The 115,719-nt window shown below is 33.7% G+C and overlaps 8 protein-coding genes and 3 pseudogenes across 11 annotated transcripts; 6 read left to right on the top strand and 5 right to left on the bottom strand.

Annotated features, from left to right (window-relative positions):
* The first annotated feature begins 15,304 nt into the window (after nucleotides 1–15,304).
* On the top strand, nucleotides 15,305–16,204 carry LOC146938318 (uncharacterized). Its single transcript, XM_085749614.1, has one exon. It carries the CDS (start codon nucleotides 15,305–15,307, stop codon nucleotides 16,202–16,204), a length of 900 nt encoding a protein of 299 aa, XP_085605740.1.
* Nucleotides 16,205–16,216: 12 nt separating this feature from the next.
* On the top strand, nucleotides 16,217–17,048 carry LOC146938317 (uncharacterized). The gene has a single exon (XM_085752262.1). The coding sequence runs from the start codon at nucleotides 16,337–16,339 to the stop codon at nucleotides 17,036–17,038; it is 702 nt and encodes a 233-aa protein (XP_085608388.1). The 5' UTR covers nucleotides 16,217–16,336; the 3' UTR covers nucleotides 17,039–17,048.
* A 15,714-nt stretch (nucleotides 17,049–32,762) lies between these two features.
* LOC146938316 (protein transport protein SEC13 homolog B) lies at nucleotides 32,763–34,606 on the top strand. 2 transcript variants are annotated; one of them, XM_085752272.1, is made up of 2 exons: nucleotides 32,763–32,818; nucleotides 33,495–34,606. In XM_085752272.1, the coding sequence occupies exon 2, from the start codon at nucleotides 33,499–33,501 to the stop codon at nucleotides 34,402–34,404; it is 906 nt and encodes a 301-aa protein (XP_085608398.1). In that variant the 5' UTR covers nucleotides 32,763–32,818; nucleotides 33,495–33,498; the 3' UTR covers nucleotides 34,405–34,606. The 2 variants fall into 2 exon arrangements, with proteins under 2 accessions (XP_085608398.1, XP_085608399.1); XM_085752273.1 differs by having other exon boundaries at nucleotides 33,492–34,606.
* A 3,089-nt stretch (nucleotides 34,607–37,695) lies between these two features.
* On the top strand, nucleotides 37,696–41,593 carry LOC146938315 (cyclin-dependent kinase D-2-like; annotated as a pseudogene). The gene is made up of 6 exons (XR_015031260.1): nucleotides 37,696–37,849; nucleotides 39,250–39,554; nucleotides 39,637–39,745; nucleotides 40,413–40,538; nucleotides 40,966–41,201; nucleotides 41,287–41,593. The product of XR_015031260.1 is annotated as a cyclin-dependent kinase D-2-like (transcript).
* A 2,179-nt stretch (nucleotides 41,594–43,772) lies between these two features.
* LOC146938314 (uncharacterized) lies at nucleotides 43,773–47,715 on the bottom strand. The gene is made up of 2 exons (XM_085752271.1): nucleotides 44,319–47,715; nucleotides 43,773–44,140 (listed from the first exon to the last, which is right to left on the bottom strand). Exon 1 carries the CDS (start codon nucleotides 45,202–45,204, stop codon nucleotides 44,398–44,400), a length of 807 nt encoding a protein of 268 aa, XP_085608397.1. The 5' UTR covers nucleotides 45,205–47,715; the 3' UTR covers nucleotides 43,773–44,140; nucleotides 44,319–44,397.
* Nucleotides 45,989–48,424, top strand: LOC146938313 (transcription factor DIVARICATA-like; annotated as a pseudogene). The gene is made up of 5 exons (XR_015029993.1): nucleotides 45,989–46,006; nucleotides 46,073–46,273; nucleotides 46,751–46,876; nucleotides 46,998–47,150; nucleotides 47,250–48,424. The product of XR_015029993.1 is annotated as a transcription factor DIVARICATA-like (transcript).
* A 1,067-nt stretch (nucleotides 48,425–49,491) lies between these two features.
* LOC146938312 (RNA-binding protein Y14A pseudogene) lies at nucleotides 49,492–50,337 on the bottom strand (annotated as a pseudogene).
* Nucleotides 50,338–53,737: 3,400 nt separating this feature from the next.
* Nucleotides 53,738–54,973, bottom strand: LOC146938311 (uncharacterized). The gene is made up of 3 exons (XM_085752269.1): nucleotides 54,803–54,973; nucleotides 54,432–54,587; nucleotides 53,738–54,066 (listed from the first exon to the last, which is right to left on the bottom strand). Exons 1-3 carry the CDS (start codon nucleotides 54,900–54,902, stop codon nucleotides 53,840–53,842), a joined length of 483 nt encoding a protein of 160 aa, XP_085608395.1. The 5' UTR covers nucleotides 54,903–54,973; the 3' UTR covers nucleotides 53,738–53,839.
* Nucleotides 54,974–63,252: 8,279 nt separating this feature from the next.
* On the bottom strand, nucleotides 63,253–68,617 carry LOC146938310 (uncharacterized). Its single transcript, XM_085752268.1, has 4 exons — nucleotides 68,094–68,617; nucleotides 66,483–66,932; nucleotides 64,182–64,497; nucleotides 63,253–63,578 (listed from the first exon to the last, which is right to left on the bottom strand). Exons 1-4 carry the CDS (start codon nucleotides 68,550–68,552, stop codon nucleotides 63,442–63,444), a joined length of 1,362 nt encoding a protein of 453 aa, XP_085608394.1. The 5' UTR covers nucleotides 68,553–68,617; the 3' UTR covers nucleotides 63,253–63,441.
* Nucleotides 68,618–79,165: 10,548 nt separating this feature from the next.
* Nucleotides 79,166–84,563, top strand: LOC146938309 (F-box/kelch-repeat protein At3g23880-like). Its single transcript, XM_085752267.1, has 2 exons — nucleotides 79,166–80,604; nucleotides 84,324–84,563. Exon 1 carries the CDS (start codon nucleotides 79,394–79,396, stop codon nucleotides 80,600–80,602), a length of 1,209 nt encoding a protein of 402 aa, XP_085608393.1. The 5' UTR covers nucleotides 79,166–79,393; the 3' UTR covers nucleotides 80,603–80,604; nucleotides 84,324–84,563.
* Nucleotides 84,564–85,152: 589 nt separating this feature from the next.
* On the bottom strand, nucleotides 85,153–90,650 carry LOC146938308 (aspartyl protease family protein At5g10770-like). Its single transcript, XM_085752266.1, has 3 exons — nucleotides 90,468–90,650; nucleotides 86,827–87,306; nucleotides 85,153–86,496 (listed from the first exon to the last, which is right to left on the bottom strand). Exons 1-3 carry the CDS (start codon nucleotides 90,628–90,630, stop codon nucleotides 85,670–85,672), a joined length of 1,470 nt encoding a protein of 489 aa, XP_085608392.1. The 5' UTR covers nucleotides 90,631–90,650; the 3' UTR covers nucleotides 85,153–85,669.
* Nucleotides 90,651–115,719: the final 25,069 nt, after the last annotated feature.

The following is a 115,719-nucleotide window of genomic DNA, read 5'->3' as shown; positions in this document are numbered from 1 at the left end:
GAATTCATTGCTCTTTGATATGTAGCACCAGCATTTTTAAGACCAAATGGCATTACTATCCACTCATAACATCCTAATGCCCCTGGGCATCGAAATGCTGTTTTAGAAACATCTTCTTCAGCAATAAATATTTGATTATAACCTGAATAACCATCAAGCATACTCAAATATTCGAAACCTGCTGCAGAATCTACCAACATTTCTGCTACTGACATAGGATATTCATCTTTAGGAGTGGCGAGATTTAAATCTCTAAAATCAATACAAACTCTTATACTACCATTTTTCTTTTTAACAGGAACTACATTAGCTAACCATTCAACATACCTTGCAGTTCTGATGAAGCCACATTTGAGGAGTCTTTCGATCTCTTCTTTTATTTTTGGTAGAATCTCTGGTGCAAACCTTCTTGGAATTTGCTTCACTGGTTTCTTGTCTGTCCTGATTGGCAATTGCAACTCTACAACCTTTCTACTCAAACCAGCCATTTCATGATAATCCCAAGCAAAGCAATCCTTGTAATTTTTCAAAAGCGCCACAATTCGATCTTTGAAGCTCTTAGGAATCTTTGAACTTATGTATGTTGGTCTTTTTACAGAACCATCTCCTATATCCACTTCTTCAAGAGGATCTTGGGCCTTCATTTTTATTGTAGATCCCATTGGATCTTCTTCAAAACCCAAAGGTTCATCATCGTAAATACAGTCTAATTTTTGATCATCAATGAGGTCATCAGAATTATTTTCTACTGAAGCATCGAAGACCTCTTCTTCTTTGGCTGTTTCAGCCAAATCGAAGTTTTTCTCGGCTACATAAGCCGTAATCTTTTCCCATATGTTGGGCTCAACCATTGATCAATTATTGATATCCCACCCAGTTGGTGAGATTCTATTTGCTGAATATCCTTGGTCATCAGTAACCCTCTTGTACGAAGCACTTCTTGTCTTCAGCAAATCTGTTTCCTTTACAGGCATCTTCTCATGGCAATCTTCATTGTTCACCACTACGAAGTCATCATCGAATGCAGTTTTCCAACGAAAACCCCATTCTGGTGCAAGTTCTACAAAGAATTTCTCTTCTTTAGTCATAAAACTTGATGCATCATTTTCCATGAATGGTGCAATAAATTGAAGCTGTTTGTCAAAGTTCTTTTTGTTGATATCTTGATTATCAACTTCAGCTTTGAAATAATAACTCTGATCAGCCTCAATATTCTCTACCAAACCATCTTTCCTCCAAATCACAATCCTTTGATGCATTGTAGAAGGAACTGCACCTACAGCATGGATCCATTCCCTTCCTAACAATGCATTGAAATTGGCTTTAGAAGGAACTACCAAAAACACAGTTGCTCTGGTTATGCTTCCTACTACCAATTCTAGTTCGATAGCACCAAGAGATTGTCCAGTAGATCCCTCATAATTAGTGAGCACTACATTATGTGGTTTCAAATCACATTCATAAATACCAAGTTTCCCTAGAAAAGATTGTGGTAGGAGATTAACAGTAGCACCACCATCTACTAACACTTTGTTAATTCCAACACCATTTAATTTAGCTTGAATAAACAAAGGCTTTAAATGAAGCTTCATGCTATCATCAGGTTTCTCGAACACTGCATGTTGATCTTCGATGCAGCCATTGTTCATAACATAATAACACAGAGGCCTATGACGAGCCATTTCCTCAGTGAAATCACATTCATCATCATGATTGGCCTTCGAAGATACATCATATGCATATTCAATTGGTAGTACAGAAACCACACATATAATGTCAAGACTTGGTTCAGAATCTGAAAAAGTAGAAGTTAGAATATCATCATCCCCTTTGGGGATGTTTAAAGCAGAAGATAATGGAGGGAAAATTCTTTCAGTAGCTGGTTTTTTAACCATTTCGAAAACTATTGGTTGTTTTCCCTTACTTTTGTCACCATTAGTGACATCTTTCAAAACTCCTTCCTTTTTCCGGCGTTGAAAACGGCGCCATTGAGTTCTAGTCATAGGATTCTTACCTTTATAGTTATTTTTGTAAGCATACTTGTTAGGATTAGAACTCTCTGGTTGGTCTGGAACTTTGACAGCTCTTTTTACCCATTTTGTTGGTGGTGATGGAGGCGCAGAATGACCAGTTTTCTTGCCCCCAGAGAAAACCCAAGTATCAATAGGAGACTTCGATGAAGGAACGAAAGTCTTCTTATGGTTCTTCACTTGATACTTCTCTGAAGTTTTCATCTTGTAAGGAACACCTCTTTTGTTAAAGCCAAATTTAGAACGGTTCTCGAACCACCCTCCTTTACGTTTTGTTTGAGGTTGATATCCTTCAACAGATTTCGCAGCTTCTTTATCGAACACTGCACTGCATCGAGGACAAAGCATAGCATTGGTGTTAGATATTTTGCATCGGTTTAAGAAATCAACCAAATCTTCTTCAGCCTTTGGATATGCTTTCTCCATTTCCTTGGCCAATTGATCTTCAGTAACCACTGGCTCTTCAATTTGATGGTCCTCAGTAACCATTTCTGCATCAATATTCCCTGAAATTTCCACCATATTGATAGAAATACCAGCAAACATGGATTCTGCCACATTGGCAGAAACATCAGCAAACATGGACTCTGCCTTTTTCATAGGATCTCCATCCACTTGCTGTTTTGGTTTCTCTCCAAATTTCAGCCTCCCTTCATCAAGAGCTTTTTGTACAGAATCCCTGAAACGAGTACATCGAGATAGGTTATGACCTAAAAAACCATGGAATTTACAAAATCCTCTTTTCTTCCTTTGTTCCAAAGGAGGCAACTTCATATTAGGTGGCACTAATATTACGCCATCATTAACTAAAAGATCAAAAATTTCTTCACTTTTAGTAATATCAAAAGTATAAGTTTTAGAAGGATATTTGTCACTCTTGGGATCTTCAGGATTTTTTCCATTGGATGGCCTCAACATTTTACAAGCATATGGAGGTCCATCTTTTAATTCTGCTAGGTTTATATCATTGTCTTCAACGATATCTAAACCCCAATCGAATTCAGGTTCACTATCTCCTGTTTCTATATAGGCAATTTTTTCCTTTTTAGGAAATTTGTTATGAGTTCTAGCTTTTTCAGCTTTAAGTCTTTCAACTTGTCGAACTCTGTCTGCCAATTGGGCCATGTCTCTTAAGTACTGGGTATCTAATTTCTTTCGAACAGAATAATCGAGGCCACCAGCAGCCATTTCGACCAATTCATGTTCTGGAACAGAAGTAAAACATCTAGCCTTAAGGAGACGAAACCTATTGAGATAATCATCGATTGACTCATGACTTTTACGTCGAACACTGGCCAATTCTTTCAAACTAATCTTAGATTGACCCATGTAAAATTGTTCATGAAAGGCTTTTTCTAATTGGTTCCAACTATAAATTGAATGAGGAGGTAAAGTTGTAAACCAAGTAAAAGCATTTTTTGTCAAAGAACTTGGGAAATATTTCATTCTCAAATTTTCATTTTCTGCAATATTTCCTGCTTCCATGAGAAACCTAGCAATGTGTTCGACAGTAGATTCATTAGTTTCTCCAGCAAATTTGGTAAACTTTGGAATTTTCCAATTTCTAGGCAATTCAGCGTCTAAAACATACTCAGACAAAGGAGACACAAAATTTGGTCTATGTAAACCCATATTAAAACCATTTTGGGCTAACAAAGCCTCGACAATACCCGCTATATTATTCTGACCATCGAAATTATTTCGACGGGCTTGTGAAACCACTTGATCGGCATCTTGGTTTCTATTAACCAAAATGGGTTGTCTTTCAGGTTCTGCCTGAACTTGTGGTTGTACTACTTGTGGTTGGACAATATTTTCATGATTTCGAACCACTGGTTCATCAGCAATTATTTCGATTGCCCTCAAATTTCGATTTTGAGGCAATTGGGTATTTTGGATTGGTGGAGCGCCAAAGAAATTGGCAATTCTTTCCATTTGATCAGACAACCTTTGATAACTAGTGTTGGTGTTTCGAATTAAAGGATTTATGACAGTACCAATTTGTTGGGTCATCATATTAACCATATCATGATTAGTTTCTTCCATAGTTTGCCTAATGGCAGCCATAGAAGCGTTGGTTAAATTTTGTTGGGGACTTCTATATGTTGTAGATACCCCAGGACCAAAAAGTTGTGGTAATGAAACATTTAAATTTTCTGAAAACATATTACCACTAGTTTGTAAGCCTTGCATCAATGATGATGGCATACCATATGGCATTGATCTATGATCCCAAACTCCTTGAATAGAAGTATTATTTGGATAATCATGGGAAGTTTGGGTAGCCATCGAAGGCATGGCTTGAGAAATTACTGTGGCCATCGAAGGCATGGCCTGAGACGATGTTTGAGTGGCTGTATTACTAGTTGGAACAGCCTGTGATGTTCTAACATTCCCTGGGGATGGAACATCATCTTCAACCGTCACTTGATCCACATCTTCATTTGAAGATGTTGGATTTGTTTTCTTTTGGTTGTTAGCGCGTGTCATATTAAGAAGCAATTTCTTGTTTCTTAATTGCATACACAACAAAACAAACCAGAATTAAAAGAAATTCTAACAAAAACTATAAACAAAAAGCACAAACAGTCCCACTGGGCGTGCCAATTTGTTTACGTTGGATTTTCGCAAACAACCGCTGGTTTACAAATGGTAACTTGCAAGATCAACCAGTAAATCTTAGGACATATTGTGTTTGTTCTTGTTGTTAGAAATTCTGTGTTTTTGGTGTCGAAAATATAAGAAATACGATAAAAACAATCGAATTCAATCCACTTGAACTCAATCGAACTTAATAAAGTAAAGTGCAAGAACACTTAAAGAAAAAAGGGTAAATTGTATTGATTAAATGAAAGTTGGTACACAGATTCATACATTGCAACTTGTGACTCGTTTCTCGCTTCCATACGGATACTTTGAGTGTAAGTTTGTATGATGGAATTGTGACCCGTTTTTCCTATGAAAAACTACTATTTATACTAAGTCTAGAAATAACTACACTTCTTTGAAATTCAAACTACAACTGCCACAAGTCGACAGTTTTGCTTATTTGAAAACAAACTTAAAATACAAACTGACTTAAAGAATAACTGTTGATAACCACCTTCGAAAATTGCTCTATCGAAGTCTTCTAGCATCTTCGAACCTATCTTTGCTTTCAATACAACACTCTGTTCGAATCTTCTTTAAATCTAGGTCAACTATACTTTGACCACATTTATTACAGCTAGTAAAATATATTGGCTAACACTAAGCCAAATAAAAAAATGAAAAAAATAGAAAATATTGAGAATTTGAAAAATAATAAAAAATAGTTTTTTTTGAAAAATTGAAAAAATAATAAATCGAAAAATAAAAGAAAATTGTACATACTAGCCTTCAAACAGTAATTTGTGCCTTTTTTAAGGAAACTATGTTTATCTATCATTAACAATATAATAAATATAATGAAAAATTTAACCCAAAAAAAAATCATGTATTCTCTTTATGTATTTTATTATAGAATATTTTATAGATCAAGTTAGATATCAATTAGTTCTACCTAAAATTTATTAGAAATTAATTAAAAAAATTACATGAAACATTTAGTCGATAAGATGAGTGTAATATATACAGTTAGTTTTTTTAACAATAAAATATATATAGTTAGTTGAAATATCATGCCTAATAAAAAAATGTTCATGCAAATCATATACAAAAAACTAATTTATCTATATCTATATTCTATATTTCTATATTATATATAAAGAAAACTACCCTTTCAGCATTTTTTGGGCCGGCCTTTTCCTTTTCAAAAATACCTTAAATTTTTAATATAAATAACACATGTAATAAATAGATAAGAATAAATTTAAATATTAAAACCCCCGTGAGCTTAGCTCAGTTGATAGGGATATTTCATATTATATGCAGGGGCCGGGGTTCTAACCCCGAACACTTCACTTCTCCACAATTAAATTGTGCGATCTCTAGCCACTAAACTACTTGATAAAAAAAATTAAATATTAAAACAAATGTAACAAACACTATATGAATATATATATATATATATATATATATATATATATATATATATATGTATGATTTTTTCCTTTATCATTTAATAAGTGTAACAAACTAAATGAATATATTTATACTTACTTTTTCATTATCCCATTTATACACTTAAACAACTTTTTCTATAATAAAATTGTTGGTGTCATTAAAAGAACATAATTTAGATTATATTTTTTCGTTATATTTTTGGTGTCATTGGAATAGATAATTATGGTTAGTTTGTTTTGTTATAACTTGAAAGCAACAAACATTTATATTTTTTTATATACTTTTAGTTTTAATCAAAATTTCATAAAAAAAAAAAACACAGTTCATAATTTTCAAACGTTAATCCGATAAAAGAGCGGAAAGACGGGCACGTGAGTGCCGTCTCTTCGCTAGTAATAGATAAGTTTAATGGTGGTGGATCGACGATAATTTTGCACATATAACCAATCAAAACATTCTGATTTGTCATGTAAATTAAAAACATTAATTAATCTAACGATTTTGAATGTTTTGATCGGTCACTAGTATGGACACCCGTGCCAAGCACGGGCTAGAATTTCGTCGTAATTAAAACATTGGATGAAGAAGTATTATTCTCATTTATGTGGTTGCTCTATGTCTAATGAGTAGATTAACACCGGTGCTGGCTCTTTCCATAAGGTCCAATGATGATATTATAACTCGGTTCGACTTTGTGAATGAAGCATGGGTGAATTCCAGTGACAAATGTCGGCTGCGGAGAGTCTTATACTTAAGTGAGATATGTTGATGTGTTGAATGTGAGCTAAAGTTTCACATTGGATGTGAGAGTAGACGTTGAGCAACATATAAGTGATATACATAATTTCTTAAGGTTTAGGTTAAGATGTGGTGTGAAACTTACGTGTGTGGATTATCTTTGTATGTTGAGATGATCAAACTCAATGTAGGATTATGCGAAAATCACATTATTGTTATCGACCGGTTTCTTAGTTTTTGGATGTCATTTGTTTATTTTCATCTTAAAGTTTAGTTTTTATATGGCATTCTCTTCCATATGTTTTTTTTTCATTCAACGTCTATTATTTCAATTTATTCACTTTTGGACTTTTGTGACAGGTGAAAATGGTAAATTGGTGATGTGTTATGTTGAGTTGACAAAAATATATATTTATTAGACAATTTAAAATCATGTAACGTTTTCCTTAAAAAAAATCATGTGACGTTTGTTTAATTGAATCTAATTTTTTGGTAAAATAATTACCCAAAAATCTCGGACTCCTTCGACCAAACCATAAAATAACCAGCAACTCACACTATTTTCTATACTCTCACAAAAAAAAAATGCACAATACTTATTTTCTTTTGCATATCTTCCCTTGTGTTTTAATTCCTTTTTTGATTTTTTTTTTTTTGCTTTTAATTTTCTTTATTTCTTCTCATGGAAGAAAGAAACATAAACCCCTCTCCATGAAACCACCGCCAACCAAAATTTTTGAACATTTTGTGATTTCAATTGACCATATTTAAATACGTCATGTAATTACGGAGGTGGATAGTTGAATGATAATTTATCAAGTGTGTATTAAAGTTCTGTATTGGATGGAATAATAGATTTTGAACATCATATAAGTGAGATGACTCCTGATGCCTAAAGGTTTTGGACGAAGATGTGATATCAATCTCACTTGTGAAGATTCTCTTAATCTAAGATGGTGATCAAACTCTATGCATAATCCCCTAGAAGTCCCAAAATCATGATGAACTGTTTTGTTAGTTTTTATATGTCATTTGTTTAACTTTTTTATCTTAAATTTTAGTTATTGAATTTCATTCACGTTCATTGTTTTTTTATTCAGCATTCCTTATTTCAAATTCTTTGACTTTGGTCTTTTGTGAATTCTGATAATGAAAAAAGATAAATGTATTATTTTGAGTTTACAAAAATATATACCTATTAGAAATTTTAAAATGATGTGACGTTTTTTAATTGAGTCTATTTTTTTCGTAAAGTAATTACCCCAAAATCTCCTAATCCTTCAACATACCTACAAAATTGCAAGCAACTCAATCCATTTGCTATACTTTAAAGGTTAAAGCACACACCCCTTACTTGTTTTCCTTACCATCTATCTCATGTAAAAAAATTCATTTTTCATGTTAGGTCTCAGTTTGTCTTTATAATTTGGATATGTCACCATATTACACATGCAAAAAGTCTCACATTTAAGAGAGATGTTAATGTGTCATATGTGAGTTAAAGTATCACATTGAATTCAATGGTGATGATGAGGAAAATATAAGTGAGATAACATATGTACATAATGTCTGAAGATTTTAGATGAAGATGTGGTGTGAATCATACTTTTGTGGTTGATCTTAGCCTAAACTGATTATATAAAAAAAAAAAAGGCTCCCTCAAAAGACACAATATTATGATGAACTATTTAGTTAGTTTTGGATATCATTTATTAAATTTTTTCATCTTAAAATTTATAGTTTAGGGATGTCATTTGCTTTGATGCTGTTTTTTTTATTCAATATCTATTATTTCAAACCATTTTACTTTTAGTCTTTGGTGGGATCTAAGAATTGAAAAATGTAGAAGTGTTATGCTGAGTTGAAAAAAATACATGCTCATAAGCTCATTAGATATTTTAAGTCGATATGTGGTGTCAATCTCCATTGTGTGATTGTTCTTTGCATAATATGAGGATCAAACACAATATAGGCTCTCTGTGTCGTCCCAACATTAAGATGAACTATTTTGCTGGTGTTTAGATGTCATTTGTTTATTTATTTTTTAACTTAAATATAGTTTTTGGATGTCATTCTCTCTCATGCCATTTTTTATTCAACCTTTATCATTTAAAATTACTTTACATTTGGTCTTTAGTGGGATGTTACAATGAAAAAATGCAGATGTTTTATGTTAGTTGACAAAGCACATGCTTATTAGACATTTGAAAATGACGTGACGCTTTGTTAATTAAGTCTAATTTTTTGGTAAAATAATTACCCAAAAATCTTCAACCCCTTCAACAAACCCATATAATTACCGGCAACTCAGTTTATTCCCAATAATTTTTCGGATAAAGCATGCTACATATATTTTTTTCCCTAATCATTTTTTTCATGTTCAAATTCTTTTTTCGTATTCTATTTTTTCTTTTTAATTTCCTTTCTCTATTATCATGAAATAAATAAACATAAATTTGCCTCCATGAAATCACTATCAAACTACCTTTTTGAACATGATGTGCCTACGATTGATCTTATTTGACTGTGTCACATATTTACAGATGTGGATAGTCACACACTTGATTAACATATGTTAATGTATCAAGTGTGAGTTGACGTTCTACATTGTATAAAATTGTAGATTTTGAACAACATATAAGTGAGATGACACATATCTTAATGACTTAAGATTTTTTGTGAAGATGTGGTGTGGCAATCTCACTTATATGGTTGCTTTTGACCTAATATGGTGATCTAACTCAATGTAGGCTCATCTGAAAGTCTGAACATTATCCCAAAATTATGATAAACTACTTTGTTAGGTATTGGATGACATTTGTTAATTTTTTATCTTAAATTTTAGTTATTGGTTGTTATCCACTTTCATGCTATATCTTTTATTTAACCTCTATTATTTCAAATTCTTTCACTTTTGATCTTTGGTTGGATTTGACAATGAAAAATTGCATGTGTTTTGCTAATTTGACAAAATAAAGGGTTGTTGTATTTATTATTAAAACAATGTGACATTTTTTTATTTAGTTTAATTTTTTGGTAAAATATATACTAAAAAATTTCAAACTCCTTCAACAAACTCGTAAATCACCAGGAATTCACTCTATTCTATATACTCTCATAGACAAAGCACAAACATTTCTTTTTTTTTTCTTATCATCTCTCTCGTGTTTGACTTGCTTTTTTGTCTTCTATCTTTTTCTAATTTACTTTCTCTCTTCTCATGAATGAAAACAATAAAAACATTCATCCATTAAATCACCACCAACCCACTTTTATAGCATATTATGTTTTCTCTGATCTTATTTGGTTATGTTACCAGATTACAAATGTACAAAGTCTCACACATAAAGGAGATATGTTAATATGTCATATATGAGTTAAAACTTCATATTGGATGCAAGAGTATGTGGTGAGAAACATATAAATGAGATGACTTATATACCTAGTGCGTTCAAGATTAGGACGGAGATGTGGTGTCAATTTCATCTTTGTGGTTACTCTTAGCCTAATGTGATTATCCATGAGAAGACTTTTGGTATTTGCTAGAAAGTAACCATGGAAAAATATTGATGTGTTACTTGAGCTGATAAATTACATATTTATTTAACATTTTAAATGATGTGATATTTTTTAATAAAGTAAAAATGAAATGGGAAAAAGAAACGTCATATTAAACATTCCCTTAATTAAGGGGTGTGATCGTAAAAAGAAGTGGTATACTTATTCAGTCATTTAAATTGAAAATAAATCATATTTACATCAAACTGAAGAAAATATCTATATTTACGATGATGTGTATTTTTTTTTTATGAACGATGATGTATATATACTTGTTAGTAAGCATTCCATTAAAATTCACCAAAATAAAAATATGATTGTTGGTGGACATATTCAAAACTACCAAATACATTTGAAAAAAAATAAAAGAATATATTTTGCATTGCGGATGTTTTTATCACAAAGAAAACTTGTTATTTTTAATTTATTTATTTTTTATAAGTGAAAGTTTAGTGAGTCAGACTCCAAGGGCTCATCTGAATTAGGATAGATTTTGAGATTTATTGAGCTCTAATCGAGATACTTACGTACCACCCATCAAGAAGTTTTCACGTTAGCAGTAAAAGCTAAACTCACGACAATTGAACCAAATCTTCATTGAGCAAGAATATATGTTTTTGATACTAAATGGGAGAAATCCATAAATTGAAAGTTGAATTAGGAAAATATGTTAGTACCACTTGAAAGACATTTATTTAACAAATTAGTAATCACCCACAATTAACATATATCTGCATAACTTGACCCAAAAAAAACAAATATAGACATAATTGATTTTTTGTGTAAATGCTGATATAAAAACATTTAATTTAGAATGGTACCATAATCATCATGGACAATTTTTTAATATTTATTTGAATATTTTGTTTTATAAAAATGAAATATCATAGCATGAAATGAGGTAGAAAATGAGAGACCGTCATGTGTACTTTATATGTAATGTAAGACAAATGTTTATTATAAAGATAAAGATAAAAATATAAAGATCTGTAGTGTGATTGAGAATGTGCTTATATTGTCGATATATGTTGATTTAGTTGATAATAAGTTGACTCCAACCCCCATTAAAGTGTGAGTACAATTCTCAATACCAGCGTTAGGACATCCTCGATGGATAATACATTGTAATCTCTTTTTGATTCTTGAGGTTTTCTCTTTGGACTCAACTCACCTAAATAAAGAGAGATATTGACCAAAAAAAATCTCACCTAAATAAAATTATTAAAAAAAACGAATATGTTTTTTTTAGGGGAAAAGATATTATGTTTATATGAGTAAAAAAAGGAACATACTTGTATGGTGTGTTTTTTTCTTGTGCTATTTTTTATTGTTATAAAAACATTAAAATATACTAATTTCCAACTTTTATTCTGATGATATAATTCAATGCAAGGTTTTTCCTAAATAATTCCTTTCCATTTGGAAAATGCGTACACTTGATTTTATCAATGTCTATGATTGGCAAAAAAACTGTGAAGACCAATTGATGATTGCAATTAAATTGAAGAAATCAAATAAGAAAAAGGGGACAATAAACTTTATCGGTTTTCATGGAAAATAATATCATTTCTTTTGCATAATGAGGAATGCTAGTAACACACATTTTAATAAGCATTTTTTAACACACTTTTTTGATTGGTTAAAACTCACTTGAGTTCCACCAAATTTATAAGGGTCTCACATGATTTGGTGGAACCCGTGCGAATTGCAACCAATAAAAGAAATATGTTGAAAAGTGTGTGTTGCTATCATTTCTCTTTTTATAATACTACCTTTATAGAGGTTTTGAAAGCTCATTTCATTCATTTTTATAGATAGTATACGATTTTTTTCTTAAATGTCTAGGCCTTTCATATTCTATACTACTTTTTTGGGTTCAAACATGCATATTCATTCGTTAGCAGTAACAAAAAACAAAATAAAAATTTTGTTAGCAAAAAAAAAACATGCATATTCATTCAATAATAATAAATGGTTTTAGCAAAGAGCATATACATTAATATACACGGTTTTGATTATATATATAATTTTTTTTTTGCATTTACTATTATTTTGTTGCATACATTTGTCATACCCCAATTTTTGACTTAAGATCCCATTTCATTTGTCTTTTGGCCCGAAGTATTTTTGCCTGTTAATGTACTCTCTTTAATGCTCAAGCTCTCATGAACATTGTGTTTATGCTCAAGCTCTCATGAACATTGTGTTTATGCTCCAGCTCTCATGAGCATTGTGATCATGCTCAAGCTCTAAAGATGAATCTTGATGAGCAAGCAAGCAAAATATCTTAAAAAAAACAAGACTTGGTGACCAAGTATGCTAAAATAATTAAATAATGGTGTCTTAGTGGCTAAGAAATGCAAGGACATTAACAACAATGCATCTTGGAGAACAAGCATGAAACAGCTGTAAAAAGATAAGATATTTTTACTGTTCATGTACTTTTCACTGTTCACACACGCTCCTGGTCCAAGACAAGCTCAAGCTCTTAGTGTTAAATGCTGAGGTCGAGGCTGACAAGCTCAAGCTCAGTGTACAAAAGTATGAGACAATGGCAGTTTTGCAATTCCTATCAACAGCAAGGGTCTCTACACAAGGATGAACAGCTGCAGATGTTTAAGGATGAAGGTTGGCTATAAATAGAAGCTTTCTCTCAACAAAGAAAGGGAGAAAAAAAAAGGGGAAGAATTGGAAATACACTCTCAAGCCTACAATCAAGCAATAAATTCATCAAGCAATCTCAAGATCAAAAATACTCTCACAGTACCAAATCATATTTTCACATCATAAAACCAGTCACACAACCACCACTTAAACCACCACAAATCCATAACCCATCACACCCTAAACCAAACCACATCACAGCTCTATCCAAGTCCAGCAAACCGATTGGAAACCTGCACAAAGCCGGTCACAACAGAATCCATTTTCAAAAAAAGGTAGTATTTCATTTCTTAGATCCAGGTTTGACTCTAACTCTTTCAAAAAAAATCTTGAGCTTGTCTTGCTCGACCTCAGCTTTAATTTCTAGAGCTTGAGCTTGTCTTGTTCGACCTCAACTTTAATTTCTACCTAGAACTACGTAGCTTTGATTTCTCCATCGCACCTGGAGATACGTAGGAGCAAGATGAAACTCTTGTCAAGCATAATAATAAAAAACCTTTTTTTTTTCTCTACATTTAAACATGCAAATATATCAAAATCATAAAAATATTTTCATAAACAAACCTTGATCTTAAATCAAGCGATCGCTCATTTTATTTTCTTTCTTAATCAAATCATCAATCAATTTAATTCTACTTAGGGTCATTTTTCTTTCAATATAAAAAATACAAACAAATTCCAATTTGCCACTTGGCTTTCCTTTTTAAAACCTTTTTCAAAAACTAATAAAAAACACAAAACCAATCAAACGTCAATTTCTACCCCAAACTACGAGGTTTTGATCCTTCACGGGTACGCAGGCAAAGGACATGCGTCCTTCCAAATCAATAAAAATGTAGATAAATTAGGTCTCTCTTTTCTTTTATCATTTCAAATTCCATTTTTTAAAGCAAGCAAGTTTATAGCACAAAAGTTAAATAAAATCAAGAGGTTCTCGTAGAATACTACGAATATTTAGGGTGCTTAACACCTTCCCTAAATATAACCAACCCCCGAACCCTTAATCCCTAAAAATGTGGTATTTGAACTTTTTTCCACTTTCTTTTGAAAAGAATTAAATGTTCAGTCGTGAAATCAAAAGTGGGTCAGACGCCAAATCAAATGGCCTTTCGACCAGTCCGAAAAATGACGCGACAGAAATGGCGACTTCACTGGGGACTATAAGTAAGAGGGTTGAACCTAACTTGGCATTATTTAAAATTTGTGTTATAAACTTGCTAAAAAAATGTTTTTTTAAAAAGATGGAAATTACGTGTATATTTGTTCTCTTTCTTCTTTCTCCTTTCTAAACGTGAGTGGTGAGATAAGTCCTAACCCGGACTTGAGGGAAATATAAGATAGGGGTGGTAAACTCATAGTGGCATACCGAGAGTATTCTCGCGTCTTGACACACGTGAGATAACCACACTTAGCGGAGGAGCTTGAAGTGATATTTGTCGGCGTGTGTTGTCACGTTTAGACTTTATTACTCTTAAGTTTCCGTTTGAACGCTAAGAACCTTTAGTCACCTTTAACCCATCTTGGCCTTTTAGGACGTAGTGCGGTGGCTAACCGGGTGTTGTCTCGGTATTAGTCGACACGCGATGCTACACTCAAACGAGACTTTCCTGCGAACGTTGTTGGACCGGGTGTTGTCTCGGTATCCAATAAAATTCGGAGGGGGTTGGACTTTGGGAACTTGGTAGAACCCGTTGTTACAAGTGCAAATTAAACCATAGTCCTTACCAAATGGCGTTGTTACCCTTGACTCCAACATTATGGATGTAACCTCACCATGTTTTCACCATTTGTGTAGCATAATCATTCATACATGCATACATGCATAAAAACTTTTCTCATCAAAACATCGAATGATTTAGATAAATTTTTGTAAACATCAGAGATATTCCACCTTGTAAAGATGAACACCAAGAAATACAAACTTTAAAATCTTAACTAAGCTTTTGGCTTTTGTTAAGAACTTCTTCCTTGGTTTCGTTCTTACCTTTTGAAAATAGAACCGTTTGCAATATCTTTACAAATTTTCAAATGAAATCATGTTCATCTGCGATGTTTACAATTCACCTTGACTAATCCTTCGATAACAAAAAAATTGTACATTTTTTGCATAAGCATTTCATACATCATGTGCATTGCATTAGTTTCAAATTCAAAGTCTCACACCATTTTCTTTTCTGTAAAAAAGTCAACTCATATCAAACAAAGTGGCCCGGCATACTAATCAAAGACCTACTCGCATTCATCGCACTCGAGCTTACGTCAGAAGAAGGATGTCATCCACAGAACAAGAAAATGTTGAGCTTAAAGGGGAAGTTGATCGTCTAAAGCTTGAGTTGGAGAAATTGTCAATCATGATGGACGTTATAATGGCTGAGAGGGAACAAGCAGTAGCCTCCGAGCCAATTCCTAACGGGGTTGTTTCCGCTACGGCTGAGGGTATTTCACAGCCAATCGCTACTGCGGCGGCATCTGCTGGAATTTCGCAATCTCTTGAGGTGGGTTGCTCATCAGGTGACAAGTACAACGAGGGTTTCCATCCTCCGGGTCCTGAAAGATTTACTTTTAACCCTCTGTATGACATGCCAAAAGGTTATCCATGGGGTATGCCACATATGCCTAACGAAGGTCTTCGTCCCGAAGTCAATGAAATCCCATTTCCTTACGGTCAACAGATTCGTCGGGCTACCGTAACACAGGCAGGGCCTACTGTCCATACAACTCAGCAAGAGGAAGGGCAAATTTATCATTCGGGTAGTGTACTGGGTAATGATCGAATGGGCAACCTGGAAGAGAAATTGGAAGGAGTACAGAAAGAGCTGAGGAACGTTCGTGGCAAAAAGATGTTCAATCAGAATGTGCATGACCTCTGTCTGGTCCCAAATGTGGTAATACCTTATAAGTTCAAGGCACCGGCCTTCGAGAAGTACACGGGAGAAACTTGCCCGCAAATGCACTTAACCATGTATGTAAGGAAGATGACGGCTCACAAGGAAGACGAGCCCTTGCTTATCTATTGTTTTCAGGACAGTCTGGCTGGTCCTGCACATACTTGGTACATGAATCTGAAGAGTGTTGCTTCTTTCGAGGAACTGGCAGACGCTTTCCTCCAGCAGTATAAATACAACTCATTTCTGGCACCTAACAGGAAAGAACTGCAATCCATGTCCTAGGGGCACAAAGAGTCATTCAAGGAATATGCTCAACGTTTCATTCAAAAATCTGCTCAAATCCGCCCATCTCTGGATGAAAGTGAGTTATCTGATTTGTTCTATGAAACTCTGAGCCCTTTCTACTCGGAGAAGATGTTGGCCTGTGCTTCGCAAAAGTTTACCGACATGATAGACATTGGAGTACGCATTGAAGATTGGGCCCGAAAGGAACGTATGGCTAAGGAAAGTGGTTCGTCAAGCGGTCCATCGGGTAGTTCATCTGATGGTAATAGGAGATTTGGACACGGACATCCGAAAAAGAATACGCAGGAAGTCGGCATGGTGGCTCATGGCGGATATCAGTCTGTATATCCAAACTACCCCTATATCGCCAACATCACACCACAAAGACCACCAAGGCCTCAAGGACCTCTACCATATTATCCGCCATTGTATCAGCAGAATCATCAACCAAATAACCCTCAGCAATTCCACCAGCAACCATATTACCATCCTCCATCTCAGCAACAACATCGTCCTCAAGCTCAACAGCAGCCTCGTCCGCCTAGAAACCAATTCGCTCCTATACCCATGTTGTATAAGGATTTGTTACCTTCCCTACTTACAAGAAATCTGGTGCAACTCAGGCCTCTCCCTCGCATGCAAAATCCTCTACCTGCATGGTACCGTGCCGACCACACCTGCGAGTTCCATCAAGGGGCACCGGGGCATGACATTGAACATTGTATGGCTCTTAAGGATGAGGTCCAGAAGCTAATCCATAACAAGGAGTTATCCTTCACAGACCTGGATCCAAATGTGCAAGTCAATCCACTACCAAATCATAATATCTAGTGTTTTTGACACATGGAATGACCAGCCGCAGTCGGATTGTCATCGATATTTCCTTCCGCTACTCAATTGTTCAAGAAATATATTTTCTTGTTGCTTTATGTTTTTTTTCTTTTTCAAAAAAATCCTTTCGTCCCGCCCGAGACTTAAGTGAACTTGTATAGGGCTTTTTGCTTCATGTATTTCCCATTATTAATAAAAAGATCATCTTGATCCCAACTTTGTTTTTATTTCTTGTACTTTCTGGAAGAATGGTAATACAAAAAAAAAAAAAAACCAAAATCATTTTCACATATCTGCATAATCATAATGTTTATATCAATAAGCAAATCATGCATTATTAAACCCAATGAGCACTTAAACCCTGTACTCTCTCTCAACTTTGAGTTCCTTGTATCCAAGGCTAAAGAGAAGGATGATGAAGAAGTTTCCAATGAGATTTCTCGCCTACTGGGGCAGCTTGGCCATCGAAGCTACAAATATCAAGAAAGATTGTCCAGAAGAGGACTTTCATGTACAAAAACTGGCACGAGATGCTACAATTTGCCTTGCATGGGTATTGTACTTCAGTACACACTTCAACCGGAGCAATCCCCCTCTATCCCTCAGTATACAAAGGCAGTGCTTCTCGTGGAAGTCAAAGCCCCGTCGACGGAAGTTCCAATGAATTTAAAAGTGTTACCGCCGTATGTCGTGGACAGTTATATAAAAAGGATAAAGCAAGTATGCAACAAAGAAGGTTTGTCCCCGCGAATGTCAAGAAAGTGACTTTGTGCTCAAAAATATATTACCCGATTCCAGGGACAAATGGATGGCAAATAACAATGAATGTTAGCAAACTTATGAATACCGATGCAGTCAAGAAATACTTTGTTAAAAGAAAAGCTCGATAAGTCGCAAACCTGAAAAGGCGGCTTGGACAAAAAAAGAACGTCTCGATGGACTGAAAACCCGAAAGGGCGGTCCATGCAAAAGTTAGAGACATAAAAAAAATGAATGATGATTATCCTGATAGATTGAAAACCCGAAAAGGGCGATCTATGCAAAAGTTAAGGATCATGACAAAGTAACTGCATCAGTTAGGCACAATCCACTTGGGGGCATCCAACTGTCAAAAAAGACCTCCGATGTGAAGCAGCTGCAAATCAATGACTCGGAACAGTGGTTGATTCAAAGTTGTCAGGGAGAATAGCGGTTATTGTGTTCAATGTACCTTTCCCTTTATAATTACCATTTTCCAAACATTTTAAAATCCATGGAGCCACACCTTTGGCATGCTACCACTCCATTACATTAATTTGAGCATATGCCCATTTATTTGGAACTCTCACTTATTCTATTTAATTTCTTCTATTTTTGATGAAAATACTTGAAGCAAAATTTTCAAAAAAATACAAAAACTTTTTATTTTACATCTTTTGAAATGCATAAACAACATGTACATCTTCTTTGAACTTATGAGTAGGTGAAACATACATCAGCATCCGTCTCAAGGACAGTTAAATTCTGCAAGGTAAGCATGACCAAAAGCTGTGAGATGACCTCTGTCAAAGAAAAAAAGAAAGAGCTCGCTAAGTCGAAAACCTGAAAAGGCGACTTAGGCAAAAGTGAGCATCCCGGTGGATTGAAAACCCGAAAGGGCGATCCAGGCAAAAATTAGGGATTCGAATAAACAAAAAAAACAATACAAAAAAAGAAAAAAAAAAAAAAACAAAGACAGGGGCATCACATCTCAGGTGGACCAAATGAAAGAATGCACTTTATGCTGGGTTGATTAATGGCAACTTCTGCCAGTGATTTGTTTGAAGGGCTTTACCCCAACGATGTATAATTCATCCCCAAGTGATGTTATTCCCCAATGAAGAGTGTGGGAAGCTTGTAACATGCTGTCGGGCCGCTTTCTTTGGACCTGCCCAATCTTGTCTCAACAGTCTTACCGTTATACTGTCATACGAGTCTCATACGCATACATTCATTCATGCATACATAGCACTCATATCATCCATACATAGTTGCATTATCTTCATGTTGTTTTACTCCAATGTATAAAAAAAAAGGGTCATCCCCAAAGTGTCTAATTCATAAATGTCACCAATCAATTTGTATTCAAGTGGCAGGTCCCATCCCATCAAATAATCACTTTACCAATACTTTATTTCCCGTCTTTACCACGGCAGTTGGTAATAGACAAGCTTTATTTCCCGTATTCCCGTCTTTACCACGGCAGTTGGTAATAGACAAGCTTTATTTCCCGTATTCTCTTTACCACGGCAGTTGGTAATAGACAAGCTTTATTTCCCGTATTCCCGTCTTTACCACGGCAGTTGGTAATAGACATGCTTTATCTCCTGTATTTTCGTCTTTTACCACGGCTGTTGGTAATTGACAAGCTTTATCTTCTGCGTTCCCGTCTTTTACCACGGCTGTTGGTAATTGACAAGCTTTATCTTCTGCGTTCCCGTCTTTTACCACGGCTGTTGGTAATTGACAAACTTTATCTTCTGTGTTTTCGTCTTTTACCACGACTGTTGGTAATTGGCAAGCATTTATTTCCGTATTTCCGTCTTTTTACCACGGGCTGTTGGTATTAGACTAGCATTTATTTCTGTATTTCCGTCTCTTTACCACGTGCTGTTGGTAATAGACAAGCATTTATTTCTGTATTTCCGTCTCTTTACCACGTGCTGTTGGTAATAGACAAGCATTTATTTCTGTATTTCTGTCTTTTTACCACGGGCTGTTGGTATTAGACAAGCATTTATTTCTGTATTCCCGTCTTTTTACCACGGGCTGTTGGTAATAGACAAACATTTTTTTTCTGTATTTTCGTCTTTTTACCACGGGCTGTTGGTAATAGACAAGCATTTGTTTCTGTATTTCCGTCTTTTACCACGGCTGTTGGTAATCGACAAGCTCTATTCCTCCCCAGTGATAACTATCAATTTGTCTCTCAGTCAACATATGTTTGCCACTTGTTGCATTCGTAATGGCATTTGCACGCACTCATATCATTCATATAAGCATTGCATTCTCAGCATTTCAACTGGTCAAAATTGGTGTACTTAGTATTTAAGTCTCTTCGACCCGTTGATTTAAAAAAAAAAATTTTAAACCCCGTGACGAAGAAACTTAAATAGGGGCATCTGTCATACCCCAATTTTTGACTTAAGATCGCATTTCATTTGTCTTTTGGCCCGAAGTATTTTTGCCTGTTAATGTACTCTCTTTAATGCTCAAGCTCTCATGAACATTGTGTTTATGCTCAAGCTCTCATGAACATTGTGTTTATGCTCCAGCTCTCATGAGCATTGTGATCATGCTCAAGCTCTAAAGATGAATCTTGATGAGCAAGCAAGCAAAATATCTTAAAAAAAACAAGACTTGGTGACCAAGTATGCTAAAATAATTAAATAATGGTGTCTTAGTGGCTAAGAAATGCAAGGACATTAACAACAATGCATCTTGGAGAACAAGCATGAAACAGCTGTAAAAAGATAAGATATTTTTACTGTTCATGTACTTTTCACTGTTCACACACGCTCCTGGTCCAAGACAAGCTCAAGCTCTTAGTGTTAAATGCTGAGGTCGAGGCTGACAAGCTCAAGCTCAGTGTACAAAAGTATGAGACAATGGCAGTTTTGCAATTCCTATCAACAGCAAGGGTCTCTACACAAGGATGAACAGCTGCAGATGTTTAAGGATGAAGGTTGGCTATAAATAGAAGCTTTCTCTCAACAAAGAAAGGGAGAAAAAAAAGGGGAAGAATTGGAAATACACTCTCAAGCCTACAATCAAGCAATAAATTCATCAAGCAATCTCAAGATCAAAAATACTCTCACAGTACCAAATCATATTTTCACATCATAAAACCAGTCACACAACCACCACTTAAACCACCACAAATCCATAACCCATCACACCCTAAACCAAACCACATCACAGCTCTATCCAAGTCCACCAAACCGATTGGAAACCTGCACAAAGCCGGTCACAGCAGAATCCATTTTCAAAAAAAGGTAGTATTTCATTTCTTAGATCCAGGTTTGACTCTAACTCTTTCAAAAAAAATCTTGAGCTTGTCTTGCTCGACCTCAGCTTTAATTTCTAGAGCTTGAGCTTGTCTTGCTCAACCTCAGCTTTAATTTCTAGAGCTTGAGCTTGTCTTGTTCGACCTCAACTTTAATTTCTACCTAGAACTACGTAGCTTTGATTTCTCCATCGCACCTGGAGATACGTAGGAGCAAGATGAAACTCTTGTCAAGCATAATAATAAAAAACCTTTTTTTTTCTCTATATTTAAACATGCAAATATATCAAAATCATAAAAATATTTTCATAAACAAACCTTGATCTTAAATCAAGCGATCGCTCATTTTATTTTCTTTCTTAATCAAATCATCAATCAATTTAATTCTACTTAGGGTCATTTTTCTTTCAATATAAAAAATACAAACAAATTCCAATTTGCCACTTGGCTTTCCTTTTTAAAACCTTTTTCAAAAACTAATAAAAAACACAAAACCAATCAAACGTCAATTTCTACCCCGAACTACGAGGTTTGATCCTTCACGGGTACGTAGGCAAAGGACATGCGTCCTTCCAAATCAATAAAAATGTAGATAAATTAGGTCTCTCTTTTCTTTTATCATTTCAAATTCCATTTTTTAAAGCAAGCAAGTTTATAGCACAAAAGTTAAATAAAATCAAGAGGTTCTCGTAGAATACTACGAATATTTAGGGTGTTTAACACCTTCCCTAAATATAACCAACCCCCGAACCCTTAATCCCTAAAAATGTGGTATTTGAACTTTTTTCCACTTTCTTTTGAAAAGAATTAAATGTTCAGTCGTGAAATCAAAAGTGGGTCAGACGCCAAATCAAATGGCCTTTCGACCAGTCCGAAAAATGACGCGACAACATTGATATACCATAAAAAAAAACTTGTAATATTCGGAAAAAAAAAGAAAAGAATATTGTAGATAAATGCTAATTTTTTTTTACATCTTGTTCCTTTTTAAAGTGTTTGAATATGTTTGGCTTGGAAATTATCATTGACATATGTTAACATTTGAATGACTTATAATATAAGTGATGACACATATAACAAATGTCTTTTTCAATTATTCATAACACATTCATAATAATATCCTTCATTTATTTGGTCAAACAAATAGCTTCCATATTTATCTTGCATGATTGATGCATTTATGTGTATCATTAATCATTTAGTAACAAAAGACATTTATCTTGCATGATTGATACATTTATGTGTATCATTTACCTTGTTATTCATAGACTTATTTAAAAATATAGTGGAAAAAATCTAATATGTTTTTTTGTTGTTGGGGTTAACCCTCCGGTCCCAGAGGAAAAGGACCCGGGTAATTCGAGCAAAGAGGAAATTAAAGTCTTAACAAAAATTATTTTTCTTAAATAATTCATCTTTTAGTAGAACTCATTAACCACTTTGAGTCCAATTAATTGTTTCAAATTTACAATTGTTTAAAACAATATTGGAGTTTTCTAAAAATGGTTGCTTTTTTGTACTTGTGTAAATAACAAATGATTAAGTTTATCAAAGCCCCATTCTTTAAAAAAAAAAGAGTTTATCAAAGCCTCCAAATAGATTGTACTACCTCTTTAAGATCGAAAATAATGTTGTGATGAAAAAACTAATCCGAATAAAATAAAAGTATTATACATATAAATGACATAATAAGAAACACCAAATCAATAATCTGAAGGTACACTATTCACTCCGCATAATTTCATTTTTGTGTTAAACTAAAAATTTTGATTGTAGTCATGTTTCGTTGTTTGATAAGATCCAAGATTTGTAGCGCAACACCAAAGTAGACCTTTCCTTCCTTCAAATCCTTCTCAAATTTATAGATCATATTTCTTCATACAATAGCATGAATTTTGTTACCCTGAAAATGCAAATAGTTAATTAGAAGAAGAAAAAAAAAAGGAACTGGATAAAAAAAAATGAAGGAAAACTAAATACAGAATTTTCACACCTACATGCTATAACAAAAAGCACATAAATACAACCACAATGAAAAACAATCATAAAAAGTATACTCGAAACCTAAATTATGGACACAAAATGTCTTTTATTTTATGAGAGGAAGATGGTAGATGAAGATAATGAAAAATAAATTGTCTATATATAGGAAAAAAAATCATGTCAAGATCAATTTTGATTGGCTCATAAAAAATAAATGAGTCATGATCTATTTTGATTGGTTAAGAAAAAAAATTATGAGTCATGATCCATTCTAATTGGTTGATAAAAATATTAAATGCAATGGATACATAATACATAATACATACACAATTAAGTCAACTTTCTTGATCAAAGGTCTAATGCATTGCAAAAAATTTGTTTGAGGAGCATTAAATGCTAGAAGCAAAATGAGGCGCCACGTGTACTTATGCTCATAGAAGTATCCTTTTGTATTATATAAAGATAAAGATGTGGAGTTTGATCTCTGAAAATAGTGATGGGCCTGCATAATTGGTGTAGAAAGCCCAATAAGTACATACCGAATCGAGAGAAAAACAAAAACAAAAAGTAACAACAATGGTTTTTTTTCCTTCCATATTAAGTTTAAAGTGTTTCGTTTGTTTCATATCTCACATGTTCTTACTCTCACTGGCGAATTCTTCATTGTAACACACCGTTTTCCCAACATAAAAATTTCATTTAAAATCAGAGTATTTAATTCATAACGGAATGTCACACACTACTTTAACATCTCAAAACAGATAATAATAATTATCCTTCAAATTCAACATCATGAAAATCTTAAACTGTTGCAGCGGAAAATAGTTCAACATTTAAAAGTCTTGGCACGCAGACCTTATTGGAAAATCTCATAAATTAGTTCATAAAAGAGACACGTAAGGAATAGAAGTAAAAGCAAGCCTCCATCCCGTTACGTATCAGAGCACCTAGACACCAAGTGAGGAGTCCACTCATGAACACCTCTAATATTTATTACCTGCACATTACCCACGGTCGAGGCAACATATACGCAGAAGGGGTGAGATTTCATAATCAATACATTAAGCATATAATCCAATAAAATGCATTTAACAACTTGAACATTAATAACATATCAACAATTAAAAATTAGCATATTTTTCATTTCATAACAAATACAATCATCAAATACCATTACTAATTTTCATCACAAATCATAATCAACTTAACACTCAACTTGACGACACATCTCATCTTTGACCATGCAACTCTATCAACTCAACAACAACTTGACAACACAACTCATTTTTGACCATGCAACTCTATCAACTCAACAACAACTTCACAACTTAAACATCATGAAACTTCTTGATATGCAAATACATGTGGTACCAATCAACAACAAAATGAGCATAATAGGCTCTTCAACGTGTGAGCACAAAGGCTGCCGGGCCTAAAGCCCCCAACTTTAATGAGCACAAAGGCTGCCGGGCCTAAAGCCCCCAACTTTAATGAGCACAAAGGCTGCCGGGCCTAAAGCCCCCGACTTTAATGAGTATGCAATGAACTCAACTTCCAACAACTTAGACAACAACATAAACAACTCATATGACTCATAATCATGGACCACTCCTTAAATTCCACAACATAGACCGACTCATGCAACTTCAAGACACTAACAGTCAATAGCAGGGAACAGCAGCAAGATACAACATTTAATAACATTTGAATGCGTTAACATCATCTAAGGAATGAATTACGTCAACATAAATATCATAATGCATCATTATAACATTCATGCAACCACACTTCTAATCTCAGTCACCTGAACAGACTTCTGGGGCCTATGAAAGCATCCTAAACAGCTCTCTTACTTACTTCTAAGGTCAACTCAAGACTACACGTGCGAAAGGATCGCATCGGGACAATTTTGGGCAACTAACAGCCTAACTCGCAGTGGCGAGTAACTTTGCTCGCAATGGCGAGCAAAACGTGTTTTCTGGAACTCCTAAGACCTTGCTCGCAATGGCGAGCTACCTTGCTCGCAAATGCTAGCGTTACGGGTTACTCGCAATGGCGAGTTGTTTTGCTCGCAATGGCGAGCGATGGCTCCTAGCTCGCAGTTGCGAGTGCTACTGCTCGCAGTTGCGAGCGATGAATGTCAGTACGGCTAGAAACCTAAAAATCACAACTTTTCACCTATTTTCATGATTCCTTCATCCAACTAGCATCTAATTATCATCTTAGGCAATATCTAAGGTCTGTACACTAATTTTGCATCAATATAACATCTTTTCATGGTTCTATTATCAAAATCGATCTTAAACCTAATTCCCAATTCTCACCGAAAACTCAACCTAATCATGCTAAATTCATTCTACAGAATTATACCCTTAATAATATTGAAAATTAGTCTCACCCTTACCTGATAATAGCAGAAATCGATAGCCTCCCTTTGTTCTTCTCTCTTTCTGACTTTTCTCCCTTTTTCTCCAAAAAAACGTATGTATTCTGTTTTCTAACTTTTGTTGTCTATTTATCTCTCATAATTACTCTTCTCACTGCTAATTTACTCATCTCCCAACACAACCCCACTTTTAATATTTTTATTTTATTTCTCATATCTTATTTTATTTAATAATAAAATAAGTCACACCAACATAACAACTTCACAACATCAATATACTTCACATCAATCTAGAAAATCACATAATTTATCTTTAAATCATGCAAACTATTTAAATTCTTAAATCATATAAATATATATATAAATATATAAATCCTCATTAAATTAAGTAAATAATTAAGACGGGCGTTACAACTCTCCCCAACTTATAGAATTTTCGTCCTCGAAAATTTACCTCAAACAAACAACTCTGGATAAGACTCCTGCATCTTATTCTCTAGCTCCCACGTCAAGCTTTCGCCAGTCGTTCCACTCCAAACCACTCTCACTAGAGGTATTTCTTTGCCTCTCAACGTCTTCATTTTGCGGTCATCAATCCTCAAAGGTAAAGTTTCCACCGTAAGGTTGTCCCTAACTTGCACATCATCACTCTGAATCACATGGGACGGGTCTGGAACGTACTTCCTCAGCTGCGACACATGAAACACATCATGCAAATTCGATAAATGCGGTGGTAAGCCAACTCTATAAGCCACCGTGCCAATTCTCTCAGATATCTGATAAGGACCAATAAACTTCGGAGTCAATTCTTTGACTTCAATGCACGACCAACGCCGGTCGTCGGAGTAACTCTCAAGAACACATGGTCTCCCTCTTGGAACTCAAGGTCTTTCTTACGCTTATCATGGTAACTCTTCTGTCGACTCTGCGACGCTTTCATCTTCTCTTGAATCATTTTCACCTTCTCAGTAGTCTGTTGAACAATTTCTGGTCCTAAAACCACACTTTCACCTGTCTCAAACCAACACAACGGAGTCCTACACCTCCGACCATACAAAGCCTCGAAAGGTGCCATCCCAATACTTGAATGATAGCTGTTATTATAAGTGAACTCTATCAATGGAAGATGATTATCCCAAGTTCCACCTTGCTCAAGTACACAAACTCTTAACAAGTCTTCGAGTGACTGAATTGTTCTTTCCGACTGACCATCTGTTTGAGGATGATAAGCCGAATTCAATCTCAACTTAGAGCCTAAAGCCTCTTGCAAACTCTTCCAAAATCTAGAAGTAAATCTTGGATCTCTATCTGACACGATGCTTGAAGGAACACCATGCAGCTTCACAATGTCTCGAATATAAATATCTGCCAACTGAGCCACAGGAAAACTAATATTAATCGGAAGGAAGTGTGCCGACTTCGTCAATCTATCAACAATCACCCAGATCGCGTCATTCCCTTTAGGAGTATTTGGCAAACTCGTCACAAAATCCATGGATATACTATCCCATTTCCATTCTGGTACATCTAACGGTGTCATCAACCCAGCAGGTTTCTGATGTTCTACTTTCGACTTCTGACAAATCAGACAAGAGTACACAAATTGTGCTACATCACATTTCAATCCAGACCACCAAAACAACTTCTTCAAGTCATGATACATCTTTGTAGCTCCCGGATGAATACTTAAGCTACTCCTATGACTCTCTTCAAGAATCATCTTCCTTATCTCATCATTGTCTTGAATACAAATCCTACCTCGAAACCTCAACACACCTTGATCATCTACCTTGAAGTCACTATCTTCAGTTTGGTTACTAGCAACCGACAAGTCCACAAACTTAACATTAGCTTTCTGCGCATCTTTAATATCTTTTAAGAAATCATTATCAATTCTCAGCATTCCTAGCTTAACGCTTCGAGACGACATTTCACAAACTAAGCTCATATCTCTAAACTGTTCAAGCAATTCAAATTCCTTCACCATCATAGCGGACATATGTAAACTCTTCCTACTTAAGGCATCTGCAACAACATTGGCTTTACCCAGATGGTAATTCAAACTAAAGTCATAATCTTTCAACAATTCGAGCCACCTCCGCTGTCGCATATTCAATTCTTTCTGATCAAACAAATACTTCAAGCTCTTGTGATCACTAAACACCTCAAATCTCGAACCATACAAGTAATGTCTCCAAATCTTAAGGACAAATACGACTGCAGCTAATTCAAGGTCATGAGTAGGATAGTTTCGTTCATGAGTTCTCAACTGTCTTGATGCATAAGCAACAACTTTACCATCTTGCATAAGCACACCGCCTAAGCCCAATTTGGACGCGTCACAATACACCACAAAAGGTTCATCAGGTTTTGGTAAAATCAAAACTGGAGCCGTCGTCAAACGCTTTTTCAATTCATTGAAACTGTTCTCACAATGAACATCCCACACATAGGTTTTACCTTTACACGTCAACTGTGTTAACGGAAGTGCTAACTTAGAAAATCCTTCTATAAATCTTCGGTAATAACCTGCCAAACCCAAAAAGCTTCTAATCTCTGTAACTGACTTAGGAGTCTCCCATTGTGATACTGCTTCAACTTTAGATGGATCGACTGCAATACCATTACCAGAAATAACATGGCCAAGAAAACTTACCTCATTCAACCAGAATTCACACTTAGACAATTTAGCATACAACTTCTTCTCTTTCAGCACTTGCAAGACAATCTTCAAATGTTCTGCATGTTCTTCTTCTGTCTTAGAGTAAATCAAGATATCATCGATGAATACAACCACGAAGCGATCCAAAAATGCATGGAAAATACGATTCATATACTCCATAAACACGCCAGGCGCATTACTCACACCAAAAGGCATCACCTTATATTCATAATGACCATATCGCGTCCTAAAGGCCGTCTTCTGCATATCTTCATCTTTTACTTTTATCTGATGATAATCCGACCTCAAATCAATCTTGCTGAACACACGTGCACCCACTAGCTGGTCCATCAAATCATCAATTCTAGGAAGTGGATATCTATTCTTTATAGTTACTTTATTCAGTTGTCGATAATCAATGCACAACCTCATACTTCCATCTTTCTTCTTAACCAACAATACCGGCGCTCCCCAAGGTGAAACACTCGGTCTTATGAACTTCTTATCTAGGAAATCTTCCAACTGTTTCTTCAACTCAACCAACTCAGAAGCTGACATACGGTAAGGTGTCATAGACACAGGCTTCGTTCCCGGAACAAGATCAATAGAAAATTCAACTTCTCTCTCCGGTGGTACATCGGGAATTTCATCAGGGAAAACTTCAGGAAAATCACACACCACTTGCAACTTATCAATCGCTGCTTGATTCTCCAAAGATAAGGATGCCATCAAGGAAAACATCAAGATTCCATCGCGTTCTAATTGCTTCAGCTGCTTAGTAGACAAAAATTCTGCTCCACTTTCCTCTTCAGCAGAAGAGAAACGCACCGACTTACTAAAGCAATTAATGAGAACATGGTTGTACTCTAACCAGTTCATACCAAGAATTACATCCATTCCACTAAGAGGCAGTTAAACTAAATCAATCTCAAAATCACGATCAAACATAGACAAAGGACATCGTAAACAAACAAGAGAAGTAGTCACCGAACCCTTAGCTGGAGTTTCGACAACCATTTCTCCACTCATATCAGACACAGCAAGACCCAACTTAGAAGCACAATCAAAAGCAACAAAACAATGTGTAGCACCAGTATCAATAATAGCAACTAAAGGAGTATTGTTAATATAACAAGTACCTCTGATCAAACGATCCTCATTTTCAGTCTGAGTACCAGTCAAAGCAAACACTTTTCCTCTAGTCTGAGTCTTCTTCGGATTCGTACACTGAGACCCAATATGACCCTCTTCTTTGCAGTTAAAACACACAATGTCCCCATGCTTACACTCTGCAAGTGTATGTCCTTTACTGCCACAACGAAAGCACCGTTTAATATCCTTAGTACAAGCATTACTCTTATGGCCTTTCTCGCCACAAGTGTAACAAACAATCTCAGCACCAGCATCCTTCTTGTTTGACCTCCTCTCATCATTGGCTCTCCCTTTTCCTTTGTCAGCAGGAGCACTGTAAGGCTTTGGGTGACTTTGTTGGCCCTTACCCCTCTTCTCACTCATAATCTTATAATGAGCTTTGCTGTCATCTTCATAGATTCTGCATCTGCTCACCAAAGCAAAAAAGTCACGGATCTGTTGGTAACCAATGGATCGCTTAATATCAGCACGCAAACCATTCTCAAACTTGATACACTTAGAGAACTCAGCATTGTCCCCCGTGTAGTGTGGATAGAACTGAACCAGCTATACAAACTTTGCTGCATACTCTGTCACCGACATGTTTCCTTGCTTCAGCTCAAGGAACTCGATCTCTTTTCTCCCGCGAACATCCTCAGGAAAATATCTGTTTAGGAACTCTCTCTTAAACACAGCCCAAGTAATAACTGCATCATCCTGCTCTAGGATAGGTTGGAGGCTCACCCACCAGTCATCAGCTTCCTCAGCCAGCATATGCGTTCCAAAACGCACCTTCTGATCATCAGTACATTGCATAACTCTGAAAATTATTTCAACCTCCTTGAGCCACGTCTGTGCTCCATCCGGGTCGTACCTTCCTTTGAAAGTATGAGGATGATTTCTCAGAAAGGTCTCCAACATCCTCACATCAGCATTCGCACCAGCACCAGCATTTGGATGTTGTCCCACAGCTTGGGCTACAGCTTCCAAAGCAGCAGCAATCGCAGCATCATTTCTTCCAGCCATTCTAGTCCTCTTATAGCAGATAAAATTCGCAGCCTCCAGATCTCTTCTCTGCACAACACACAAGAATTAGAATAACATAATAATGGTATTCCAACTCCTAAAGACACAATTCGACTCACTACTTGGCCGGACGGACCGACCTGCTCTGATACCAATTGTAACACCCCGTTTTCCCAACATAAAAATTTCATTTAAAATCAGAGTATTTAATTCATAACGGAATGTCACACACTACTTTAACATCTCAAAACAGATAATAATAATTATCCTTCAAATTCAACATCATGAAAATCTTAAACTGTTGCAGCGGAAAATAGTTCAACATTTAAAAGTCTTGGCACGCAGGCCTTATTGGAAAATCTCATAAATTAGTTCATAAAAGAGACACGGAAGGAATAGAAGTAAAAGCAAGCCCCCATCCCGTTACGTATCAGAGCACCTAGACACCAAGTGAGGAGTCCACTCATGAACGCCTCTAATCTTTATTACCTGCACATTACCCACGGTCGAGGCAACATATACGCAGAAGGGGTGAGATTTAATAATCAATACATTAAGCATATAATCCAATAAAATGCACTTAACAACTTGAACATTAATAACATATCAACAATTAAAAATTAGCATATTTTTCATTTCATAACAAATACAATCATCAAATACCATTACTAATTTTCATCACAAATCATAATCAACTTAACACTCAACTTGACGACACAACTCATCTTTGACCATGCAACTCTATCAACTCAACAACAACTTGACAACACAACTCATTTTTGACCATGCAACTCTATCAACTCAACAACAACTTGACAACTTAAACATCATGAAACTTCTTGATATGCAAATGCATGTGGTACCAATCAACAACAAAATGAGCATAATAGGCTCTTCAACGTGTGAGCACAAAGGCTGCCGGGCCTAAAGCCCCCAACTTTAATGAGTATGCAATGAACTCAACTTCCAACAACTTAGACAACAACATAAACAACTCATACGACTCATAATCATGGACCACTCCTTAAATTCCACAACATAGACCGACTCATGCAACTTCAAGACACTAACAGTCAATAGCAGGGAACAGCAGCAAGATACAACATTTAATAACATTTAAATGCGTTAACATCATCTAAGGAATGAATTACATCAACATAAATATCATAAAGCATCATTATAACATTCATGCAACCACACTTCTAATCTCAGTCACCTGAACAGACTTCTGGGGCCTATGAAAGCATCCTAAACAGCTCTTTTACTTACTTCTAAGGTCAACTCAAGACTACACGTGCGAAAGGATCGCATCGGGACAATTTTGGGCAACTAACAGCCTAACTCGCAGTGGCGAGTAACTTTGCTCGCAATTGCGAGCAAAACGTGTTTTCTGGAACTCCTAAGACCTTGCTCGCAATGGCGAGCTACCTTGCTCGCAAATGCGAGCGTTACGGGTTACTCGCAATGGCTCCTAGCTCGCAGTTGCGAGTGATACTGCTCGCAGTTGCGAGCGATGAATGTCAGTACGGCCAGAAACCTAAAAATCACAACTTTTCAACTATTTTCATGATTCCTTCATCCAACTAGCATCTAATTATCATCTTAGGCAATATCTAAGGTCTGTACACTAATTTTGCATTAATCTAACATCTTTTCATGGTTCTATCATTAAAATCGATCTTAAACCTAATTCCCAATTCTCACCGAAAACTCAACCTAATCATGCTAAATTCATTCTACATAATTATACCCTTAATAATATTGAAAATTAGTCTCACCCTTACCTGATAATAGCAGAAATCGATAGCCTCCTTTTGTTCTTCTCTCTTTCTGACTTTTCTCCCTTTTTCTCCAAAAAAACGTACGTATTCTGTTTTCTAACTTTTGTTGTCTATTTATCTCTCATAATTACTCTTCTCACTGCTAATTTACTCATCTCCCAACACAACCCCACTTTTAATATTTTTATTTTATTTCTCATATCTTATTTTATTTAATAATAAAATAAGTCACACCAACATAACAACTTCACAACATCAATATACTTCACATCAATCTAAAAAATCACATAATTTATCTATAAATCATGCAAACTATTTAAATTCTTAAATCATATATATATATATATATATATATATATATATATATATATATATATATATATATAGGGATTTGCTAGAACACACCCACTAGTTTTTATGTGGAGTGTTTTAGCAAGCTACACCTTAAGGTGTGTTTAACTACTTTTTAGTTATATCTTTGCTAAAACACACCTTCTAAAATATAAGTGGGTGTATCCTAGCAAATGCCTATAGGAGTTGCTAACATACACCCACTTATTTTTTAGAAGGTGTGTTTTAGCAACATTCACCTTAAGGTGTGTTTAACAACTTTTTAGTTATATCTTTGCTAAAACACACCTTAATAAAAACTAGTGGGTGTATCCTAGCAAACCCCATATATATATATATATATATATATAAAATCCTCATTAAATTAAGTAAATAATTAAATCTCCGGTCACCACCTTCCGTTTCATCACTCTCTACCGTCTCACTTCCTTCTCAGGTCATCTCTCTCACTCGATCTGTTCAAATTTCAACCTAGATCTTCACATTTTGTCTCAATTTCGCGATTCCTCCTAAATTTTTGTTGTTGGTTTATTTAGGGTTTTATCATTCTAATTTCTTCAATTATCAATCATTGCACGAATTTTTTGTTTCCCGTTTTGTCTTGATTTTTTTCATGGGTTTTTCAATTTGAATCGTTTGTGGATTTTGGATTATAGAATCTGAAACAGGACATCACCGAGAGATAGAGTTGTTGCAATCTAACATTAGAACATGTGCTCTAACAAAATAGCTCCACAGATCCTTTTTACGTTACTTTGCATCGTATCTGATTTAGATATAGATAATGTTTATTTATGTAGATTGTATTGGATCTCATGTCTAAGATTTTTGTTGCCTTAATGAATGTTAGTAACCATGGTGAATTTGATAAAATCACCATGATTTTGGTGAAATTACAAAGTGTGTCTTTTGCCAAAATCACATGAACACACTGTGATTCTGTCAAACTCACTGCTAATCCGAAAGTTCATTTGAATTAGCAAATTAAATAAGATTTTAGTTTAGTTATTTTCAAACGACCTTGGTATTTTTTAATATATGTTTTTGGCTACTTTTATTTGGAAATGGTTGCTTGAAACTAATTATTTGAATTATTGATATGTTGATAGCAGAAACATGCCTTCTCAGAAGGTTGAAACTGGTCATCAAGACATAGTCCACGATGTTGCAATGGATTACTATGGAAAGAGGCTAGCAACAGCTTCATCGGATCACACGATTAAGATAATTGGTGTAAGCAATTCAGCCTCTCAGCATCTAGCAACTTTGACTGGTCACCAAGGGCCTGTTTGGGAGGTTGTGTGGGCTCACCCTAAGTTTGGTTCCCTTCTCGCTTCATGTTCCTATGACGGACGCGTCATTCTTTGGAAGGAGGGTAACCAGAATGAATGGATCCAAGCTCATGTCTTTGATGAGCATAAGTCGTCTGTGAATTCAGTTGCTTGGGCGCCTCATGAGTTGGGTCTCTGCTTGGCTTGTGCTTCATCTGATGGGAATATTTCGGTATTTACTGCAAGGGCAGATGGTGGATGGGACACCTCAAGGATTGATCAAGCTCACCCAGTTGGTGTGACTTCTGTTTCTTGGGCTCCTTCAATGGCGCCGGGTGCTCTTGTTGGTTCAGGATTACTTGATCCTGTGCAGAAGCTTTGCTCTGGTGGTTGTGATAATACTGTTAAGGTGTGGAAGCTTAGCAATGGACAGTGGAAGATGGATTGCTTCCCTGCACTTCAGATGCATAATGATTGGGTTCGAGATGTTGCTTGGGCACCGAATTTGGGACTTCCTAAATCTACTATTGCTAGTGCGTCGCAAGACGGTAAAGTGATCATATGGACTGTTGGCAAAGAAGGGGATCATTGGGAAGGCAAGGTTTTGAATGATTTCAAGACCCCTGTTTGGAGGGTATCATGGTCTTTGACAGGAAATATATTGGCTGTGGCTGATGGAAACAACAATGTCACATTATGGAAAGAAGCCGTAGATGGGGAATGGCAACAGGTGACAACAGTGGAGCCATAGATATTGATTGTTCAGGTCGTGTTTTGTTAATTTTTAAACTATGGTTAAATTTTCATTTTGAAATATAATTGACATCTTGTTTCTTTTCGCGTATTACACAGTTTATTAGTTGTGCTTCATAATACATTAGTTCCTTGAGTTTTAATATTGTGATCCAATGAATATTCTCTGTTTGCAAGAATGAAGTTGAATAGTTTTATCATTCCTTCTTTTATAGACTAGAAGGCTGTTTTTTAGTATATAGTGTGACATTTCATTCAAATTTTGGATCTCTATCTATACTGGGAGTTGCATAGTTTTATGGCCGTTGTATTTAATTTTGGACGCTCGTTTAATTGCTTTTGTTGCTTTGAGAGTTTGATGTGTGGTATAAAGATGATTCTCTCTCACTGTAATGAACTTGTCAATGTGTGGCTGTAGGATTCATATTATTGTCAAAGGCAAGATCTTCTTTGCTTTTCTCTATGTTTTGGAAGAAATTTTTCCCGTTTCTCCTCTTTCTCTATTCATAGAACATATTTCAATTGATTGATTGTTAGATGCCGCTGCATCATGACTAATCGCTGCGAGGAATATCCCGTTTAATATGAATTAAATATTTGTTGATGTGTATTATTAATTTTAGCTGTATGGATTGATTATAGTCCAAAAAAATCCACGTGTGTTGATTATGCTAAGAAACAACTACGTTCTTAGTTGTTGGTTTATTAACAGAGTGAAGAATGTGGAAGTGTTGAACAAATTCCAACTACGCGTACAAGTTTTATTTGCCATTTGATTTTGAAATCTCAGATTATATGGTGTTTCTTCCCCGCTCAACCCTTACCCATTTGCCTCCCTTGTCCATGGTTACCCTCTGCCGTTACTTAGGTTCAAAAAATAGACACAGTTCAGTAATGCTCATCTGGCAACTTATACTGATTGATCTGATTGAATGATTTCTGAGATTTTTTATCTCTCTACACCCACACACACCTACAAACATGTTTGTTTGGTGAATATTGTTGTTATATCACCTGGTACCTTTTTGATTTTTGGGGTTTCATTCCTCGACAATATGTAGGCGTAAAGTCCCAAGAGAACAACATTTCACCGTTTTGATATGTTGGAAGTACCTTTAAGGACCTTTTCAAACATTAAAGTGCGGTGTCCCTCTATCTTATAAATTCAACGTTGTGGATAGTAACCTAGAATCAAAATTAAAATTAGAAGTTCTGGATCTTCCTTTCATCTACTCAGAATTGAAATTGGAAATGAAAATCGAAATGAAAGAGGAATCAGGCTTATTGCTTACGAAGTTTAGAAATAGAAGTTAAAAGAGATTATTCAAATTAACTGTGTTTATGAAGCTTGAGGGTAAACAATTTGAATGTGGATACGTTAAGAAGGAACTATTGTCCCTTAATTAGGAACTACTAATAGCATTTTTTAAATTTGAGCAAAAGCGATTCGACGTCAAATGACACATTAGAGTATTATCGGGCACAATTTTCTAAAGCTGCAATCAAACTTATGTTAACTTCAAGTTAAGGCGTTTTGTGCCAACTAAGTGTATATTTGGTATCACGGTGGCGGTATGTTAGAATAACAGAATCAGAGTGGGTGGGTCATTGTGATTGTGACATTGGACCGTGATGTCAAGCAGACAAAAAATAAAATGCAATCGGTGATGTCAACCATAGACTAAAAAAAAGCAATTACAGAAGTTTACATTGGAATGATAGTGAAGGAATAAGGACGAGAAACACGATGAAACTTGAAAGTATCATCATTTTTAGTTCAATAGCTGCATTTAGTTTTCCATTGAAAATGTATCGGACCAAATTTTAAAATGTATCATCATTTTTTTTTTCTTTCCTTTTTCTATTCAAGTATTCAGAAACGATAGAGCAATAGACAATGGAGGCTGTCAATTACAATTTACAGAGTATCCAAGAGTTCTCTTTTTTCTTCTTAAAAAACTGCATTCAAACTATCATTGAAAACATATTGAGGTTGTGCTTGGTTGACAAAAGTTGATTTTCAACGAATTGATTTTATAAAACTGATTTTAGTTAAAATTGCGTTGAATGGGAAGTAGTATATGTTTAAATATATTCACGTAAAAGTTAAGTGAACAAGTCAAAAATTTTAATGCCTAATTTCAATTTAAAATACCATTACACTGAATTCAAAAATCTTCGAATGTTTGTCTATCCCTTCATCCAAACACAACTCAACAAGATGTAGCCTTGGTGGTCTTATTATAAGAAAAGAAAAGGAGAAGAAAAAGATAGAATTTAACACCACCAAATTGGTTAAAATATTGGTTATATCAATGTAAATTTTTGAATTTTTGAACATGTGTCTTTAGAGTACAGGTTAGTAATATTTGAGAAAAATTATACTCTTTAGAAAGATTCAAACCGTGATAACATTAGTCAATGCAGATTGATTCAATTGATAAGTAGTTGATTCATATTTTGTAAAAGTGTGAGTTCAACTTCTGTTGTCAACGTAAAAACTTTTTGTTGGGTGATTTGTATATATCCATGTAAACTTGTCTTGACCCCTAGTGAGTTCTCGGATAAGCTCATTTAAATATATATTTTTCTCATAAAAGAATAGTATAGTAACCTTACATTAATGGTAAACAAAAACCAGGTTATTCGGCTTTGATGGTTCAACTTTAGTCAAACAACTGATGGTTGAAAAGTACTCACTCCGTTCCAAAATGTAAGAAAAATAAACTCACTTTCTTTGTCTCAAATTATAAGGAAATAAACAAATTTTTATCTTATTTAATCTTGTTATTTTTTAGAAAACCTTCATTTCCAAGATTTTTTAACCTTTTCTCTTGAAATTAAATGCAAATTATATCCAATTTTCTTTCTCTCCCATTTTCTCCATAATCAATAGCCAATGCAAATTATTTTTCCATCTTCACATAAACTTATTCCAAAGAAAATACATAAAGTTATACTCCAAATTATTAAGTTTTCTTAATACGTGTGAATTGAGTTTTTTTCTTATAAGTTACACCCTCCGGTCACTAATATAAGCAAAAATCCACTTTTTAGATACATTCAATTAATGATGTATGTGACATATAATAAAGACTACATACATCATTAATTGAATGTATCTAAAGAGTGGATTTTTGCTTATATTAGTGACCAGGGGTGTATAATTTAAGACGGAGGCAATAGTTGTCCGGAACGAACCGGTCCGGTTTTCCATTGAACCGACCGGCCTGGTTTTAACAACGTTGATAAACCACCCAAATTTAACCTAACGGTTTGTATAAATTCTCAATTTTCGCATATGAATTTTTCTTGACAGTAAAAACCTTTGAGCGAAAATGGCAGAAGTGAATCCGTGTAAAAAACTAGCAGACAGGTATCTGAAGCGCGAAGTTCTTGGTGAAGGTACCTATGGTGTCGTGTTCAAAGCCATTGATACCCAGGTTTCTTTTTCATCCTTTTAAACAATTATTAAAACTAATTATTATGATCACTTCTCAGTTCAAAAATTATGATTAGATGAGTTTGATTATGTTATAGTAATGTGTAATAAGATGAAACTGCATTTTATATTGAACCTTTGAGTAATGTGAAAGGGAATATTCATGTATATGCTCAGTTGCACCGACACGTCTGATCAAAGGCGTGTTAGTGTCTAACAATGACATATGTGATTATATTCAATTATGTCATTTTTTAAAATTACGTGTGTGGACGTATCGGTGTCAATGTCATGTCTGTGTTAGCGCTTCATAGTGTATATGTATTTTATGCTTAATTCATGTATATGCTTTCTATCTCTGACACGTCTGATCAAAAGTGTGTTCAATATCCGACAAATGTGATTACATTTACAATCAATTATGTAATTTTTTAAAAATTATTACTGGTGTTGTCAGTGTCGATATCGTGTCTCATGTTCGTGTCTGTATCACTGCTTCATAGTGTATATGTCTCTTAAGCTGTGTGAGAATGAATTTTTAAAGCTGTCCATTCTTCTTATAATTTGTAATTGAGAATTCAAACTTTTTATTTAGAATAAACAGTCATTTTGGTATGTAAATGTGTGACTAAGGAGTGACACATTTGAGAATGTTTATGGTAATTTTGATTAATTCAAAAACTAAAGCGACAGTAGTGTCGGACACATTCAGGAACTACATAGGATCTTTACACTTTTTCTGTTTTTGTGATTGAGTATATTTAATGGAATCAGCCTTAGAGTTCATGCAATTTTTTGTGTTGTGAATTGTGATGCAAATCTAATAGTAAGGAGTAGCATTGTCGATTGTGTGGAGAATAGCAGTTTGTTCTAATTCCGCTACACTACCCAAGAAATTCTGCTACGCTACAGTACTATAGCGACACTATTCAAATTTCACTAGTCAACAGTAGTCAAGTTGATTTTTGTGTTTGTTTGTTTTCTGATTTTATTTTGAGTGTGGAGGGCATTTTGTGGTTAAGGAACAACATGGATCTTTATTGATTCACTTTTTTGGTTTTTGTGGTTAAGTATGTTAATGGAATCGGCATTCGGGTTCATGGAATCTGTTGTGTTGTGAATTGCGGTGTGAATATGTTTACTTTTTGATTAATTCGAAAACTATAGCGACAGTAGTGTCAGACACATTCAGAGACTAAAATGACTGTTCACATTCTATTTTTATAATTGTTTTAGGGAGTTGGTATGTATTCTAGATTACTAGTTGATTGTGTTCATTCATTTCTTCACGAGCTGGCCTTTTATTCAATAATAAAAAGGATAGTACATTAGTACTACTGCATTCTACTGTTATCATATGGTTCTTAGCTTCTTTTAAAGACTTGTTGATTTCATGGATAGACCGGACAAATGGTTGCAATTAAGAAGATTCGGAAACGGATTGATGAGCCGCTGGACGGGGTGAATTTTACAGCTCTTAGAGAAATCAAACTTCTCAAAGAGCTCAAACATCCAAACATTGTTGATTTGATTGATGTATTCCAATATAAACAGAATTTGCATCTTGTTTTTGAATACATGGAGACAGATCTTGAAGCTGTCATAAGAGACTGAAATATTTTCCTTTCACCGGGTGATATTAAATCTTACCTTCTAATGATACTAAAAGGTCTTGCTTATTGTCACAAAAAATGGGTTTTGCATAGGTGGGTTACAATATTGACCTGGTTATTACAAAATTGTTTGTTTTAGTTCTTAGCTGAAAAGTTTGCTTGTATATACTTTTAGGGATGTGAAACCAAACAACTTGTTGATAGGACAAAATGGACAGCTCAAACTTGCAGATTTTGGTTTATCACAGATATTTGGAGACCCAGAACATGAGTTCCCTGATCAGGTTTGTTTCTTATGGATATAATAGCTTATGGGAGTATGTGCTTTGATGTCTTTGAAAATTAACTGATTGATTTTAATATAAGTCAGCATTCGTAGTAGTCTGTGAAATAAAACTTAATCATACCGTTAATCATCCCATTTCCTCATTAGTTTGCAATCGAACCAGCAAAATTTGCACAAATGTTAGATGATTAGAGTTCATAAGGCCGAAATGGTTTTGTTTACAGTCAGCTTTGACTTATATGGTAATTTAATTTAAATATACATATACACGAAAAACCAAAAGGGTATTACACAGCGGGGTTAACCTTGAAACCTGCTTGCTATTGCTTGTTTTTGTTCCCCAGACCTAATTAGGACAAGGAGTGGGAAAAATATTCTCTTCTAGATACCATGCATTGCATTGCATTGGTGTATTCAAGAAGTTTACTGGGTGTTGGTGTATGTGTTCAAGGACTGTAATTGTCGACGATCACCATGTCTTAGACTGACTGTGAAGAGTGGTGTACAATATATTAAACTAGTAGCAACATGCATACCTGTTTCTTTTGGAACCCTTGTCTTTTGTTATATCTTGTGCATAACATCGAACATTACTTGTTTCATATTATTTGTTTGTATTTTCAACTTCTCATAATGGATTTACAATTTTCTCTATACATTAATAGGCATTTGCTCGGTGGTACAGAGCGCTTGAGCTATTATTTGGTGCCAAGAAGTATGGTTCAGGGGTAGATGTTTGGGCTGCAGCTTGTGTATTTGCTGAACTTCTTCTTCGTAGACCCTTTTTGGAGGTAAGCCAAGATTGTCATAGTGATGAGGTTTATATTTGGATTACTTTTGTTATAAATGATAAATGGTTTTTAATTATCCGGCCATCTTAACTTCACTTGACTTCGCTTGTGATGAGATCGACCATTTAATTTTGTCATCTAGTTAAAGTTGCAGTCTGAGTAAACCATTCAAAGTGTTTTGGTGATATAGAATTAGGCAAGGTCCTGTTGATTTTGATGTTTATAGGCACTATTGACTATTCAAGGCTTTTTAAGTGAATTATGATTTGGCTTTTATCTTATTCTGTTTTTTTGTTTGTTTTGGTGCAGTTTTTTTTCTTCTTCATAAGATCTAAGTGTGCTATGTCATTTATTTGCTTTTCATCTTTTTATGAATTGGCTCCTTTCTTCCTCTTAGTGATTTCTCGAGTTTGTTATCATTTGGTAGGGTTCAACTGATACACATCAAACACGGAAGATTTTCACAGCATTTGGAACCCCATCACCTTCCCAGTGGCCTGATATGACGTACCTTAAATATTATGTTCAAGAAAAATATATTTCTGCTCCCCCGTTGCGTTCTTTATTTCCAATGGCAAGTGATGATGCTTTAGATTTGTTGTCAAAGATGTTTACCTATGATCCAAATGCTAGAATTTATGCTCAGAAAGCATTATAACACATGTATTGCTTTATAACTTCTACTAAAAATATAATTTATTATTTCCTATCTTTTCCTATGATTTCAATCTCTCCTCTTCCATTATAGGTACTTTTCTTCTGCACCTCTGCCCACCGATCCAGAAAAGCTTCCAAGACCTGTTCCCAAGAGGGAATCTATGGTCTCAGATCTGAGTTCTGTTCAATTATCACCTTCAAGAAAGATTAGAAGAGTGATGCCTAGGTGTGATGGATTTGAAGGCAATAAGTTGGAAAGAATTAAGATTGATGATAATGTTGGTAATTTCAAACAGACAGTTGGCGATAATACTGGCACAAATGAGCCCACACCAAATTCACTAAATTTTTCCGTCTTTGGATTAAAATCTCCAAATAGACCAACAATTACCAGGTAAGCAATATTTCTCATTTAGTAATTTCAAAGTGGCTTAATAATTTTTTCTCTAGTTTCAAGCCTGCCAAACAAAAATCAAATATTATTATTCTTGAGCTTACATATTAAACCACAAACATTTTACTTCTCTTGACGTTGGAAGATATGCAAGACTTATATTGTGCGGTTTGTTTGTTGAATTTTTGATTGTTGAAGTTATGAGTTTTAGAGAAAAGGAGAAGAGAAAGAGTAAAGACTTCTTGTTAGGATATAGAATATTCGCTAATGATAGTTAAAGTAGTTATAGATTGTTAGAGACGTTAGTTAGTTTGGATTATAGTTATGAGTTGTCATAGAAATTAGTTGTCATTCGAATTAGTTTGAGAGTATGTGCCTAAATAGGAGAACGCAAAGGTTAAAGAGGATATTTGAATATTATAATAGCTTGATACAAAGACTGAGCATTAACCTTTATATACTAATTCAAGACTGTAGTATATCGTAAACAAATAGGAAAACCGAATAACAACTTACAGCAGTAACCAAGAAACATAAAAAACAATCTTATGCTAAAGATAAAAAACTAATCTTAAGAGATAAAGATATCATAAGATATTCGCTTATATTCTTTAACTCCATCATGTCTTTTAATTAATTTCTGTTTCCTTTTTCTGCAGTGCTGACAGATCACATTTGAAAAGGAAATTAGATTTAGATTTCCAGTAGGCAAAATGAATATTCTTTTGTCCTTGCATCAGTGCATGAAGTTTGATGCGTGTATCATTCCTTATCTCTGTCCATCTGTATGAAGCTACCTTGAATGTGCAGAAACTTAGAGGAAGCAGTTGCAGTAACAGCAGATTATAGAATAAAAAAATAGTAACCATACTTTGGATCTTCTTTGGCCCTTCCATTTCCGGTGCATGAAAGAATAATGCTATTTTTAACTTTCATAGAAAAAATATATACTAACAATGACTCAATGTGAGACTTATTGATTACTCTTAAGAGTACAATGCGTATTTTCTCGGGTGCGTCAGACAGGTTGTATATTGAACTTTTTTTGTTTTTTTGTTGAGTGGTAAAGATTTCATTCAACAAACGGAAGGAAAACAGAAAAATATTACAGACAATAGGTTTAATGGCAGTAATACAACATTTAGTGTTAAGAGAACCAACTACGACAGCCGCATGAGTTGCTATTGACATCCTTTGCATATTGTGATTCATAGCTAGTACAGACTCCATCTAACCCCATTGCTTCAGCTACGTAAGGTTCTACTTCAATATTGTATAAAAGGCTAGCTGAGACTACCTTCAAAACATCCAACATCAACAAAAATGTGGTTTTCTATACAATTTTTTATTCAAGCCATTGTTTTGGGGATTATGGAGGTTTTGGTTCATGTATATATAGTTGTGCATCAAAGGGAAGTCTAAACAAAGGGATTGTAGAGAAGAAAAACATTCTCTACAAACAAGCAATGAGCGTCCCAGTTACACTCTCCATTGACATGAGTAACACAAACATAATTAAAAAGCAACCAATTTCATCTTAATGTTAGAAGCAATTGATCCCCAGTAGCTTCGAGGAGACATCTTGGTCTTGAGTGCCTTTGATTAAATTTCTCAATTCATCTTGAATTTTATAGATTTGAAGCAACAGTCATGCACAAAATCAACTGAGCGAATCAATACTTGAGCTTCTGCGACTGCCATCGATGCATCACCCATTCCTTTGGTTTTTCCAATTTTCCACAGCCCAATGACCCTCCAAGGGAAGGTTTGCATCACAATTTGCCTTATAGAAATTGAGGAGGAACCCATATAGAAATTTGTTTCATCATTTCCATGTCAACAGAAAGGAAAACACTATCAATTAGGCTATTGCTCAGACAATTGTTTTCAACATAAAAAATGTCCCTAATCATACCGGAACATTTTACTCGTTAACGCATACCACATACAATGTGCAATCCGAAACATATCCTACCTCCTTGGAGAGTGTCATTACATATTTTCAAAAAAGGAAAATGCTAACGAATGCCTTAAGAGCACTCGTTAACAACCTTTAGATAGTAAGCTTGTATAGAAATTGATGCATTCAATGCTTTAGAAATCAAACTATCTAACTTTTTCTATAAACATTTTCTTAATTAAAAATCTTTAAAGAGTGCTCTTGGGACACTCATTAACAAGACTTTTTTTTTTTGAATCTGCAAATTTTATTAAGCAAGGCAAGCGCAAGGCGCACTTTACCCGCATAGGAGGAAAAAGAGTACAACATAAGAGAGCCTTAAAATGCCGGCATCTCTCCACCAAAGAAAAACTCAATAAAAAACCCCCTATGTTCCTACTTAACAATATAAAACAGGAACTAAAACAGTCAACAACCACTAAAGCTACCACCAACAAAAACCAAACAGCCTCCTAGCTAGCTAACAACCAAAACCACACGGCTGCAACTGCTAACAGCAACAGCAGAACACAGGCAGCTCCTGCAGAAAGCAGACAGCAGCACTCCCCAGCCAGCACAGACAGCAGTAGCGCACGCAGACATTAACAGCAACTGAACCAAAAAAACTCGTTAACAAGACTCATTCAAAAAACTGAACCAAACACTTCGCCATGGTATTAAATCTTATAATTGATATAATGAGTTAAAAATCAAGTATTGCTTGAGCATTGTATAATTGTTGAACAACAAAGTTGTAAAAAACAAATAGATAGCAATGCCAATTCCTTACATGTTATTAAAGACCAACAACATTTTTCGAGAGATGTTGATGAACAATACAAAGAGTGACAATGATAATGACATGAACGTCACGAGTCTTTTTCGGTAGTACGTTTCTTCTTCTTAGAATTAGCATAACTCTTGAGATGAAAATCAAGAAAAAGAGCCAAAAGAGAAGCATTAAAAACAGCATTGAAGCACCAAGCCTTCATCCCAGAGCATCCACCACCACCGGATCCGAAGTGATAATAAAGCATGAGACCGGAGACGGCGAAGCTGAACACGAACTGAACAATCTGGCAGTCGGTAACGACGCGTTTCCACGGCGGTCGGATTCCAACAGTGGTGAGGAAGTAGTAAGAGTACATGATGACGTGGACAGATGAGTTGGTAAGAAGTGCAATAGGGAAGAGTGATTGAGAAGAATTAAGCCATAGATAACACATGATTGGGACGGTGGAATGATGGTACACGTGGAGGAATGAGAGACGTTTGATGGATCTTGAGAGGATGATGAAGAGTGTGTCAATGAATTCAAGATATTTTGAGAGGTAGAAGATGTAGGCCCAAAAGAAGAAGGGACCATTTGGAGGGGTATGAGGAGGGAAGCAGATGGTGGAGCGGAGGTTAGGAGTGTGGGTTAGGATGGTGAGGGAGGTGCCAATAGCCATAATGAGGGAGAGGATGGAGAGGATGAGATTGTGGAGTGCGGTGAAGGGTTTGAGGAAGTGAGGTGGGATAGGTGGGAGAGGGAAGAGGAGAAGGAGAGTGAGGGAGAGATAAAAGGCTATGGAAAGAGAGAGGAACAAAAGGGATGAGGCTGGAGTGTGAGGAGGGTTCCATGTGAAATTTAGAATGTTTGGATGGTAAACTAGCCAATGTTGAAGGATTTCCATTCAGCTCTTTTCGGATAGGAAATATGTGTGTACATATATGCTATTTTCTCTTAAAAATCTAATATTTATCTCATTATCATATCTCTATCCCTACTGTAACCAAAGAAATCTTATCACTTTAAAATACTCTCTAGCCTATGATATCTATCTATCTATAATATTAACATAGCGAGCTTTACTGTTCCCAGAGTGCCGTCCTGTAGAAGGGGTTGTTTGCGCTAGATCCAATTCTTCGAGGGGCCGTTTTCCTGGAGTTTGTTCTGGCTTGCTGTCAGGTTGCAAAGCTGTGGCGGAAGTCGTCGTTACATGTCTTGATTGCACCTTCCCGATGAATTCACACTATTTGCAGGAAGTTAATTTGGACGTGTCAGAAAAAAGTCTTTGAATCGACGGATTTTTCGGGTAATCAGGCGATACGGATCAATTATTTCATTGTGGTGGGGTTGAATTCTGAATCGTCCTGGATGGTTTTGTCTTAACGCATTGAGTGTAGTTTTGTCGGGTTGTTGATGTGTGTGTCTCCGATCCTCTATTTAACCTTGGTTTGTGTTTGGTTTTCTTGCATTGTCCAATTCCTCTGCATAACATTGTTGTGGTAGTGAATTTAACATTTATTTAATTGCTCTATCTTTTTCCTATTTTTTTGCTGATATTGGAAGCCTCAACCATATCAATTCTTGATAAATTGCCATCTTCTCTGTGTTGTCATTCTCCTAATATCAGTTTTAGTTGTTAAACTACTTGATTTTGGGGTGTAGGTATTTTTGTAGGGCTAGAATTAGCAATGGGAATAAAATGCATTGTAGGTGTTTGATAAAATGTCTATGAGTAAAATTTAGTGTTTAGCATCACATGTTTTTGGTAAGAGTTAGAAGACAATGGTTTTCAACATGCGTTGCTCATATTGTGGCATAAAGTATCTGAAATGATACCTGGAAAGAGTGTTGTTAATGTAATTAATCAATATAAGGAATTGGAAGTTGATGTTTATAATATGGAAGCTGGTTTAGTTCTAATTCGTTATAGTACTACTGCTTTACCCTTTACCTTAGATTGGGTGAATTCTCCAGTTTAAAATGGTTCTAGAGGAATTACTGTAACGAGAGGCTCTTCTGGTAGATCTCCTGATCAGGAAAGGAAGAAAGGTGAGCCATGGACTGAAGAAAAACATAAGTATGGAAGCTAATCACATATATTCAATTATTGCTTATTGCTTTTCTTTTTGATTAATTCATTTTTTTTTTGTGTGAAACAATATATGAAGATTTTTCTGTTTGGTTATTTGAAAGGTAAATCAGTTTTGAAAACTGGTATTAGTGCATGTTTGGAATCTAGGAGTCGGTGAAGTGAAATCGTGTTTATATGTAGTTATTGAGAGTTAGGTATTTCCTAATGGTGTTGAGGTCTTTTACATTTTGTTGTGGTATTTATTAGTTAAGCCAATATTATGAAACAAAAAGTGCATATATGATATTTATTTTAAGTTGTTGAGGGGTTAATTAAACTTTTAATTATTATGATGAAATTTCATTGACATGTTATTTCTATTGGATCTGAAAAAGGTGATTGGAGAAATATTTCAAGGATTTGTGATCATTAGGACGCCAACACAAGTAGCTAGCCATGAAGCTCCAACAAGTATAAGATTGAATTTGAAGGCGGTGGCAGCCATGTAAGTGTTGTTCTTATGCTTAAAAGGTGGCTGCTATCTTAAAAATATAATTTCCTCTTCTATCTGTATGTATTTCAATCGATTGCCACAAGTATGTGAAGGTAGCCTATCATGGATTTAGGGAGTTGTCAAAAGAAGATAAGGCTGGACCTGTGGAAACACTTTAGTATTCGATGCATTTGACGAGCCATTATATGCTCTCTAGTCTCTACTTATTCGCTTACCTGGTTGATTATAAGGACTGTAATCCTGTAAAGATTCGAGAAGGCGTTGAGTAAGTCTTATTCTTGCTTTCATGAAATTTCATTTTGAGAATTTTGAATAAAGGTATTAACTATTTATTGATGTATATTAAATGTTCCCTTCTGGGCAGACTTGGCTTCTTTATGGGTATGAACATAGAACACTGTCATAAATGTTGGCTTTGGCTGCTTGCTAATCGGGGTTTAGAAGGTCTATGTCCCTTGGAGTTGAATGCTTATTCTGTTTATAAACTGCTGCCACATGAACAGCAGGCGAGTGGAATTAATTGACATTGTTATACTTAATATTAGGCCATTAATTTTTATTTCAAAAATTTGAAAAAATACCATTGTAGATGAGTTTCCAGTAGAAAAGAGATCTTGGGAATTGCAATTTTGAAGTTCATCCTATTACAGGCTCATAGCTATAGTATACAAATGATTCATGTTAACACCTGCAACCTATAGTCACTACTTTACTATTAAGAATGAATGTTTCAAGAATGAATCACAATTATTTATTTTTTCTTGACAAATCTACTTATTATTGGCATTTTTTGTTGATATTGAAATCCATGAATATTTGATTTCAAACAATGTACACATTCCAGTAAATAATCTAGAGCTATTTAAGTGCAAAAAGAACAACTTTTTGGAACCATCAAGGGCTATGATAACTTTAAGCTAAGATCATAATTACCTAAATGTCTTTAATCCTTACTGCTAAGCATCCCTTTGCCACTACTTTATTCTTTTCTATCACTTTCATTTCATATTACATAGGTTTCTAATTTTGTTGATTTGAGAGTTTTTGTTTAACTTTTTTTCATTCTTTCTTTATGTGAGTAATTTGATTGGTTTGTGTGTTTTTGTTAAGTGGACAGTGCATATGATTTGTGCAGTACAATATTGATTGCATATGATGGTAGTTATGAGATGAAAGTGCAATATGATGGGATGTGGGATGATGAAAGCAAGATGGAAGATGAGCTTTAATTTGAGTTGTATGAGAGGATAAAAGATGTTGGAATGCAGTGGCCTCCATCTCCATAATATGACTGCATTACATTAGCTATTAATTAATTGTATTATTTTTCATACTGACTTCTATGTACCCTACGAGTTAGTGAATGATGTCTTTTTTTCTTCAAGTTAGGAAGTTTAGCAAGTTTATTCTATCATACCAGATTGCTCCATCATCAGTGATGTGCGTCAGTTGTAAAAGTAAGAGTTTTTTTTTTTAAGAAGCTAAGATGACAATTAATAAAAGGACAAACTCTATAAAATGTTAGACTTTATTTGCTTAGATCTGTGTTTTTGCATTGTCAGTTGTATGTTGTTGTTTCTAGGATCACCGCTAGACAAGGGTTGAAGATTTTAATAGTTGACGACAACGGTCAACCTTCATCATCGACGTTGAATGTTGTTTACCAGGAAGTGTTCCAAAAAAATTTGAATAGTTGTATTTGTTGTATACGATGTCAAGTTTAACTTAGTGTTTTGATCTATTTTATATTCACTAAATCCAAGATTCATTGAATGAATTTAGTTAAAGTCTATTTTGTATACAATGTTGTTTCAGTGAATAGTTGTAATTGTTGTGTTTAATTGACTTTAACTTAGTGTTTTGATCTATTTTATATATTCATATTTTGGTGTAATGATAACAAATATATTAACCCGTGCGAATGCACGGGTGCTACATACTAGTATAAAGACAAACTAAGATAAAAAAAGTCGTGTGATTACCAGGGCCGTTGCCATGAGGGTCCGGGGTCAGAACTTTCAAATTTTAATTAATAATTATAATTTATTATATTTGGAGAAATTAAATTGTACTAACAAAGATTACACTTTACAATTATTTTATATCTGGTTTCTTATTTTAAAATCCTTAAATAATCATCTTATTATCAATTTTGTCAACATATCTCGATATAAGTCATGAGACAATTGGAAAAATGGATGAATGGAAATTAGTGTGGACTCTTTGATCTATGGAGGCAAACAAAACAAAAAATCAGATGGTTCAAAATACAAAATATACAAAGATATATGTGCATTTTTTCAAGTTCAAGGGGTATAGCCAACCCCTCAACATAGTGTTGCTCCGCCACTGATGAGATCACTGATCACTACATAGTCAGTTGTGACGTGATGCGCGCGGTTTGATGCAGCCGTTACACCTACTATATTGCGGTGTTGGGATGCGGTTTTTTCTATGATTTACAATCTCACCGCAGTTGTCCGATGCAGTTGCAGACCCTAACGCAATGACAGTGCTGCGACCACATCTCGTGATGCTCTCCGCAATTTAAAACCATGTACATTACTACAATGCAATACTAGTATGTTAAAACACCATACACCATAAAAAAACTAGAAGTTAAAAGCATTCAACAAATAATGTAAGATAACAATCCTCAGCAACCAATAATTATAGAAAACCAACTTCCACAACATCATGCAAACTTAACAGACTTTGTAATTTATTGAAAAAAGGTAAAATCAGACTTTGTAACCTCACTGGACAATCTTGTCAATATCTCCTTAGGTTAACAGGTCCAGTGATGAAAGCCCAATCAACATAAATAGTTTGTGTAAGAAACTCAGATCCATTTGATTTCTCTATTGCTTTCATGGCTTCCTCATAATGCTCATATTCAATCAACGCACTACTGACAAAACCATAGTGGTGATCAAAATTCAACTTAATGTTTTTAATCACTCCGTGATTGCGAAAGACGTCTTTCAAATCATCCTCTTGAGCTTCTTTGTGTACACCAGTCACCAAAAGAATCCATCCTTCTATTGATCTTTCAGGTACTGCATGGCCACGTCTATCGCCCCTGGCGATGAGGCGAGAGACGGATTCCTGATGGAAACCGCGGCCTTTAGTCTTTCTCGGAAGACTAACGCGGTCTAAAGTCAAAAATGTTGTAGTGAGAGGAGGAGATGCTTCGGTGTCTGGAGAACCTTCTTCATACATCAAGTAATCTTCGTCCTCTGGCTCGAAACGAAAGGCTTCTCTGAGGTTGGCTGCGCTTCCCTGCATATTCTTAACTGGTGATGGAAGAATGAGTGAGTGAGTGAGAGGACAAAAATTGTGTTGAAATAGAATTGTTTTGAATGATTTGAAATGCAAAATCAAATTTGGAATAATGAAATTAATTGCAATTATGTCAATTGATTTTAAAAATAAAGACAATGATCGTGTGTGTATTTTAGGTTTGATGATCAACCGAAGATTGAGAAGAATGATTTGAAGGTATTAATTTTTTTTCTTTGAAGCCTTGTGAAGGTATTAACTATTAATTAATGTTCTTTAAAAAAAAACTGTTTATTAATGTTATACTATTTTGTAACATTTTAATTTTGGGATAAGAGCAGTGCTAAATATCACGAGAGGAATCCTCCCGAGAGCATCACGAAAACATACTCAGCCAATGAAAATGTAGTGCCTAGCGGAAAACACGGCGGGATGACGGAAAATACGGAAGCAAAAGCCACTAAAATATGCCAACTGTCTCGTGAACTCCTTCATTATTGTTGGGATAATGTTTCATGGACATCATTTTTTCCATACATACATTGTACAACCCCATGTGAGAGTGTGTAAGAGACACAAAAAATGAGTTTTTTGTGTGTGTGGGGACCACGTGGACACATGTCACAATTGTATGTGGGTGTAGAAGTGGTACATGCCACCTAAGGTGGTCTATGTATCACTTCCCTTTTAATTCTGATGGTTTATATGTACGTTTGTTTTCTCAAAGGCTAAAACTTGTTGGGTAATTCTTGGCCTTCAAGACATTATCCGGATGCTCCTTCAAAATGCTAACAATTTTTTCAATATGATTTTTGTTCCTTTTGACGGGTTACAAACACAACAGAAATTGTCAGTTACCATGACTCTTTGGAGCATATGGAACAGCCAAAATACCAAACTATGGGATGCCAGAGACACCTCCCCCCTATCATAGTCACTCGTGCAAAGGATACCCTCAACGAATGGAGTTGTATGCAAAGCGCAAAAACACCGGCACGAAACGAGGATTCCGAGCACACTCGGACTAAGCCACCACTAGGCATGATCAAGTGTGATGTTGACGCCGCTCCTTTCAACAGTAATACTATTATGGAATACGAGATGTGTTTTCGAGACTCTTTGGGTCAATTTTTGTTGGGAAAATCAAATTCTTCTCCTTCCTTTGCCACCATTCTGGAAGTTGAAACTCTAGGCTTGCCGGAAGCTCTCAAAGTGGCAATTTCGAATGAAATGCATTCTGTTTTGTTTGGAACGGTTTCCAAGATTTTATCCAACACACTCGCCACCAAAAACTCTTCTATGAATGAGTTTGGTGATCTTGTATCTCAATGTAGAAGTATCTTATTAAATAGAAACGACTTTGTAGTGTTATATGTTTGGATGCAAACAAATAAAGTTGCTCATAGTATTGTAGAGTATCTTTATCTCACCCTAACTCCTATATTTTTCATGATGTACCAACTCATTTGTACACGTTAATCTTGAATGAAATGAATTCGCTTTGCTTTTTGCTAAAAAAAAAGTACTTTTGTTTCACCAAAGTCTTGTATGTATTTGAGTTTTTTAATTTTTTAATTTCTTTTTTACATAAACCGAATAACATACTCACACAACTGTGCGCAATATAGAAGTACTCAAATAAAAACTGTGCATAAAATAAAATATTGAGGGTCCGTTTGGATTGGCTCATTTTAGAGTTTATACAAAATAGCTTATGCAAATAAAGAGGTATTAATGTATATTTTTGGATTAGAAGGTAATTTTTGGAATATTTTTATTTTATTTTATATTGCTTTCACATTTATAATAGGGTTTAGAATTATATGTTAATGATATTGTGAATCAAAACTTCATAAAAAAATGTGAATGGAAAATAATGTATTAGAATTTTGATTATATTAGAAATAAATTCTAATACTTGACACAAAAAAAAACCTGCAAAACCCCTTTTCTCTACAATTTGGTGTGTTAGATCTTTGTCAGTTGTCACTAAACAATTAGAAATAAAACAAAAAACTCTCTCAAGAGAGATGTGTAATTTCTCTAATATGTTTTGCATAAGAAGAATGTGATTGTATATTTTAACATAAGAAAAAAATGGTAGTGCAATTTAAGCATCTCTTATGGGATATGAGTGTAATTTACTCTATATTATATTACCTAATTAAGTGTAATATTTAAATTTGCTTTTTATAAAACACTATCAACATACAAAAGCATCATTATTCACAACTAAGTTGATACACCGTTAGCTAACAATCATTTGCATCACATCGGAATATATCATCAGTGAAAATAAAAATGAACGGATAACATCATATCAAAATGATGAACAAAACAACAATATACTTGGAGGAAATGAATACAAATTGTACCAACAAAAGCACGCCGCTTAGATGAAGAAAATATAAAGAAAGAAAAAAATATGAAACACAGATTATATTTTTGTAAAAATCACTTATTTAGATAAAAGATGAAAACAAAACAAGGTATATGAATGATGTCGGGCCAAATAAATTATGCAAAATACCCCTCTCCGGTAAATGGTGAAGATTAGTGAATTTAGAGTGAATGTGAACTAGTGTATGCTTCTATTTTGTAGCAATTCAATTGTTTTTGTACTCTTAATAATATATGTGACAACGAATGTGATTAAATTAACAAAGAAATATTTCACACACAAATATGCCAATAAAAATAAATATTTATATTGATCATAGATGTAACAATTACAAGATTCCCAAAGTAAGAGCTCGGTAACACCATGTTGTAACACAAGTGAATATATTCAATCCACCCTTATCAAATAAATATTACATTTCGGTATGCTCTGAATAATTATTCCTAGAGTTTTTGTATTCTATCACAACATTTTCACTTACGTTTTGGTCCACCCGGTATTAAAGGATTTCCACCAATTCCTGGGATTGCACCAATACCAGGGATTCCTCCAAAGCCTGGGATTCCACCGATTCCAGGGATTCCACCATTCCATCCAGGTATGTTAAAACAATCAGTGCCTTCAGCACATCTACCTACAACGTTCATCTTTTTATTGTCTTTGAGCTCACCAATGTTATCGTTCTCTTCCAACATCTTTGCTAAAAAAATGAACCATGACCAACATAAATAGTGCTTCTCCTAACATTTTTATTAAGAATAGAAATTTAATTATGAAAAATAAATAGAGATAAACATGCAATAATAATAACAACAGTCCAGTGTATTTTTTTTGTCCCTATTGTATTTTTTTTACCAATTTTATTCCATAACTTTTATATAAAAAAAATTGTATTTTTAGTGTTTTAGGGACTAAGAATTGATAAAATAAATTATAGAGTAAAATCCAAAAATAAATTTTTTATTTTTTGGTCTATAGAGGATGTGGAAAACAATTTTGGGTTCAAACCCAGGTGAAGCGGTTCAGTTTAACAATATCGACATTTTCAGTTGAACTAAGCTTATAGACTAAAATAAAATCATAGTTAATCATGATGATGATGATGATGATAATATTAACAGTAATATTAGATTTAATAATAAGATAATTGTTTAGCAATAGTAAAAAACTCTAGGAACATTATTGCATTTTAAGAGAATAAAATTTCACTGTTTTCAAATAAGTACCATGTCGTGATATAATCACCATGATTGTATTCTATCACAACAACTTCACTTACGTTTCGGTCCACCGGGTATTAAAGGATTTCCACCAATTCCCGGGATTGCACCAATACCAGGGATTCCTCCAAAACCTGGGATTACACCAATGCCAGGGATTCCACCATTCCATCCAGGTATGTTAAAACAATCAGTACCTTCGGCGCATCTACCTGCAATGTTCATCTTTTCGCTATTTTTGAGCTCATCAATGTCATTGTACTCTTTCACAACCTTAGCTAAAAAAAAATAAAAGTTATTTATGTTGTCATATTTCCTTGTGAATAGAAATCTAGTTATGAAAAATGAATAGAGAAAAACATGCACATAACAATAATAGCGATAATAACAACAAGAGTTAAATATATTTTTAGTCCCTATTAATTTTAGACTAATTTTAATGCATACAGTTAAACAATAGTAAAAACTCTATGAACAAAATATTTTATTATATGAGAATAAGATTTCACAGTTTTCAAATAAGTATCATGTCATTCTGTCAAAAAAAAAAAAATAAGTATCATGTCATGATACTATAACTATTTTCTATCACTTATCATGCCATGAAACTATAACTATTTTCTATCACAACAAATTTATTTACCTTTTGGTCCACCAGGTATTAAAGGATTTCCACCAATACCAGGGATTCCGCCAATACCAGGGATCCCTCCAAAACCAGGGATTCCGCCAATACTAGGCCATCCGGGTATGTTAAAACAATCAGAACTTTCAGCGCACCGACTTTCAACTGCTTTAGCTGAATAAAAAGTAATCATGAACCAATTAAATAATGTTTGTCGTCATATTTTCTTTGAAAATAAAATTGTGAATAATGAACACATGCAAATATGCCAATAATAATGTGATGAGAGGAAGGATCGAGTTGAAAAAAATAATTAATAATTAATATGATCAACGAATGAGTTATTTTATTGGATATTTGTGAGAACTAAAATAAAAATGTATACTCGCTCTCTTTAGTTTCGGCCAAGATCCTAGCTTCTCCTTGAGAAGAGATCAAAACCACCATAGCTAATAAGCCTAGGTTGAGTAAGGAAACTTTGAGAACCATTTTTCTAAAGCCAAAGTAAATCTCATCAAATGAAAGGCTTGCTGATGAATGATGTTAAACAGAGTTGAAAACTGCTCTATATATAGGAAAAGGTTTTGAAGTGGATGAGATCAACAAATGTAGAAAGTTGAATGAATTAAATGCTCAATAATAATAACATATTTTATGACAGTATAATATTAAAAAATATAAAATAATTTTAACTAAATTAATATATTATTTTTTATAACTTACCTAATAAGTTTTCCAAAAAAAACAAAAGTTTTAAAGAATCATTCAATCAAAAAAATGATTCAAAAAATATTCAAATAATTTTATAAAAAATCTTTAAGGCTAATGATCACATAATTATATATCAAAGATATAGTTTATATATAATTTTTTAATAATAAATAAAAATATATATTCCAGACATCATTTTATAATTCATTTTACAATAATGTACCTTACAAGCATTATATGCTAACTATTTAAATTAATGACTCTTTTCAAATTTTAATTATATTTCCATTTATTTTTATTGAATATTTTTTTTTAAAAATTTGGTAGTTTGAATTGTGCATGAACATATTGAATTTTTAATATTAATAATATTTAAAATATGTCTATTACACTTAAAAAACTTTTTCACTTAGTAAACTTAAAAAAAAAACTTTTTCACTTAGTATAATAGTCAGTATTGTGATTAATACTTAATTATTTTATATCTTTTATGAACTTTATTTATATTTTTCTATAAAACAAATTTTTTTCCTGTAGTGTACACTTAGCTATTTATTATTTCCTTCAACATTATTATTTATTTTTTTGACCAAATTCAACATTTTTATTTGAATGCGGTAAAAAGTTATGTAAACTTTTGACCAAAAAAATTAAATTTTTTTATCATTGAAAGGTAAAAAGTTATGTAAACTTTTGACCAATTTTATTTTTTTTTTTTATTTTTTTTTTTTTTTTATCTTTGAAAAAGTTGCAAATAAATTACAACACCAAGTTTCTATAATCGCAAGAGTTAAAGATTAAACCGGAAAAATCTCTATGGTTAAAGCTGAGTTAGTAGGTACAATACATTGTTATATGTGGTGGTTGGAATTTAGAACCTCAAACACCCCACTTATCACTTTAAAAAGTAAATTCTAGTCACTACAATACTTAACAAAAAAAGATCAAACCGAAAAACTAATTTTTCTTTTAAGGCAAAAGCATAACGACACTAAGAAAGAGAATATGTGATTTTTCAACTATACTCTAATCTTGTGTCAAGCGCTCATATATATTATTAAAAAAAAAAGAAAAAATACATAAAAAACTGGAGGGACATAAACCTAGCCCGGTAAATTCACACAAATGTGCAGGACAACCCAAGCGGGCATTACAAACATTTTAAGTCACACATATGATCCAACCTCCAATGGTTAGTCTAACATCAAACAAAGGTCAGCTACCTGTATGAACCAACCGTCATCATAGAAATAGTCCACGAACCAACAACTCCCTGCAGCGAGGCAAAAAGCAACATTGACTATTTCGAGTTCAATTAGTCCAATGTCAATCATATGAATGACTAGGATTCTAAAGCAGTCTGAAGTCAGCCACAAGGACTGCGACATATATTCAACTAGCATCGACGCGTCACAGTTTCTTTGAAACCTGCAGAACTCAACATACCTGGATAATAATCAGAGAAATCAAAAGAATGACCACGCGGTAGACAATGACAACACCAAACACAACCGTGAGGTTGCGCCGCACAACCGTGAGGTTGCGGTGGCGAACAAAACCGAATCACCAACAACCATGACAAACCCTTTCGGGCCCGAATACAGAGTTTTTAGAAGGCTTAGGATACGACCGCCAGCACGGATTAACCGAACCTTGCACCTACAGCCCACTGCACAGAAACGGAACAGTTAGCATTTCACGACTATTTCAAGCCCACCATCTGTTCTACAACACAACCCAGATAACAAATCCGGGTTAGATCACTGTCATTTCCATATGACACCCGGTAGAAGAACAAGATGGATCAGATCGAGGCACATACGCGTTTTAAGGTCGCAAGACCCAAACACGTTTCAAACAAAATGCAAAAATCACTGGAGATCGAGAGGAAAGAACTCGACACCGAATCTGAAAAAATGGTGGTGCGGAGAGCTGACGCCACCCGTCGCACCACCGGTTACATCTGGTACATCTTAAAAAGGAAGGTTTGGATGATGGCAGATTAGGTGGCGGTATCTATTTTAGAAAGAAGTCAGAAAAGGGTTTGTCCGAAAAACTAATATATATATTAAAATAGGAAAAATATTACATCAGTGTAATACCGTTCAATAAATCCTTATATGATACTTTGTTAAAAAAAAATCCTTACTGGATGCATGTATTACAAATCTCATCATTTTTTAATACAAGTTTATTTTTTATATATAATTTATGTATATTTTTATCGTAAATTCAAATAATTTTTTATTATCATTTGTCACAAAAAAAGAAGATATTAGCGCTATTTTAATTAATAAAAAATTTCATCTTCTGAAATCGTATTTTTTTTAAGCAAAGGAGATTACAGAAGAGTTATAACCCCATAGTATATTGAAATGAAAATGAAAGATACAGAGCAAAAAAGAGGAGGGGACATAAAACCAAAACTCTCAAAGGTTAAGAAACCCTAAAACTAGGTAACCCTAGTTTGTTACTCACTAGGTCAGCCATAATGTTAGCAGGAATCTGGGAGAACCAACAGTGAGAAGCAGTACTTAAGCCAGTGTTAGAAAGAGTGTCAGCACACTTGTTATCTTCCCTATAAATATGAGTAACATAGAAATGCATAGAAGAAATCAGATTAAGACAAATATTCCATCTGTTTTGAAGGTGCCATGGAACAATTTTGAGAGATGTAAAGGCCATGTAAACTAACATGGAGTCAATGTCTAACCAAATATAAAGCCAACCATTCTTATGCGCAATCTCAATAGCAACCATTGCACCAATGAGTTTTGCGCATAAAGCAGCACTAATACCAAGATTAATAGCAAAGGCTCCAATGAAGTCTGAGTTGGAGTTTCTGTAAATACCACCACAAACTGCAATGCCAGGATTTATCTAAAGACGCACCATTAGAATTGCACTTCACCCAATTAACCAAAGAATGGGACCAAGGAACTTATGATAGGTATTTAGCAAGTGTACTAAAAACTATCGATGTGTAAATTAAACAATAATGTTATGAAATAGGATGTGTAAATTATTTTAGTGCCCTAGGCAGTAGGTTTGTTGTGCAATAAAAGTAAATAGTAGAAAATAAAGTTGTTTAGAAAAGATAGAGAGAGATGAGACTAGGTCTTTCGAATCCTCTGAGTTCCCCTAAATGGTACACTACACCTATGTCTTATGAATATTTCTCTAGTTTCACGATGGTTAACTAAAATAGCCCTAATCAATCCCTTGACTTAGGACCCTCTTCTCAGATTACAGTCCTTAATTCCTTAGGTGATCTAATAATCTTTGAAGGCTTAACGAACATTAACCTAATATCACAAATAAACGATTATCTATTCCTAGACTAACCCTGTTTATTTGAACAATTCAATTAATCCTAGTTTAAAGCTATGGTCAGTAGTCATTCATTCTAACGAAATCATGTTTATATTTGATTAGGATATAAAAAAAACATTAAGAACAATTGAATTGAATAAAACTAGATTAATATTCCCAATAATAGAGTTTCACAGCAACATGGTTCAATTAGAGTTCCATCAGAATCATCTCAGACCTAATATCTAAGAGATTTAGCTGCACATGGTAACTAAAAACAAGATATAAGATATAAAAACATACCCTAGAAAATCAAGGAGAAGATAGATTCTCTCCCGAAGCTCCAAAGTAGCCTTTTTTTTGAACTGCTTCAATTTTGAACGAGAAATTCTGAATGAGGAAGGCTGGTATTTATAGTGAGAGTTTCTACCTGAGTTTGAGCTAAAAGTACGAGCTTTACCCAAAATAAAAGCAGGAAAAGACAAACGTGCCCTGAGTTTTCAAATGTGCTAGGCACATTGGTGATGTGCTAGGCACATGAGGTCTTTCCTGGTCCCAAATTCTCTAATTTTCTGTCGTTTTAAGTCTTCGTCTTCAAATAACTTGCCTCAACACTTGGGAACATAATTCCTCTCATTTGTAAGTCTTCTGAGGCCTTTGAATCTTCATTCTTGTCTTCCTAAGGTCTTGACAATTCTTCAATTTTTCTTGCTTTTCTTATTGTTTAAGCTTGCTTGTGCACTCCAAATATCATGAATTTACATTAAAAATTATGGAATGACAAGATGTCATCAACTTCTCTGATGACCTGAGGCTTAGGAGGATAGACTTTAACATCAAAGTGTTTCAAAATAACAAAATCAGTGATGGAATATCTTGTAGAAAGTTTGGTGATATTTCCTGACATGTTAGTACTAGAAACTATCAAATTCTTAGCAGTTATAAGATTGATAATCTTATCTTGAAATCTTCCTTAGTTTTTGCAAAACCAAATGGTAATGAAGCAATTAATAATGGCAGAGAGAATTACTAATTTGCATTGTGGAGACCAGTTTCTCTCATAAACTAACAGAGGTTCCATGAAGGATGAGAGGTTGATTGATGTTGATAAGAGATTTAAGCCAGCTCCATAACTGTTTAGCGAAGCTACAGTCCAAAAATAGGTGAGCAAAAGTTTCAGAGGCTAGGGTACAAATATTACACATAGAAGGAAACTGGCAGCCTCTTTGAAGGAGGTTTACGTCTGTAGGAAATTTGTGATGAAGCATTCTCCAGATCAAAAGAGTTTTAGATGGAGGAATAACTGCCTGCTATATGAACTTTGCCTAGTTAAGGTGTTGTTGATTAGGGGTGCTATGAAACAGATATGCATCTTTGAAGGAGAGATTACCATCATGAGATTTTTTCCAAATGAGTTTATCTTCTTTATAGTTCAAAGGGATAGTAACCAAATTTAACTTTTGCTGCAAGTTAGGAAAGGTCTATAACATATCTTGAGGAACATTCCAATAGTTATTAAGAGTGTATGATCAACTGTAGTAATCAAAGAAAAATGGTGATGGTGAGGGTTATTAAAAGTGGAAGTAAGAGGTTCCCCACACCAGGAGTCGCACCAAAAGTTGATGTGTTCCCCATTCCCTAGCTACCAAGAAGAGTTGTTTAGAATGGTGGGAAATTTATGTTTAGCACTGGTCCAAATGAAGGAAGAAATGTGATGAGTGATAGGTTTCCTGTTTCTAAAAACTCTATTTCTAACAAAATCTTCCCAAGGAAGGTCAGATTGAACAATCTCCCAGCAAAGCATAAGATTACCTGCTTCATTGATATTAGATAAACTTCTGATACCTAGACCTCCTTCCTTCAAGGGTTTGTAAGTTTTGTGCCAAGCAACAGTTACTAATTTTTTCTGATTGATATCCCCACTCCATAAGAAATTTCTCATAAATTTTTCTAAATCTTTGATCAAATTGATAGGCCAAGAATAAATAGAGAGGCAATGAAGGAGCATGCTCTGAGCCACACTCTTTATAAGTTTCGCTCCACCTGCCATGGTAAGAAGATATTGGAGATGGAGCCAATTTGATTTGCTATATGATTCAATCTGTGATTGGAGATGGAGCCAGCATAAATTGATGATTTTTGAGGATTAACCATTTGATCGACCAGATGTTTTAGCATAATCAAGAAAAAGTTCTTCAAACAATTGATATTGGAAGTAGTACCTTTGCAAAAAAGCATCATATAATCAGCATAAAGAATGTGTGAAGGAACTGCATTATCTCTCTAGTTCCTTGAATCAACTTTAGAAACCATGACGAGAAGAAATGATGGGTGCGTGGCTCTTAGATTGGACATCAGTAAGACCTATGATCATATGGATTGGGAGAGCCATGTTCAAACTAGGGTTTAATGATCAGTGGGTGCATTAGATGTCTATGTGTGTAGAAATTGTTAGTTATTCTGTGTTGGTTAACAATGAATAGGTATGCCATGTTATCTTGGGACGTGGCTTGAGACAAGGGGACCATAATTACCCATACTTGTTTATTATTTGCGTAGAAGGTCTTTCTTTATTGATCCGGTGTGCTGAAGTGGGAGGAGACCTAGAAGGTACTTCCATCTTTAGAGTTGCGCCACCAATCTCTCATTTACTATTCCCTGATGACTACTTCCTTTTCTACAAAGCAGAACAACGACAGGCCCAAACAATGCAAAATATTTTTAAAATGTACAAAGAATCATCAGGGCAATTCATTAGTATGCCTAAGTCTAAAATCTTTTATAGTCGTAATGTTCCGGTTGACCTCACAAATTCGATCAAAAACATTATGGGAGTTCAGGAAGTTCATGACACCAAGAAATGTTTAGGTCTCCCCTCAATGATCTAAATAGATCTTACAACTATGTCTTCTTATATAAAGGATCGAGATCCGAATAAAATTAGTTCTTGGATCATCAATTGCTTATCTAAAGCAAAGCGTGAGGTTATGATCAAGTCAGTGTTACAGGCTATACCATCGTATGTTATGAGTATTTTTATTTTACCCATTACTATTATTTTTACAATCGAAACAATGATGAATTTGTTTAGTGGGGGCATGGGGGAGCTAATCATCATGGCATCCATTGAATGTCGTGGGAGAAGCTATAAATGCACAAGAATCATAGAAGCATGGTTTCAATGATTTATCTACTTTTAATTTGGCAATGCTAGGTAAGCAAGGTTGAATATTCTAGAAAGAGCTCGATTTGTTGTTTTCCTGTATTTTTAAGGCTCACTATTTTCCCACTAGTAGTTATCTCTCTGCTACTTTAGGAAATACTCGAAGCTATGTGTGGCAGAGAATCTTGAAGGCACGCTTCATTATCTGAGGTGCGAGATGGTACATCGAAACATGTAATTCTATTCCCATTCTCAATGAATTGTGATTGATGAATGGTGGTCGGATTGATGGTAATATACTGGGTGCTCATTATGTGGATGGCTTTGCAGCAAGTAGTTTAATTCATCCTACCTCAAAAAATTAAAACCCGGAAGTGATTCAGCAGGTCTATAGTGATTATATAGTGATGTCCATTTTGCTTACCCCTTTAGTTGAATAGGTGGTGGAAGACAAGTTTGATTTGCAAAGAGCAAAAGATCAGGTTGCGTACTCCCAAAAGCGCCTACCAGTTATGTGTTGATGAATTGATTGGTAATTTCCATTTTCGTAGGCCATGTTATTGATCTGGTACATGGCGTTTGAAGGTCCCTCCTAAATTCAAGAATTTAATATGGCAAATGTGTAGCGGTGTTTTGCCTACATGGGTTAGGTTCGAAGACAAAGGCGTAAATTGTCCCACGACTTGTGTCACTTGCGGTGACCCCTCTGAAGGCATGCATTTTTCGATTGCTCTTTTGCTATGTAGGTTTGGCATCAAAGTGGTTTGGAGGATGTAATACAAAATGAATGAACTCGCAGACTTTTAACAACCTAAGTTATATTCACTATGTTGAACGATTTATCACGTGAAAATTCCCAACGTTTTGTTGTTCATCTTTGGAAGCATAGGAACCTCCAAGAAGTTTCAAAAACAGTTGCTTAAGTGATTGATAGTGATGTCCACTTGATAGATGAGTGGAATTTAGCAAATGATTCCCTCTTGACAACGCGCATCCCTCGCTCAACTTTGCATACCGTGAACAATGCTCGCCTAAGTTCAGCTATGCCGTCTGGTGTGGTCTATCAGTGCAAATGATCACGCGTCAACGTCTGATAGGCACCAAGTTCGGTGGCAACTCCCAAAACGGGGTCGTGTGAAATTCAATATAAACGCTTCTTTCTCTGAACCTTTAAATAAAATAGTGATAAGCATCTGTATACGTCATAGGAAGATATTTTTGTGTTAGCCAAAACAACCTCGGTTTTTCCAATGTGTTCGGTTCTGGTGGGGAATCATTATGTTTATTTAAGGCTCTGGAATGGTTGAGTGATATGTTTTTCTATAATGTGGATTTTGTTTTGGATTCCAAGGTATGCCTTCAAATCAATGTCGATGTATCATGATTTAGACAAATTATATCTGCTTGAGAAGATTATTCACCACTCACTTCTCAAACTATACATGCGACAAACAAATGAGATGGCTCACAATTTGACGGGAGTTGACACATTATCAGTCAGTCTCGTTATTTATTTTAATGTACCTCGTTGTATTGAACAATTTATTATTAATGAAATGTTTTTTTTTTTGGCAAAATTAATGAAATGTTATAACCATCTTTCTTTAAAAAAAGTTTATTTTAGTTTTGTTATTAAAGTTGCAAAAGAAGTCATTAAAAAATGACATTTCATTATTATTGATTAAAATAAAAGGTGATTCATTTCTATCTTCTCATCCAATTTGAACAGTAAGCAGCCGGCAATTGAGAACAATAAATCAAAGATAAGGGAACTCACAAACTACATATTTTTCTTTTGCCATGATTCATAAACTATAATCAAACAAAATAAATAAATGTTCTTCAAAAAGAGCCTATTGTTTTTCCAAGCAGCCAAAGAACTAGCGACATCTCAATACCGAATATGGTGTGTAGTGTACTCCTATCCAACATGAATCCATATACAGTAATTCCTGCTTTATTGTTCTCAAAGTAATTTACTGCAAAATATGATCAAAAATACCAAAAAATCAACAAACATGTATATTTCTTTTCTAAGGATGTGAAATCAAATTACTCATTAGCAATTTTCTTGGCTTAAATAGAATGATACGGATAGTTTTCGTGAGCTTAGCTCAGTTGATAGAGACAATACATAATATATGCAAGGTCCGAAGTTCGAAGCTCAAACACCAAAAAAAAAAAGAATAATACACATAATTTTTTTTTTGGATAAATGTTATTGATGCCACCACAGTTAAGGTTGCACAAACCTCAAAAACATTTATATTGTTGTAATTGCTATTGTGCATCACAATGTAGAATTATAAGTCATTTTCCAAAAAAAAAAAAGAATACTTTTTTTAAAGAAAAAAATAAAAAAAATACATTATAAGTCATTTTACGATATTAATTAAACATTAATGATTTTCTTCTATCATATTTTTAATTTTTTATTACTCTCTTTTTTTAGTTTTTATTTTTTTCAATGTCGTTAATGAGAAATAATTTTTTTATAATCAGTAATTCTATTTTCCATAAAAAAAAATTAACTAAATTTGAATGTAGAAGTAAGAAATTATAATTGGATGTAAGGAAATTACCAAGAGCTTGTCTCTTCTGATATGAGATAGTGCTATAAGAGTAAGATGGAATCATCTTTGTGGTATCAATCTCATCTTCTTCAGAACCAGCATCATCAGTCTCTGATTCTCCATCTGTTCCCACCGTAGGATAGATTCTCTCACGAGAAATCTGAGCCGATAATATTTCCCCTTCACCCACTCCATCAAAAGAATCCAACGTTGCACAAACATGCCACTTGGCAGCTAATCCTGTGATTGCTTGTGCTTTGTGTGTTATCTTTGTAGCACTACGGAACATTATGGACAGCGCTGAAAGGAGCGTTACCGAACATAGCTGTAACAGAATATGATAAAATCACACATAAAATATTAGGCTATGAAGCACGGATGCAAACACGGAGATCGGACACAAACAAATACTGATACTGACATGTTAATATCACTAATAGTTTGAGAAAATAAACATAAATCAGTGTAATTATATGTATCGGTGTCGGATACGCATGCTTAATTCGAGTAGTATATGTGCTTCATAGCCATTAGACCGTTTGGTTTGATAACTAAGATCTTTGTTAATGTTTTGTTCTTGTCTTTTTCGAATAAGGTATGAAATTTATTATGAAGGAACAAAGTAGAAATCAGTAAGGATCATGTCTAATTTGATAAAGGAAAAATGGGGGCATGTCACAATTGTATAAAAATGGACACGTCTTCCTCAAATTTCGGATGAATTACGTAAACTTTTATTTATTGCAATTGACCTTCATGATTTTGGCATGTACAGCTAACAAAGGGTCCCATGTACATTTGTTGATTTATAAGATGGTTTACATGCATAAATTAACTTTTGTCACTAATCAAATCAAATGATACAAATAGAATTATTTTATATAAGCATGCCAGCTTTGTATGTTAAGCTAATCTCTTAGGTCAACATGCCAACTTGTATGTTTCTAAAACGTTTAAAGGAGCAAACAATTAATTTAATATGTTTTTAATTTTATATAAATGATGTTTAGATTTAGATGAACCAAAAGATTTTTTTTATATTAATGTATTATATCATAGTCAAACTCACTCAAATAAAAGAAACAGAGGAAGTTGGACCCAAGAATAAAAAAAGAAACAGAGGAAGAGATACTGGAAGAAGAATGTACAAGTGTGAGTGTGACTGATATATTATGCATACCGTAAAGATAGAAGTTTGTTCTGTATATGTGTGTCCTTATCTTGAAATCTAACTAAAGCATATATTTTTCACATATTTTAGATTAATTATCAAACATTATTTATGAAGTGATGTTAAGCCTAGGAAGTTTTAACCGTACATGTTACACATGGAGAAGCCTTTTCAGATAAACAAACTTTTCAAAAAAAACTAATCTTATAACTTGTTAAAGAAAAACTAGTTTCATTTGGACATAACGTGTAGACTATGCTATAGAAGTTGTCGAATAATCTGACCTATTTCTATTCTTTAATTATAGAGCAATGCTATATCTCTAGAAAAATAACATCAAGAATTCTTCAAGAATAAAGAATAGCCAATCACAATGCACTATTTGCCACAATTCAAGGAGGTGTGGCTGAAAAATAGGAAGTGGACAAATAAATCATCCAATTAAAATTTGCCAACTATTTCTTGAAAAATTCTTGAAGCTATTTTTCTTGAGAAGTAGCATTTTCCTTAATTATAATCTGGCCTATTTCAAACCTTAATTAGAAAAATCAAGTTCAAAATTAGTGTGAAAAATCAATTTAATGCATGTTTGGATGAGTAGTGAGATTGAAGAATCACAATGAAGAATAATTCAAAATGATTTTGTCGACATCACATTCATCCAAATATGTAATTAGTAGTCATTTACAAAGTAGTAACAATTTCTTCAAAAAGAAAACTAGTAATAACAATCATTGCAAGGAAAAAGTGTCAATAGTAACCAATGAAGCACTTAAATTCCTTCGATTAAGTATACCTTAGAGTTAAATCTGAGATCGATACAACACCAATACATATGATTGTATTGAATTCTATCATTTTTTAAAATAATTATTGGTGTTGATGTGTTAGTTTATGTGCTAGTATTCGTACTTTATAAGCAACTACGAAGTATATATTCTCCTCAAACTAGACGTGTCTTGGTGTCGGATATATATCGTGTCTGATACCAACATGACACTGACACATATGATAACATTAAATTATATTTCTCAAAATTATTATTGATGTTGACGTGTCTATGTCATGTCTAGTGTCTGTGTATGTGCTTCATAAATAAACATTAACAATGAGTAAATGAGAGAGATGAGATCACATACCGCAAGTTCACCAGTTTTGTAGATATCAAGATCATGTCTAGTCTTCATGGTCACAAGCAAACAAGCAAACTGACTTCCCGTCACCAACACAAGTGCAAGTAAAATAAAAGCACGATACCTATGACTTATAATCCTCAAATGCCTCCTAATCCTCAGGTGTTCCGACATAACCGAATGCACATCTGAATCAACATGGAATAATGTGGCAAAATCTTTTAACCGTAGGATCTGAAGGTGACAGATCAAACGGAAGAGAACGCACACAAGGAAAATTGTGGTGGTACGGTACAACCAGGAGCATAGTTCTAATATGCATGCTACTGCATCACTAAGGTACACGTTTCCTAAGAAGGGGATTTGTGAGCCTCCTGATGCATACCACCAGATTTTGTATGTTGCCATTGCTATGAAACATGGTCCTGAGAAGACTGATATGAGCTTCAAAGATCTCTGTACCCCACAACAAATACACAATTAGAAAATAGTTAATTAAGATAATATAATTTTAGAGAGTAATTTTAAAAAAATATATAGAATAAAATTTTAATTTTTAGTTGGTACTAATATTCCTTAAATTTAATTTTGACATCTAAGAATGTAACATTTATTTCTTACTCTATATAAAATGTGAATTTCAAGTTAATCTTTACAATTCTTTCAAATTAAGTAAATTAGATCTTATAAGTTTAAAAAACTTAGACATTAGTCCACATTTATTTTTTGAATTTTACAAATGAGTTCCTATATTTTTCAATAAATTGTAAACCACTCCTATTTTTTTCTATTTTGAAATTGGTTTTCCAACTTTTTGAAATTTCAAATTAGATAAAAATGTTTCAAAACTTTTAAAAATTATAAAAAGAATTTCAACAAGTTTTAAGAATGAAGAATGATATTATCAAAACAAAAAATTTCAAAACTTTTAAAAATAAATAGTTCAACAAATTTTAAGAATGAAGAATGTTATTATCTAAACAAAAATTTAGAAATAAAGAGAATTCATTATCTAATTCCCCTAAATTTCCATCACATTATCCAAACACCACTCAAATGTATCAATTTGAAAAAATGTGTGCCTTGTGTAGCCAAACTAGCCATAATTTTCTTCCTATTTGTATTTATTTTTTTCAAAAAAATTACTGTATATAAAGTTTTAATTTCTAGTAAAAGATTGACCCAATTTTGATACATTGTTTATTCAAGTCCTATCAACTGAGCTAAGTTCATGAATACAAGTATTAATTTCTACATATATTATTCAAGTCCTATCAACTGAGCTAAGTTCATGAATACAAGTATTTTCTAATTGATTATACACATTCTAAAACATTTTTTTTTGAGAGAACATTCTAAAACATAATTACACTATATTTGATAACTTGACAATGGTTCTTATCATTTGTCAGAATTTCCAAGAAAATATAATCAAAGGATTACCATAATTTTATTGAAATGTATAATTTTTAGAGAAAAATTATAGACAATAGTAGTTACTTGTCAATCTAAATATGTTTTTCAATCTAAAAAAAAAAACATAGAAACATTTTGCACCACAAAAAAAAAAACCAGAAAAACAGAGCAAGTTCAAGAGGTAGATAGAAGAAAACTCACATTGAGCTGAGCCATATAGTTCATTCGAACAGTTTCACTTTCATCACAAAGCTTATCAAGAAACAAAAACCTCCTCAACCCATATTTCTTCACAAACGACGACAAACACAAAAACGACAACACCGCAACAGAACTCAACGAAATCTGAACAACAGCATCATACGGTCTCGAATGTCTCGCATCACAATCCTCACACGCGAGAAAAAAGTGCGACAAAGCAGGAACAGCCAACGCGAAGACGAAGAAAACGAACCAGGAGAGTGTTGCGGTGATTGCGTTTGATTGATCGACGCACATCCATCGGAGATATGATCGGAAAGTGTGGAGTTCGTCGTTTACGTGTGAAATGCTACGGTTGAATTTGTGTCTGTTGGTGGTGTTTGTGTTTGTGGTTGGTTTTGGTAATAGTGATTCTTCTGCGAAATTGATTTTTTTTGTTGGGGTGGAGGTTTCGTTCATGGTGAAAATTGGTTTTGATGATGAAGATGAAATGAAATGGAAGATTGTGATTTGTTAGTTGTGTTTGTGTTGTGGTGTGTGTTTGTTTGGGTATAAATAGGTTGGCCTAAAATTGAAAAATGAGTTTGGGACTTTTTTTGAAATGAAAAGCTGTTATTAGTCCTGTTTTATATTTTTTTTGTTTGGTAAGAATTTCTTTTAAATCTAGTTCCATAATTACACTATTTACAACATTTCTTAGACGAATACAACGACAATCTCTTTTAAGCAACTCTCTAGGACTTACTTTACTGGATCAAATCAATGTATATATCACTTTATAAGTTATATTTCCAAAGTGTAAATCTTCATTGATTTAAACAAATAAAAAAATAAATGTTAGAGATGATGTTCAAAAAAGACATAATGTATATGCTCTTCTAATTTTCTCAACAAAAAAAAAAACATATACTCTTCTAATGATTAAATTAATGTAATTTCTCAATATTGTCGGGATAGACCTATTTAAATAAGAGAAATTCTTACATGAACTCTTACCTAAGAGATCATTCTTACACCCAACCAATTAAAATCAAACATCTCATTAAAATAATAAAAATAATTAATATCATAATTTTTTCTCATAATTTTTAATATTTCTCTCTCCTTTTTCCACTTTCTTTAACCAACAAAAACCACCCACCACCATTTATTGTTTCCATTTCCTTAATTAAAATCACATCTTTTTTAAAGTTAATAACATGTGTCATATTTTTATTGGTTGGGTGTAAGAATATTCTCTTAGGTAAAAGTTCATGCAAGAATATCTCTTTAAATAAATTGGAATTATGATCGAATTATTGAATACTTTCTTTTGCCAAACAAATTAATTTTCTTCGGATGCCAAACAATGATTTATTTGAATAAAGTGTAACAAAATTTGGACTAATGTTAAATAATTTTATTTGCGAAGAATTAAATATGCAATGATAAAACGAGAGACAAATTGTTCAATGATTGTTGGGTTAGGCTAACAAGTGTCCTAAGGCACTTGTTAAGGAAACCAAACGTAGTAGGTTTGCAACGAATTCAACAATATTTTAATTTTTTTTTACAAACAATATTTTAATTTTTAAAAAGTCAAATTCATCACTTTTCATTATTTCACAATGCAATATTACTATTTCTATCATCTTAACCAATGTCCTAAGAGTACTGTTTAACATTTTCCATAATTGCTTGATCACTTCCACATAAAATATATATTTGATAGCATTGAAAACTTAAAAATATGCAACAATTTCAAAATATAAAGACACTAGAGAAATAAAATTCATAAATATTTAGGCGTTTTCAATTTTTTCGGTAAAAAATAACATAGGTTTTGTGTTCTCCAATTTTTTTACTATGTGATAATTATATATATCATTTTATAACTTTGTCAAAAAAAAAAAATTATTCTATTATTGTTTTTTTTAACGAAATTGGTAAAGGTTGGATCATGACACATTGACACCAACTATGTTGGCATCTCAATGCACCATCAATCATGTACAGTCTCATCAAAGATATCGTGTTTTTCCTTCCATTCCATTATTATTCATCGTGAATATTAAGAAATGTATGAAGTAAAAATATGTACGCAAATCGTAACAAGCATTATTAATATGAAAAAGAAAAAACATGGGCATAAACAAAACCCATCAAAACAAGATTAATGGAAATGATAAGAAGGTAAACTAATCATGTCTTAAAGAAACCTTCGCTAGACCATCTGTGTAATCCCACTAAACTAAATCGTCAAGATAGAAGCCAACATTGACTAGATGATCTGAACATTCACTCCGTGTTTTTTTTCAATCCGGTTTCAAGTTCATACGTGGATTCGTTGGATTATCCATGATAGTGGTTGTTTTAGGATTGTTTATCTTTTTTGTATCACTTTTGAACTGACCTATTTGTATCACTCGTTAGGGTTTGAATCTGTAGTTTATTAGGTTAGGTCCTTCGCCCCCAATCTTGTACTTCCCTTTCATTTTAATTTAATTTCTGTTTCGGAAAAAAAAAAGTATGAGACATTTGGAATGATTATTTTGCTATTGTTGTATTGATGTGCTTTTCTGTAGAAATATTTATAGTATATAATATCGTCTTAATCGAAAATTCGAAATCCATCCCAAAATAAGTTGAAATAAGTGATTTTTTTTTTTGCAAAAAAATAAAAAATAAAAAATAGATAGAAAGCTTAAATAATTTGAAATACTAACGTAAAAACTAAAAACGTAATAAGTTATAATTTCAAAATTTGTTCAAATTTCATAAATAACTCATAAAACCATTTTTTCTATAGACAAAATCATAAAATCAATTTGGTGTTGTTAAATTTGATAGTAGTTTTTTTAAATAAAAATACATAAAAAATTAGAATGACCGTGAGCTACACACATCCATAAATTTTAGACTATTGAATTTTAGTCAATTATTATCGACATCAAGAATTATGCGGTTTATCATACACATTTTCAAGAACTTATATTATTGTGTTGCCTCTTTTCATGCATATCATGTCATATTATTTTTTTCTTTAAAAAAATGGCATATATTTTTTGGAAAATGCTAAAAGCCACGACAAAAAAATTCGTTGAAATTGCACGAACCATTCTTCCTTGTAATTAATCTTGTTAGAGAGTATTTCATTGGCATTTGGCACTTGATCTTATAATGAGTTAAGTTTAAAACATGAATTTGGAGCATCTTTATGTGTTCTGATTCTTTTTAATCGGTGCAACATTGACAATGATGGTGATGGTGCTACCGACAACAACAATTTTAGGTTATGAGTAATTTATAACTTATTATATTATATTTTATACATCTTAGTTGATCTTTTATTTTATAAAACCATAAGCCAACAAGAAAAATGTCATTAACCAAGCAAATTGTGTGTTCAGAGCATGTCGTGCAACAAATCTCTTGTACCATATAGCAAGACTCATATTTTTTTTATAACATCATATTATATTTAATTGTTTTTGCTATTGGCTTTCTTTTTACGAATCAAATCAAATCTTATTGACAAGCAGGATACCTGTTTTTTGGATACTTTGTTCCATCAATAATCGCCGCAATCTCATATGTTTTTAGTAGTAGAAATTAGAAAATATATAAGATACCAGCTATGCTGGTGGGACCATCACATGGGAGTAGTGTGGTAAGGAAAAAAAAAAGGAACCAATGCAACCCATGCATTTGGATACCAAATTAATACGTGCAAGCAGCTGAAAGCACCTGCATTATTTTCTTTTGCGTGGTACAAATAATGAAGTCACAAGCTATAAACAAAGGCAATGAACATGAAACATGGATCAATTTCATTTGTACGATTTGGTTATTTTGGAACCATATCATTATTCCAAATCATTTTTAATTACAAATGATTAGTAGCTAAACATGCAAGGTACCAATTGAGATTTGAGAGACGTGTTGCAATGGTCAGATGGGGTTGTTTGAAAGTTGTTATTCAGATCCAATAACTTAAATTGCCAGCTAGTAAACTTTATCATATGCTTAAGATTAACAAAGTTTTTAACATTTTCCTATGAAATATAGAGAAGAACAAACAAAATGAAATTGATGGAACCTACTTGGTGCTACATCAAATATAGATTCTGGGATTATGCTTGGTGAGGTGGCTCACTTCTAGGTTAAACTATAGATCCATTGGTTAGTCTTTTGCCATTTGGATATATTCGTTCGTCGAACGTAACGTGGGTTACTAACATAATAACATGTTTACTACTATTGTAACAAGTCGGTACAACTACTTTAGATGGTAACATATTTTAAATTATTGGTTAATTATGTTTAGGTCTGGATCCGTTTGGTTTAACGAAAGGGAAGAGAGTTAGAGATTTTAATCGAGTTGAGTGGAAGATATAATATGAAAGGATGGGGATGTTAACATCTTTTGTGTTTGATTCGATGAGAGATGAGAAATATTTTATTAGAGAGAAAGTATACAATTATATTTTAGGTCATAATATGCAAGGTTAAATATGTTTTTGGTCCCTATAAAATTGGAAACTTTTAAGTTTAGTTCTTAATTAATTTTAATAGTTTTTTTAGTCCTTAAAAAAAATATTTACATGTAATTTTAGTCCTTGCTAAAACAAAGTTTGTTTAATTATCCTTAAACTCTAAAATTTTTGAACGGTTTTTCTGAGACATTTATAATATTACAAAAGGTTCATTTACTGAAATTTAGAATTTTTTTAACATAAAATAAATTAAATATGGTTTTTTTAAACAACAAAAGTTCAAGACAAGCAACAAAAATTTGGACGTAGAAATCAAATTTTTGAGATAATTTTTTGTGGAGAAATTTTTAGTAATGTTCTTAACACGTCTGCAAAAAATTGTTCAAAAAATTAAGAGTTTAAGCATAATTAAACAAATTTGAATTAAGTAGGGACTAAAACTGAGTGCATAAATTTTTTATAAGGACTAAAAAAAATTATTAAAATTAAGTAAGGACTAAACTTAAAAAGTCTCAATTTTATAAAGACCAAATACATATTTAACCATCATATTTAAAATCATATTAAATAAAATAATATTTAAGTGCAATTATGAAGTACGTATTCCTTCCACTCCAAATATACTCACTCTTAAATGGAGGGTGTTGTTTTTGGATTTCTAAACTGTTGTATTTGGATTTCCAAATTCTAAAATATCTACCGAAGTTGTTAATAGGTTGAGTCACTATCAAGTCGCTCTCTTTAAGACGTTTCGTGGCACTGCCCAAAATTGTGCAAGGCAGACTATCAACCACGCCGCCTCCAGGATAAAACAAGTCCAGCTACAACTGTGCGGTTAACTACTGCACTGTAGAAAACCTATCGAGAATTACACTCTCAAATATGGTACTAAGACCACTCTTCAATACTGAAACCACTTTAATATGGTATTGTTACCACTTTGTTATGGTGCTGAGACCACTCAAATATGGTGTTACCACCATTCTAACTTTAATTTCTCCAAAACATCAATATGGCACTACGACCACTCAAATATGGTGATACCACCATTTCTCCTCAAATAGAAAAATATTGAAATATTTTATATACTGTTAAGATCATTCATTCTTAATTCCGACGGGACATTATTATTCCAAAAAGGGACTGTGATCTTAATAGTACTCTTTATTTTGAAGGGACTTATATTATCGAAGGGACTATGTTTTTAAGACCATTCTTAATTCCGAAGGGACATTAAACCGAAAAGGGACTATGGTCTTAAGAACACTCTTAATTCCGAAGGGACAGAAAAAGGAGATGAAGAGAAGAAAAACTCGTCATCACAAGTCAAGAAAGGGAGAAGAGAGAAAGAGTTTCCGACAACTCAATGAAACTCTTTGGTGTGATTTTTAAACTAGGTGAACTCTCCTTTTATAGGGAGAATTTGTAACTAATTTGGAGAAACTTATGAATTAAGTAAACTTAAAAATTAAGCAACTCACAGATCAACTCAAGTAACAAACTAATCAGATAAGTTCAAAAAGAAACAAATCCACTAACGAAGGAAAGATAGGAAATTCAGTTGGATTCTCAATCTTATCACAACCAACATAAACTAAAATTATGGAGAGTGATATCCATGAATTAAAAATAATAATTACTATTATTTTCATCATTATTGGGTATTTAAAATTAAATACCGCAATTTATACACTACTAATGTGTGTGTTCTATTTTATGTGGGACCCCCACATTCTACTTTTTTAATTCACACAACACTAGATCAAAGTTTAATTACTTAATGTTTAATCTTCCAACCTTCCAATTTCTTTCCAACTTCACACCAATGTTCCAACAGAGGAAAAATTGGTTTAGGAGACCAACAATGAATGCGCTAAGAGCACCTCCGTCAATGAACTTCATCAATATTTATTGGGTCATGTTAACCAGTGCCCCCGGGGCACTGGTTAAGGAAGCCAAAAGTGGAAAATTTAAGTCAAAAAGAACACTTTTTAAGCTTTTAATGCAATGACAGCACAACTTTCAATACAAGATACTACTATATTTAACTCCTTAACCAGTCCCCCGGGGGCACTGGTTAACATTTCCCATATTTATTATATGGGTTTCAGTATGTTGCATCATGTTGAAACAACTCACTTATTTTTTACTTTAATGGTGAACAATAAAATTTTTATCGGGTCTCATAACTTTAACTTACATATTTTATTTATATTTTAACTTATTGTAACTTAAGCAAGACATTTTATTTAACTGGTTCCGACAAAATAAGGTTACTTCAGAAAGTAACGATAACTCCATTGTGGCAGACTCAAGTGGAAGAATGAACAAAAAGTTTGAAAAGCAAGCATTACACGCCGTAGACACCAAGAAAAACCAAGCGATGAAGTTTCTACAAGTGGTATAGGAATTTGTGCATCTTAAGCAAGTGGTCAGACGTTCGATCACATATTCTTATGTTTGGAGAAAATTTGACTCGGAGATGAGAACTCACTTTGTGTGCTCTACAGTTTTACGATAGAGATTAGTCATCGATAAACTGCGCTGGAAACTTCGTACTTATAACATAGTAACCAAACAAAAATTGATCTGACACACTTTGCTCCCTTCCCATTCTAAGAATTGAACCAAACAACTCAAATTAAAATAATACATCCCTCTTCTACTCCCATGTATTTCACTTCAACCAAACTCAACCAATATTACAAAGTGTGAAAATTAATATTATTAATCATCTTTGATCACTATTAAGTAAGATTTCACCACGGTTTCATGTGTTCAAATACACATATATAAATTAAGTATTCATATTATCATCAAATATATATGACTTGTAGGTGTTCATATACACATAATCAATCGGAACACTTAATTATAATCATTAATCGTTCACTGTATGTAATTAATTACAGATTTACATTGTGTTGACGAGATACGTTTGAAGGTGAGAAAAACACAAAAAAAAAAGGTTGAATTGTGTTAGTTTTTCTTCTTAATGTAGTCAGAACAAGGTGGAGGAGTGACTTTGGGTTTACCAAACTCCATTAAATCCAATTCCTTCTCCCTTGTTCCTTCTGACATTATAAATCATATAAGCAACTTTGCTTCTGTCAATATCAGTCACAGTAAATTCTTGAAGTGAAATATCTTTCTCACTTAAGGGTTTCTTGGACCATTTATCAGTCAATTGTTTAAAATATGTTTTCATCTTCTATATTTTCGATTTCCAAAAGAGTTTTCTCATGTTGTCTAATTAGACTAACATATCTTTCTTTTAATTTTTTTTTTAACTCTTTGGATCTGGTTTGAAAATGGCTGAGAAGTTCTTTGACATAGTTAATAAGTTCAGCTCTAGTGAGTTTAGAGTATACCTCATCTTCATCTTCAGAATTTGTTTTGGATTCTGCATCAGAAGTTATAGTTGCCACTAAAGCTAGATTTTGTTCCTCCTCAACTTCTTCTTTCTCAGATTCCCATTCTTTATCAAAATAATCATCCCATGTAGCCATCAGACTCTTCTTGATTTTGTTTCTGAAGTTACTGGATTTGAAACTAGTATTCTTTAACTTCTCCTTTGACTTGTCCTTTTGTAACTCTCGACAATCGACAATGAAGTGATGACCAGTTTTCTTGCAGTTCAAACATCCCTTCTGATCTTCCTTCATTGACCTTGATCTTTTGTAGCCACTGCTTCTGCTTAAGAACCTCTTGTTTCTTTTATCTAGATACTGAAGTCTTTTGGAAAGCATAGCCATCTCCTCAGCTTCTGGATCTTCTTCAGAACCTCCAGCAAGAGATTCATCTTCAGATTCATCAGCTTTGAGAGCTTTTGAAGACTTCTCTTTGGACTTTAGTGTTATAGACTTGGACTTCTTCACAGGTTCATCTTGATTGAGTCCTAACTCATGACACTTGAGAGAGCTTATGAGATCTTACAGACTGAGTGTGTTTAGATCTCTAGCTTCCTCAATAGTTGTCACCTTAGGTCTCCACTTAGAAGGTACGTTTTTTAGAATCTTCGTCACATGATTAGCAGCTACATAACTTTTTCTTAAGAATCTGAAGTCCAAATACTAGAGTTTGAAACCTTGAGTACATAGTCTCTCACTGTAACACCCTAAACCCTCAAAGCGATAAAACACACAATTGCAATAATTATATAAAGAATTTAGATGCTACTTCTTCAATAAATATAAAACATGCATAATTTATTTTTCAAAACATTGCAGCAAAATAATATCATAACATCTCATCAACAAAAAAATTCCAAAATAGCCATGTCACAAGTATCATAATACATCACCAAAATATAATCTCAAAATCTCAACATACTGCGTGACAATCTCATAAAACATGAAAGATAAATGACAACGACTGACACCCTAATCAGAGCCCTTAGCTACGACTCTAAAGCAAAGAGATGAGGTAGCTCCAAAGCTAGCCTCAAGCATACTCACAACAAATCAAAGCACTAATCCTGCAAGCTGTTTACCCATTCATACGAATAAGGTAGACGGTCAACTAAACGACCACTGAAGGTTAGTCAACATTCCACAACAAGGTATAATCAAATGAAAATAAAACGCATAATTAATTTCAAATGATTAATGACATTAAATTAAATCATTCACAACGAATTCAATATAATTATTAAACATTAACCATACAAGCATAGTAATATAACAAGCATACGAGCAATATAAAAGTGACATATCTCGATTTCAACCACCAAAAAGACAGGAACTTAACTTTCTTAATTAAAGATTGCATATGTTCCTCCTTTTTTTGTGGTGGCCGGAGTTCGAACCTCAGACCTTGCATATATTATACATTGTTCCTACCAACTGAGCTAAACTCACGAGAACAGATGTTCCTTCTTATGCTGAATGATTCTTCTATTTCTTTTTTTTTTTTTTTTTGAAGAATTAAGCTAACCAAATTATATTAAAAAACCAACACGATCTATTTCTCCCTGTTGGGATATTAATTTTATGCTTCAATCACAGACGATATATTTTTTCATTTTAAGCTAACAATTATTATTAATATTTTTATTAAAATGGTTATAATTCTGGAATATTGTATCATTTTTCACTTTGAACCAACCATTATATTTTTTCATTATGATCAAACTGTTATAATTTTATGTTAATATATGCAGAAGAAATTTTAAAAACTCGAGACTATTTTTAAATTATCAAAATTAATATAGAGTTTTTATAAAAAAATTATTTTATGTACAAAATATTGTTAAATATTTACACCACAATTTTTGTAGATTGTATGTGCTTATATCTCAAAAATCAAATTTTATGATATGAGAAAATTGATATTAAATTTTAAAAAATGATGAATATTTTAAACATATCAACATTATTGAAATGTTTCTATTGATTTTTTTTTTTATATGCAAAGTTGTGAGATTAAGATGTTAAAAGAGACAAGAATAAACTTTTATAAAAAAAAGATGAGAATTAGCTGTTTTCCTATACTTATATCATAAAATAGCACAATAAACTTTTTTCCTATATTTATACCATAATACAATGTTTTCTTCCCTTTTGTTTAAGGGAATTGGATAATAAGGAGAAACAAGAGGAAATAAATTGATTTTATATTTAGTAAAATGACTATTAGACACATAAAATTTAGAAGACCATGAATTTAACAAACGATAATTATAAAATTTTGTTGGAGTACAATACTATTATATATTTTACTAGCGAAAAGACTGGCACACACGTGCCCGTCTTTCCTTTCTTTTTATTAAGTTAACGTTTGAAAATTATGAACGGTGTTTTTTTTTTTTTGAAATTTTGATTTTGATTATAAGTAAAAATATTAATGATTTTTGTATTCGTATTATAACAAATCAAATTAACCATGATTATCTATTTCAATGACACCAATAATATAACAAAAAAATGTAATCTAAAAAGTTGTTTAAATGTATAATTGGGATAATGAAAAAGTAAATATAAAATACTCATTTAGTTTGTTACACTTATTAAAGGATAAAGGAAAAAGACTGGACATATATATACTCATATCGTGTTTGTTACGTTTTTTTTTAATATTTAAATTTATTCTTATCCATTTGTTACATGTGTTATTTGTATTGAAAGTTGAGAACATTTTTGGAAAGAGAAAAAACCAGCTCAGAAGGGGTTGTTTTCTTTATTGGAATGTCCGAGTTCAGGGTTTTGTTTGGTTAGACACGCTTCCAGCGAAGTTGCATATGGATTTCTATCGAGACAGAATTGGCTTGCCCAACAATAGATTTCTGTAATCGTTTTTTTTTTTGTTTCCTTTTGTTTTTTCTTTGAGGGTTTTGGCCTAGTCCACCCCTCTACATGTATGTATTTTCCCCCTTTTTTAATAAAATTTTAGAGTTTGGCGGACATAGGACGAAGGCTTCCCGAGGTGCCAATCTAGTTGGGATGTCGGTGTGGGCTTGGGTATGCTCCATTTAGTAATGTCGGGGGGCGCGGCCTACCGATGTTTGTCTTTCTCCCTGCTTAGAAAAAAAAAGATTATATTTGTAGTAGAAAAAAACATAAACAAGTGATATAAATACATTTTTCCTTCAAAAAAAAAGTGAGATATAAATACATTTTGTCAAAAAAAAAAAAGGTGATATAAATACAATTTTTTTTTGGTAAAGGATATAAATACAATTGACGTATGCATATAATTGTCTCAATCCTTAAAAAAATAAAATAATTCTCTCAAAAACAAAAAAAAAAAGATAATTAGAAATACTTCATAGGGTTTCTTCTTCTGCCAGAAAGTATTTTACTTTCAACAACTGCGCCGTTATCACTCATGAATATATCTCCTCCGCCCACAGTGGCGGTGCTGCTGTTAATCCTTCCTGAAGAACTTATTGTGGAAGTCCTATCATTCCTTGAAGTGAAATCTCTAATGCGGATGAAGTGCGTCTGCAAGTCTTGGAAAACCCTATTCTCTGATCCATTCTTCCACAAATTGCATCTTAAGAAGCAGTCTACACGAACGACACACCTCGCCATTCTCGCAGAGAAGCTTAATGGATGGGGAGATTGTATCGCAGTACCCATCTCTCGTTTGCTGGAGACTACTTCAAATCCCATTATCCTTTCCGATCCTTACTGCCCGTACAAGGACGCCTGTAATGTTGTTGGTTCATGCAATGGTTTGGTCTGCTTGCAAAGTTTGTCTTGTGCCGCTGAGTATATGGAGGAGTACTCGTTCTGTTTCTGGAATCCTGCCACAAGGTTAAAATCTGAAACATTAGCCTCTTTCCGCTTTTATGGCAACAAGTATAGTTCTTGCAATTTTGCATTTGGTTATGATAATTCAACAGACACTTACGAGGTGGTGAATATATGTTTGAAATTCGATGCTGACCCTATTACAACCGCGCTAAGAGTTTTTACTTTGGGTGATAATGTTTGGAGAGATATTGATTGTTTTCCTGTGGTATTAGTGCGTTATCGTGATTATTTGTTTGCAAAGGATGGTGCTTATTTGAATAATAGCATTAATTGGCTTGTTAGGCACCGATATTTTTGTCATTTGAAGAATCTTAACATTGAAAAATTTGTGATTGTCTCGCTTGATTTGAGGACAGAGACGTATACACAATTGTTGCTCCCTCGGTTTTGTCATGAAGAGCTTCATGGAGTAAATCTTTCCGTGTTGATGGATTGTCTTTGTGTTCATTATGAGTTCAAGAAAACCGATTTTGTCATTTGGCAAATGAAGGAATTTGGAGTTGAAGAATCTTGGATTCAATTCCTTAAAATTAGTTATCTGAATCTTCAAGTGGGTTATAAAATTCCTGGGTGGGACTACAATGATAATCATGAATTTATTATAAACCCATTGTGTGTTTCTGAGAATGGTGATTCAGTGATATTTGCAAGCAATTTCGTAGACCAAGCAATTGTCTATAATTGGAGAGATAATAGAGTAAAAAGCATTACAAGTACCAATTTTATTATATGGTTCAAAGCAAAGGGATATGTTGAAAGCTTGGTATCGGCTTCTTGAAAGTAAGTTTTGTTCGATCATTTACTTGTTTGAATTTGCGTTAGTTTGTGTATGGTGTACAATGAATTGTGTGATTATTTTCATATGATGGTCTTGATTTTGATTTGCATAGCTATGTATCTGCTTTGTTCTATATAATAGTCATTTTTCCCTCAAATTTATTTACTTTGTATTATTTGGGTTCATTTTGTTAAGGAGAATAAAATTAACTTGACAGTAGGGCCATAGCAATTGCGGTGAACATAGCGAGTTGAGGAGGGATGAACTAGCTGTAACAGCGCAGCAGATTAGTAACTTTTATGTAATGGTTTAATTGTAGCAAAACCTGATTAGTGGAAATGAAATTATGTAACCTGGACATAAGATCTCGGCCACTACAAAGATAACGGACGGAAGAGAGTAGACAGGGAATGCAAGAAGTGTGGTTAGCGGTTGTAGCTGATGCTGCCGCAAAGAGCTGGGTGATAGAACAAAGTGCGGTTCCTCTTAAACATGTGTTACCTTATCACTGAAATTTACACATACAACTGTGAGGATTTTTATTTGAATTCGGGTGAAGGTGACCAACCTAGCAATATGACATTGCCAATTACGAGATGCTTTCCCGACAAATATCCACTTCCTTTAGTTGAAAGTTGAAACTAATTCTCTTTTTTTTCTATTTTATTTTTCTCTGCATATCATCAATTATAAATACAGGGAATGCAAACCAAATACATATTTTGTATAAGCAACAATACATCGAAAAAAATCCTCTTGAGAAACTTTTACTCATGGCAATACAAAAGAGATTAAAAATTTAAAATTCAACAAATATAAAATATTTTGAGTTCATATCTGTCTTCACTCTTCAGTTACTTCAATTATATTGATACTATTCTAGCTAACAAACAGTCTCATTATTTTCAATCCAAAAAATGTTCATGTAATACTAATAGTTTGTATCCCTGTTGCTTCAATTAGAAAGTATCTTTTGATCCTCATGGTGTTGCAGAGTTTCAACCATTATTGAGACAATAGTTTTGCTTGTCCCGTTCTTCTCTGGTCTGTTCGGCGTAGCAACACTGTAGCAATATTGACAAAACATGGATTATGCTAGCATGAGCTCACTGTATGCATATTGTTTCTATATAACCATTTCCAGAAGTACGCTTCTGGACACCGACAATCAACTCCCACATTTCCCCCATCTTAGCCTCTTTTTGAATTGAAAGAGAGAACAACCTTGGAAAACTGACACTAAGGGAAACATTTTCCAACCAAGGATCACACAAAAAATTATTATTCAAACCATTACCAATCCGTCTAAAAACCTCGCCATTAAACCAACTTGATCCTACCGACTTCTCCAAAGAAGCAATATCTTTCCACCAAATCAACATATGTTGTCTTGTTACTCTTTTCACTTTATAACTTAGATAATTCGAGCCTAAAGAATTTTGTATATAACTTGCGACCCTTATTTTCTATGCGAAACTTCTATTAATACATAAGTAAAATAACTGAAAAAACCAGTGTCCCTAAACTATTAATCTTCGCAGCTTTGGCTTTCCCTCCATGTGTCTTGAACCTTTTGGTCTCTCAATTCAAAAGAAATTTTAATTCCTTTTAGTCGAACTCAAATACTTTGAGCATGTCAACATCTCCGATGTCCTGTTGAATATAAATGTTTCTATTTAAAACTGAACAAAACTTCTTCAACTAAGTAACTTTCCTGTCGAAAATAAGCATTAAAAATGTAGGCTAACAAATTACCCCCCAAAAATGTCATTTTCAACTGAATTTGAAATGAAAGAGAAGATTGACATTTTTGAAAACTTTTTATGCTTCCAAGAAAAATGATTTCAATTTCAAATGTCATTACTGCGCCACTTTGAGGATTTAGTGGGCCACCTCATAAGCCTTGAAACTACAACCGTTAATAAATGGGCTCAACATGAACCCACTTTCCTTGAATTTCGACCACGTGACTAATGGGAGAAAAACATAAGAAGAGGGGGTTGTATTATGTTAGTTTTTTCTTCAATTTTAACTAAGTCCAATGTTCAGATTCTGAAGCAATGTTCTAAGTTAAGTGCAGCGGATAATGAAGAGATAGAATGAATATATATATATATATATATATATATATATATATATATATATATATATATATATATATATATATATATATATATATATATAGAGAGAGAGAGAGAGAGAGAGAAAGAAGCAATTATTCTGGTTCCTTCCACAATCTGAAAGTAGTTCAGTCCTCTTGTCACTTACAAGAGATTTTTCACTATAATCACACAAGATTATAATTGCTCAAGCACACAAGCAAGAGACTTCTAAACAAACAAGAATTACAAAGAAATAATTGTTTGGTTGAACACTTGATATACAAGCAGTGATGTTCACAATACAAAACAGTTCAGACTCTAGACTTAAGAATTTCTAAGATAAGAAAGTTTATAAGAAATTCTAAGTGTTTGATGCATAATGAATTTGACAGAGTTTTGACACTTGTAAATTGTAGAGTCTGAAATATTTTTACGTCAGCCAAAGCTCTGTCAAAATCATTGTGCATCAAACACTTAGAATTTCTTATTAACTTTCACAACTTAGAAATTCTTAAGTAATAGAGTCTGAACTGTTTTGTATTGTGAACACCACTGATCGTATATCAAGTATTCAATCAAACAATTATTTCTTTGTAATTCTTGTTTGTTAGAAGTCTCTTGCTTTTGCGCTTGAGCATAAGAAGTCTCTTGTTAGTGTGCTTGAGCATTTGAAGTCTATTGGTTGTGTCCTTGAGCATTTGTAATCTGAGTGATTATAGTGAAAAATCTATTGTATGTAACAAGGGGACTGAACTACTTCCGGATTGTGGAAGGAACCAGAATAATTGTTTGTGTCTCTTTCTTCTCTCTCTCTCTCTCTCTCTCTCTCTCTCTCTCTCTCTCTCTCTCTCTCTCTCTCTCTCTCTCTATTTATCTGTTGCATTTAACTTTGAACATTGTTTCATACTCTGAACTCTATCAGACTCTGAACTCTGGACTTAGTTAAAAAGGAGAATAAGCTAACACAATTCAACCCCCTTCTTGTGTTTTTCTCACCTTCAGATGATTTGTTGAAGATGATGATTTTGATGATGAATATACATATATGAATTGATGAGGAACGATGATGATGTTGAATAGTGACGATGAACATATATATGTATTAAGTGAGGATGTTGATGACTTGTGTTATAGTGTATGAATATATGCGGTGTTGAGTCATATGTTCATGCAAACATGGTCAAGTTCAAGTGTTGATGAGTGTTGATGGGATCAATCAGTAAAATAACTCCGACATCCAAAACGATACCACATGCATGTAAAGTTGTGTCTAGAACATTGCATGCATACGAGTCTATGTGAAATGTCTTATACGTAATTATGTGAATCATGTGCATTATATGAATGTAAGTGGAGATGAGTATATGATTATGTTTCTATCTGGTGATGCTTGTACATTTTGATGATTATGATGAAATTGAGAATGGCGTAAGAAAATTCTTGGTGTTCAATTGATTATGATCATTCTTGTATGATTGATGTTGTTGATTTATGAATGGATGTATTATGTGATAATTGAAGTCCTAATGTACTATATATGAATTCGTAGTTTCTTAATGTTGAATGTAAACTTACCCTCCAGTGACTTTTGGTCGCCTCACCATTGTAAAATGGTTTAGACGTGCAGGTTGAGGACGCTTGAGATGGCGTGAGTAATGAGGATGCTTTTCCTCATTTTCTTGTTGCTTTTGAAGTCTAGTATATGCTCTGACTAGGATCTTTATCGGAAGTTATCTTATTTATATTCTATGTTGGATTTATGTAAAGAACCTTGTTGTTTTATTTGATGTATTCTGAGATTGGATTATGATGTTGAAACCTTGAGATGAATTGGAGATGTTGTTTATTCCGTTGCAAAACTTTGATGAAAAATGTATTATGCATGGTTTCAGTTTTAATGACGTATCACCTTGATCATAATATGAATTAATTGTTGTGTTTGTATTAAATATTAATTATGGAGTTCAAGGACTGTTACAAGTTGGTATGCCATGACTGAGTGCTGAATTGGTGAGAGAGAGAGAGAGAGAGAGAGAGAAAAGGGTCAGATGTTACATTAATGTGTGGAGGTCAAAGGGGTTTATGTCACCTTAGGATGTCAATGTATCAGTGCTAAAATATAGTATGTTACTCTATATTCTATTATCACATTTTGCTATGACACAAACATTAGTCCGCCTTTGAATCAATTAATTAATCATAACTTGACTCTATCTCTTTCTTTCTTTCAAAAATAAATAAATAAATAAATAAACCTAAAGGATAATAAAGTTTATATCCTCTCAACCAAAAAAAAAAAAAAAACCCTAAAGGATGAAGTTTTAATCACATCTAAAAGGCTAAAACTATTTAAAAATGATTATTAGAATCCATAGTCAAAAAATAATAATTTTCTCTTCCCAAATTTTTTAACTAAAAAAACAGAAGAAACTAAATCATAAAACTTAATAATCCAAAACAAGAACTTCTTATTTTATTCAACAAACCTTTAATGACAGAAACAAGCTTACATTTGTTTCAAATTACACATCTATGAACAATTGCCAGCAATTATACATCTTAAAGTCATCAATATAGTCCCTTCAATCAATATATATTACACCTTATCACCATTGCCCACAAAGTCATCTTCAACCACTCCCTATATAACACAAAGTTTTCCACATTTTGCATTTCTATTCTTTTTTTCTTTTTCAACCCCCACATGATTATTTAGTGCTAAATTGCAATAACATTAACAAATGCCGGGGCCAATCAAGTTTTCTTTCCCCTAACTTAGCCCAAAGCATATATAAGATAAAATAATTGATCAAGAGAAATTCTTATATGAACACTTTAATTATAACCTTGACCAATCAAAAACTCAAAATACAATTGGTTTGATGTATTTTTCATTTTGCTTGATTAATTGGATATATGTGTTCAAATAAGAATGAATCGTTGATCAAAATATTCAAAACTAAGTTCACTCGCAACCATTTGATCCAAACCCAATCTTACCAGCACCAACATCATAAACAACCTCTAGTGTTCTTTGTTGCACATTCCCAAAGATAGTAATATCACTATCATCTCCATTTGGCGAAAACGCCAAACAAGCTTGCTTCAAACTCGCCACGTAAAGTATCCCTGGCGCGGCTATTTCCACCGTGACACCACCACCGAGGAAAAAACTAATCTTCGGAATGGAAACAATCTTGTACCCGCTAAGATCATAGCATGTGTCTAAAATTGAAACCGCTGGAGCAACTGGATACTTCGTCATGCCTTTCTTGAAGGAATCTCGGAGGCTAGCATAGGCGGTCGGAGGCAGCCGTGTAATAACGGTACCAGAGTCAATAATGGCACCACCGGAGGAGAAAATAGAGGATGAGATTGGAAGCTTGGTTCCACCAACGCTGATTCCGGCAATGTCAAGGCCGTAGAAGGAATTTCCCCGGGAGACCGTGGAAAAGGGAGTGTATTTTACGTACTTATTATCGGAGGCGCCAAATGTAAGGTGGCCAACGCCGCTAGATGTGGAAGGAAGACAATACGAGAAAGTTTTTTGGTATTTTTGAGATGTTTGTTGGACGAATGAGATTGGATGACGACCAAGGCCTAATAGGCCGGCTGAGCCGCCAAATAGACCTTCGTTGTCTTGGCCGCAACCAAATAAAAAACCATCAATGGCATCCGTTGGCACTACAGTTAGCCGTTCGCGGCTGAAGTATCCGACTGAGAAGGATTGGTCACCATATTGGATGCCATATACACATGCATTTGATACCTTAGCACAGCGGGGGTCACTTCCTGTAATAATAATGATTTTTTGGGAATGAAATTAATTTCCCTATAAAAATAATAATGTAACAAAACAAGTAAATAATTTTTTTTAATCATTTCTTCAAAAAAAAAAAAAAATTTAATCATTATAATATAACAGATTCTTTAATCGTTATAGTATAATTATAATATAATAATCTATGAAGCACGGACAATTCTTCGATTAAGCGTACATGTCCGACACTGACACTTGTAATCACACTGAATTATATGTGATTTTTTCAAATTATTAGCTGTGTCGGTGTGTCAGTGTCCGTGTCGTGTCCATATCCGTGCTTCAAAGATAATAATATATACCTGTAGCTGATGAGAGCTGAGTGCAATCTGAAGAAGTGCAAGTGATATTGTAATAAGAAGTAGACTTTGATGGATCAAAAATTTCATCTTGTTGCTTGTAGCAAGAACCAACACAAGGTTGACATTGAGTCCAAGTGAGATCACTACCAGTGTCAAAAATAAGTGACAAATCCTTTTTAGGAGTACCAAGCCCTACAACAACAAAATAGTTCCCTGATCCAATAAGGCTACCAGATTTGGCTGGTAGGTTAGCTGATTTACGTGATTTAATTGATTTAGATTTAGATTTAGAATCCATAAATCCCTCCAAATTAATATTATTCTTAGATGATAATAATTTGGAGTGAATATAATTCACCCTTTCTTTGTCATGATCAAGAATATCACTGTGTGTTGGAAGAATTTTTGCTTTTCCATTATTCAGTTGGGAACATGGCCCATGTTTGTGTAACACATCTAATGATGCTTTTGTTTTGGAACCTGAATTTGAACAATGAAACATGTTTAGTGGTGTCAAATTATTGTTGCTTAACTACTACGTTAAAATCAATAATACAAGTCTATTCATCAAGGTAATGTCATATATTGCATAATACACAAATATCAAACACCCTATATACTGTATGAGATGCATCAAGTCTCAATGTTGGCTAGATTCTAGAAGAGAAAAAGTCAATTAAAAAAATGATATCATTGTCTAAAAACGTTTCTTATATTGAATAATGACATTGGAATAATGACATCCATGCAACATTATTAGAAATAAAGTCGAATTAAAAATATATAATTCTAGAAGTTGCCCTAAAAAAAAGGTAACTCATAAATGATCGATTCTTCTGTTAAATTAAAAATATACGTTTATATATGAGATTTTTTTTTTTTTTGTAGGGAATATATGAGAATACTTGATAATATATGGATGAGAATGACTATACCAAGGAATCTAGAGGTATTGGAAACATATCTCTCAAGGACTCAAAGACAAAATCTTATCTTGAGTTGGTTATACTTATATCACAAGTGAAAGGGTTATTTATACCCACCAATAATTGTTTTCTATTATTAGTTAGGTACATATAACTAAATACCACATAATAAAATTTAATATAGTTTTGCATTAAAAAATTATGTTTTTTCTAACTTCTAGCTTCCCCATGTCGACCACTGACGTTTTTCTTTCTTGTTGGATGAGATTGAGTACTACTCAAATACATTATTTCATGCATGTATGGTAGTAGTGTTCCTAATTGTAATTGAAGGCATGTTCATCAATTTCTACACCTCTATTAATCAACGTTCTAATTCAGTAAAAAATTAATGTGCTGATTTGTATCTGATTCGAATAAGAACCTTACAAGTTGATATTGAAATTGAATAAATGCAAAGTGTGAAGTGCCATCTAGTATTGTCAAGTATTGGTGCTTGTTGTTTTCATTTGTACTTTTGTGTCTTTACTTGCACACCTTGTGATTGTGCTTGTATTGATCATTAATAAAATTAGTTTTCTGTTTAAACAAAAAAAAAAAAAAGATACAATTCAATTAAAATTATGGATTAATCGGAGTGCTCTTGATATTTTTTTTAAAAAAAAATTCATATCCGACTTAAAAAAAACTCAAGTCTCACATCGAAATATATAGGTTGATTTTCTAAAGTTGAATTAAACTCAACCCACAATCGAATATGATATATGTTCTATCCGTCTGCGCCACCCATCACTTATATTCATTCACAAAACCAATAGTGACAAGTGTGGTGGATGTGTATTCGAAAAACCTCAAGTGTCAATTGGTTGTATTGAGAAAATACATTTTCCACATGGAAAATATATAAAGTTTTTATAAGAGTTTACAAAAAGAGTCACTTTTCTTTTATAAGTAATTTTATAAGGCTACTAGATACAAAAATTTAAGGTGACAAGTAATTACAAGAAGCAATAGATTAATTCTCTTATACACTATGATATAATTAATTGTATCCCCATCAAGTTAACTAATTGACTGAAGTCCACAAATATTTTAGTTTCTTTTATTTCTTTACGACAATGTAAATTGGAAAATACACGTCAAGATTTTACACATCTTTCCATCTCAAGATCTTTTGGCCAAATTTTGTCAATATCTTCATCTAATATAAAGTTTGCCTAAAATAAATAATAGCTAGTTGGGTAGAAAACCGTGACGTGTAGCTAAAATGAAAACTAGCCACTTGTTATTTGTTTTTTAACTTTAGTGGGTTGGTACCAAACGTGAATGAAAATTGTTTTTTTCTGTTGAAATACTAAGTTTGTACCTATAATAAATCAACAAAATACAATGCTATACTATATCCCTCCAAAAAAATATACAATGCTATAATTGATCAATCACCAAGTTTAGCCACAAACTATAATCGTGATCACTGACCCGTGAATGAGATTCTTTCATAGTCAATATTTGTGTCTATGTATTAATGTTGTTCATGAAGACCCGTGATTATAAACTTATCATTTTGTCCATACTAGTATAAACTATGGAGGAGAAAAAAACAATAAATGTTTCCTCAAAAAAAAAAACAATAAATGCATTATTTTTCTTCAAAAAAACAACTTGCACAATTTTTTGTCAAAAAAAAAAAAACTTGCACAATTTTTTTTTCTTAACCCTACCATTTTCAAGAAAATGGTCCTAGTAGTCTGAAATTCGATCGGAGGTAAATAAAATAAATGAATTGATCGGTTTTTGGCGTTAAATTTTTCATGTTAATAAGTTTATTATAACATTCTAATCAAATATATCAATTGAGAAATGGGCATTTTTAATTTTCGTATGTAAATAACTCAAGTGTTGTCTACATTTGTTTGTGTGTGTATACACACACATATTCTTAATAAAGTAAAAAATTTAATATTACTTTCTAATATGAATAAAAACGATTAATCAAACAAGAAATGTATGAGTGGCAGCTGGCTTTTGTTCCTTTATCCTTCCTATCTTTAATATGTGATGGTTGGTGGGTTCTTTTTTTTTTTTTTTTTTTTTTTATTTAAAGATGGGTTCCATTTTATTTGTTGAGAAAGCACTAGGCACAAGATGGTGGGTTCCATGTGAATATTCTCCGTGACAAATTATGCCCACCCATGAAAGAAATTGGCAGAATTGCTCATTTTCTCTTTCTTTTTTATGGTATATCAAACAAATAATTGTTCAATCTCTCTCTCTCTCTCTCACTCTATTTCCTCCATTTTATAATTTTTCCAATGAATTGGTTGTTTAATATTTTTTTTGTCAAAGAGTGTGACAAGCCAAACTTACACATTAATTAATGCGTTCAAGATGGGTATTGCATGCTTAACATATCAAATGTTTCTGCAGCTTTTACTCTACACTTACATGACACTAATTATTTAGTTACTATGACCCTCAAACATGACACTAATTATTAAGTTACTATGACCCTCAAAACAAGACCGGAGAGTTTGTGTGTACCATATGCTATATACCAAGATTAGCTACAAATAATTAGGAACAATAAATTTATATATATACAAATTATGTATCTATTTTATAGCTATTCTATAGCTCAAATTTATTTGGTAGAAATTAACAATAAATTAATAAAATTAAAGTTGCTAGCATGCATGCAAGATTAAATATATTGACCTTTGGTAGAAGAGCTGCAAGAAGATGATGGTAGGAGAGAACTGATTTGAACAAGATGGTGTCTTTCCTTCAATGTTGTTTCAATGGCAAAGTTCTTCTCCAAAAGGCAAAAGAAAAAGAGAGCAAGAGAAACTAGGAAGAAATGAGAAATTTGGAAAGCCATGCTTGAAGAGTCTTATGCACACACTCCTTGTCGGGTGCTTGACCTTTATAGACCAAAATTATGGATGTAGGGCCAATAAATGATCAATTTCACACGTCACCCATTATATAACTAACCAAACTATTTCATTGAGCTTCATTGTCCTCTTTCAACACTACTATTTCATAGCATATTAGAGACAAATTTTGACGAAGTTGACTTGTTAAAAATTGACCCGTACATTTTATTCATTTCAAGATGCAGGCCTTGACATGGTGCAATAATATTATTCATGGTAAAATTATAAATTGGAAATAGTTAATTATCGACACTAAAGATACACATATCTTCATCTTCTTAACAATATACGCAAAGGAACACTTTCAATACAATTGTTTTAAATCTTTTGTGAAAGAGTTTCGTCATTCATTATAGTATTATCCGATTTAAGAGATTAATCTTTACAATTGTACGCATATGATACGCGGTTCAGAGACAATAAAATATAACACTTGCAATTCAATTTTTTATAAATGTCAATCAACAAATGCAATGTTGTCACGTCCTCTTCTAATAACACTAAATAAAAGACGTCACATTTGTAATTTATTGGTTTTTTAAATTAGATCACTACTTTGAAAAGTTTATATTAGGTCACATTTTATCATAAGTTTGTAACGTTTTTATATTAAACCACAATATATATGATAATATATAATTTTTTGGACTCTTTGATTTTATGGAATAAATTACTAGTAGTCTTATGGAATAAATGTAGTTGTAAAGTTTGGAAAATCACAATAAAGAGGAAAATCTTTGAAAAAGTTTTTAATATATAAACATGGGTAGGGGGTCTTTCTTTCAAATCTATTAGTGTGGATTAGGGGTTGATCCTAATAGACCTTTCTTGCTTGAAGAGATCAAGGAAGTGGTATGAGATTGTGATAGCTTTAAGAGTCATGGTCCAGATGAGATTAATTTTGGTTTTATCAAAGATTTTTGGGATATGTTAAAGGTGGATTTGTTGAATTTATTTGCCGATTTTCACCGAAATGGTAAGTTAACCAAGAGTGTTGATGGTACTTGTATACCATTAATTTCCAAAGTTGAGAGTCCTTAGAGGTTGGAAGATTTTTGCCCTATATAATTGGTTCACTGTTTGTATAAAATTTTGTCAAAGGTGTTTGCTAAAAGACTAAGAAAGGTGGTTGGTAATATTGTATCGGAGTCTCAGTCAGATTTCGTAAAAGGTAGACAAATCCTAGATGGTATTATGATAGCCACTGAATTAGTGGATGATGCGTGTAGTTCGTAGAAAATAATTACTTCTTTTTAAGGTTGATGTTGAGAAAGCCTACGATTCGGTTGGCTGAAGGTATTTGGGAGATGTGATGGTTAAAATGAACCTTCCTCCGCTTTGGAGTAAGTGGATTTTAGTATGCGTAACAAGAGCGACGACGTTGGTGCTTGTGAATGGGAGCCCAACTGATGAGTTTAAGATGGAAAGAGAGCTTCGTCAAGAAGACCCTTTTTCTCCATTTCTTTTCTGATCAGTTGTTAGAGGTCTAAATTTCATGATGAATGCCTTGGTGGAGAATGGGTTGTTAACTGCTTTCGGTGTGGGGGCACAAGCTAATGTGTTTGTCTCTCACTTGCAAGTCACTGATGATAAACTGTCAGTGGGGGTCAAAAATTGGGCTAATATTAGATCATTAAAGGTGGTTTTAATTTTGTTTGAAGAGATTTCTGGTTTCAAAATTAATTTCGACAAAAGCATGTTGTTTGGAGTTAATGTGATCGAGTCGTGGTTGCATGAGGCGACTTCGGTGATGAATTGTAAACATGATCGCCTTCCTTTTTTGTATTTGGGGTTGCCTATTGGTGGGGATCCAAGGAAGCTTCATTTTAGGTACCCATGTATCATTTCTTCTCTTGAATATATTTTTAGCAGCAACAAAAAAAAAATGGAGGGGGGGGGGGGGGGTTGCGATGTGAGGATTTTAGGAAAATGTGTTCGATTAAATCGGATACTTTGTGTTTGGAAAGGGAGAATATATGTGTGAGGGTTAGGAGGTTGAAGGAGTTTAATTTATCTTTACTTGGTGAATGAGTTTGGAGGGTGTTGGAGGAAAGACAGAGTTTTTGGTATAAAGTGTTAGGTGCGATGTATGGTGAGGAATGAGGGAGATTATGTTTTAGGGGAAAGGATTAGCGTGGTGGCAAAATATAAAGAAAATTGGATTGGGGGTTGGCATGTTAAATGAGGGGTGGTTGTTGGATAATATTCAGCGTGAGGAGGGAGATGAGATGTCTACTTTGTTTTGGTGCGATCCGCTGCTTAACGATGCCTCTTTAGACGTTAGATTTAGAAGGCTTTTTGAGTTGGCAAATGATAATTTAGTTATTGAGATATGCATTTTAAGGGGTAGGGAGTGAATAATGAGGGGTCGAAATAGCCTAGGAGGTTGTTTGTGTGGGAGGATGAGTTGGCGAAGGATTATGTGGATCGATTGACAAATGTTGTTTTGAAGGTTGAGGTGGCAGACCGTTGGATTTGGAAGCTTCATTCTTCCCAATGGTACACGATCAAAAGTGATTATAACAAAGGATAACTTGTTTAGGCATTAGATTTTGGCAAATACTGATATTAATTATTCGACTGATTGTGGTTGTGTGGAAGATATAGACCATTTATTCATTAAGTGTGACTTTTTTGGATGACTTTGGTCTTTGATTTCTGGTTAGTTAGGTATTTCGACGTCTTTTAATGAAAATTTACAAGATCATCTTATCCAATGTGGTGGGTTCTCCAAAAACTCTCGCCTGACTTTAAAAATTATATGGATTTATGTGCTTCGTGTCATTTAGAAGGAGAGAAATGGGAAGATTTTTCAACATAAGGTTAATCTTCTTCAATCTTTAGGTGAAAAGGTCAAGCTTAAGACTTATTAGTGTTTAAAATCGTATTATGTATTGTTCCATTTTGATTATCATCTTTGCAGGCAGAATCATTTGTCATGCTTACCGGAAGTTTGTTAATTTTTCCTTTGTTGCGTAGTTGTTACTATTTCTTGTAATGTGTTGTTTTTGATTTAAAAAAATTATACCGAACGAAATTACTGGGTGAGTCACGACCAGGTCGCTTTCTTTAAGACGTTTCGCGACACTACCCTAGTTTGTGCAAGGTAGACTATCAACCACGCCGTCTCCAGGATAAAACAGCCCAGATAACTGTTACGAGTATATACTGCACAGTATATAGTCGCTCGAGAATTACACCTCAAAGTATGGTTCAATCGTTTGATCGAAGCCACTCGATACGGTACGTAACCGCTCTATTCGAAACCGATGGGACAGAAAGGAGTAGAAGAAGAAGAACGATTTGTTAAAATCGAAGGGAGAAGAGAGAAAACCGCACAGGAAGCATCAACTGTGAGATTTTGGTGTGAAGAATGAGTGTGGCGAGCTCTCCTTTTATAGGCAGAGTTCGTAACAAAAAACCACGTGACTTGGGGATTAAGTCTGCTTAATCCTTAAGCAAACGCGTTTTACGCGTGACTTGGGGATTAAGTCTGCTTAATCCTTAAGCAAACGCTTTTTGTTTCTTAATTGGAAATATCTGGAAGTTTCTGGATCGGGTCGGATTGTAACACATCAATTTGTTACGCGTACGCTTTCGTATAATGAAAAATTAATTAATTAATTTATTTAACATTTTCAAGTGACAAAAAAAATATATATATCAGTTTTTTAACCCACGACCCAAGCCCGGCCCGACCGGTCGGACGGACGGCGGCGTCGTCGTCGCGCGCGTGATATATATATTTTATAAACGTTCACCCGCTCACAAAAATGGGTACCCCAAGGGCACACCCTTGGAGGTCACCCCACCCTTATATAAACACTTATTAGTTGGGGTGACTCTCCAATGTGGGACATTTTTAAGTCACATACCCACACACTAGTTTCTCATAGTGATTTATTTCTTTCCAATTTTCTCACTAGAATTAACTAGTGTTCCAACAATCCCCCACTTGACTTCAAAATGGTTTCGAGAAATAACGTAAAACGTTTCCATAAGATTTGCTAATATACAAAGGTGTCGCCAACAACTTGAACCTTTGCATAGTGGAAGGTATTCTGATTTAACAAGAGTTGCTTACAGCATTGAACTCTATCTCAGACATAGAATCCACACACAAACCTTTTCATAGGTGTATTCTAAAAGCCCGTGCATTTTTATAAGGCCCTGCACGTGTATCCCGGTTTTAACGAATGCTCTAGGAATTCTGCCTCGAAATTCCATAGGACCGGCCTAAGTTCCACATTCGTATAGGTGAGTCTATCAAGGGTACTCCTGTAGCTGTGTACCCCACTCAACATAGAGTATAGATCTCATTAAGAGTTACTATTACCTCATCCTTCTTTCGCTGCAGGATCATGCTTTCTATATTCTTTCTCTCATAGCATGTTCTACCACATCATGACTTGTTTTTACCCATTGAACCTAAATCTTGGGATCTCCAGTCATATAGGTCGGGTTACCATCATTTAGTGGGCTATAGACATTAGTCCCATCCTACTGGATGTTTCTCGGACTTTCTCTCTATTAAGTCCTTTCGTCAAAGGATCAGCTAAGTTTCATTCGTACATACAAAATCAACTCTAACCGCTCCATTAGAGATACACTCTCTAATCGTGCTGTGTTTTCGTCTTATCTGTCGTCTCTTACCATTGTAATAACGATTCTTAATCTTTGCAATAGCCGCGGTACTATCGCAATGAATTAACACAGCTGGTAACGGTTTCTCCCATAAAGGGATTTCAGCTAGCAAGGATCTTAGCCAACTTGCTTCTTCACTAGCAGTAGCTAGTGCTATCATCTCAGATTCCATTGTGGACTGAGCCAGAAGGGTCTGCTTCTTAGACTTCCAAGAAACAGCTCCTCCAGCTATGCTAAATATATAGCCGCTGGTCGCTTTGGAATCATCCGACAAGGTGTTCCAATCTGCATCACTGTGCCCTTCAAGTACAGCAGGATATTTTTGATAATTCAGTCCTAATGTCATAGTCCCTTTCAGGTATCTCATGACTCTCTAAATAGCATGCCAATGCTCCTTGCTTGGCCTACTTGTAAATCTGCATAAGAGTCCCACGACATAGGCAATGTCGGGTCTAGTACAATCAGTGGCATATCTGAGACTGCCAATGATGCTCGCATATTCAGTTTGTCTAACACCATCTCCAGTGTTCTTAAAAAGTTTTACACTTGGATCATAAGGTGTGCTTGCAGGTTTACAATCAATGTAGTTGTATTTCCTTAATATCTTCTCAACGTAATGAGACTGATCCAAGGAAATTCCTTTATCTGATCTAGTAATCTTGATGCCAAGAATTACATCAGCTTCTCCTAGGTCCTTCATATCAAAGTTGTTACTCAACAGTGATTTCACAGAATTTATGGCAGGAATGTTTGACCCAAATATGAGTAGGTCGTCTACATATAGACATATGATAGTGCAAATGTTTTTATCATACTTGTAGTAGATACATTTGTCACTTTCATTCACTTTGAACTCATTCGAAATCATTAAGTTGTCAAACTTTTCATGCCATTGCTTAGGGGCTTGTTTTAGATCATACAGAGATTTGTCTAACTTACATACTTTGCTTTCCTGTCCATGGACTACAAAACCTTCAGGTTGTTCCATATAGATTTCTTCTTCCAACTCACCATTCAAAAAAGCAGTTTTCACATCCATTTGGTGTACTATCAAGTTATAAACAGCAGCCAAGGAAATTAGTACCCTTATGGATGTGATTCGAGTAACTGGTGAGCAGGTATCGAAAAAATCTATATTTTATCTTTGTCTGAAACCTTTGGCTACGAGGCGTGCCTTGTATTTATCAACAGTTCCATCAGGTTTCAGTTTCTTTTTCAAAATCCATTTACAACCTATTGGTTTGCAGCCTGGAGGCAGTTCAGTCAAGTGCCAAGTTTCGTTAGACAGTAGAGAATCCATTTCATCATTTATGGCTTCTTGCCATAAGTCTGCATCCAAGGAAGACAAAGCTTCTTTGAGATTTGATGGATCCTCTTCTAATGTATTGACCACATATTCAGGTCCATACTCTTTAGCAGTTCTTGCTCTCTTACTTCTTCGAAGTTCTGTAACATCAGTTATGATGTTTTCATCACTATTTCTGATTACTGGATTGTGATCAGGTGTAGTGTTCATGTTTGCGCCCCCACTATTAACCCCACTATCTCTCGATAGAAACGGAAATTTCGTTTCATAGAAATCGGCGTCATTTGATTCTATGATCACTTTAGCCTTTAGGTCATAAAACCTATATGCTTTACTGTTCAAGGCATACCCAATGAATACACATTCATAGGCTCTACTTGCTAGTTTGACTCTCTTGGGATTAGGAATCCTTACATAGGCTAGACAGCCCCATGTTCGAATATAAGACAAATTTGGTTGTCTTTTCTTCAAAATTTCATGAGGAGAAATTTTGTTCTTAGTTTTAGGTACTCTATTTAGCACGTAGCTAACAGTTAATAAGATTTCCCCCCACCAATGAGGCGCTGGACCAGAATTAAGCATGATGGCAACTACTAATTCGGTAAAAGTTCTATTTTTTCTTTCCGCTTTACCGTTCATCTCAGGAGAGTAAGGTGCAGTTGTTTCATGAATGATTCCGTGCTCTTTATAATACTCATTGGATGTGTGTGATAAATATTCAGTGCCTCTGTCACTACGATAGCGCTTGATTCTTTTATTGAATTGAGTTTCAATTTCTTTGACAAAAATTTTAAACATATCAAGCGCATCACTTTTGTTTTTCATTAAATACACATAAGTGTAATCAGAGCAATCATCGATAAAAGTTATAAAGTATCTTTGCCCGTTTCTAGTCAAGTTACCATCAAGTTCGCATATATCAGAATGTACTAATTCAAACGGTTCGGTTTCTCTTATTACAGATTTATGAGATCCTTTTGTTATTTTTGCTTGACTACAAAATTGACATTTTTCAAATTCATTCAAAGATAACTTAGGAATTAAACCGAGATTGCTCATATTGGAAATGATTCGTTTATTAACGTGACAGAGTCGTGCATGCCAAATATTAAAATCACACAACATATAAGCAGAAGGAGAAATTTTATTCATAAGATTCAACTTAAACATACCATCAGTAGCATACCCTTTCCCAACAAAAACCCCATCCTTAGTAATAGAGTACATATCACATGCTATGATTTGTTCAAAACCAGCCTTATTCAATAAAAAAACCAGAAACTAAATTCTTCCTAATTCTAGGAGTGTGCATCACATCCTTCAATATGAGAGTCTTCCCGGAGGTGAATTTCAGCTCCACATCTCCGTTTCCAGCAACTTCAGTGGTGTGAGAATCTCCCAACAGCACCTTCTGATCTTCAGCAGCAGTGTATGTCTTAAACATAGCACGTTCATAACAGACATGGCGAGATGCACCAGTGTCTATCCACCAACCATCAGATCCACCCACCATGTTGATTTCAGTTATCATTTCCATATACGGCTGCTCCTCATTTGTTGTCAAGTGAGCCTGAGCTTGAGCCGGTCGAGTGGATGGGTTTCTACACTTTCGTGCCATATGACCTGGTTGTCCGCAATTGTAGCAATTAAACGGTTGAGCAGGGTCATTCTTTGATGGTTGAGCTCTTGGGACCTTGTGTGGGTTCCCATTCTTATTCCGATTGGAATTCTTATTTGCAGGACGGTTCTGATTCTTAAATTGTTTGCCAGCAGGCTTCAGAACAGCACCCACATATTTCTTTTTAGTGTTGCTGTTCGAGACAGCAAACACCTCTTCATTTAGTTCTTGTTTTCTTGCCTCTTCTTCAATACGAAGTCGAGTAATCAGACTTTCAAGAGAAAACTCCTTAGTCTTATGCCTAAGGGCATTCTTGAAGTCCTTTCAAGCAGGGGGCAGTTTATCAATTATCACAGCAATCTGAAACTGCTCAGGTAATTGAATTCCTTCAACAAAAATCTCATGAGCTATATTCTGAAGCTCCTAAGATTGTTCTTCGACAGATTTCTCGTCGTTCATCTTATAGTTTAGGTACTGGCTCACAGCAAATTTCTTTGAGCCAGCCTCTTCAGTGTTATATTTATTCTGAAGAGCATCCCAAACATCCTTAGCTGTCTTATAAATCAGATGCAGATCGTATAGATGATCCGCAAGACAGTTCAATATGTAATTCTTGCACAGGTAATCCTCTTCTTTCCAGAGGAGTATATCCTTTTCAGCCTGTTTCACCTTTTCAGCATGTTCGGGAGTAAGCCTCTTCAACTCAGCATTTGCTGCAGATATAGAAGCATCTGTAGCCACTGCTGACTTACCGTTATTAGTCGTTTCCATAGGAACCGACATCGATGGTATCACAGGTACGTTGTCCTTCAAGACGTGGGCAACCTTTTTCGTAGTTAGAAAAAACATCATCTTTGTTTGCCAACGCTTGAAGTTACTACCGTGAAACTTAAACGGTTTGTTGAAGTCGACAGCTGTTCCAGAGACAGTAATTTCGTTGTTGGTATTCATGGTTTCAGAAACGTCTTAAAATTGTTGTTTTTGATTAAAAAAAATTATACCGAATGAAATTACTGGGTGAGTCACGACCAGGTCGCTTTCTTTAAGACGTTTCGCGGCACTACCCTAGTTTGTGCAAGGTAGACTATCAACCACGCCGTCTCCAGGATAAAACAGCCCAGATCACTGTTACGAGTATATACTGCACAGTATATAGTCGCTCGAGAATTACACCTCAAAGTATGGTTCAATCGTTTGATCGAAGACACTCGATACGGTACGTAACTGCTCTATTCGAAACCGATGGGACAGAAAGGAGTAGAAGAAGAAGAACGATTTGTTAAAATCGAAGGGAGAAGAGAGAAAACCGCACAGGAAGCATCAACTGTGAGATTTTGGTGTGAAGAATGAGTGGGGCGAGCTCTCCTTTTATAGGCAGAGTTCGTAACAAAAAACCGCGTGACTTGGGGATTAAGTCTGCTTAATCCTTAAGCAAACGCGTTTTGTTTCTTAATTGGAAATATCCGGAAGTTTCTGGATCGGGTCGGATTGTAACACATCAATTTGTTACGTATAATGAAAAATTAATTAATTAATTAATTTAACATTTTCAAGTGACAAAAAAAAATATATATCAATTTTTTAACCCACGACCCAACCGGTCGGACGGACGGCGGCGTCGTCGCGCGCGTGATATATATATTTTGTAAGCGTTCACCCGTTCACAAAAATGGGTACCCCAAGGGCACACCCTTGGAGGTCACCCCACCCTTATATAAACACTTACTAGTTGGGGTGACTCTCCAATGTGGGACATTTTTAAGTCACATACCCACACACTAGTTTCTCATAGTGTTTTCTTTCTTTCCAATTTTCTCACTAGAATTAACTAGTGTTCCAACATAATGTGAGTTTCATGGATTGATAGGTTTCTCTAGCACAAATTATAATTAAAGGGTAAACAATTAATTTGGTCTTTGAATATGTAAGACGATGGTATTATAGTTTCGAGAAATGATATTTGTACAACCACTTTGTGACAACTTTTAGACAACTTTCTCTCTTATACTCACATTATGTTCTTTTTCTCTCTCTTCCTTTTTCTCTCTCCATTGTTTTTGACCAATAAGAAGAGAGAAAAACAAGGTTGTCATCAAAGTTGTCTTCAAATAGTTATACATATATCACAACTCTATAGTTCCTAAATATTGTAAATGTAAAATCTCCAATTATTTCTCTATTTATAATTTTATAGAATAAATTGACTAAAGGCGCGTTTGATGACTAAAAATGTCCAAAAAAACTACATTTGAGATCAAAATAACCTTAAGACACACAAAAATGTGTTTGTAATTTTAATACATTTAACAACTACAACTACAGTGGCTCACACGTTCAAATACGAATATGGTTGTTTTTTTATATAATTTAACTCTAGTGTGGTTATTATCCTTAAAAATTAAATATAACTCTAGTGTGGTTTTTTTTTTAAGGATAACTCTAGTCTGGTTATTGGTCTTTTAAATATATTTTTATTATTAGTTTCTAATCCTGAACTGTAGTTATCCTAGGAAGAATCCACTATCTCCATGAAGTGCCGCACTCGTGAGTTTTCTTGCTAGATAGTTAGTTAGGTCTGCATTTTGTATTTTTAAATTAAAAGAAAATTTTATTATCATTTTACATTTAGAATAATCAAAATTAGTCTAGAAGTCATAGCTCAACTGGCAAATGCCGAAATTACAAGGTCGGACGTCGTGATCCGGGTTCCAACCCGAGACAGCACAGTTGTGTGTGAGTTTAATTTCAGTGGATTATCCCTTCATCTAAGACAACAAAAAAAATCAAAAGCAACTAAGATAAGAGATTTAAGTCCCTTAAAGTATATAGTTAGGAGTTCATTAAAGAAAATCGGCTGAAAGGGAAGAACATATTTTATGTGTCCTATAAATTCTTCAACGGTCAATTGTCACTAACCAACCTTAAAAACTTTATACCAATATCATAATAACCAAACAGAATATATAATAGAAAGCATGGAGTTAGTTAATCCTCCATTTTCACTTACCCACTTCAAATAAATAATTAACTAAAATCCTTCATAATCTTTATATCATGGTGGATTTGATTTCGGGCGGCTTATTAAGCATTTTTTTTTTTTGAAGGAAGCTTATTAAGAATTTGGAGATTAAGTTTGCTCTCTATCCGATCTTTCAAATCAGGATTTGGCTTCGTAGGCATGTACTTCATCTGTTCTAAAATATAAGCAAAAATTGATCAACAAAAGTTAATGTATGTGGTTTAAATTTTGAATCACATACATTAACTTTTATTGATTAATTTTTGCTTACATTTTAGGATAGAAGAAGTATGTATTTTGGTAGGAATTAGCGGCGAAGCAAAACTAATTTTCATGAGGGAGTCAATGCAAAGAATTTTTTCGAGGAAAAGAAAAATAAATTGTTTTAAACTTTATATATTACATTTAAGGGTTTAACATGTTTAATCACTATAAAATTAGGCTTCAAAGAGTCTAATATATTTATAATTCTTTTGAGAGAAAATATATTTATAATTGAATAATTGCTAAATAATCTAACAGGTTATTTTTCTATAAATAAAGAAGCTATTTGAATTAAACTATCATCCATTTTATTTAACCATTGATCATTTTTATTGATGAAAATGCATTCACTGTAATTGTTGTAGTGACCGAAATGTCAAGATCGAGACGGTAAGACCCCACACGTAAGGATCACAGTGTGATCAGCAAGTGCAACCAGACTTGGGAGGGATAGATCTAGTTAACCGAGATTTATAGACCCCACACGTAAGGATCATCGTGTGATCAACAGGCGCAGCTTCAAACCTTCTAGGTTAGTCACGTTCCAACGGCCTTATCACTTGTATAGTCTACCTAAGATAAATAAACACGACATGACTGTTATTTAATATCCAACAATATAAACAGAGGAGATTCGAAGAATCCTAACCGCTGCTTACTTTTATGCAACCAAAAACAGGTAAACTTGCTCTGTTGCAAACAGATAAAAATTGCAACTCTCTAACCCTTATCTTTTATTATATCGTGAACTTATAAAATAAGTAACACGAATTGTTTGGACGAAACGACAATTCATGTTGATACGATACTATACTTATCACTTTATTACTCTGTAAACAATTTGGTGCACTTGCCTAATCCGATATGCATCAAGTTTTTGGCGCCGTTGCCAGGGATTGTTGATATTTTCGAATAAGCAATTTAAATTACTTATTTTCTATCTTTATTTTTCTGTCATTTATTTTTCCGCATTTTATTTTACTGTTTTCAAAAATACCAAAAAATTCAAAATTTAAAAATACCAAAAATATTTAGTCCTAGTTGAATCATTTTATTTTTTAGAGTCTAGTTTATCATTTAGTTTATTTATTTTAGTCGTTGCTAACATAATTTATTTTTCTGTTTTGCATTTAGTTTATAGTTTCCATTTTGTACTAACTATTTTTCTTTTCTTTTTGTTTTCCCATTTAGGAACTAACCCCATTAGTTTTTTTTTTAGAGCCTTAGTTTAGGTTTTTATTATTTCACATTGCATTTAGGAGCAGTAGTAAAAATAACGGTTTTTATGATATCTACATTAGATCGAGTCTAGTTTTAATTAGGTTATTATTTATTAAGAGTCAGTCCATTTAATTTTGCATTTAGAATTAGGATTAGCATCTAGTAATAGTCAGAGTCTTAGGTTTCATTAGTAATAGTATTAGGTATTAACTATAGTAGTTAATTTAGATCGAGTCTGCATTTAGGAAATAATAGAGTCAAGTGACCACTTAAGAATTAACCTCATACCTAACTTAAATTTAAAATCAATCGCAAAATTATTCTTGTTAGGAATTTTTCTTGAACTTGCAATTATTGTGTGAAATAGGTAACCATGGAATCAACCAAAAGCACACAACCAATGACAACTAAAGAGGAGACTGAAGAGCAGAATTTGGAGCAGTTGATAACATTACTAAAAAAAGTTAAGGTAACTAGTTCTTTTGTGGAGAAGCTAGAGAAAGAACCAGGGTACCTTGAATTTCAGCAAGAAGTAGATCTAAAGCGACAAGAGTTGCTGAAGTCAAAACAAGTTGGAAAAGATGGGTAGATTCATTCGGTAGAAGTGAATAGAGAGAAGCCTCAGATAGAAGACAAGCAAAGGGACGAGAACGTGCCGCCAGAGTTCAATGCTTTTGCGTCAAATTCTCTAGCAGTACAAGGTGATCATGCCTATCAAGGAAATGGCCGAAAAAAAGTCCATGTTGCATCAAGTTTCTTCCAGAACTATTGAAGATTCATGTCGACCTATCTGAAGAAGAACTCATATCACTAAATAGAGAATGCCATAACACGTACGATGTACCGACTGAAGTCAGGTTCGATGGTGAAGGATGCTTTACTCTACCCATTCGTATAAGAGGGGAATACATCGGACAAGGATTGTGTGATTCATGAGCAAATGCAAGCCTAATGAGCTTGACTAAGGCAATGGAGTTAGGGAATTTGAAGATATCTCCATATCCTCATTCGATAGAGTATGCTAATTGCCACGAAGAAAAGGCAATTGGAATACTAAAGAAATTTCCACTTAACATCGAGGGATTCGATTACTGTTTAGACATCGTGATTGCAGACACCAGAGGCAGATACGATTTTCCACTAATCCTCGGTAGGAAATTCTTTGCTCAAGGAGGTCTGATATTAGATGGCGAACAAGGTGAAACTATCATCAGAACTTCAAGGCTATATGATGTGTTTGCTATAACTTATCCAGAATATGATGCAAGTCAAACATTTGAATGGAAACTTATCAAAGGAGTGGTAGATGATTATGCCCAAAGAAAAATCGAAGAGGAAGCAAGAGGATACACATCAGATGAAGACTATGACTTCGAGGAGGAGGAAGAAATCAAGGACCCTCAAGGACAGGGGCTCTCAAGCACAAGTTAGACATATCTGTCAGGCTCGGGACGCTAAACACGCGCTTAATAGGAGGCAACCTATTTCGTCAAGCTAATGACTTAAAAGAAGCGCTGGATAGGAGGCAACTTATTGAGCGTCGGGACTAAGACATTAAACAAGCGTTGAATGAATGGCAACCCATTATTTTTATTTTCTGCATTTTTCTTTTTGCTAAGCTGAGATGATCTGACTAATAAATTTCTTTTCTTTTTCTGTTGCTTATCTTTCAAGTATTATCTAATAAAATTCTATTTCTTTTGCATCACATTTACAACATTTCCTTTTATGCTTAATTTTTTTTTTTAGTTTTAGGTATTCATTTCAAAGCATTTAAGGCGAAGACTAGTTTACCCTTACATTCGCGATACTTTCTGGGGCTTGCTAGTGAAGGTGCTTATAAGATCACCATCTCTTTTCTAAATAAAATAACCAGTGAGATTCAGAGCCAAGTATTTCCATACCCATTCTAGGTTGCTAGATACTTAAATACTTCCAATATATATATATATATATATATATATATATATATATATATAGGCTAAAATATGGTTTTGGCCCCTGCAAATATGCCTCGTTTTGGTTTTAGTCCCTGTAAAAAAAAAAATTGTAGTTTTTGGTCCCTGCAAATATGTCTTGTTTTGGTTTTAGTCCCTGACTCCACTTTTGTGATGATTTACACATGATGACTAAACCCATTTATTAGAAAAATAGTCCCTGCAAAATATTTTGATTTTTAAAAAGGTCCCTGCAAAATATTTTGTTTTTGAAAATGGTCCCTCCAAGGACTATTTTCAAAAACAAAATATTTTGCAGGGACCAAAAACTACACAAAAAAATTACAGGGACTAAAACCAAAATGAGGCATATTTGCAGGGACCAAAACCATATTTTAGCATCAATGTTCCATATGAATGTTATTTTTGCTTGAATTTGCGACCGTTCTTTACGGACGTTCGGTTAAGTTATATTACACACGAGGCAAATTTTCTTTGGTACCTTGAGCCTTTCAAGCCACCCATTATATATTCTTATAATTCTTTGTGAAACCACTTTGAGCCTCCAGACAAAAATTCCTTTCTTTATTAGTGACAAATCATGTCACATTCCTACACTTTAAATGCACTCTGATTTCACTTGGAGTTAGATAGGTATTATTATGGTTGAGTATGGTTTGAAACTAAGTTTGGAGTTGCTCTTTGAAATTAGCAACATTTTAAGTTTGGGGTGGGGTAACAGTAGAACACATTTATCAGAAGAAAAAAAAATGTATATAACCATAGATCTACACACACAAAAAATAGAAAGAAAAAAAAATCAAGAGCTACAAAAAAAAATGGTCTCTTAAAAAAAAGTATGTTTCTGTCAAAAAGATAAATAGTTCTACTATTTTACCCATCTTGTTTGAAATTTTTAATTAAGGAAGGAAGAGGTTGGCAGCACATCAATGATTTAGTAGGAATCCCTATGTTAGTGAACTAGCTCCAAGTTCTTTTGTTAGCCTACTTTCCCAAATATATTCACCCTTAACATAAGCCAAGTGATAACCCTCTAAGTCCTCTAAGTGTGTAAATAATCTGATTTTGATTGTCTGTTTAGAATTGTTTCAAATTTATAGCAAGGTACATTCATATGACGACTAGAGTGGGCAAATGTCGTGACTAGCCCTACTGACTTTAGGAGATACATACGTGTATCATGGAAAAGAGTATGGCTGACAATACAGTTGCTTTTACCAAGCCGGACCCGCTTGAATGTACTATGGTAAATTAGTTGCTGCTCTACTATAAATGCGATGAATGATGTCCTAAGAATAAATCCCAGAAACGTATGTTTTTCTTGAAAAAAGGCAAAGAATAAAATATTTTTTTCTTTCGTTACTTGAGGACAAACAATAGTTTAAGTTTGAGGTTGTGAATACATGTCCTCTTACATTATTCTTAGCATGTTTTTCAATCAATTTCAGTAGGCTTTAGCATCAAAAAGGAGGAGTATTAGAACGATTGCCTGTAATTTCAAGACTTTTCTAATGTTTTCTATATTTGAGTCTGTAATTGTAGTTTTCGCGAAACATAACAATTTTAGGGGGTTTTTGAAGTAATTCACGAAGAAATCATGCAAATCGGCAAATCAAGAACATCCGAAGATTTGTGAAGACTTTGGGAAGACCAAGAATGAAGATTCAAGAGACCTCAGAAGACTTTACAATGGGAGGAATTCTGTTTCCAAGTTCCGAGGCAAGTTATTTGAAGACGAAGACCTAAAAACGACGAAAATCGGAGAAACTGGGCCCGGGAAGCTACACCATGCGCCTTGGGCATCATGCATGCATCATGGAATGTTTACACTTGGTGCCCCTTGGGCATATGCCATGCTCCTTGAGCATTTGAAATGAGAGGGGAGCAGACGTAATTTTATGCGTTTTTGTGGGTAAAGCATGTGTTTTTAGCCCAAACCCAGTTAGAAACTCTCACTATAAATATCAGTCTTTCTCATTCAGAATTTCTCGTTCAGAACTGTGGTAGTTCAAGAGGAAGGCAACATTGGAGCTTCAGGAGAGTTTCTAACTTCTCCTTGATTTTCTAGTGTATGTTTTTTATCTTTAGTAATTTGTTTTCAGTTACCATGTGTAACTAATTTTTTTGAGGTTAGAGTTCTAAGACGAACCTCTGTTTATTTTTTTTGGATATTTTAAAGGGTCTTGTTAACGAGTGCCCTCAGGGCACTCTTTAAGCACCCCAAATTTAGTAATTATTCTTTTGAAAAGTTAACTATTACAATTTTCAATGCATTCAATACATAACTTTTCATTAAAAACTTACCACTTTAAGTGCTTAAAGAGTGCCCCGGGGGCACTCATTAACATTTCCCTTATTTAATTTAATTACGTTTATATTTTATATATTTTTTGTTCGCTAAAAAGTTTTATTTAGGAATTATTTATAGCATTATACTAGTAACTATCTGTCTAGGAAGTAATTAGTTAGTAACTAGCGAAAGATACCGAAAGCGAGTTAACCCTAGTAGTAAGTACTTAGGAGGTGACATTACTAATACTGAGTAAAATCTCTAAACCTAGGAGGTAACTAGTCAGGAATTAAGGAAACAAGCGACTCCGGGGAATAAACCTAATAGAACCATTCTCTTAAACCCTTGGTAAGGTAGACGAGATAGGGTTATTCGTTTGTAGAACTACTAAGTGCAAGAGAGAGTGTGCTATGAGTGTCATAAGATTCATAGATGGGTAGACCTATAGGAACCTTAACCTTCATTGCCTTGGGAAATCTTGGAGAGTCAATTTAAGTCCATGCTTTCAATTACCTTAGAGAGGGTAAGACCCCACACGTAAGGATCACTGTGTGATCAGCAGGTGCAACCAGACTTAGGAGGGATAAACCTAGTTAAGCGAGATTTATAGACCCCACACGTAAAGATCATCGTGTGATCAGCAGGTGCAGCTTCCAACCTTCTAGGTTAGTCACGTCCCAACGACCTCATCACTTGTATAGTCTACCTAAGATAAATAAACGCGACATGACTGTTATTTAATATCCAACAATATAAACAGAGGAGATTTGAAGAATCCTAACCGCTGCTTACTTTTCTGTAACCAAAAAAAGGAAAACTTGCTCTATTGCAAACAGATAAAAATTGCAACTCTCTAACCCTTATATTTTATTATATCGTAAACTTATAAAATAAGTAACGTGAATTGTTTGGACGAAACGACAATCCTTGTGGATACGATACTCTACTTATCACTTTATTACTTTGTAAACGATTTGGTACACTCGCCTAATCTGATATGCATCAGTAGCTTAAGCGGATTTCGATGGGATCCAACCACTAGTAGGTTTACGGTTGAGGATGAAGTTTGGCAAGAACTTACAAGAATGAGTTTTTTTTGTTTCATTTATTTATTGTGTCGTCCTACATTTTATTTCCTACAAATACAATGTATATTATGCCTAGATAAACTTTTCTTAGAATAGATAGATATTGATAGATTGTGAAGGTTTTTATTGGGACTTGGGGTCTTTCTTTGTCCACACGAAAATGTGACTGCCAGCAGCTAGCAAAGGAGAAGAGCAAGATGGGGTTGTATGCTTGTGGACCTCACAACCCTTCCATTCCATTCACACATGTATTTGGATTCCATTCACTGCCCTTTTAATTTGATTTAGGCATAAAGCACTTTTGGTTTACCAAGTATCGCAATTGTGCGATTTTCACCCCTACTTTTTTAAATAATTTTGATCTTAATATTCTTTTCAATCAGAGCATCTACAATGAAGATACCTATTTTTAAGTATTTAAATGGGTTTCACGTAAACACATTACTCATTTATAATTTTTTAATAGTAATACCTAGGGATGGGAATAGGCTAGGCCGAGCTAGGCTTTGTAAGGTCTGAGTCTGGCCTGCCAATTTTTGAGAAGGCCTAAGCCTGGCCTGCGGCCTGTCATATGTTTACTTTTTAGGCCTAAGTCTGGCCTTCTGAAAGTCTGATACGACATGTTAGCATGTTTAAAAGCCTATTTCATATGATCATCTTTAAATCAACAATGTGATCTAAGTGTAAATATATTAGTGAACTCAATTAGATTAAACTCTCTTTTGATAATCAACATGAGTTTTTAGAGAATTTGACTATCTAAGTGTAAATATACATTTAAATATGCAAAAAATTAATTTATACTAATAAGCTTAAATTATTGAAAAAGTTAACACATTTTTATTTTAATTCAAAATACAAAATATGATATAATAATAAATAATATTTACTTAAATAGGCCGGCCTAATAGGCCTAAGAGGCTTTTTGAATGGCTTGTGGCCTGACCTATTAAGTTAAATAGGTTTTCAAAAAAGTCTAGGCCTTCTCTATTTAAGAAAAAAGTCTGGTCTGGCCTGGCCTATTCCCATCCCTAATAATACCTAATAAACACTTGATCCATCCAACTCAGCATTTCACGCAATTTTTATAAATAAGACTCACATTAATCAACTATCAATAACTTAAATCATTACTTTTCAATTTTTAATATTAAAAGAGTGTGAGACCCGTTTAAGATTGATGGTCTTAAATGAGACATCGAGTCTTGTAAAACTTTGAAAAAGTTTCTCCCCAATAAGGATATCTATAGGTACACTCTACTATTAGAGATGGTCTTATAATAATTTGGTATTCTCCCTCTAATTTTTCTTCAAATTTATCTCATGTGACGTTTTTTTATTGACGCAACACTAAACTATTGTAGTGAATATGTATTTCCTTTTAAATAAAATAGACAAAAATAAGTTTGGTGCATGTGACGAAAATTAGAGTTTCTTCTTTCGACCTAATCTGCATCGACATATTTGTTGTTCTTTCCGTATGATTTTAAAAATAATTCACGTTGGCTATAACATTCTGCTGCCATGTCAATAAACTATATCACTTTAGTGTAAATTTAAGAGAAAATTAAGAGGGGTTACTAGATTAGAAAGAGAAAAAACATAAGGGTTCAAAATCGCTAAAAAAAACAAAAAAGTTATGGACTAAAATCAGCGACTAACCTAATGTGGGTGCAAGTGCCCCCACTTTGTTTTCTACATTGATCCATTATCCCTTAATACTACTCTTCTTTTGTCAAATAATATGAAATGTTATTGAATTAACAATCAATTTAGCATTCGTTTGGAACCGCCGCAAAAACTTAAGTCGAGAAGCTATCAACTGAGGCTTCACAATTTTAACGTTGAAAGTGCATTCGACGTGGAAATAAGTCTCTAAATGCTAATACAAAAAAAAAAACCCCTTAATCTTTAAATTAACACACTCTCTTCAATTTAGTTCCTAAATTATCTAAACATAATAAATAATCTATATAAAGTATATGAAATTTGTCAATTTAATCTCAAAAATATATATCTAAATTCTTCAATTAAAGTCTCTATACATCTTAATAACAAATACTTAATTGATGAATTTTATATATTTTATGGACTATTTATTATATTTATATAGTTTAAAAGTGTATATTAGTTTAGTGACTATATTCATGCTTATATACATTGCCCATACTTATATATTTGCTAATTATTAGTTTTTTTCTCGAAAACTGGTAAAAATATCAATGTTAAAAAATATCCACTTGTTTTATAGTTGTATTTCATTTTATTTTGACATTTTTATCTTTTAAATAACTACAAAAAAAATGTCTTTCTAATAATAAAAATTGTTAAAACAACACTCAATATATTTCTTATTTATATTTGATCCTCTTATACAAAAATGGTTAGCTTCGCCGCTGCTCGTAGTGAAGAAAAAAAATATTTTAAGCCTTTTGATTATATCCAAAATATTGTTTTGATATAGTTGGCTGTAGGTAGGGGTGGGAATGAGCCGGGCCGAGCCGGGCTTTGCTTAAATAGGCTAGGCTTAGTTGAAAAAACTAAGGCCTAAGCTTTGGTCTTTTACCTGTCAAAGGCTTTATTTTAAGCCTGACCTGGCCTTTTTAAAAGCCTGACATGGCCTATTAGCCTGTCTAAAAGCCTAGTTTGTGTTACAAATTTCAAACAGAGTCTGTTCATCAAAAAAAAAATTTCTTTCAATTTGTGCAACGTACTTAATATATATAAAAACATTAATTAGATACAGATTAAACCAATGAAACACAATTGTAAAATTTATAGATGGATAGAAACTAAAGAATAATCATGTCTGATAACAGCAAGAATTTCAAACTTAATCTAATAACCATACTTGACATTAGGCATAACAGTAGCAAGCCTTAACAGTTCACACAAATATATATAAATATATCAGTAGCAAGCCATACAAAAAAAAAACTGAAATAATAATAATTGTGGTATGAGAATTTGAAGGATTAGTAGTAATTCTTTTTGATATATAGAAATATAAATAATAAATATGAAAAAAATGTAATATACTCGTATACGAGCCGGCCTGATAGGTTTGATAGACTTTTTTTATAAGCCTAAGTCTGGCCTAATTAAATTAATAGGCTTTTTAAAAAACTCAAGCTTAACCCATTTATTAAACGAGTTAGGCCGAGCCGAGCTTTTAGTAGGCCGACCCATGACGAGCTGCCTGGCCTATTCTCACCCCTAGCTGTAGGCCACATGCAGTTCACTATCATGGGTGGAAGAAAGCTGGAACACAAAAAGACATTCGAACTTAGAAACAAAGAGATTAATGATATTTAACTTTGTTATTTCTAAGGGGTCCATTACCATGTTCTTTTCCCATGAAGTAACATCATTGAAATTTCAACATCCTAGTTCCCATTCCCACTGTGACTCAAAATCTCAAAGGAAAATGGTACGAACGAATATATGAAATGTATCCAATTAGCAATCATTCAACTTCTCATAAAAAGCTTTGATTGGAATTTAAACGAGTTGTTAACAACAAATTAATGTTACTTATTAGAACCGGCACACCATTGAATTATGTGGCGTAATATATTTGCCTAATTTGGATACGACAAAATTGCATGGAATTTTAATTGGATAAATAAAAAAGAAGAATTATTGTACTTTACTCTACATGATAATTCAATGGCTTCATGTCCTTAACAAGCTAAATATTGAGATAATTCAGACTCAAGATAAACTATGATACAATTAATATTGCTAATAAAATGCTGCAATTTTATTCGTGTGTCCAAAATTCATATGCATGGGGAAACATATTTGTGACTTGTGCAAATTAGAATCAAAACCATTTCATGTCTGTAAGACTGTAACCATTACAAATCACTTTCAAGAAAGAACCGTGTTTAATTCAAACTTCAATTTTTTTATTTGTTGATACATAAACAACGAATTAATTTTTATGAACATATATTGGACAAAATGATAAATGAACTAATGCAACATCCCACATGATGTATTTAATCCTAATTATGGTAATACAAGGACGGCATTACTAAATATTTTGCATGTAATGATGGGTTAGTAGTTACTATCAAAGAGAATGTGACATATATGTCGTGGTTTAAATAATTTCTTTGCCTTTCTAAATTATATAATTCTATTGTTTTCATTTCTAAATTATAGTGTTTGTATAGCATCATATCATCCAAGACAATAATGCTGCTATCAATGCAACGTGAATTCCCAATTATTAGTCCTTTTGCTTGATTTTCATGAACAACTAGAGCCAGTTGAACTAACAAAGTTCTAGTTCACATTTATGCACCCAGGATTTGTAAGCCTAGTAAAAGACGTGAATCTGTCTCACTATTCATATTAATCATTAAGCCTAGTAAAAGAAAATTTCTGACCAATGATATGCACATATTAAATTTCCAACCAATTAAATATTTAAAGAAATTCCCACAAAAAAAAAAGTAGAAGAAATAATGTACCGTCCCAAAATATGAGCAAAAATTGATTAACAAAAATAAATGTATTTGACTTGTTAAAAAAAAAGTATTTGGTTCAAATAAGTACTAAATACATCAACTTACGTTCCTTCAAAAAAAAAAATACATCAACTTACGTTAAACAATTTTTACTTACATTTTGAAACAGAAAGAGTATTTATCACTATTACGCATTATGTATTTTTTTTTTTAGGGAATCTACGCATCATGTATATCAACTATAACTTGCTTCTCTTTAATTTAAGTGTGAATACATCTCACTCTTCATTTAATTAATATACACCCGATAAATTATTTTTACATATACATCCAAAGATGTATTGCTACGTTAATAAATAAATATGACAATATTGTACCCAAAAAAAAAAATTAAATATGACAATATATGTATATTTTCATATTTCTTAATTGATGTGACAATAGATCATTACATTACATATATAAAATCGTTATAATGACAGTGCATATGCTTGTTAAATTATTCAAACTTCTTATGCCTAGTAAAAGAAATTATGCGATAAGCTCATGTAAAAGATTCTTCGTAGGGCCATATTGAGATTCTTTATTAACATCGGATTATAGCTGTCTAGTTCAAGATAACCATGTCTTTGAACTTTGTTGTTCATTGGTCATTTCAGCGTTCCGTGTCTTGCAAGATTTGGAAAGGTTCTGTCTGATTTCCACCATCACCGCTCATGGAGAAGTCTTGAACATCCAATCTTTAATCATTATTAAAAAAAAAAAAAAGAATGTTAACCAGTGCCCCCGGGGCATTGGTTAAGCACCAAAAGAAGTAAGTTTTTATTAAAAAAGTAATGTAATTATTACTTGATAAAAAGTGACAGTTTATATTTCCAAGACAGAACTTCTATTTATAGATTCCTTAACCAGTGCACAAGACCCAAAAAAAATTTATTAAAACATTGATATATTATAGACTAATCATTCAATGAATCTATTATGAAATTAATCGAAAGCATTGCAAGATATTATAAAGTATATAAGAATAGAGAGAAAGAAATAAAGAGAGAATTACATCACAAGAGTGTTTTGTATTACTTCACAAGTGTGTCTTTACATGGCAACGTAGGTCCTATTTATAGGATACAAAAGTTGTAACTTACAATTACATGAAGAGCCATGAGACTAAAATATCAATAAAGTCATTTAGTCATAGTAGTTAAGGATTATAGAAGGTCTAGGGACAATGGACATCCAAATCATATTTTCATTTATTCATAACACTCCCCCTTGGATGTTCATGAAGGATGTGCCTCATTAAAACCTTACTAGAGAAAAACCCAATGGGAAAAAAATTCTAGTGAAGGAAAAAGAGCACAACAACCTTTTGTGTCTTAATTTGTCTCATTAAAAACCTTACTAGGAAAACCCAGTGGGATAAAACCATGGTTAAGGGAAAAAAGAGTGCAGAACACATTTTTGTCTCCCCCTCATAAAGACAATGAAGAAATTTTAATAATCTTTTATACTGGTTACTCAAAATCTTTACTTGGCGGTGACTCTGTAGAAAGATATGATCTATCTTCATACTCTTCTCCAAATTAGCGGCTCATGAGATATCTTCATATTGGGTTGTATGAAATCATAATCTTTAATAAAGAGCATTCTCCACTTCCTTGATGTGGTGTTAGAATTTTCAAACGATTGAATGATATTGTTCTTTCTCTAAGGTACAAATTCTATGCTTGACTTTGCTGCAATATCTATATTGACAAAACTAAACTACCACGATATATAAATAATAAGCAAAATACATTAGTGTCCTCACTTGACCAATTCAAGTTGTTCATAATTTTCTTGAGGACATGATCTTTACTCACAACAAGTGACATCACAATCATTCTAATATATAATCAATTAGATTTGTCCATATCAACATTTATATAATAACAAATTTTAGAATATCTTTAGGATTTCTAATATTTTATACTATTATCATAAAATCGATTATAATGAATTCATTTCAAATCCTTAAAATGGACAAATGATGTCATCTTTTCAATAATTTTGATAGTATGTATTATGCAAATGAAATCATTCAGGGAGTTTCATATATCATTATCAAGTGAGTCATATTGTAACACATCTTTCATATATAATTTTGGCCTTTCATGTGCTACTGAACTTAATAAAAAAAAAGTTCTTGAATTCACTTCAGGTGAATATTTCTTTAAAGAATATGTATCTTATAAATAAATGGTAGACATTGACCAATTCACTTCAGGTGAACATATCAAACTCTATAAATATATGTATTTTACCATTCTAATTCCCTTTTCGCGGGAAAAAATCATATATATCAATTTAACTTCACATCTTCGAGTGTGCGGGTTATATGTCCAAAAAGTTTGATTTCACTGGAACTGTCTCTTTTCCATATGCAGATATTTTCCTTTTCAATAATCTTTAATAGACTTGAATTCATGATCCTCATTATTATTTATCACATATAGCGCTATATTATATTAAAAAAAAAACACGTCGACGTTGACTTCATTTCGGTTCCATCTCATTCCATTGAGATTTTTCATTCATGACATAATTTATTAATATTTCATAAGTTTCAGGTACCTGATCAGTTCTTCTGGAACTGAAAAAAAAAATCAATTATGTCATAAAACTCTTTTAGAGTTTCTATATCCTCGTTTGGGTTATCATTTCTTTAAGCTCCTTTTCTTATTCGAGGTTTTATATTTGGAACTGATTGATCTACCATGCTTCAGGAACAGTTGAGACTCATTTGCATATTAGATTATCCAGCATGGAAATCTATTTCGTTTGGAGAATTAGCAGCTGATATTTGATTTATTTACCTTTGCAAATGAGTTATATATTGAGGATCAAGAGGAGACAATAATATTTTCTTTCAAATAATTTATTTGAACTTCAGGTTCACATTTTCAGCTGCTTATTATCTCCCCCTAATATTGGGAAAACTAACCCATCAATTGATAATCAGTCTACTGGGCTGTAAATAAGTTGGCTCAATACAATTAATGATAGATGGAGATTCATATCTAATATTTTTTTCCCAATATTCTTCCGAGATTTATCGTAGTGCATTATATTGGAGCAATTGTGATATACACAACACATCCAAACA

The sequence above is a fragment of the Medicago sativa genome, chromosome 3 (genome assembly GCF_051527215.1).
Source record: "Medicago sativa cultivar Bolivia chromosome 3, Bolivia_mono, whole genome shotgun sequence".
In the NCBI taxonomy this organism is placed as follows: Eukaryota; Viridiplantae; Streptophyta; class Magnoliopsida; order Fabales; family Fabaceae; genus Medicago; species Medicago sativa.
Note: the sequence above shows the minus strand (reverse complement) of the source record. Positions and strands in the feature narration are given on the sequence as shown.

What these genes read in the sequence shown, in the direction of transcription:
- LOC146938314 (XM_085752271.1), bottom strand. Translation starts at nt 45,204, where the DNA reads ATGGAAATCCTTCAACATTGGCTAGTTTACCATCCAAACATTCTAAAT.
- LOC146938318 (XM_085749614.1), top strand. Translation starts at nt 15,305, where the DNA reads ATGTCATCCACAGAACAAGAAAATGTTGAGCTTAAAGGGGAAGTTGAT.
- LOC146938309 (XM_085752267.1), top strand. Translation starts at nt 79,394, where the DNA reads ATGAATATATCTCCTCCGCCCACAGTGGCGGTGCTGCTGTTAATCCTT.
- LOC146938311 (XM_085752269.1), bottom strand. Translation starts at nt 54,902, where the DNA reads ATGGTTCTCAAAGTTTCCTTACTCAACCTAGGCTTATTAGCTATGGTG. An exon ending in CTTGGCCGAAACTAAAGAGA is followed by an intron (nt 54,588 to 54,802) that starts GCGAGTATACAT and finishes CTTTTTATTCAG; the next exon opens with CTAAAGCAGTTGAAAGTCGG. An exon ending in AATACCTGGTGGACCAAAAG is followed by an intron (nt 54,067 to 54,431) that starts GTAAATAAATTT and finishes ATTTTTTTTTAG; the next exon opens with CTAAGGTTGTGAAAGAGTAC.
- LOC146938308 (XM_085752266.1), bottom strand. Translation starts at nt 90,630, where the DNA reads ATGGCTTTCCAAATTTCTCATTTCTTCCTAGTTTCTCTTGCTCTCTTT. An exon ending in TTGCAGCTCTTCTACCAAAG is followed by an intron (nt 87,307 to 90,467) that starts GTCAATATATTT and finishes GTTCAAATTCAG; the next exon opens with GTTCCAAAACAAAAGCATCA. An exon ending in TCAGCTCTCATCAGCTACAG is followed by an intron (nt 86,497 to 86,826) that starts GTATATATTATT and finishes TTATTATTACAG; the next exon opens with GAAGTGACCCCCGCTGTGCT.
- LOC146938317 (XM_085752262.1), top strand. Translation starts at nt 16,337, where the DNA reads ATGTTGGCCTGTGCTTCGCAAAAGTTTACCGACATGATAGACATTGGA.
- LOC146938310 (XM_085752268.1), bottom strand. Translation starts at nt 68,552, where the DNA reads ATGAACGAAACCTCCACCCCAACAAAAAAAATCAATTTCGCAGAAGAA. An exon ending in ACTATATGGCTCAGCTCAAT is followed by an intron (nt 66,933 to 68,093) that starts GTGAGTTTTCTT and finishes TGTGGGGTACAG; the next exon opens with AGATCTTTGAAGCTCATATC. An exon ending in TCAGAAGAGACAAGCTCTTG is followed by an intron (nt 63,579 to 64,181) that starts GTAATTTCCTTA and finishes CATATTTTGCAG; the next exon opens with TAAATTACTTTGAGAACAAT.
- LOC146938316 (XM_085752272.1), top strand. Translation starts at nt 33,499, where the DNA reads ATGCCTTCTCAGAAGGTTGAAACTGGTCATCAAGACATAGTCCACGAT.